This window comes from Eucyclogobius newberryi, unplaced genomic scaffold, assembly GCF_026437365.1.
Source record: "Eucyclogobius newberryi isolate DKJ021-1_F unplaced genomic scaffold, fEucNew1.0.hap1 SCAF_17, whole genome shotgun sequence".
NCBI classification, from domain to species: Eukaryota; Metazoa; Chordata; class Actinopteri; order Gobiiformes; family Gobiidae; genus Eucyclogobius; species Eucyclogobius newberryi.
In genome coordinates, this window is record NW_027315801.1 from 28398959 (window position 1) to 28541252 (window position 142294).

General features: G+C 39.9%; 10 protein-coding genes across 21 annotated transcripts in view; 2 read left to right on the forward strand and 8 right to left on the reverse strand.

Annotated features, from left to right (window-relative positions):
• Window positions 1-27645: 27645 nt before the first annotated feature.
• Window positions 27646-36571, reverse strand: dhx35 (DEAH-box helicase 35). The gene is made up of 21 exons (XM_072449785.1): window positions 36480-36571; window positions 36067-36194; window positions 35883-35975; window positions 35621-35698; window positions 35433-35537; window positions 35305-35366; window positions 35162-35231; window positions 35025-35084; window positions 34581-34693; window positions 34405-34501; window positions 34154-34312; window positions 33861-34071; window positions 33492-33616; window positions 33241-33295; window positions 32817-33007; window positions 32644-32721; window positions 32126-32255; window positions 30002-30083; window positions 29677-29748; window positions 29491-29602; window positions 27646-29225 (listed from the first exon to the last, which is right to left on the reverse strand). Exons 1-21 carry the CDS (start codon window positions 36517-36519, stop codon window positions 29187-29189), a joined length of 2100 nt encoding a protein of 699 aa, XP_072305886.1. The 5' UTR covers window positions 36520-36571; the 3' UTR covers window positions 27646-29186.
• Window positions 36572-37090: 519 nt separating this feature from the next.
• rab5if (RAB5 interacting factor) lies at window positions 37091-39559 on the reverse strand. The gene is made up of 4 exons (XM_072449788.1): window positions 39232-39559; window positions 38320-38423; window positions 38107-38236; window positions 37091-37771 (listed from the first exon to the last, which is right to left on the reverse strand). Exons 1-4 carry the CDS (start codon window positions 39337-39339, stop codon window positions 37730-37732), a joined length of 384 nt encoding a protein of 127 aa, XP_072305889.1. The 5' UTR covers window positions 39340-39559; the 3' UTR covers window positions 37091-37729.
• Window positions 39560-40323: 764 nt separating this feature from the next.
• zhx3b (zinc fingers and homeoboxes 3b) lies at window positions 40324-51822 on the forward strand. 2 transcript variants are annotated; one of them, XM_072449787.1, is made up of 6 exons: window positions 40324-40665; window positions 45825-46667; window positions 46745-46843; window positions 47424-48827; window positions 49563-50240; window positions 50737-51822. In XM_072449787.1, exons 2-6 carry the CDS (start codon window positions 45960-45962, stop codon window positions 50974-50976), a joined length of 3129 nt encoding a protein of 1042 aa, XP_072305888.1. In that variant the 5' UTR covers window positions 40324-40665; window positions 45825-45959; the 3' UTR covers window positions 50977-51822. The 2 variants fall into 2 exon arrangements, with proteins under 2 accessions (XP_072305888.1, XP_072305887.1); XM_072449786.1 differs by having other exon boundaries at window positions 40324-40661.
• A 547-nt stretch (window positions 51823-52369) lies between these two features.
• plcg1 (phospholipase C, gamma 1) lies at window positions 52370-73541 on the reverse strand. 4 transcript variants are annotated; one of them, XM_072449801.1, is made up of 33 exons: window positions 73378-73541; window positions 72237-72525; window positions 67849-68001; window positions 67202-67295; window positions 66700-66747; window positions 65694-65778; window positions 65518-65601; window positions 65083-65105; window positions 64585-64654; window positions 64412-64513; window positions 64189-64307; window positions 62612-62697; window positions 61842-61962; window positions 61542-61710; window positions 60740-60862; window positions 60525-60626; window positions 60236-60423; window positions 59541-59741; window positions 59352-59471; window positions 59095-59275; window positions 58915-58992; window positions 58747-58850; window positions 58568-58661; window positions 58425-58494; window positions 57890-58053; window positions 57710-57806; window positions 57386-57610; window positions 57146-57294; window positions 56780-56894; window positions 55514-55675; window positions 54944-55032; window positions 54454-54722; window positions 52370-54381 (listed from the first exon to the last, which is right to left on the reverse strand). In XM_072449801.1, exons 2-33 carry the CDS (start codon window positions 72451-72453, stop codon window positions 54339-54341), a joined length of 3945 nt encoding a protein of 1314 aa, XP_072305902.1. In that variant the 5' UTR covers window positions 72454-72525; window positions 73378-73541; the 3' UTR covers window positions 52370-54338. The 4 variants fall into 4 exon arrangements, with proteins under 4 accessions (XP_072305902.1, XP_072305900.1, XP_072305901.1 ...); XM_072449799.1 differs by having other exon boundaries at window positions 52370-54384; XM_072449800.1 differs by having other exon boundaries at window positions 58425-58497.
• Window positions 73542-76332: 2791 nt separating this feature from the next.
• Window positions 76333-86359, reverse strand: top1b (DNA topoisomerase Ib). 2 transcript variants are annotated; one of them, XM_072449802.1, is made up of 21 exons: window positions 86194-86359; window positions 85879-85903; window positions 84279-84375; window positions 82760-82859; window positions 82470-82525; window positions 82287-82388; window positions 82126-82216; window positions 81968-82050; window positions 81609-81724; window positions 81419-81540; window positions 81208-81330; window positions 80930-81117; window positions 80702-80846; window positions 80449-80592; window positions 79490-79675; window positions 79293-79361; window positions 79063-79177; window positions 78370-78497; window positions 77925-78019; window positions 77689-77838; window positions 76333-76630 (listed from the first exon to the last, which is right to left on the reverse strand). In XM_072449802.1, the coding sequence occupies exons 1-21, from the start codon at window positions 86224-86226 to the stop codon at window positions 76528-76530; spliced, it is 2271 nt and encodes a 756-aa protein (XP_072305903.1). In that variant the 5' UTR covers window positions 86227-86359; the 3' UTR covers window positions 76333-76527. The 2 variants fall into 2 exon arrangements, with proteins under 2 accessions (XP_072305903.1, XP_072305904.1); XM_072449803.1 differs by lacking the exon at window positions 85879-85903 and having other exon boundaries at window positions 86169-86359.
• A 145-nt stretch (window positions 86360-86504) lies between these two features.
• On the reverse strand, window positions 86505-98294 carry ncoa6 (nuclear receptor coactivator 6). Of its 4 annotated transcripts, none has more exons than XM_072449790.1 (17): window positions 98165-98294; window positions 97211-97510; window positions 96889-97044; window positions 96663-96776; window positions 96460-96582; window positions 95456-96313; window positions 94985-95116; window positions 93597-94839; window positions 93392-93492; window positions 92298-93169; window positions 91986-92219; window positions 89234-91784; window positions 88830-88868; window positions 88731-88761; window positions 88273-88314; window positions 87909-88060; window positions 86505-86865 (listed from the first exon to the last, which is right to left on the reverse strand). In XM_072449790.1, exons 2-17 carry the CDS (start codon window positions 97467-97469, stop codon window positions 86819-86821), a joined length of 6954 nt encoding a protein of 2317 aa, XP_072305891.1. In that variant the 5' UTR covers window positions 97470-97510; window positions 98165-98294; the 3' UTR covers window positions 86505-86818. The 4 variants fall into 4 exon arrangements, with proteins under 4 accessions (XP_072305891.1, XP_072305892.1, XP_072305890.1 ...); XM_072449791.1 differs by having other exon boundaries at window positions 87924-88060; window positions 91986-92222; XM_072449789.1 differs by having other exon boundaries at window positions 91986-92222.
• Window positions 98295-98604: 310 nt separating this feature from the next.
• On the reverse strand, window positions 98605-104756 carry LOC140363304 (glutathione hydrolase 7). The gene is made up of 15 exons (XM_072449793.1): window positions 104343-104756; window positions 103626-103852; window positions 103173-103324; window positions 102986-103103; window positions 102841-102908; window positions 102469-102542; window positions 102122-102315; window positions 101896-101983; window positions 101529-101656; window positions 101371-101459; window positions 100885-101037; window positions 100229-100343; window positions 99899-100036; window positions 99625-99724; window positions 98605-98851 (listed from the first exon to the last, which is right to left on the reverse strand). Exons 1-15 carry the CDS (start codon window positions 104560-104562, stop codon window positions 98688-98690), a joined length of 2028 nt encoding a protein of 675 aa, XP_072305894.1. The 5' UTR covers window positions 104563-104756; the 3' UTR covers window positions 98605-98687.
• A 1789-nt stretch (window positions 104757-106545) lies between these two features.
• Window positions 106546-113002, reverse strand: tp53inp2 (tumor protein p53 inducible nuclear protein 2). 3 transcript variants are annotated; one of them, XM_072449795.1, is made up of 4 exons: window positions 112712-113002; window positions 110339-110638; window positions 109325-109877; window positions 106546-109243 (listed from the first exon to the last, which is right to left on the reverse strand). In XM_072449795.1, exons 2-4 carry the CDS (start codon window positions 110460-110462, stop codon window positions 108979-108981), a joined length of 942 nt encoding a protein of 313 aa, XP_072305896.1. In that variant the 5' UTR covers window positions 110463-110638; window positions 112712-113002; the 3' UTR covers window positions 106546-108978. The 3 variants fall into 3 exon arrangements, with proteins under 3 accessions (XP_072305896.1, XP_072305895.1, XP_072305898.1); XM_072449794.1 differs by having other exon boundaries at window positions 109325-109880; XM_072449797.1 differs by having other exon boundaries at window positions 109325-109481; window positions 112712-112994.
• Window positions 113003-119963: 6961 nt separating this feature from the next.
• snai1b (snail family zinc finger 1b) lies at window positions 119964-121757 on the forward strand. Of its 2 annotated transcripts, XR_011927139.1 has the most exons (4): window positions 119964-120086; window positions 120215-120769; window positions 120977-121229; window positions 121260-121757. XR_011927139.1 is itself a non-coding variant. In XM_072449804.1 (3 exons), the coding sequence occupies exons 1-3, from the start codon at window positions 120005-120007 to the stop codon at window positions 121156-121158; spliced, it is 819 nt and encodes a 272-aa protein (XP_072305905.1). In that variant the 5' UTR covers window positions 119964-120004; the 3' UTR covers window positions 121159-121757. The 2 variants fall into 2 exon arrangements, 1 of the variants encoding a protein (XP_072305905.1); XM_072449804.1 differs by having other exon boundaries at window positions 120977-121757.
• Window positions 121758-132815: 11058 nt separating this feature from the next.
• Window positions 132816-142294, reverse strand: part of samhd1 (SAM domain and HD domain 1) — a 13451-nt gene continuing 3972 nt past the window's right edge. The window contains exons 7-16 of the mRNA XM_072449805.1: window positions 136773-136931; window positions 136498-136598; window positions 136297-136405; window positions 136043-136134; window positions 135848-135963; window positions 134905-135044; window positions 134621-134713; window positions 134423-134527; window positions 134210-134347; window positions 132816-133000 (exon numbers count right to left, since the gene is read on the reverse strand). Of these exons, the coding sequence (XP_072305906.1) occupies window positions 132863-133000; window positions 134210-134347; window positions 134423-134527; window positions 134621-134713; window positions 134905-135044; window positions 135848-135963; window positions 136043-136134; window positions 136297-136405; window positions 136498-136598; window positions 136773-136931 (1191 nt within the window). The 3' untranslated portion in view covers window positions 132816-132862. The remainder of the gene's footprint in view (window positions 133001-134209; window positions 134348-134422; window positions 134528-134620; window positions 134714-134904; window positions 135045-135847; window positions 135964-136042; window positions 136135-136296; window positions 136406-136497; window positions 136599-136772; window positions 136932-142294) is intronic.

Genomic DNA, 142294 nt, shown 5'->3' on the forward strand with positions numbered 1-142294 from the left:
CTTTCAGAAGCATCACCTCGGGCGCTTCTTCATGGTCCCGAACACAGACATGCACATACAGCTGCACGTACAAGGCGCTGCGCATGTTGTCCGCACTCGCAGCTGCCAACGCCGGATCTGAACACGCACCTGCACAAAACACGTCCACAACTGTGTGTTTTATGTATATATAGAACATACAGGGTTGTTTTTGGTTTTTTTTACATTCACTAAATAAGCAAAAAGAGATATGTTTGTTGGTCGCTAGTGATGCAGTTGTGGGTTCTCTTCCCGTTATTGACAGTTTGCCGAATGTCTCTACCCTCTCTTACCCAATTCACACTACAGCTGTCCTGTTGGGAAAATACGGTATATATAATTTTTTGTTTTATGCTTTAGAGAGTCAATGATAATACAGATTTGTAAGCACAAGGCTGGATTATTTGCTTTTTTATTATTAAATTAGTACATAATGCCTCGCCATTCAGAAGTTCTGCCATTTAAGTCCAAAAACTTTTGAGTATATAATAGATGAACGCAGCCTTGCAATGGCAATATCCTCTGCCTTGGCTGCCAGACTCATTTAGCATGGCAGTTTGGCCGAAGGATGAACCCCAAGACTGTTCGCTGGAGCCAAGGCCGGACTCTCTATGTCTACAAGCTGTAAGTGTGAGATTCTCCTGTGGGGGCACCTATACTTCAGACTTTATTGTGCACATTTGATAAATCATTAGTGTATCAACTTAAGCTGCACTAAGTAACTTTTATATAAGTCGTATTTGTCTAGAATGTTCCATAGTAGGGAATATGACATGTCTATCCCCAACATCACACAGTAAGGTTACAAGTCAGATGTGTGGATAGGCAAATCTGCTCACAGTAATAATGTGTTTTAAGATTTTTTTGAGCAATAAAAACACCTCTAACATTGATGTCATATGGTGTAAGATCCCGAGACAAGCGATAACATCTTCATAGAGACAGGTGGCAAGTTACATTGTGTGCCATCAAACACAATATATAAAAGACTAAAATTTGCAGAGGCACTGGACACACCTCACATCGGTAAAGAAAGTGCTAAAGCAGGTTTCGGTTTAGTTCATCAAGTATTTATCACAAAACAGGCCTTGAAATCCTTGTGCACCACAGCAATTCTTTTGCCCATTGGGTCTTGACAAGTTCAGAGATTTTTTATGAATTTTTACACTGTATTCCACACTTTAAAACTGAAAATATGAGAATTTAGCGAAATCCTTAAATAATTTTTTTGTGAACTTGACAGTGAGTCCACCCTGTCAAGGTACGTATGCATGTGCTGAGCAAGCGTGACATCCAGGGAGGTGGAGGTACAGAGAGTGTTGTTCAGAGCAATTGATACATTGCAAATAGAGTGGGCTTCCTGTCCGGGTTTTGTGGCTAAGGTGCTAAACGCTTTAGGAAACCAGATACACTTGCACATCCTCTAAAGAGATAACAGGACAGGCTGCAAAGGTGGTGAAAAATATACAAGGTATGGAGGCCGGCCATTGACAGTAACTTTGCGCTAATTTTCATGTCACTTCTGGCGGACGTTGTACGTTGCAAAATGTTCTTATACTGCAGTGTGCCGCCCATTTGAAATTAAATTAGGGTCCATTTCTCCGCCAATTCCTTTGTCGTTTGTTCTCCCTCTCTTCTCTAATGAGATGGAATGTGGCTAAATTAGCAGTTGAGAGGCAAAGCTTCATTTACAAGACAGACAATCAAATGATCCTTTACAAAACATGCTCAATATGCATTAGATGTTGAGCTTTGTGAATATAGGGAGGCCTCTTTTCACACTCAAATGGGGTGGGGGCGTATCTCGATGTTGCACAGTGGTGAAAAATGCCAAACTGAAATCATCCATCACAATGCAATGAAAGGGCCTGCAGCGCCGGGAGTGGGAGAGAGGACTGAGATGTTTGTATTGGCCCACTGGGTTTGGGAGTGTTGCAAATGAACGGGTAACTGTTAAAAAATGTTCTTTTTATTAGACGAATTGCATCATTACATCACATTATAAAAACAAAAAATGCACCATTAATTTTCTCCCCAAACAGCCGTAAGTACATGTCTCACTGTCCCTGTGCCCATCTCAGTGTGGCCCCAAGGGGCAGTAATTCCAAACCCATTTTCAACAACAGATCAACCAATTGTTTTGGTATAAAGATGCATGTGGTAGAATCCACCTTTAACTGAACATATCCAGTTAAGACAATATGTGCTTTGTTAATCATTCAATATATGACTTCAGTTCTACAATTACTTGAGAAAAAATAGGCATCTTGCTCTCCAAAAACACAACTACACTATAATATATATCACAAACTTAACCAACAGCACTTCACAATAATAATTCAGATAAGGATTTGTTATGCATTTTGAACATGACAGGTGACTGTTCGTCTTCAAAAGTGCATTAAGAAGATTGTAAGATTTACAAATAGATATTTAGACAGTAGATTGTCAAATTGTTTCTTAGTGCGACTGTAAAGCCAAACAATCAAATGTCAGTAGGGTTTCCTTTAATCTTTCTGCCTTCCCACCATAAACATAAAACATGAATAATAGATGAGGGATGTGATGAGATCAATCAGAGGCTATCAGTCTAAAAGATAGAAGTGGACAGCATAGATCTGCCATGGACTCCACCAGCACCCCCACTTCAAGCGATAGCAGCAAGGGGTGAAGATAAGCTCTGCTCTATGGCCTATAAGAAGGCCCTTGAGCTAAAATATGTACACAGATGGAAAGATTGTGAAGTGCTGGAAGCCGGTGAACATCACACCTCATTGGAATAGTCTGCATACCGCGTACTATTTTACCCCTGCATGTATTGACCTCTCGCACCTCTGCATCACAAACTCACATTTGCAACAATGCCACCGCAGCATGACAAATGCAAACAAAAGGTTCACCCATTCATCACTGTTCGCCAAGAGGGAGGAGCTAATTACGGCACGTTGGAAAGTATGACTTACTCTTGTTTTGTTTGTCCTACAAGAGATTACAGGTCAGTGGATAGAGGTGAAAAAAGTGCCTTCTTGCTTCTGGCACACTAAACAAACAATGACATGCACACGCCGCCACATCTCGCCGCTTGTGTCCCTGCTCGCAGGCATGATTAATCCAGTGCAGAGTGGGAAGATTTCGACCCTAAACAGAAAAGTCCTATTGAGGGAGCGAGAGGCACTGATTTATTTAGGTGTGACTGCTTTCACATTCATTATGAGAGCGCAGGTGCAGGCCCAAATATTGTCCTCTTCTCCCCCAGCTGTAGCCTGTTTGTGCTTGGAATACACACACATACACCAACATTATGAAATAAAGCAGAAGCAGCACACATGGCCTGGATGCTTTACAGAGGCTGTACTTATAGAATCTGGGTGGCATACAGAACACGGGTCGTCGCTGCATTTGAAGGATGGTGCGTCCTGATTTAGCTCAAACGCAAATAACAAGCCAATGGAAAACGCAAATACATGTGCGCAAACAGTCTGTCCTGGAGTGTCCTAAGTGTAGCTCTGGTTTTCCTGCCCTCTTGAGAAAGACTTTAGGCAACATACCAATGGTAAAATTAGCTAAATATCACTATATCACTTTCTGTGTTGCATAAATTGTAAAAGCACTATTTACATGCTTTATTTGAGAGATAATGATACAGTTATCAGTTGGTGGTTTATAGTTTTCCAAAAATCCTTGTTTTGAGTTGAGACAGCTTTGACTTAACCATGTCAAACTCTAAGTACTAAGTATCATCATGAGGTAGGTACTTGACTTTATTCTTGTAAATAGGAAGCTTTAGTCCCCCCACCCCCTATAGACATGTAAAATAAACACTAAATCAGACCACTGCGTGCCGTTTATAAAGCAACCGCATCGATTGCAAACTCAGAAGGAGTCCCGAAAACCGCTAGGGTTTACTAAGGCGCTCCACCCTTGCTTCACTTTGGGGTGTGAAAGTAGCTCTTCTAAAGATGTGCATGTGTATATCCAAAAATTCATGCATGTGAATACTAAATGTGCCAAATTGTTTGTGAGCGCTAGGAACTACTTAGATATGACTTAAGAAAAATTGTGATTCAAGATTTGAAACAGAGACAGGGTTTTAATGATTTTATTAGTTTAGAAAATCAGTTGGATTGATAATTTTTAATTTAGTTAATTTTATTGTATTTCTGTTTCTGTAATTTCTTTGTGATTTGAATGCATTTTTCTTAGTGTGTGAAGCACTTTGAATTGCCTTGTGTATGAAATGTGCTCTACAAATAAACTTGCCTTGCCTTGCCTTTAATCATATTGTGCAGTCCTAGAGTGCAAAACTACATATCTTAATCTTAGTTTAGTGTTTTGAAAGGACATAGGGTAATGTCAAGTGAATTACCCTGCATATGCTCCGCAGCTCGGCCTTTAAGTCACACATCAGTTACTAAATGTAATACTTTTGTAGAGTTCTGTAACTGTTCCCAGTAGTGTTAGCTTAGCCCAGTTCCTTGAGCGGGAGAGAGAGGGAGGCAGTCAGTGAGCTATACCTGTGGTTTGTGTGTGGAGTTTACAGGCAGCAGACACAGCCACGACTGCTGCACTCATTATGGCCCATTTTAGCTTCCTGTGTCGTCCTGATTAAACCCCCGCAGAGCTTAGTCGCACCGCCCAACATGTGTTTGGTGGGGGAAATACAGAACTGACTGTTCATGCCTGTGACAGCTTGCTCATTTCTTTAATACAAATGGCTGCTGGGGCTGGTCGGCATGCATCAGGAGCCCCCATCACTGCTCCCCTGTCGCTGTCATTTATTACGCAGTTTGTTTGCACTCTTATCCACGGCCTTGCCCTGCCAGCCCATCCATCACATGCAGAGACACACAGAGGCTCTCACATCAGACTGTCAGCACTGTGCCTTCAGGATACAAACGTACTTACTCTACATACTGTACTACTTACATACAATGTTCAAAGGAATCCGATCTCTACATATACAAGGCCAGACGTTTATATATATGTGTGTACACAGCATTGGCTCTCCAACAGTGGGGACCAACAAGGGAGGGTGCTCAGGGGTTTATTTGAAGACATATTATGTTTTTTCTGTTTTTTATTTAGTTTTTTTTAAAAACACATATTAACAAGCACAATGGGGGAAAAAACAAGAGCAGAAAGAGAACAGACATAAAATCAAAAACAGTTGATATCCAGTAAATAATCAAGAAAAAAAAGAGAAAATCATGGCACACAAAACCCAAAGAAATTGTCCCATCTAGTCCAAAGTCTCAAATTTATCTAGTTTCAAGTCTGAATGTAATTTTTTTTTTCCATTTTACAAATAGAATGCTAGTCCAGTCCTTGATCGGTGGTGAATTTTGTGTCATCCATTTTTTTTGTGAAGGCCTTTTTTTCCGCAGCCAGGAGGATGCTCCAGAGAGCTGCTGGTTGCAGGAGTCCTGAGGCCCAAATACATAGTTCTGAAATCCGTTGGGATGGTAATGTCATACATTTTCTCTAAGGAACTGTTGATCTCAGTCTAATACTTGTGAGTTTTTGGGTTTTAATTTAAACTAAACGTTTTTATCAACAATATTTATCTAAAAATAGAAAGAGGCATTTCGCCGTATAAAAAGCTGTAGATTGTTTTTTTAGTTTTTGTTGTTGAAAAATTGCTACATGACAAATTTGAACTCTACGTCTATGACTCTGATTTTTTTCATTTTTTTAGGAAAAAAACAAAACGAAGTAAGTACAGAGCAGTGAGAAGGGATAGGAGGTACATTTTCTGAGCATTCAATCCTCAATTTCAGGACTCTCAAACATGCATGAATCAATCCACATACAACTCTGATAAGAGTTAAAGGTGGTATGGACGATTTTTTTCAGCAAATTTTTTATCATATTTCCTCGTGGCGTGGATAAATCATTTGTCCTGCCACGTATCAATCATAAAACGCACCTACCGCTCACCTGCAGCCGCGTCAGGCTCGTCCCCACGTTTCCGCGTGCCTAAGCGCATGGATCTATTATAATATAGTTCCCTCAGTGTACGGGGCAAAATGAAGACGGAGAAAGACAGTTTGAGCTGACTCAGAAGTGGACAGAAATCTACGGGAGACGAGCGGTGCGATGCGCTCCGTTGCGCTAATAAACAAACGCACGTGTGTGTCGTATCAGTCCGCACGGGGGAGTGCGCATGCGCACTTCCGCCTGCGTTCTCAAATCGCCCATACCGCCTTTAAGATGAGGGAGCACCGATATGATATGGTTAAAAGCTAATAAATGTTGATTTCACATTGTATGTCCCCTTTAAAGGACACATTTAGAGCTAATATTTAGTTTCTTTAGTACCCATTTTACTTTTTTTTCAAGCCACTCCATCACTATTGACTCTTAAGTGAACATACTGTGCTGAATTCCCTAGGGAACAAGTAGGTAATAAAGAGTATTATTGATCTTATCCTCACTCATTAATGTTTGCCAATATGCATATATTGTATAGATTTGTCAATCAATATGCTTTTCAAGGTGGATCATGGCCTTTGTATTGGGGTCCAGGCAAAATTAAGTCTGGTTAAAGCAGTTCCAACAAAGGCATACAGTAAATGCTTTCATATACTCACTGATATCAGACAGGGCGTGTCCATCCAAAGATGTTCCAAGGTCAACTCATGTGTCTCAAGGCTAAATCTCACTGATCACAAATCCATAACATCTAAAAGCAACTTGACTAAAACCATTTTTCCAGCCACAGTTTAGGATAATCAATTCCCCTGATTGCATTTACGGGAGGAATCACTTAAGTCTGGCAATGGGAAATGATGTAAAACCTACAAAAAGTGCAAACGTCTATTTTAGGACTTTATTCAACCACATAATTTAAAGGCCCAGGCTTTATCTGTAAAATGTCACATGGATCCAACAATGTTAATGGCTCTAGTATTTTGCCAATTTATCTGGTATTTTGTTTCACGCTAGAGTCAATTCATCCTGTAGAAATCCAGGAAGCTCCATTGTGGAAGCATTGTGATGAGTCCATACACCTTCACCAGAATTACCAAACAAGAATATGCTATACATTAAAAAGGTAATGGTTTTCAAATTATTCTCACTTTAAAAGCCTTCAGAGATGAGCTACGGTGTGGCCACCAGCACAGGCAGAGCCACACAGCGCATATTTGGGGCCAGCTGCCAACAAATGAAGGATCTCCCTTCCAATTCACTTGTTATTGTGCTGTCTGGGTGACAAGTATACCTATAGAGTGAGTATTTATTTCCAGAATGTTTTGTTCCGTTTTCCTGCAATGATGAATGTTTCTTTTATAAATCCATCGACATGCCTTTTAACCCATAAACAATATTTCTCCAGCCTAGATTCCTTGTGCAGCAGTCTTGGGGAACCTTGAGATTTCCAGGTCCTGATTTAATGCCTCGTAATTCTTGAAAGGCAATCCTTCTTCACCCTCTGACGCTCGGATGCACCATGGTACTGTCGGCCTCTGCTCCCTCTGTATCCCGGGACAGTCCCTACACCAGTTAAAGCTACTCAGCCGGAAACGGCGCTGTGCCCCTTCTGTCGCTGACATTGGATCATTGGTTGAATCCTGACAGGACAGAGATTGTCCGACATGTTTGTGGAAAGACGGGGCCATTTCAGTGGGCACAGGCATCATGGATTGTCTACATTTGATTAATTCAAGCATCCTTGAGCCAGCGCGAAGCCTGGATAAAAAGAGTGCTGCTCAAGTTTTTTTCAAAAACGACACCAAGCTTAAAAACTCTGCACAATACTGCAATGATTAATTGGCATAATCCCAAATAGTCGACCATTAAAATAATCGTGGTTGTAATTTTTAGATGATTGTTAACATTATTTGGACTACAGACTCTAAAATAACAGTCTAAAATAGTCTAAATATTCATAATGTCCTTCAGTCATATTTCATCCTTTATTTAGTTAAAAAGAAATCTACTGAAATACTGATTGGAAGATTGTATTAGGTGGAGGATTGGGTGAAATGTTTGATTAATCATTGGATTACTAAGAAGCATATGATAAGACAGACCTGTATGATAACTAAGGATGTAGGTCTTTCGTCATTTAGCCGAATTATCAGTCAACTGAGTCAACTAATTATTTTACGGGAATTATAAGGATTTGGGGGTGAGATTAATCTGCATTTTTTTCATGTATAATACTGAGTGTACTAGAACATTTCTGTATAAATTGTTTTTTTTTTATGAAATCCTGTGAGCTTGTGTTACTATGAGTGATATTTGGTCCGAGCATCGAGATACTTAACAGTTTTGAGAGCTTTGCCAGCACCACTACTCGCCCCTTTAAATTAATTCATCAATGTACAAAGCTTCTCCTTAGTCGGTTACAGATTATTTTTAATACAATATCGGGATGGCCAATATTAACTTTAATATTCTACTTTGTTCTAATGACTCAAGTAAAGTAAACTATACAGGGCGGTAACAGCAAGTTAAAAAAGCCATCACTCTCCTGGTATCTCTAATTGTGTTGCTTCCTCTGCTCATGTATAATCCCTGGTTCCTCGCTTTGCCTTCATTAACAATAGATGAATTAATTAGAAAGCTTCACAGGATTTCAGCACAGTGAACCCAGGAGATAAAACACATCCTATTGCTCAGCCCCGCGCCCCAGCGTTTACTTTCCACTCTCTCCTCCCTCTGCTCTTAATTGTACTGTTTGCTTGTTGTGTCGATAGCAGGATTAATTTCACTATAGATCAGGATTATTGACCTTCTCGTCAATGTTATTTCATTTCTGTAAGGTGCTAATTATAGGGAACAGGGGAAAGCAAATTGCACTGTAACTTGCCTCACTTGCTTTCCAATAAAACAGAAAGAAAACAACATTAATTCCCGCTTAGAAAGGCCTCTCTGCTCTGTTAAATTTTCTTTCTATCTTCTCGCTACCTATCTAGTATATCTGAGAAGGACATTTGTGTAGAATGAGTTGGTCTTGATAGGACAACTTTGCAGTTAAAACACAGTTGACTACTGTGACTCATTCCCCTTCAGCCATTCTAGTCACATACCTTGCACTTTTCTTGGCTTTCTGACTTCATTAGAGAGGGGAGGTGCAGTTCATAAACAATTAACTGGCTGGATAAGTGATACACTCAAGCGCTAACAGACCTGAAAAACAATGCGTTATAAATTCTAGTAATTGAGTAGAGGGAGGTGAGTGGCCGCCCACAGAGACGTTTGAGAATCACTGAGAAAACCTGGAAGCTTGGATCTATTGAATAAGGAGCTGAACAGACACAGATTCACGTGCAGTTTAAGTCCAAAAACAAAGATAATTTGAACTAATTAGTGTATCTGCTGAATGCACTAGGATAACGACATTGAGATCAGCATCCTAAATTGCTAAAAAATATTATCAATGAGGAAGTGGTAAGTTGGTTTAGTCCTCTTAAACCAAAATGTCCTTTCTGATCACTGTTGACCTTTTCTCTCTCAACCAAGTATATGTATGCTTAACTTTAAAGTAAAGTGAACCATTTGGCTGGGAGCATTTCAACTGGACTACCCCTTAACTCTTGTATCCAGCCCTTTGTCTCCCCTCTCTTACAGTCCTCTAATGAACTGAAAGGTCAAAGCACTAATAAAACTATTAGCAGAAATGAATCTCTCAGATGTGTTAATGCACTTTTAATTCCTGTTAGCAAATTTCATCCCCCAGCAGTTTGCCGCCCGCTAATGAGAAATAAAACGCCCCGCTCTAGGGAAGGGGGATGGGGGGGAATGGGTCGATGCTCCGGCTACTACCACAACAGCCTCACACACACACACACACTCCCACACACACTGAGGGAGAGTGGTGTTATTCACGGACCGAGGCCTGTTTTCAGCCCTGTGATTCTGCAGGGTTAATTAAAGAGCACATCTCCATCTGTTCTCATTCAGCCCGGTGTCTCCATCAAACGCACAAGACGCTCCTGTGATACTCTGTCATCAACAGCACAGAGGTACAGATAAGCATGCTTTTACTCAACGACCTGATCTTCTGACCTGACTAATGAGCTACAGCCGGGCCATGACCCTCGTGTTGAGACTATCGCCCCATTGTAAGACATGCTTCTGAGAGAGTCGGTGTCACGGCTCTAGTTAACTCTTGTCACAAGGGCAGCTCTGCCGCACGATGAAGGGATGTCAGGGTTCAGCAGGCCACAATGTTCTCCACTGCCTGGAAAAACACGTTTCAGCCATGTACATCAGTCAATTATTAATATTAATATTAGTTTTGGTGTAGGGGGCATCGATCAATGGGTCTTACTAAGAATTTAGGCTGAGTTACAAATTTTTCCAAAGTTATGATACAGGGCTGAACAAGTTAATCGATGAATGGCAACTAATTAATTAAATTGAATAATCATTAACTGGACTATGCAGATTCCAAACTATGCATGAGTTGAGAAGAGAGAAATCTCAGAGAAATCTCATCATAATAAACCAAATGTACATTTAGTGTTTTTTGGTAAAAAAACAATTTTACCTGCAAGCACACACCAACAGGATGTCCTTAAGCTGCATCATTATAACTTTATCTGGGTAAAAAAACTCAAACTCACAGGCATTTTACAATCTAAACAACTAACCGATTAATCAAAAGAATAAACGCTAGACTCAATGATTAGCAAAATAATCGCTAGTTGCTTGCCCTACTAATGATATATAGTTTTATGTTATTATTATATTATAAAATATATTATATTTTAAAAAATGTTGTCAATATCTATACTAGGAGTTTAAGATCCTTACACATAGCAACAGAATTATTTCTCTGGGACGCCACACGGAATGCCCCCTTTAAAATGACCTGATCCAGCCTCTGTGGTGTTCGGACGCGTTTCACATTGTCCATAAACTGAGAATAAGCTTGTGTGTAGCATTAAACATTATGGGATTTAGTTGGTTAGCATTTTCTTTCAAGTCGCTCAATCTCTCCACTGCTGCACCGGAGCGAGGAGAAGTGAAGGAGCCTTCACCAAACGCACACTGACCCACACGCACACTGACCCACACACACACACACACATACATACATGCACCACACACACAGAGAAGGAAACTTACGCGAGACCACAATGAGATATATGAGATTAACTGGATATTAGAGTCCATATTTGACACATTCATTTATAGTTTGAATACATTTTTTTTTACTGTCCATGGGACAATAGATTGCAAATACAACTGAAAGCTTGAAATAGTGGCTTTTGTCCTGCAAATTTACACTTGTGCAGAAAATATGTTGCATGCAGTAGTAGCAGGTTAATTATAAAATAAATTTCTTCTCTTGTTTTGTCAGAAAAAATAATAATAATTATAACACGAATATATATAACAATAATAATAATAGGATATAATAATATCCTATATTGTGCAAAAACGACTTTTCAGAGCTTTAAACCTTCTTACAGTGCTATTGGTAACGCACATATGCTCAAAGAGATTTTTTGATTGATTCCTGCAGTCTTTAGCAAGAGAACCGTCTCTATCCTTCCCCACGGATGAGCAGACAAACGGGGATGACTCATACTGGTGAGTGCACACTTCCCTGTTCCAGCCCATCCTCCAGGAAGCACTCTGTACCTGTAACACGCCCCCCGCCCCCGCGCTCGAGAGGAACCGCGGCTATTTAGGCACAGTTAGCTTCAGACGCTACTTCTTTTGTTCCAACGCTGCTGCCGCTGACATACAACGCTGTGTTACACCACTCTAGGCTACGGTACGGGCGGGGGAGGCGGATCGCTCTTCGTTAGGGTGTCAAACCAAGCCGTTTGCATTTCCGGGTAGGGGAGCGGGGTCCAAGTTATTGGTGATATATCATTTTATAACTACCGGTATTATGTTATGGGTGCTGCACAACAATTATTATTATTATCAACTATGCCCTTATTGTAGACTATGAAATGGGAAAAATAGCATAATATAGGATCTTTAATTTGACAGAGATGAATTTAGACATTTCACCCCACATCTTTTTAGTGTATTCACAATGCCAAAAGAGATGTGGTACAGTTTTGGGTCTCACAGAAGACAAAGAACAAGTCATTTCTATGTCCTTTTTAAATTTTGTCAAATATTGCTTTACTTTTTCTTCTTAAGGCGAGTTTTTTAATTTGTTGTTTCACGGACTTTCCTTGGCATTTTCTAAGAGGGGAGGACGGCATAAAAATAACATTTTATTTTCACGTTATCAAATCACATCTCTACCATCCAGAAGTCGAAGTTGAATTTAAAAATAAAATTTGATTCTAAATCAATTTCTTGGATTCTTAGAATTTAGGCCCTACTACCCCCTCTCTACATTATCTACATAATTATAGTTATCAATGCAAGACATTGAAAATAACCCTATATCGAGCGGTATACAAAAATGGCTTCAAAAAAGATGGCTCCAGCAAAATGTCAATGATGTAAGATAATCGATGCACCACTGGTGTACAGCCTGTTCACAATATTTTTTTATTAAATGTTGGCCAACTGCACAATAAAGTAGACTACAAAAAGTGATTGCCTTAACCCTAAGCCTGGTAAATTAATTAACTTCACCTTTAATGTGGAGTACTATGATGGCCTGTATTCATGTTTAACACGCTTACATCCATTGTAATTTGTTTTTTAAAGTAAACATTCCTTCCATAGGTTTCAGAGATGGACCGCTGCCGTTGCAATGTCATAAACTAACTGTTTAATGGAAGGTGGAACTCACAGTGATCAGACAGAAAGTAGTCCCAGACTGACAGCTTCTCCGAAAATGAATCATCCTGTGACCAAGCAAGTCGGTTTGATAAACTTTATTGAGTCTTGACAGGAACACAAAGTGCGCAATGAATGACAATGTCTTATTGAGCAAGCTTAAATTTGGCCACAGTGATTTAGTCCAACGCTGCGGGAATCTTTGCCACGCTCGAGTCGTGGACACGCAGATCAGGTCATCAGGACAAGTAGGGTCCTTACAATGCAATCAGAAGAGAACGTGTGACTCCACAGACGAGCTGGACATGTCGACATGAGGAGGACTTGTGCTACTTAAATGGCAACGACAAAATGATTCTGATATAATCGGTCAAGACGAGTATTCTTCATTTCCTCGTTCGACGAGTTCAATGAATGGGAGCCCGAGCCAAAGCCACGCCCCCCCCCTTTAAAATCAAAAATATAGTGTCAAAACCAGATTTAGAGAGACTTATCCATGCGTTTGTCTCCAGTAGATTAGACTACTGTAACGGCCTGCTCACTGGCCTCTCCAAACGAGTTGTAAAACAGCTGCAGTACATCCAGAACGCTGCTGCTCGGATCCTGACTAGAACCAGGAAGTACGATCACATTAGTCCTGTTCTCAGGTCTCTGCACTGGCTCCTGTGGCTCAGAGAATAGACTTTAAAGCAGCTCTGCTTGTGTACAAGTCTCTCCATGGCCTAGCACCAAAGTACATCTTGGATATGTTAGTGCCATATGAACCACCTCGGACTCTGAGGACCTCAGGGACCGGCCTCCTGCTGGTGCCCAGAGTCAGGACAAAACATGGGGAATCTGCGTTTCAGTTTTATGCAGCTAAAATCTGGAACAGTCTTCCTGAAGATGTGAGACAGGCTTCTACTCTGATAATGTTCAAATCTAAGCTAAAAACAGTTTTGTTTAGCTGCGCATATGACTGAAAGGATTTTTTCTTTGCACTCTTCTCTTTTGTTTGTGATTTTATTAGTTTAGACAATCAGTTGGATTGATAATTTTTAATTTAGTTAATTTTATTGTATTTCTGTCGGTGTAATCCCTCATTCGTCCAGGCGTGTTCCATAGTAGAAAAAGCTTCAGTTGTAGTCATCTGGACTCAGTTTGAAAAAATAGACGTTTCGACTCTCATCCAAGAGTCATTGTCAATAAAAGAATTTAGATCGAGAACTCCGATATTAATACTGTTCTGTGGTAAGACCCACCCATTGGGAGGAGCCTTCCTGAAGTAGAAAGAGTTGTTTGTTTCAACAGAAACTCCCCCCTTGTATCTACCGAGCTAGCCTATTCAGAATCTTAATGGGCTATTAGAAACCTCTTTGTCTTTGTGAGACCCTGGCACAACCACCCTGAGTACCTGATTAGCATCTAAATGTCCTTGTCCTGGTCCTCTACCTTTCTAGGGGTTCAGTAACCCATTATAAATAACAGGAAGATTAAACCTTAGCCCTCCATTTCTGTTTAAAGAAGGTCTTTCTTTTTTAACAAAAATAGCTTCCTTGACTCCTCTTTCAAACCATCTTTTCTCCCTGCTTAAAACCTTCACCTCACCGTCTTCAAACGAGTGATTAGAGGCTTCAAGATGGAGATGCACGGCACTCTGAGGTCCTGAACTTGTATTTCTTCTGTGCTGATAAAGCCTCTTGTGTAAAGGCTGTTTAGTCTCACCTATGTACCGTTCTTTACAGCTTTCTTCACTGCATTGGATCGAATAAACTACATTGCTCTGTTTTTGAGTCTGCAACTTGTCCTTAGGATGAACCAGTTTTTGTCTTAAAGTGTTTCCTGGTTTAAAATAAACAGGGACTTCGTGTTGTCTAAAAATTCTCTGCAGTTTTTCCGACAGGCCAGACACATAAGGGATAGAAACACCCTTCCTTCTCTGTTCAGTTTCCCTTTTGTCCTGCTTCTTGGTTCTCTTCACTCTGTTGAGGGCCCAAGCGGGGTAACCACAGGCTGAGGGCATTTCGGACATGTTTTTCCTCTTTCTTCTTGCCCTCTGAGCTGGTGGGCACACCTTGAGCTCTGTGTTGTAAGGTTCTGATCACACCCAGCTTGTGCTGTAGTGGGTGGTTGGAACCAAAGAGCAGATACTGGTCCGTGTGTGTAGGTTTCCTATATACTTCTATTTGGAGTTTCCCGTCTGACCTGATATGTGGGTCCACAGCATTGATGTGATCATCAATGCTGTGGACCCACATATCAGGTTTACAAGAGAAGACGCTAAGGAGAATCGCTTGGCCTTTCTTGATTGTTCCACGATCAGAGGAGAGGACGGGAAACTCCAAATAGAAGTATATAGGAAACCTACACACACGGACCAGTATCTGCTCTTTGGCTCCAACCACCCACTACAGCACAAGCTGGGTGTGATCAGAACCTTACAACACAGAGCTCAAGGTGTGCCCACCAGCTCAGAGGGCAAGAAGAAAGAGGAAAAACATGTCCGAAATGCCCTCTCAGCCTGTGGTTACCCCGCTTGGGCCCTCAACAGAGTGAAGAGAACCAAGAAGCAGGACAAAAGGGAAACTGAACAGAGAAGGAAGGGTGTTTCTATCCCTTATGTGTCTGGCCTGTCGGAAAAACTGCAGAGAATTTTTAGACAACACGAAGTCCCTGTTTATTTTAAACCAGGAAACACTTTAAGACAAAAACTGGTTCACCCAAAGGACAAGTTGCAGACTCAAAAACAGAGCAATGTAGTTTATTCGATCCAATGCAGTGAAGAAAGCTGTAAAGAACGGTACATAGGTGAGACAAAACAGCCTCTACACAAGAGGCTTTATCAGCACAGAAGAAATACAAGTTCAGGACCTCAGAGTGCCGTGCATCTCCATCTTGAAGCCTCTAATCACTCGTTTGAAGACGGTGAGGTGAAGGTTTTAAGCAGGGAGAAAAGATGGTTTGAAAGAGGAGTCAAGGAAGCTATTTTTGTTAAAAAAGAAAGACCTTCTTTAAACAGAAATGGAGGGCTAAGGTTTAATCTTCCTGTTATTTATAATGGGTTACTGAACCCCTGGAAAGGTAGAGGACCAGGACAAGGACATTTAGATGCTAATCAGGTACTCAGGGTGGTTGTGCCAGGGTCTCACAAAGACAAAGAGGATTCTAATAGCCCATTAAGATTCTGAATAGGCTAGCTCGGTAGATACAAGGGGGGAGTTTCTGTTGAAACAAACAACTCTTTCTACTTCAGGAAGGCTCCTCCCAATGGGTGGGTCTTACCACAGAACAGTATTAATATCGGAGTTCTCGATCTAAATTCTTTTATTGACAATGACTCTTGGATGAGAGTCGAAACGTCTATTTTTCAAACTGAGTCCAGATGACTACAACTGAAGCTTTTATTGTATTTCTGTTTCTGTAATTTCTTTGTGATTTTAATGCATTTTTCCTGCTGTGTGAAGCACTTTGAATTGCCTTGTGTATGAAATGTGCTCTACAAATAAACTTACCTTGCCTTGCCTTGCCTTTATGTTAATCTATCAGTCGATCTAGGAAGCCATGAGTTGCAGTTTTAAAGTTTTAAAGCTCTCTGACTTCAGTTGTAGTCATCTGGACTCAGTTTGAAAAAATAGACGTTTCGACTCTCATCCAAGAGTCATTGTCAATAAAAGAATTTAGATCGAGAACTCCGATATTAATACTGTTCTGTGGTAAGACCCACCCATTCTACTTCAGGAAGGCTCCGCCCAATGGGTGGGTCTTACCACAGAACAGTATTAATATCGGAGTTCTCGATCTAAATTCTTTTATTGACAATGACTCTTGGATGAGAGTCGAAACGTCTATTTTTTCAAACTGAGTCCAGATGACTACAACTGAAGCTTTTTCTACTATGGAACACGCCTGGACGAATGAGGGATTACACCGACAAAGCTCTCTGACGTTCTGACGCAAGTGATCTAACTTGGTGTCGGAGTTGCTGGTGCAGAATACATTTTTATTTTTGTTGAGGTTTTGGCCAAAATAACTGCGTTTTTTTTACGTCACCGTGCTCGCGAAACAACTTATTAAAAAACTCTCGCCTAATCCAATATTTAGAGGTCAGCATCCAAACCTTTGACCTTACAAAAACATTTGATTTAGTCCTGGTGAATATGACAACAACAATAACAACAAATATATACATAAATATACATAATTGTACATACATAATTGTGACCTGTAAAAGCAAGATAGAACAAGCAAAATATCTCACACCACTAACACGAAAGGAAATGAAATGAAAAATAAAAGCCAATCAAAGCAAAGTGAGGCGAGGACCCAATTGAGCCTTTAAATCAATAAAGAGATAACAGATATTTTAATCAAAGGCATATTTCCTTGTTTGGCTAATGCTTCTGCCGCCACTGTGCACATAATCTTTAAAGGCTGAAAAGAATGCATAATGCGCTCCCAGTGAGCCACTCATCCATACACAAAACCGGAGCAGTCAGCAGAAACCCACACCAGCCCGGCCTCGTGCACAGACACTCCATAGACGCCAAATTACATTAAGACAGCCTTATTAAGGGCAAATTGCATCCTGTAAACTAGAATATTATTTCGACACACACATACCACCTCCACACACACACACACACACACACACAGCAGATTTAACACTGCCTTGCCCTGTGCTCGATACATATTGTTGTAAACAGTACTATTAACGTGTGGCTATTTGTTGGACATGCAGCCTTCCTCTGGCTGTGCCTAAAGACTTCCAATGAAATTACAGCGGTAACTGGAGCCCCGCTGCTACGCTAAACTGTGCTCACACCGGGAGTAGCAGTGGTGAGGAGACTGGATCAGATTGCAGGGGGCTAATGGGTCAAATACCACCTCACGCCAAATTGAGCAATAAAGAGCACATTTAGCTCTGTGTTGTGATGGAGTGTGACTGGATCTAGGACTAATCCAGTTCATCTGACTGCATAAAGGTCTATGAGAGAGCATGTAGTTACAGTGCATGTTAGCTTGCACACTAGCCGGGTGTCGTGAAGCAAACAGCAGCAGCAGTAATGGTGATTCATGCCCTCCGTTAGGCACAGTGACAGCGGGCTTCGATCCCTGCTCAGAGCGCTGTGGCCGGGCTCCGGTGCACGGACATCATCATAACTGCTCAGGGAGTGTTGGAGCGCTGACATATTGATCTGGGTGCAGTTAGGAGATTTGATAGATTGACCTCATACCAAAGACAGTCAAACTTAAAGTTAAACAGTCAAAGGAGGAGACCGATCAAGAAGTCTGGGCCACATAACATGTGAACTGGGTTTAGCTAGTAAAGATTTAAATTAGATATTGAGCAGTGAGGGTTTTTTAAAGAGCAGTGCATATTTTGTTCGGTGGCCTCGTCATAATAAATTCTTCAAATAAACCTTTGTGCATATTCATTAAGGAGCAGGTCAGCCAAAACTACGACAAAGTCTAAGGAATAAAGTCTGGCGGTAATGCAACACTCGGATGTCAACCGCCATAAAACAACAACAACAACAACAACAACAACAACAACAACAAAACAAAATATTAGTCTTTATTGGGGATTTGAGGTCAATAGACGATATGCTAAAAAAAACAAATATCGGCCCAATATATCGACCAACCAATATATATCAGGTTGTCTCTGATTAAAATAATGTATATCAGTTTTAGACCAACATAACATAACATAGAATATCAATAATTTAGTCATTAGCACAAAAACTTCAAGCTACCAAGTAAAATAGAGCAAACAACATTACAGTAAGTAACACACAAAGGTAAAAATATAAAGTAGAATCTATTCCCACCCCCTAAGTAAAATAGTGAGCAGAGCAACTCATGAGTCGTGAGGTTGAGTGTAACCTTGTGGCTTCTTTGGGCCCTGTGGGACATTGGGGCCAGGAAGGACCAGGAAGGCTACAAGCTCACGCTAACGATGGAGGAAACTGTGTCCGGTCGGCTGCAGCCTGAGATGGAGCAGAGGAGCCTGCACCATTGTTCTGCCAACACAGTGACAGTTGGTGATTTAGGACCCAGGCTTCTCCGGAGCGTTAGGAGCAAGGGAGGTCAGCGAGAGGCTCCACAGGCACCCTTCAACAATCCTACCCAAATCCCTCCATCCATAAGATGGCAGAATGAATCATGGCTGACCCAACTGGAGGGCTGCTACTGGCCCCTCTCCCCCCTCCTCTCCCTGAACAAACATGACAAATCTGGTGTTTATTTACTTAAAAAGACTTGGGGAAAGAGCAAAGGGGGGCAGATAAAAACTGTGTAAAATCAATACAGAGTTAGCATTCCTGCCCCTCTGCTGGTGCTCCTGTCCTAGCAGCTCTGTAAACTGCTGCTTTGGGCTAATAAGGACTCCAGGTGTAGGGGCGCAGGTGGTTCAGGAGGTTTCACAGAATGAGAAGTAAAAAGAAAAAAGGGCGAGTAAAGCATTGGCCATTGTAGAATACAATTACAATGTAATATATCAAACTGAAAAATATTAATGTCATTATTGTAGTGGGAAAACAATAGGGACATATCCATGGGTTTAAGTCATGTGACTTAATTGTTGTCACTGCATACTGTTGCCTATACCCGTTGTTAGATAGTCATGGAAAACAGGGCATTAAATTGAAAATGATACTTCAAGAAGACCGAAGTTGTGGGCTTCTAAAGTGACAAGTCGCTGACAACATTTAAAGCAACTTGCCACAAGAAACTTTTGTGGACATTTACAGCTAAGCCTCCTTGTCCACAAGACCCCTGCACCGGACAAACCCTCAAAACTTTCAAGAGCACAGACTTTGTGTGCGGGTGAGTGACTGTCTGATCCGAAAAGATAATACCCGGACAGTTAAAAATTAGGCTTGTTAAAACTGTCTGCAAATAGGCTAACGATTATTAGCATTGCCACACAATAATATGTAAACTTGCATTAGCCAGCTGCTAACTAACTGCTCAGCGCTCAGTCTGGAGTAATTTCTGGAGTAAGTGCACTGATCCCTCCTGACCACAGTAATCCATTTCTGGACAAACAAGGTCTTTGGAGATGTTACAGAAAAGGAATTATTTGTTTTTGTTGGCAGAGCCCAGAGTGTAGAATACAGCTTTTGTCCTCAAGATGGCAGTAACAAAAAGTGTGTGACATTGTGACGTCGCTTGATGTTGTCCCATGAATAAACTGTCATAATTTAACTGAAAATTGTTAAGTACATGGCCATGTTTCGTGCTTAGCCTACTGCAATGGTAAGTGAAGACATGAGATACTGGTCTTCAGCAGAGCGGCCAGCAGACCACAGACAAAGCATGTGCTCCGCCTCATGACAGGAGAAACAGATATGGTCTGCTCTCGGGCAGAAGGAGAGTGGCCATCAGACTGAGCCCGAGAAAGAAATAGCAGCAACAACCTGTCAAGGTTTCTGTCATAACCTACATCATGTCAGCCGCCCATTTCATCCCATCCCTGCAAACCGTGCACGCTGTTGTAGCCAAGACTGAAAGGGCTGGAAAATGGGAGTCATTGTAAACCATTTTCTGGCCTGAAGCCCCCACCCCTACCATCGCCTCCATCTCCACCCTTCTTCTTCCCAACTCTTCCTCAAGACAAATGGCTCCAGGGCAATGACAGAGTGCCTGGTCCACAAATCACTAGCGGCCGGTCTGCTCGTCCACTGCTTCCTCTTTCCTCACTGCCTCCCCCAATAGCCAACCTCGCCCCTCCCCGCCCAAGCCCTCCATTAGTCATGTGCACACGGGCTGCAGCCAGCGGCGTAATTAGACAAGGACAAATCGCCGGCCACGGACACGGACGGGTTTGGCCGCTAAATAAGGCCCCGTTACCATACCGACCTGTGGGCGGCAAGAAAGGCCAAGGAGAGGACCGAGGTGTGCAGAGAGATGAGGTGAGGGTCAGCACTGTCCAATACACCTAGAGATCCCATTGGCCCGGCCTGATGGGAAAACTAATTTACAATCATAAAGCATTGTACCTATCCACCCTCCAAACACCTTCAGATCTTAACCTCTCCACACAAATACATCTTCAACACCAATAAGTCGCAGTTTAACTTACTTTTTATATAGCAAACCATAACATAATTCATCGGCAATATGAATACTTAACAAAAACTTTGTGCCAGTTCATGCTTGACAACAACTTCAGGCAGAATCAATAATAAGACTAGAGCACATTAGATGTAATATTACAACCCCGACATTACCAAAAATGAGAGCCAGTGGAATTAGGTTATATTTTTGCAAAGAAACTGCGGTCAACAAAATATAAATTACTGTAAATAAGTGTAGCAGAGATTTAATCCACAGAGGAGTAGCAGTAACAATTGCTTTGGCCAGGTCAGAGCAGGAACACATTCCCTGGACAGAAGGGGGTTGAAAAAATGACCACCTCACAGGCCCGGCACGGTTCACCAGAGCAAACCTTATTGATCTGCTTCCTAATTTCTTAATTAGTTTTTATTGGATTTCATAATCGTCATCAGAAGACATCAAAAGAAACTCGAAAGCCAAGCAAGATTTTGTGCAATCCTCAACATAATTTCTAAACTGTGAAAATGAAGTTGGGTATTCAATTGCAAGTCCCCAGCTGTGAGTGCGACCCTATTTTTTTTTACTTGTACACCAGGGCTCCTTGGACAGCAAATGCTGCACAAACACACATTTCTCCCATGTGCAGTAACTGATGTTTAGCATTGCACATTTTCTGCATGATCTGCTGCTATTTGTCACACTGAGGCTCTTTTTTTCAGTCCTGCCACACTTGTAGAGTTGGACTATACAAAAGCTGAGGCAGATACAGAGATACAAGAAAACACTCTTCCGTGCTGAAACTCATTTTGGTCAAAAGGTCAGCAGTGATTGCTGCTTTCCAACTTTGCCAGAGATAAAACCTTTGCATTCCTGGACTTTTAGCTGAAATTGTGCCTCAGCGTCCTGCTTGGATTATGTCCCATTTGAAAGAACACTTTGATAACCAATATTGCATAGGTACGAGCACTTAGTATGCATTCTCTTAAAAGGTACCAAAGGCCTTTTCTCAAATCCAAACACATGGAGAAGTGGGTCGATTAGACTCTGAAAGGCAGTGTTTGTGCCCTTCCACTTTCCAGACCCAAAGTAAATCTTCTTGCTGGCAATAATCTAAATATGAAAAAAGATGTATTTATTTTTTAAGAACCGAGCCCTTTCAAACAGATTTGAAAAGGGGGAAGGTTCAGCCCAAATTTCTATTTAACAGCTGAATATGTACTATAAAAGAAAGAGCTCTAACTACTAATGGTGTAACCTACAACTACATTTAGAATGACATTCATGATTGATCTCCTAATACAGGAGTCGCCGACCACCAGGCCATGGCCCACAATGAGGCAGCAGGCTATCCAGGCTAGCATTTTTTTATTGATGGGGCCCCTTATTAATAAATAATAAGTAATAAGACCATATTTTAAAACTATGGTTAAGGCTGTTGTTTTGGATCCCACCACCTTCCACCACAAGTCCTTTTTAGTTTAGACAGGTCCTGGGGAAAATAAAAGGACTGCTGTCTTTAAAAATATTTTTTTTTTATAATTTGAGGGTTCGAAATATTTTCTTTAAGCCACTGAAAAATGTCGTAAGATTTTATTGTACTTGTCCTTAATAACACTAAGTCAGGCTGAGAATGACACACTCCTCATTGTTACAAGGCTAATTATCTGTTTCGGCCCAAAAGCTTCCTCTTATGTTCCGGTTTTGTTCATGTCACACAGCGGTACATGAGACTCACCATGGGACACTAACAGTACTAGCTTCCCAGTGAAGATGTTTTTGGCCTTGATCAGGGGGCACATCGATCCTTGGTTGATTCCCACTCAGATACGTCTTATTTTATTAGTGGCTTCGGCCTTCTGCTGCCCCATTCCACTGTGATCAATACCAGCATGGAGAAAGACCATATTTTTCTCACTTTTAGTGCCTTAACGCTGTTTAACCGTTTCACCTGATAAACGACAGGCCCTCCCCAAACACTGATTTCCTATTGATTTCTCCCTCATTCAGCCATCACTCCCTTGGTCGCCCACCCCCATTGTTTTATCTCCAGTTATCGCCTTTCGTGTCCCTATGCACAGCCGCTGCAGCTCGACACAGAGACGACAGCTCTGCCACCTTTACACATGTTGTAGTAGAGGCTAAAGAGAGTTGTATTACAGCCGTACAGTTTCCAGGTGGGCGACTTTACATTTTTGGTAGTGGATCAACCATCTGCTTGTATCTACGGCGATGTTATAGCTTTAGCTGAAATGTTCTACAGCATGGCATTAAATTTGAACATTTCCCCAGATCTGTGGAGAGGCAGGCGCACTCTAAATAAAACGGCATGTTTTTTAAGGATTTCTTTCAGCAACAAAAACATGAGTGCATTTTTTTGATTGCATAAATGTGAGCTAAATAGGTAGATGAGAAAACTGGAAAAGAAACAAAAATGACATTGTACAGTGTAACATTTACATTTTTGTTTGTTTAGGGATGCACCGATACCATACTAGTATCAGGTATGCTCAATACCAGAGCCGCGTCTTGTTTCACATACAGCGCTGAGCGCTCGGCTCTGAGCTGCGAGAAACATAAAGAGTTCACATTTGTAAACTGCACATTAAACTCAGCGTTCTGACAGACTTAATCACCTAAATCAGATGTGAGTGTCACATAAACTATGAAAACATTTAGGACTCTTGTCCATATTGGTCAAGGTGTGGCTGTAGTTATAGTAAAATATACTTATGCTTACTGCAGTTAGCGCGGAGCGCACATAATCTGTCTTAGAAAGAAAGAAAACAACCCTCAAAAAGGTATGACTCTTTTATGTGAAAAGGGCCATATTAAAAAAGGCAATATTTTAAAAAATCTACAATAAGGGTTGAAACCCATAGAGAGAATTTTATAATCTTGCTTCCTGTTCAATGGAACACCTGTGAAAATAATGCCATGTATTGGTAGCGGCAAGAAATGAAAGTTAAGTATTTGGTTCGGGAAAAAAAGTGGTATTGGTGGATCCTAGTTTGAATCAAACATTGATCTATTAAACTAGCAGTGAGACTCTTCTTCAAAGGCCAGTCATGATAATGACTAAATGGATTTCTTGTTAAATAAATGAAAGCTGGAACAACATGGGCCTCATTCATGACACGTATTATGAACACATTTGCACTTAAACTGAAAATGTTCAGGAAGAACCAACAGTCAGGAGAACTCTCTTTTGTAGAATATTATTACTCTTAAAATGTTGATTCCTACTGATAGTAGGAACAGATAGTTGAATATTCTTATAAATAATTAATTTGATACAAAGAGTGATCAGGGGTGATAGAGTTCATTGAGACACCGGTCTGTCCCAGGTCCAGTGCCCTCTGAATGTGCCACTTACAATAACCTCAGCTCAGCTCCCACTGTCAAACTCTCCATGACCAGAGCGCACTCATCTCATGATTTAAAAAAGATGTAAGCTTTTGTTTATTCCATTAAGTTTGTGACATAAATATACTTTCACTGATTACTATCAGTCACAATCTATCACTTTTGTGGGTGTTTTTAAATATTTTGTAGTTCATTAACATTGAGCTGTAGTGTCTATGACTCAGTAACACTATCTGGTTGAGTGGTCTAAACAGCAGCACAGTCTCTGTGCGACCGGCCTCAACCCGATGATATCCATTCCTGACAATGACAATTTGCTGAATGTCATCCCAGTTCTCACCCACCATTTCACGCTACACTGACCTGTCTAATCAAATAAATTTAAAAAATCCTCTTTAAAATAAACGGTTTAATCCTTTTTTAGGGTTATCAAATCAGCGGCATAAAGTAGCTTCAATATAATCTTTTATCATGATATTTGATTATGAATATATCACACTTAAAAACGTGTAATCGTGACAGGCCTACTTATTCATTAGCCTCAGAACACTACTATAGCTGCTGGCCACCGATCCTGTGTGCACGAGAGGGATACGGAGCAGGATAAAGTGAGCCCTTGCAACAGATGCCATGACAACTTGGAGGCAGACAGCTCCATCCATCATCCACCGAGGGCCTGATGATCGAGGCAGGGCTTGGACCAAGGCACAGGATTCACTGGGACGTCCAACAGGGCAACACACATCCACTTAAGCACTTGTTCCCCGTCTGTGCTCTCAGTGTGGAATAGATTGTATCTTTTTTCTTTTTTTTAAAGTAAATACTGTTCGAAGGGTTTTCATCAAATATTGTCTCATTACAAACAATTGAAACACACTTTTGTATCCACACAAACTTGCATTACCTAATAACATCTATACAGCAATAAACTTTACAGCCTATAGATTTATTGCTGCTATAAGTGGTTTTAGGGCTATAAAGCCAAGTTGTCTGCATGCACAAATGTTAATAACATAAAAACTGTGAAAACTCCAAATTAGGCTTCCAATTCATAAACTGCAACTTTATGGCTCATGATCAAATTAAAAGTGTACAATGACAAACAGGGTCCAGGCACATTAGGGAACTTTACAATGATGTTCTGATAACACAATGTAACTAAGATGATAAAACTTGGTAGATAATGAGAGCGTCATTTTATCTACCAAATGTCACCTCACCGCACACCATATCCACCAGCCTGTGCCAACTTCTGCGCTGTAGCCAGAGCTTGAGCACCAACTAGTGTATGTGGAGTTCCACTGCTAAGAAAGCCTACCCCAAACACATTAATCATGAGCAGGGGAGTGTAAAATTCAATCGGCTCCTTCCATCCATTTCACATGAAGCAGACTGAAGGCCGGCCTTGTAGTGCCTTAGAATGGAGGGATGAAAAAAGAGGGGGAAAGAGAAAGAGGAGCTCCCCACACTTCATCAGAGCCCCTACTTCATAACAAATGGAGTGTCTCTCTGGTGGAGTAGTGCCATCAGAAACACGCGTTCTCTCTATCCATTTAATCCTGCGCGCCGGAGGAAGGGTCAGGGAGGTGCTCGCAGCCGCTCGCCGCTTCCCCAGTCACACAGTAAACTACCTTTTAGGAATTGTTTCTCAATAAGAAATGATCAGTCCATTTATCTGCACCGGGCGGGCCTGTCTCTTCACCCAGACCTCCAATATTTTTCGTTTGACCTGATCAGGGCTATAAACTAGGCCGAGACACTTTCAATTTGTCACCCTGGGAGGCACCTTCCAAGTCCCATGCTACTGATTGCATCCTCCCCACAGATGTAAAAATTCCTCCCAGGCTAGAAATCTTTTATTTATTCTTTTGTCATGCAACTACACCTGCTTAAATATATGAGACGGCAAGAAATATTCAGCTGAGATGATACCCACTCACTTCTATTCCCCTTTACAAATGTACAAAAACATTAAATTACTTGTGTGTTGTAAAATATATTATTGTAAAATTAGATTACTCACAATATCTACTATATCATTTGGATTGTTTTCTTGTTAAATACTGAAAACGTCTTCATGACCAAAGACCTTGTCAACAATACAATGCAAATCTAAATTTCATCTTATTTTGTTAATTATCATTAAAAATAAGAATGATTTCAATTAACTGATGTTGAAAAAAACAAGCGTGCAAGCCCAGTAAATTGGTCTTGTAAACTGGTCTTTCTTGAGGTTGTAAATTAATTGAAAAGAAAAATATTAACCCCAGTGTTTTCTTTCAAAACACGAACAAACTTTGAACAGGGGTCATTACAATTCACACATGACTTGTGTTCCTATAAGAGCCTCTAAAACGGTTAAACATTCCTTAAATTGGATAAAACGTGTCAATGATTTTACAAACACATTGGGAAAATAGGTGGTCAACACATAACACTACATGATAAAGCTGTTTTGGCCTTAAGTACTAAGTTAATACACAATATAGATCGTTAGGCAGAACTTACCTACAAACAAACTCACCTTGTCCACTTTTCCTTCAGAAAACACCTCCTTTTGACAAAATGTTAAAAAGCAATATGTCAGACATGTTTCTTGATTTCACAGTTACAAAAAAAGTGTATAAATGTACAAGTCTACAGCAGCTTTTTCTTCTCCTGACCAAAGCTGAATAAGTACACATTTTCTATATGTTTTCAAGTTGTTTATCATCCATAGTTAGCTTACAGCGTTTATGCTAATTGTTTTAGAACAGGGCCTGTGACGTAATAAGAGTAGTTTACCTTTCATCAAGAGAAGGTTGTCATTCATTGCTCATTTGTCTTGAGCAGTTAATTAATTAATTCATTAGTGACAATCAATTTACAACATTTGCCTGATAAAACGGCAGTAATCAAATAGAGAGCGCGTATATTAAAGAGGAAGTCGGTACAATAAAAGTGCGGGAAAAGACGATTGTCGGCTGCGTCACCTGGATGACCTCATCACGTTATCTCTCGCCAGACTCTACTTCGTTTTCCCGTAGTGCATCATGGTAGTAATCATGGAAGTAAAGTAGAAATGCAATCAAATATACATGATGATGCAAAGATTAAAAATGTAGAAAAAAAATATATATATATCAGACAAATGTTAATTTAGTTATTTTGGGAACTATGGGGCAAGAGATATGGAAATGTACTAAACGTCTAAATTATGTTGGAACGGTTTCTGGATTAAGACTTTCTCTGGGGATGATTAACCTATACATTCTTATTTGATTGCTTTGATTTCTTTTGCAGTTATTTCAGATTTTCATTTTGTCCAATACGTCCAATTTCTAACTTCATATCACGTCCCACTTAACAGAATGCTGGCTATTGTGATGTACTAGCGACACCTTGTGGTAAAACTGAGTATTTCCTGACACAGCACAACCTAGAGGTGAACGGGGAATAACACTGTCCTGCCCCACTAAATTGCATGCAAGTCTTTAATAAATTCCACTGAACAGTATAAGATAAGATAAGATAAGATATGGACATAATGCTTTATTTGGTGAGAGGAGAGAATGGCACAAAGAGTATTCTTCTACAAGTACAGCAGTTACACAGTTTTGCAGATCTAAGTGTCAGCACAAATGAGATTTGAAAGTTTTTTCCTCTAATAATATAACTTCAAGTACAGTAGATTAATGTATTTAACCTAGGTGCAGTTTAACATGCAACTCGTCATTGTTTAATCTGCAAGTTTATCCCACTCTGCACTAAAGTGTTTTGCCCCGAGTCAAAGTACAACTTTTGAGTTTACCTGTATATTGGAACAAGAGGTTGAATGAAAAACATGCAGGGATAAGTAAAATTGGGTGTCCTTATGGCTTTAAAGCTAATCTCATCAAAGACTGAGACAGTATTTTGTTCATGAAATGCTTCAGGCAAAAACAAAACAAACATAAATGTCAAAGCTACATGCAGAAAGTAAAATATTGCAAAGTCTCTATTTGCTTTCATCAAAATGTTGGCCAGTATGTTTTACAAGTTGTGGTATAAAGGCAAGAATGTGAGTTGGCTTGAATCTAGAGGTCTTTTGCAATATGTATACATCTGACAACACGAATCGTAACAAAATATTGTGGATTAAAAAAATACAGGGTGGTAAAGCAAGTCAGCCACAGTCTAAAATGCACTGAAAATAGCTCCCACTGCGCGTACTTACCGATACTTCCCATTACTGATTTTGAATATAATTTGCTGTGAAGTTGCACAATAGTCATCAGTGGCATGCTCAGTATACAGTATGTGGAGAAGCCTTGTGTAAATGCTAAAAGTTCTGATTTCTTTTATGATTTTGTGTGATCATAAAACAAATGGCACTTTGTCTGTAGGTTTAAATCACAGTTTTACATTTACAGTGTTAACATAGGATATTTGCACATTCCATTGTCTGGAAATGTGAAATACACTGACTCAAATCTGGCACAATATGGTGACAAGGCTGTTTTCTTCGAGCTAGGTTGTTCAGAGGCATTTCAAAAGTAACAAAAGAAATGGCTATTGAAATGTAAATGTGTTTAATCTGCATCAAATAAAAATGTGTAGCTAAATCAAATTTACATAGGAAGCAATTATAAACCTAAAGGCACTCAGTTTAAGTCAAAGTGAAACACCCTCACACTCAGAGATCGTTCAATATTTATCATTCAAAAACAAAACTACAAGCTAAAAAAATACTGAAGCCAAGCCCCAGGTGGTGGTGGCACCTTTACATGGCTCGAACCTGCTGTAATTATATAAACATTAAGATTTACCTGCTATTCTAAACAGTAACAGTTCAAACATCTTCTATTACTTCTTCTCATTGTCACAGACAAATCAAAGTAAAGGAAGCAGCTTTTCATGCAGACCAAATATCAGTCATTAGCTTCATTTTCAGCACAGATCCATGGCGTGAATGGCTTGTGCACAGGGACCATAAATATGGGCTATAATACATGTTTATACACCATTAAATGGAATGAAGAATGGTGGCAGCTGGAAATCAGGGCTTTCTAAGTAAGATGGTGGAGAGATGGCAGAAGTTACAACACCCGGGACCTCTTACTCGCCAGTGAACCGTGCTGGAACCAAGGAGAAGGCACAGGTCAAAATCAAATCTTAACAGTCATTTCTCATGATGGAATGTTATGCCTTTATAGTTGCAATATATGAACGATCCTTTTTTCCATCAATGTATTACATAAGAAGGCAAAACAGTGAATAAGTCAGTTTTACCCTTCAGGTATATAAATCTTCACTAGTAAACCTTTACAAGACTGTGTGTGGGGCACAGAGTCGAATAACTACCGAATGACTTTTAGTAGAAAGATTTATTTTCGCACTAACCGTAGCCTGTTTGTAAAAGTGAGGCGCCAACTCGACCAACCAAGACGACTCCACGGCAGTCACGTCCCGCATGTAGTACTTTGTTGTTTGAACCACTTCATTAAAAACAACCCTGAAAAAAAACAGTAGATTTTTGTGAGAAAAATTAAATACTTCAAGATTTTGTACAAGACAAACATGACCAACCATTTTGGTGGTTTCTCTCCATACAGCACAGAATTGGGGTGAATATGGAGCTCACGGTCGTCACGTAAAGTTCTGTGGAAACATTTATGAAAAAAATTACAAATTACTGGGTTTAAGTTGAATTGTAGATTAATTTGTGGTTTTCTCTTAATTGAACAGTTGAAGTGAAGTCTATGTTTACCTCATCAGAAAACAACTCAATAAATGTTCAATTGTATTGCTTTGTATCTGATTCATCTTAATAGCGGATGACAAAGGCCAAGAGTGTCTGGCCGAGAATTGAATGGAAATGTGCATTAATCAACAGTCAAGAGTAATGCATTACCTGTATGAACCAGAGTGGTGAATGCGGGCGGCATTGGCAAAAAACCCTGACACAATACACCTCAGGATAACATCTGGGTCACCTGTGAGAATAAGGGAATATGAAATATCTTTGTTAACATTTTATTACTTTTCTCACTCTTCACAAAGCCAGTAACTATGAGCTGCAGTGGTACACCTTCACTCCATATGAATGAAAAAATTGAAGTTGACCTATGAAGTTAATTGCAATTAACTTATCAGTTAACATGCATTTATTTAGGCAGGAAACGAGAACCCACAGTAACACAGAAAGGATGTAGTATTTTAGAAGTCAACCAGTCATTAATTCCTTTTTTTATTAGTCGACTAATCAAATTTGTATTATTTTTGTTAATATATTCTTCATTTCAATTAAATGTATTTTTTGTTACGCCCGAAATCACAACAGCAGTTGCTTTAAAGAGCGACAAAGAAAAACTGATTAAACAATGTTCATAGGAAATTACTGGTATGTCCCAGTAGAAATAACAGTGTTTAAAGACAGGGTGCCATCAAGTGATTATAGAACACTCTCCGAGGAGTGATGGGTTCATCTCAGAGGGTTTTTAAAAGAAACATTTATCCCTCTGCTTTTAACAACTTTTAACTGGGCACTTAAAAAAACTCAGACCCTTCCTAGTTGAAAGAGCCATCATATCTCTAATACCTAAAGAAGGGAAGGACTCGACTATACAGATCCATTTCTACTCTGAACGTGGACAATTGCAAATACACCTTATGTCTAAGAATGGAACAAATACTTCCAGATTTACAGTACTCGACAATGATCAGACACAACTTACTAATAAACGAAATTTCCCCATGTGTGGACAATAAAGGAATATCTTATCTTAACAACAAACACAAGAGCACATAAGGCGATCCTTACACATAATGATTCATATGCAAAAACAAAGCTGTAATAATTAGTTTGGACGCTGAGAAAGCTTTTGATTCTGTTAGCTGGACTCATTTATTTAAAGTAACAAAATAGACATCTTAAATCGCACAAATGATTGAGGCACTTTACAATGGTCCAACATCAAGCATTCAAATCAACGGTCACCTGACAAACCCACCGACTCTGGCTGTATGCCCCTCTTTACTCAACCATAAAAACAATTTACTCTAATCCCATCAAACTATAAAAATGAATGTTTTGCTCAGATTTCGCTATCTGTTCTAGGCTCTGTCAATCTCAAGATTTGTATGGCAAGGCAAAAAAATGTGTATCTAGTTCAAAACTCTACAATTATCAAATGAAAAAGGGGATCGAGGTTTACCTTGTCTGAAAAAGTACCGGTACTTTATTTCAGCTCAAATCAGGGTGTTGCTTCTACTGTGTGACCCAGAATATGAAAAATAGCGTAATGTGATGCGGGAGTAAAGCAAATGACAAATGGTTGAGTCAAATGTGTCACGTTTTATCATAGCACCGTGTCAAACTGCCCATTATTCACAAGGAAAGCCAGGGAGCAAACCATTATCAGTTGTTCTGGGACTGTCCTGTGCCCAAACTATATGACTGAAGGTAACAAGGGACTGCAGACTGTTTTTGACACTGCCATCCCACACCAACTCTGTACTTGGGCCTCGAAACTTCTGTCATGATAACCGTCAATGGATACATTTGGAGTATACTTCTGGAGGCAACGAAAAATACCATTACTGTACTAAAAAACGGATAACACAGGCTGCTTTGTCAATCGAGGACTAGACCAAAAAAAACAAAATTATAACTGACAGTCGAAAAATTGAAAAAAGAATTACATTTGGACAAGAAAATGTATCTCTTTGACAGAATTGGACTCTTTTTTTTTTTTTTTAGATGTCACTTTTTCTTTTTACTTTGCTCTCTGGTCTTGTTCTGTGTTCTGTATTCATTCATTTATTTACATTTTTACATTTTGATTTACCAATAATAATGCCACTGTCTTTGTTTATCTTGTGTGTTTTAGAGCCAATATACAGTAGGTTCAGATTAAAGGATCAAAATACAATTATTTTAATAGTCCACTAATCATAATTATATCAATCAACTACCTCACTCAGCATCAGTAAGTATTGATAAATGCTCGAACCACAAATATCTTTACAGACATACCTTCACTGGACGTCTTTGGCACCTTAAATTTGTTCATGAGACGTCGCAGCTGCTCTCGTACAGTCAATGCTCGCAGCAGGCCCTTGTAGTTGAGAAAGTGTTGCTGGCACCACTGGGAACTCTTTTGATGCTGGAAAGACAAACGTAACATAACTAATAGAGAAATATGCGATAGTTATAAAAGCTATACATAAACGGTTTGAACTGTGAACGGTTGGACTGAGTGAGTACATTAGAATGACAGCTCACGCTAGACTTTGAATGAATATATATGGAAATGAATGCTGAGGTTATAGGTGTCAGACAGCAGGCCAAAAAGAAGTCATACGATATGAGATACAAGAGGACATGAAGCTGGCTGGTGTAACAGACAATACAAAGCACGGTGTTAAAAGGAGGATCCCTGTGTAACTCCTGAAAGAAAACATGCACTAATACTACATTAGGTCAAATATTATTAAAAGAATTAGCACTTGAACTAACAAATTACTTGAAAATGAACACAACTGAAACATTACCTTTATAAATGCTTCATAAACATTTAGCATCGTGAGGTGGTCTCCTTCTGCTACAGCAAATTTCCGGTGCTCTCGAGCCTGTGGGGTGGAGATAGCACAAGCCGGAATATACAGACAAAAGTGCTGAGAGGGTGATTCATTGAAATGTTTTACCGGGCAGATTTTGCACTTACCGCAACCTTTTTCTGGTTGGGAGGAACAACAAATAAATTCTGAATTTGCATCATCGCTGCGATAGTGACAATTTCTTTGGAGCACCCGAAGTTTCCAGACTCAAGAAGCATCTTTGCAAACATCGGGCTGAGGGGAAACTCGGCCATTCGCAGCCCCATGGGATCGGTCAAGCGGCCGTAATGGTCCAAGCCTGGGGAAAGACGAAACCAGTTAAAAGAAAAGTCTAAAGTTCATTAAATCACTCTCAGTTTTAGCACGATTACAGATTTATTGTGAAATTTACATTTTTTTGACAAGACACTAAAAATCGGCTGTAATAAAGTAAACCTGACTAAATCCATCATGGCTCACTGTTAATAATGACTTTTAATAATGGCTGTATTCAATTATATTACATTTGTTTAATCACGTGGAATTTCATACCTCCCAAAGCATACAGCAACTCCAGTGCTTGAACCATAGTCTGAGCGGGCGGAGGCTGCAATAAAAGGTTACAAACTGTTTATTTGCATCTTCTATATAATCACAAATAGTCATCCAACGATTCTCTTAAATATTGACGTATTGAGAATTGGCAAGGGACTACTTCAACTAATTAAATTCTATAAGAACATTTGATTTCACAGTGGGTGCACACATTACATGAGGCGGTGGCAGCAGAATGCGCTACTCACAGAGAGAAAGCTGAAGCGCAGCACATTGTCGATGCCTAATGCTTTGAGCTGCAGGATGACAGGAGCCAAATTGGTGCGCTGCATCTCTGGCACGGTCACAGCTGGCAGTTTCTCATAGTCCTCCTCTGTGAAAAGGAACACGAGTGGGAATCAAAGTCAGTGCATTTTCTTTTCTTATACTTGGAGGTAGGTAGTGATGTAGTGATGTAGTGATGAATTTTGAAGAAAGTGTTCTTGCAGAATGATTGCGACATACGTATGTACCGGTATTACGTCATGTTGTGGACAATTTTGAACAGGTTGATTGTACTTTACAGTTTTAAATCACTAATCTATTCATCTCTGTTTATATTTGAGAAAGCCATTTACCTGTGTATAACCTAAAACATTTTCCAGGTCGGTTTCTTCCAGCTCTCCCGGCTCTTTGACTTGCCGAAGCTTTGGAAATCGGTGTAATAACCAGCGATTCGAAGGCAGAGCGAGGATTATAGGCCCGCAGTTTCACAAAAGCACAATCGATGACAAACACTACTCCATTTATCGTAATAGAAGTCTCTGCAATGTTAGTGGCCACCACAACCTACAAAATGCCGGTACAAATGATTACATAAAGAAGTCATGGTAGATATGGCAGTTATAGTTAAATTGTAGTCCAGAATCACCTTGCGCACTGAAGAGGAAGTCCTTTCAAACACCTTCATCTGATCAGCATAAGGCAGTCCAGAGTACATAGGCAAAATTCTGAGGTGTTTCTTCATGCCATATCGAGACAACGTTCGGGCTTGCTCCACTAGAAGAGACACTACTTTTTCCACCTCCTCCTGAAATATTACAGATATAAACCAGAATAAATTAAACACATTATGTGCAATAGAAGAACCCCAGTTCAACCAGTAAAATTACAGTAACAAACCTGCCCAGTAAGAAAAGCCAAAACATCTCCATCATCCTCAGTCTCATGAATCTTAAGCACTGTCTCCACAGTAGCCTTCACATAGTCCGGTACAGGACTGTAAACAAAAAAGACATTAAAGAATAATCACTTTGATGACATAACAGACTTCTTATGTCGGGATAGTAGTTCTATACCTGATGGTGTAGAAAACATCCACAGGAAATGTGCGTCCTTCAACCGTCAGAATGCCACATGTGTCTTTGCTGGCATCACCAGATTCATTCAGGTTGAAGAACTCATGAAATTTCTTAGGATAAAAATATTTGTTTACAGTTACTAAATACTTCTACAGTGTAATAACGTGTTGAAAAGCTGTGTGTGTGTTTATCTTCTTAAATTAAAAGAAAACAGCAGCGTAGGTAAATTTGCATGTATGGATAAGATACTTTTTATGATGAGATGTTTTATCAACCATTTTAGCTGACTCCTTTTGTTCTCAACATGCTCAAGGCCTGCTTTTGTCAGTCTTTCATCAGTATTTGTCAGATGTCAGATCAAAGTGACCTGACCTGAGATATTATTGGGTAATTATTTTTTATGAAAACAAGCAAATCTACACATTTTAATAGTGCCGTCACCTTGGCATCCAGGGTAGCAGAGGCTACAATCACCCTCAGGTCCCTTCGCTTCTTCTGAATCTAAGGAATAAGCAAGTTTTACACTTAACATTTTGGCAACAAGCACAACTTTGTTATTCCTTTCAACTGGCAATTACCTTCTTTAGTAAACCAATGCCTATGTCTGTAAAAAGGGTTCTTTCGTGTGCTTCATCCAGCATCAAAACACTGCATATGAAAATTACAGTCTTAGAAACAATGCAAAAACTGTTATTATTATTATTATTTAATATCATCACACCTGTATTTTTTCAAGAGAGGATCAGCCATCATCTCTCGCACCAGCATTCCATCTGTAAGGAACTAAAACAGAGCATAGTAATAAGATAAAAAGTCAAAGTGAAAATGCTACACAAACATTCAAACTACCTTTATTCTTGTAGCTTGGGGATCTGAACAGTCATCGAAACGTATGGTATACCCAACCTCATGGCCCAAAAAAGCACCCCGTTCCTCTGCAATGCGACCTGCCACCTATGATCACAGTAAGCAAGAATATTACCGTGTAATTCAAGATATCAGCCAACGAGGGTTAGTGTCGTCACTGAAGTTCTTACAGAGATGGCAGCCACACGACGAGGCTGTGTCACCCCAATCACTTTTCCTTCTGCAGCCCAACCAGCTTCCAGCAAGTACTAAAAGGCATTGAGAGAAGATTAGACCTATACGAAAAATGTTTTAACTCTGCAGAAATTAGAATATTTTAAGAGTTTAGAAACAGACCACTAAGCAGCAGTACAAGGTCACGGCTTATTATACATGCACAATGAGCATCAATCCACTGCAGCACTTTGCACTCTTGACATAGACAACACTAACCTGAGGTATCTGTGTTGTTTTGCCGCATCCCGTCTCTCCCACAATGATGACTGTTTGGAAGGTCTCAACCAAGTACAAAATATTATTCCTGTGCTGAATACAGTGCACAAACAAATCAGTATGTGTAGGTGCAGTGATGTTAGTATTCCTAAAGCCAAATAATGAGTCAGTAATTGGGCAAAACCTTAAAGACGGGGAGCCTCTGCCGCTGTTTCTCTATGGACAGAGCAGTGTTGGGGTTGTAGATGACGGGGGATCCGGTGGTCTCTGAACTGAGCTCCCGTTCCTCTGAAATCCCCGGTCCCTCAGACCCTGCAGGTGATGGACAAGGCAAGACATATTGTGCTCGTGCAGGCTAGACAGACACATTTACGGATGCGTGTTGTGGAGATATATTAAAATAAGTGGTCGGATCTACTACCACCACTATGTATTATCAATGTGTTATTAGCGCTGCCAGGCGAAGTTCAATAATGATGATCGCGTGAAGCTTCTCTAAAGGCACAGCAGCACTGAATGAATGAATGTGCACTGCCTCAAAGTAGATCAAACGATAGCTTCAAACCAATGCATTGTTTATGGTATTTATGCACTTACCCGGCTTCCAAAATTTCTTGTTGGAGAGAGAAGCCGCCATCTTGGCTTCTGCGTCACGTGGTCCAACCGACAATGACGTCACTAGTGTAACTGTAAAACCATCTAAACTGATTGATTTATGGAAATTATGGATGGATCTTTAATATATTATGGATGATGGATCTTTAATATAAGTATAATATTAATGATTTTATTATGCTTACATGAATGGATCACGTCAAGAGACGTCACCCCAAAAAATACTTTAACTGCAAAATATAACTTTATTCTTTTGTATAATAAATAGTTTTACTGGTTATATAAAAATAATACACTTCTAATAATACAATGGTATATGCTCTAAATAAAAAGGTGTATGCCACTGTTGGTGTTTAGTGGAGTAATTTATGTTCAAACGTATAGTAGTCTCTATCAACAAATTGTATTATTTAATTTGTATATTAGCTGACTACAATGGTCTGTAAGCAAAGCAATATAATTTCAAATTAAGATAATTGTATTATACAGTAATCCATCTCATGTGAATGTTATTGTTACTGTTGGAAAAGTAAATATTAATTCCAATAAAACTGAGCATTTCACTAGATAAAAATAACAAAAGCAGATAAATGTTCATTTAAAATGGAGGTTATAACTCCCCGTCCTTTATTGACTTTTAAAAGAGCTGAAAAATACAATCCTTTTAAACATCAACAGTGAGAGTATTAATACAATGATGTTATGTCCGTCACTATAAAATACTTACTGAAAAATGTTACATCAAAGAAGATGTAACATTTGTACAAACAAATGTAATACTAGATGAATTTACAAACTGTATTTTATTTACAGATAAGTTTAAATTAAAACGAACATAATCTAAGACTTTTATTGCAGCATTTGTTAAAACTGAAAAACAAAAAATACCCAAATTACTCAAACTCATTAAAACCTTTGCACTTGCATTCACAAAGCATTGAATGGTTCGGGAAAATGTATTGCATATTTCTTTCCCTGGTGCTCAGATGAACAGTGCGCTAACTCATAGCTAGTTCTCAGTTTACAGGAAATCAAACAACAAATTAATGGAAAATGTCTTTCATGAAGCAGCTCTGAAATACAAAGATGACACAATGCTTTAGAAGATGGTGATCTGGACGGTTTCTTTCAACCAAAGATTACCATGATGCACTGCACATTGTGTTGTCATAATGAACTGCCACAAAGATGTTTGGCTTGACCAAAAATTATATTAAAGTCCATGGAAGAAGTTAGTCAAAATGTAGTGCTGTGTAAAAGATTATCCACACGACCTGAAAAAGAACAAAACAACCATCAGTTAAATACAAACAAAGGACTCAAAATGCAGTTGGTTTCTCAAATGCAAACTAATGTACAAGGAATCCCATATTTCAGAAGCTTGTACATGGACAAAAAAGCACTTGAGTGTAATTTGTATCGTATGAAATTTCTTACATGCTTTTCTAAAAAATATATATATATATATATATATTGTGGCTCAGGTTTTTGCCTGTAGAAATATAACCCAATTTAGTAAAGCGGATGAATGATTGTGTCCCCGGTGTGTCAAATAAAATGCGATCATCATCGACCAAGTTTCTAGTCTTTATAACAGTTGGTTTCTTACCAGAAAAAGAGCAAAAGATGTCATGAACCCTTCTTTAGTGAGTTCCCATGTGCCTCCATATTCTTCCTCATCGATCTGTTGAAAGCTGCTGAAGTATACATACAGGACCCCGGCATTTATGATGCAGAAGCTAAACAAAAAACAACCAGTTATGGCATTTGTATTTTTGTTACATGTATTTAAATAGACATAAGAAAATCCAAGCATATTTACATGGCTATTCCCAAAAATCCTTTTAATGGTGCAACGCCCCATATGACTCCCAGTATTACAGCAATAATCTGACGAAGCCAGTAGATCACATCTAAAAACTCGTCCTGCAAAGAAAGAAAATAAATGTGAACAAAGCGATACATACAATGTGTCCAATGATCGATATAACCAGAAGAGTTGTACAGTACACAATAATTGTATAAATAGCACTTCATCCTATTTAAATCTTTCTACTAAAAGTCAATCTTACAGACGGACTAACATCCTTGATAAATAAGGAGAAAACAATTGAATGAATGAACAATTGAATCACTAACCATTCCTCTTTGGGACCAGAACCTCTGCCGTTGGACTCATGACCAATTGTAAATTGTGTATATATTCAGTCCAAGTCCAATTTATTTGATTTCTAAATTCAAAATTGTATGCATGCTCTCTTTTATAGATCTTGCAACTATTATTCCTGGTTTGTGAATTCTGTTCATTGACAATGGCAAAAAATGTCTGATTCTCAGTCTGATTCTTTGTTCAGAATCAGAATCAGAATCAGAATCAGGAACTTGTCCTGGTGATTCGATGCAACACAAACAACAAAACATTGAACAATGACTACAAAACAAAACTGTTGTATTGTTGATCAAATTCTTTAAAAAGGGGAAGTTTATAACTAGTCCTTGAAGTTAAAGAATAAAATCAAATAACATATATTATAAGATTGAAAAACGCCAAAAATGACTTTTACTCAAGAGGATTAAAATAAGTTAAATAGCCATAACCCCATAATCCTTAGCATGAAGGCTAGCATGTTTTACAATTAGCTGTATAGAACAGCATTACATATTATTTGCATGGATTGCAAGTTTAATTTAGATTGTAGTACATAGTTTCCCTACAAGAACATTAACCACTGACCTTCTCCTCCCACACGGCGTTACTGCTGAGGGCTTTGGTCCATGTGGACTGTTTTATTCCTCCATTCGCCAGATGACTGTCTTCTTTCCTCTTTGCACTGCTCGTCATTTTCTTATATTTCCAAACTTAAGAGAGCAATATTCACCCCCGGGATCTCTATATAATTTGGTAAAGGTCGAAACGAACTTGAAGAAAAGTACGTATGTAAAATAAGTGGAGATATTATCCAAAAAAGCTCCGCTGAGCTGACAGATTTTGGACGATCACCTTAGAAGTCCATCGGCGCATGCGCAGTCACGTTTGACCCCAGTTCCTCAGAACCAATGAGAGAGTGCGACGTCTCAGTTCTCCAAAACACAGGGATAAACAGCGCCCCCTACTGGCATGAGCACATATCGCAACAGTTACACACACTTAAACCAGCGTAAATACATTGAAATAAAATAAAATAACAACACCCAGTGACAAATAGCCCCCTTCATCCACGTAATAACGATTTGGAGTTGGTCAATTATTCAACCAGAACCAGAAACGTTGTGATTTGATCAAAGGGAAACTCAACCGAGGGGAAAAAGTATATACTACAACAGAAGGACAGTCCCCCAATTAGGGTGGTCTAATTTTGAGGTTCTTTGAATGACCAGTAGGGGGCTTCTGATCTAATGAGCAAATGTCCTATGCCAACTAGTTCAGAATGGGCCATATCATTTTATTCTATGTTAATATAGTTAATAGTTTTATTATGGACTTATTTATTTTCATATCTAAGCCAAGACTTTGCGGGTAAAATGTGCCTATTGGCAACACGCTAGGCTGCCTAGACCTATAATATTGTACTTTAATTTGGGACAAAATTAAATGTATTCAATAAATAAATGTGAATATGAGTAGAATATGCGATATTTAGAATAAATATTAATATAATATAAGGGCCAGAAAGTACATGTGCATTGGCAGCTGTTTGACACCTGGACCGGGGGACAGGTGAGACGCGGTGGACAGTGGGCACACCGGGCACAGTGGGCACACCGCGGACACGCCGTGGGCACAGTGCAGTGGGCTTATAAAACTCCCTGGCCCTCACCAAACGGGACGGGATGTGACTGACTCACTTTTCTGTCTCTGCGGCGAGCTTCACGCCAACTCTACGTCTGTGACGTTTGCGTCACGTGCCCATCTCTTCCCTCTGTACGTCTGCCGTATTTTCCTCCTCTGCTCTGTCTGATTTACCGAGCGCACCAGGCGAAAACACAAGCTCAACACACGAGCACTGTGGGCCCCGTGTCACGTTGATCCCAGCTGCGTTTCAGAGGAGACGCTTTACCCAAGTTACCATCAGCTGCAGCCGCCTCCGTCTGCGAGCCCTCTGCGCCCGTAGCATTGTAAACTTTTCACAAATCAGCGCCAGCAGCGACCCGACACAAAGCCAGGTGAGTGGATTTGTCATTTCGAACTCTCCGTGCCTCTCCAAACTTGTGTGGCGCGCACCTTTGCGGGCTTTGGTGAAGTGGTGCTGGCCAGCTGTATGTCGCCTGCCTAAAATGGCGACAGCCAACTGGAGGGGAGAGAGAGTGGTCCTGGGCTGAGGTTGGGTTCTGCTCGGATTCTGCCTGTGTCTGTCACTGGGCTTTGAACGTATGATCTGATCTGAGTGGGCTTTTCTCTCAGCCTGCGTGAGCACGTCTGGCTGCTGCGCACGCCAATCAGAACGTGTGCCCAATTTAGGAATAAAAATATTCTTAATTCCATTGCCACTTTTGTTAGAATTTAATATAGTGCTCACATTTCTCTTACTCAACTATTGCACACAACAAATGTTCAAAATGTGTTGTGATTGTCACCAGAAATGTTGTTGTTGTTGTTGTTGATGGTTTTTTTTAACTTTTTCTTGGATTGGCAAATGCCTTTTGTGACCTGTTTAAATACTTGTGCCACTATCCTCTCTATCAGGAGAAGGTTGCTCTGGTCCCATGTGAACAGCCGCCTCAGTGTTGACGGTGTAACTCGGTGTAACTCAGAGGATTAGAGGGATCTTTCTCAGACAGCTCATTTGTGTCTGACATCCATGTGAGCCCAGACACTGTGAGCATAATCCAGGTGGATGTAGGCCTGCATCACACAGCTCACCTTTGAATCACTGAAGTTGTACCATCATCAAATTCTCAGTTGCCCTAAACATTTGTATGAATTGTTAGACTTCCTTAGGCAATACAATGAAAGGGCCAACTTACTTAGTTATTATGCACTTTTGGGTTGTTGCCCTAGTAGCTGATGCCTTCTGGGAACAGGCCCTGTAGATTACAATGCTGCTTCTTGGTTTTTAAGTCTTTGTCTTATCTTGACCTGTGAAAACGATATATCTATCTTTTAATGATTCTGTCTGGATTAGTCACGCTCAAATATCAAATTAAATGAATCTTCAGTATTTTAACATGTTTTTGCTCATCCACACCAACGTTGGTTTGAGAAGGAGCCTTTTTGGTTGTTCCTGAGTGTGGACCAGTCTTGTCGTGGCCCTCTCATGTTTCCACCGTGTGCAGGATTTGGTCAGCAGCAGTAGCAGCCTCTGCTCTGCTTGGCTGGTTAAGAGCTTGTGATGTCAGCCATTTTAGGTTGGGTAGCACAGAGCACGGTCCTCCGCCATTTTTCTTTCCCTCCTCTCTCAGCAACCCACTTTTAACGCGTGCACTGACCGTAGGCTCAGCATTGCAAACAAACTAACTCACAACTTTCCGCTCCTTGACCTGGGACCCACAATGGGAAGTGAAATGTAGACACACTATTTTTGATTCACATTATTTACAGAGGCCTCAACAAGTGTGAGTGGTGGCCGATATTTACTGAAATAAAATATCCCAATATTCAGACAGTATTATGTCAGGCTAGCAAAAAGTGTTAAAACATGTCTTTAAGTGTATAAGCTGAAGTTTAAGTGTCATACAAATGTGAAATGATCCATTTACACTTTACATGTTCTTGTTCAATCAGTTCTTTTTGCAGCATTTTTTATTCACAATATAACCGATTTTAAAATTTTGTATCAGCGAAACAACATTCACAATATTGTCAATACTTTGGTACTCGTCCCCTCTAGGTGCGAGAGATGGTTGTGACTTGTGATATTGTGATGGGAGCATTATTAGGTCCGGCTGGATTTTACTTGGACTTTCTGATCGTATCAATACATAATTTTTCATAATTGTGTTTCATCTTGCCTCCAGCTGCTGAAGGCTCTAGAAAAAAAGCCTCCAGAGTCACCAACAAGCTTGCTTAAGCAGATGACTGCTCCCTGAGCTTACAAGAAGGCGTCAACTCTGGCGACAGCGCCCACACCTAACTCGGAGACATCAACACCCTGCAGAGAGGCACTGAAATAGGAGCAGGGCAGTGACTCTCCACATACCAGTTCCACTGATGTGTGCAACAAACTGGCCTCAACAGAGTCAGGGGCTGCAAGAGCTGTGTGCTTTAGAGAAATGGGCTTGAAGGAGACGACAGAGAAATAGAGCGAGGGGTGTAGAAAGAGGGTAGGAGATGGTTGCCATTGGCGACAGTAACACACCAGTGGCGCTGCCGACCTGTCTCCCCTGGCCAAACTTGGATGAACAGTGAGAAGCAGTCAGAAACCAATAAAGTGCTGGTCTTATGTTACTGAGGAAAGTAACCAGGGGCTCCAAAGTGTGGTGCGGGGGCCAAACACTGATTGTTTGAATTATAATTTGGCCCTGGTTTGATTCTTCATGTGAAGAATTTAAACTATTTTAGATCGGGTGTGTGTTTTGTGCAACCAACTAAATTCTGCCTTTGGCCATAGTGTTGACCCATCAAAACAGTAGTTCTGTTTTTGCCATTGCGTAGACTCTTTGAGTTATGAGCACCTGTAAAAGGTTAGTCAAGTGAAATTGGATCCGCTAATCCGACTGCAACCTGCCTAGGACCACATAGAGGATGAGAGGACTATCACTGCACATAACACGCTGTATTTTAAAATGTTATCAGGCGATGGAACAAAGCAAAACAACTTGTCTCGGTTTGTCAGTGGGACAGTTTGACTTTGATATTCTAGTTCAGTAAACAAGGCTCGCAGACAGGCAGACACAAACACGCGCGCGCACACACACACACAAGCAGTGTAAAGACCACGCATAGCCCACCACACCCGGCACATCTCTGCACTCAAAGTCTCACAGGAAACCCACAGAAGCTAACAGACAAACTCACTGTCGCACCATGGTCACTCAACCTGTGTGCACCCTGTGAACAGTGAAGAGCTGATGCTGAGGTGAGTCAAACTGCATACCGCATTCCTGTGTGACAAGTCTTCTTCATTTTACATGCTAGTTATGGTCAGCATTGTTTGAAAAGCTTGGTGGGTTAGAGTCCGTATAGACCATCACTACCATTTTAGTCAACTTAAGTATGTCATAATTTGCACATTACTACATCCAGTTGTTTTAAACGAGGTTAAACCAGGTCAAAATTGGGACTAATAAAACTTGTGGCTTAGGGCTAGGCCTGTCTATTTTAATAATTTAGAAGTTGAGCATATTGTCAGAGAAATATCATGATAAACAAATATTGAAACTCTTGTTGTCGCTGACACCATAGCTCTAAATCATGATGCTCCCAGTAAACCATTTCCTAAGTGAACCACATAGTACGCACAATAAATGTTGAGTCTCAAAAAATATTGCTATATGATAGATCTATAATTTATTGAGTGATAAATCAATGGGAGTAATTATCGTGACGGGCATAACTAGGGCCAAACCTTGGATCTGAAGACTTGAACACCTGGTTGACTACGTTGAGTCCCTGATTCAGATATTATTTTACAGTCTATCGAATGGTGACGTTGGTGGCTGTGTTAAAGTCCGGCACCAGGTTTCATTAGGTCAGAACATTCCAGTTCTTGCAGTGGAGGCGGGAGGGGTGAGTACTGTGTGACTGTAGATCTGAGCGGGGGTTTGTGGGGTAGGGACTGGCAGGGCACTGGGCTGTTGGTGCTGTGGTTGGAGGAAAATTCCTGGCTCAAACACCTCACTGCTTCCTGCACAACAGTTCACACCCCTCGCTTTCCTCGCCTCCTCACCCTTATCCCATCCCCCACCACCCACATACACCCAACGGGACCACATGACTGATGGCTGGAATTGCCCACCCATAAACCTTTGTTCACGTCATGTGACCAGGCAGCCTTGGCAGCGCTGTGCCCCTTGATGCAGAACTGAATGGAAGGGGAGTGTTGGAAGGGCGCAAGGGCAGTTAGTCTCCCTGGGGTGTGTGCGTGTGTGTGTGTGTGTGTGTGTGTGTGTGTGTGTGTGTGTGTGTGTGTGTGTGTGTGTGTGTGTGTGTGTGTGTGTGTGTGTGTGTGTGTGTGTGTGTGTGTGTGTGTGTGTGTGTGTGTGTGTGTGTGTGTGTGTGTGTGTGTGTGTGTGTGTGTGTGTGTGTGTGTGTGTGTGTGTGTGTGTGTGTGTGTGTGTGTGTGTGTGTGTGTGTGTGTGTGTGTGTGTGTGTGTGTGTGTGTGTGTGTGTGTGTGTGTGTGTGTGTGTGTGTGTGTGTGTGTGTGTGTGTGTGTGTGTGTGTGTGTGTGTGTGTGTGTGTGTGTGAGAGACTGTGTGTGTGACTGTGTGTGTGTGGAGCATCACGTTCACTTCACTGGAGGAAACTTCAGTGTTTAACCCCTAGCTCTCCATCAACTCTGAAGTATTGAGTCTGTGTTTAACAACTACAGAGCAAACTATCAATATACTCTCTCATCTCTCGATTTCCAAGTCGTCACAGTTTGTTGTTGTGCTTCATCGCTGCTCTGATGTGCAGACAGTATGGCTGGATGATACAACACGGTTCATTTGTGACTCATTTCTGGAACTGGTAAGAGAAAAAAAAATGTAATGACAGATTTCAGATTTGAACAAAGATCAAGCTGTGTTAAAATAACTTGTCCTTTTTAGTTTAAAATATTTTTTCTATCCAAGCCTAAGTTTTCATGTCGGTGCAGAGTGAGTGGCCGAGTGATTGCCCCACAGCCATCCTCATAACCATCAGCTCCCCTCTGTTTTTGAGTAGAAAACACCTCAACACATGACACGTTGTCTTTTTATATATTCATTCAGTTGTTCGACATCTTGTAAATATCTTTTTTTTTTGCACTCGAGTTTCTGCTTAAAGGTGAAACTGCAGCTCGGAAAACGCCAGAAAATGCAGAATGCGCTCTCCTCTCGGTTGGGGGTGTGTCCGCGTGAGGCGAAGTGAGGCAGTGCTGTGTGTGGGGGAGGGGACAGAAGGGGAGACGAGAAGAGCTTTCCCCCCTAAAAAAAAACTCCAGTAAAGCCGCAGTTTGGGCTTTGACTGGTGCTGCTCAAACAGGAGGATTGGTGTCACTTCAATACCTGCTACTTGTTATCATCAACTGACTAATAACTTCTTAATGGACGTGATGCTGCCAACGCTGTATGACTTACTTTATTATCCTCCTTAATATTTTACTTTTCAAAGCTGTCGGTCGTTGTGGTTTGCTTGCAACAAATTATCAAAATATCTAGTTCACAAAAGGGGGAAAACTAAATCGATTTTCCCACTTTGCTTCCAGGACGCCCTCAAGCAGTGAGCGAATGACCTGAGCTGTGGACATGCCCTCCCATCCTCCAACCCCCACGTCTGGCCTACAGTGAACCAGAAACCGGTTTGTATTCTCACACCACCCTGACGACGAGCTGGTCACGCCATGGCCAGCAAAAGGAAGTCCTCGACCCCTTGCATGATCCCGAGCAAGGCCCTACGCCCCGCAGATGAAAGGGACCAGGATTCTCCCATTTATCTCGGGCCGTCAAGCAGTTTGGAAATCGATCGAAATAACGTCCTGGATGCAAGCGAGGAGGCGGAAACTGCAGAGGAGAATGATGGCACTTATACCTGTCGGCCTTGCAACTTCGAAACCTTGGATCTTAATTTGTTTTTGGACCACGTATACTGCGGGCACCCTGATTTTCGCGCCGACTCCAGCTTCCTTTGCCTCACCTGTGGAATTTCATCCGCCAAGTTTGAAGGGCTTGCACTTCACAACGCCCGGGTTCACCCCACCATTTTCAATACCTCTTTGCAACTGAAGATGAAGGACAAAAGGGCTGTGGTGGAGCAGACTTTACTCAACAGGACAGAGACTGGAAAAGATGTTGAGATTGCGATCACAAAAACGCCCATCATGAGACTGCTCAAGGGCAAATCCGAGGCCAAAAAGATTGTAGTCTCTCACAGCTTGGCGGATGAAGCGGAGTCACTTCCTGGGGCGAGAGAGACTGACCGGAAAGACTGTACTGCAGCACTGAGCGTCTCCGATCTGGTCCACAACGGCACAGCTAAAGTCATGCCCTCTGCCATACAGATAGTCAATGGGTCTGGAGCCTTGCCAGTGCTCAAGACTTCTGTAACTCAAGTAAGTATTTTTAAATTCTCAGGCAACTTTTTTTTCACTTTACTTTTTATTGCAATATTTCTTTATTATGTTTGTAGGTGGTGTCGGTGGTTCAGAACAAAAACAAAAACTCCACACCTGCTGCTGCATCAAATGTGTCCTCTTCATCATCACAGTCTTCTAAAAATCTTCCTAAGGTAATTTTCTTTCTTTTTTGTTATTATTTTGATATTGTTTTGGTTAGCCATAACTTAGTGCAGGGTTCTTGTGGGTCAGATTGTTTTTGCATTGCTGTGAATTCTGTAATAAAATATAAAAGGTTTTTACCAACATTGCCAAACTATAATTAAACTAGGACTTGACTAGTACCAAATCGGTCTGAACTGGCAAGAAGGCACAGCGGCACCTGAGCCAAACTGTGCGGAGTTTGCATGTTTCTCCCCTTGTCTGGATATCAACCTAATTTCCTAATTTTTAAATGTGGACAATGGAGACTAATCTAGTCTAACCAGAACTATCCCAGAATTAAACCAGGAAAAAACAAGAGACATTATATATTTGTATATATTTGAGAGATGGGCCACGGTGTTCAATAGTCTTCAGTGAGTAGTGTTTATTACTCACTAACTAGAAGAAGAGGTTAGCACACTGATTTTTCACACTTGTCTTAATTTGCCTTTATATTTGTGGAATTGCTAATTGAAGAGCTGGGCAGGTGTAACTACAGAGATCATTCTGTAATTTCATGTGAACTAACATTTTACTTTTGCATTCCAGGTGATGATTCCTTTAAGCAGTATTCCGTCGTATAGTGCCTCGATGGATGAGTCATCCTTCCTGAAAACCTCTTTTAGCAAGTTCCCGTATCCCACCAAGGCTGAGCTCTGCTACCTGACTGTGGTTACAAAGTTTCTGGAGGAGCAGATCAAGATTTGGTTCACTGCTCAGAGACTGAAGCAGGGCATCAGCTGGTCCCCAGAGGAAATTGAAGAGGCTAGAAGGAAGATGTTCAATACCATAATCCAGACAGCACCAGCCAGTTCACCCAGCACTGCTCAACACACCATAACCGTTCTGCCTGCCTCACTGGGGGCCACAGGCCTGCCCCAAATCCTCCAGGGGTCTTTAGTCAGCCAAGGCGGGATGATTGTTACACAGCCTATGATGGCCAATGGGATTCAGGTTAGCAGCGCTCCTGTGGCCCTGGCTGTTACACCCAAGCCTCAAGCAGCCGCTCGCCCCATGATGCAAGCTCGCCCTGCTGCCGCCCTGGTGGCGGACAAGGGTATTAGTATGGTCATAGGGACTGTAGGCAGTAGTAGTGTAGAGACCAATGTTATTAGTTCCAGTAAAAGAAATGGAGCCACGTCTGTTAATAATGGTCAAACAAGTGTTCTCAATCTTAGTCTTGGTAGCAACAGGCGTGCAAAAAACAATATTATCAATGGTAAACATAGTCATGTAGAGTCCCAAAATAAAAGCAATTGTAAGGTTAGCAGTGAAAACAAAAATGTCAAATCCAGTAGTTCAAGCATTTTACAAATTGACAGCACAGACCGTAAGAGCAAAGATGTACATGGCACAAATATTGATAATGATGTTATTCACTCCTCTGCCAGTAATTCTCCAAGCATCAAAATGGACAACCCTGCATCACCCTCCTCCAAATCTTCCTCGCCTTCTCCTGCAGCTTCCTCCAGCTCCATGTCTGGCTCAAAAACTCCTGTCAACCCGTTTTTGGACCCCAGCTTTTACAAGGGCAAGAAGTCACAAATACAGCTCGGTGCTTTGAAAGATAGTTTTCTGACCAACCAGTTTCCCGACCAGGAAGAAGTGGACAGGCTTATTGCTTTGACTGGACTCACTGTGAGGGAAGTTAGAAAGTGGTTCAGTGACAGACGCTACCATTTGCGTAATCTAAAAGGGTCACATAAAAGGGACAAGACTTCAACCAGTGCTCCAAGTACACCAGGGAGTGGCACTGCCAACAGCGGTACTCCTCTGGATCTAACGGAGACAAGTGGCACACCAGACGCTAAACCAACCCTGAACACAGCTTCCCCTCAGAGCCCGCCTGTGTCACAAACTCCCACCTCTCCCATCACTCCCTCCAGACGAGCTCCCAGACAACAGTCTCCTGACTTCACTGCAATACGCTATAAGGAGAGAGAACCCCGTCAGGTAACAGAATTCCAAAGTATTTTAAATACACCTGTAAATGCGGTAAAAGTTTTTGTACCGATTATGTTTTGGGGCCGCTGCTGTGTTTGAGGGTTGACTGTACAGTCCTTTCACAGAGAAAACACTATGTTTGGAGATGAGTCTGGTAATTTTCCACACTGATTTTGATTGCGTTGTTGTGAATTAAGTCATTCGTCCAGGAGTGTTCCTTTTTTTTTTTTTTCTCTCTCTCTAAATGTAGTCAATAAGATTCAAATGTAGCCATCTGGACACTGTTTTAGAAACACCAAGATGTTTCGACTTTGTCATTCTCAAAAAAGAAAAGTTCTCAGACCACAGATTGAGAATGACGATGGATGAATGTCAAGAAGTCTTGTTTTTGTACTGGTTTCCAGAACTTTAATCTTTTTCTACCATGTTGTTGTCACAAAAGTGGTGGGTGATATTGACAAAAATGAATATCTTTATGTTTTCAAGTATCCTGGAAACCCAATTCTAACAATATTATGTCAACAGAAATGTGTTAAAGACATCTTTGAAAATATTAGTCTAGGCTATAATCTATAATCATCAGACAAATGTGAAATGTCTGTAACATAAGGTAACTTTTTTGGTGTGCATTTTAGTCCATAAACTATATACATAGTCAATTTATACAATATAATCTACACACAATATTATATACAGTAGCATAACTATTACAAGTTGCTTAACAAGATGATTTTTATTTTGTAGGTGAAGGCACTGGAGGCGAGCTTTTCTCAAGACCCAGACCCATCTAACGAGGAGGTAGACCGACTCCGATCCGAAACTAAAATGACCAGACGTGAGATTCACGGCTGGTTCACAGAGCGGAGGAAACGCGAGGCAGCTGAGAAAAGGAGAGAAGAGGAGGAGCGGGCAATAAGGGAAGAGGAAGAGCTTGAAGAGGATGAAGAAACGCCTAAAGTCAATCCTATAAAAATCAATCTGAAAATGTTAAAAGTGACTGAATCCAAACAAGAGGCTGAGGCTTGCAAAAGTCCTGTTAATTTGCAAAACACACCGTCATCATCGCCAGGTCCCATCCAATCCTCGAAGCACTCCTCCACAGCACCCAAAACGATAGTGTCTCCCAAACCGGCAGCTTATAGGGGCAAGAAGACCCCTGAACAGCTGCATATGTTAAAACAGGTCTATGCCAGGACACAGTGGCCCAGTGCTACTCAGTACGACGAACTGATATCGGGTACAGGACTGCCCAGGCCCGAGGTGGTCCGCTGGTTTGGAGATTGTAGATATGTACAGAAGAACGGACAGTTGAAGTGGCTGGAGACGTACCAACACTCTGTAATGAGTGAAGATCTACAGAAGGGGAAAGAACTGGCTTTGCAGGCACATCTGGACAACTACGGCCGGCTGAACGAGTCTGAGGTATGGGAGCGAAATGTCTAGAGGCGCATGTATGTTGTTATTGAACTTGGCCATAGCGGTGTAGTAGGGCTGGGGGATGTGACTATAAAAATGAAATTGTGATCTGATCTGTGTGATGTGCTATTGTTGTATTGTGATTCCGTGTTTCAAAGAGGACATAAGGATATATAGTATGAGCTTTTGGTGGTGTTCCCTCATCACTAATTTAGTAAATGGTGCGTTTCGATGATTCATAAAGGTTTGAGTAATCCTTTATTACCCTGAATTCGAGGCTCGAGTACACCAACCCCATATTCCGCGCACCAACATCCTCTTTACGTTCTTTGTGAGGGACAGACAGAATCACAGTGAAATGTAAAGATTAGAAGAAAAGCTTTAATTTGTTACCACTGAGACTTAAAAATACTCATTGTACATGGATCATTGTGAAAGTCATAATGTGATGTATATAATTGCTCCTTTCAATTTTATTGATTGTGGCATTTTTTGTGTCCAGCTCGAGGAGTTGACAGAAGGCAGTGGTTTGACGGGGGACCTGGTAAAATTCTGGTTTTCCACCAAAGCCTCTTCACTCCTGTTACCGCAAAGTGAGGCCACAAAGCCTGTTGTACCAGGTTCAACCTCATCAGATGCCCAACAGCCAGGATCCGCGTCCCCTATGGAGCCACAGCGTGGAGCAGGAAACGAGGAGAAGATGGAGCAGTCTGTGTGTGGTGTGTCCAAAATAGACAAGTGAGACTGTGAATCTGACGTGAAATGGTCCAGATGTGATGATGTGAAAAGATCAGACACATTACGGGCCATATGCATATGGCAGCTGTGGTAGAAGCAAGAACTATGGGTAATCCAGAATATAAAGTGGAATGCTTAATCCTGAGTAGATGGTGTGTCACTGCTTTGCATATGGGGTCGCAAATTACAAATGCCTGATTTGTGTGATTAGTTGGAATGCAATAATTAAAATTCTCAATTCATTACTGTAACATTTTTTTTAACATGCTTGGTATAAGAACAATTATGTTCATAGTATGGAAAAGTCGAGGCCTGTTAAGTTGAAACTATTTTGCAGATGGCCTTTATGCTGGAATCTGAAGGTGCTGCTGTTGCCGGATCACAGGGAAAATATTGAAGAAATTGTTTTCTCCCACTACACAATATCCTCAATTCCCATCTTTTCTAGTGATCACCAATTGCACACTTTGATTATTTTTTTTCTAACTGACAAAAGTTTCAGAAATCTAATGACAGTGGAATAGCTCTTGATAGAAATGTAGTCATTTAAAGCTAAATGAGCTCTATAGAGGCTAATATGGGGTACTGTACAGCTCTTTGGAATAGGGTGCTTGCCTTAATGTCAAACATTATCATTCTTTTTTGTTCTTTTGCACTCAATCACTTTCAAATCATGATTGCATCCTTTCTGAATGTGCTAACATGTGAAACAGCAGCACTGATGTCATTTCTGGGCCTGTAAGTTTTTTGAAATTAGTTTGATGCCTATCATTCAAAGATGTACATATTTTTGGTAAAGATTTAAAAAGCATTCATCGTTGCTGAATAAATTGTCCTCCAAAGAATGCAAGCATCTTGTCTAATAAACTGACTTTTGCTATATTTGTATGTATGAAATGTTTGTGTTTTAGCATTGAGTGCTGCTTGGCGTTATTGATGTCTGAAAATAGATTTAAGGTTTTTTTTAATGTGAAAAATTGTTTGTTCCAGCAAGCTCCATGGTATAATGTAATTTTTTTTACAACACTATTTGCAAAATAAAAACTTGTAATACAGTGTCACTGTTTTGTTAAATATATTTCTTCACAACCATACCAGACTTTTCAGAGAATAAGTAGACTTGAATAAACTTGAAGTGGCAAAGATAATTAGGTGACTGAAATTTGATTTCCCTTGAGTGTCAAAGTCACACTCTGCTTTTATTTTAAAGAAGAGTAAATATTCTACCCATCTTGGGAGAATATACTGTGTGTAAAATATCTAATACCGTCCAGGGTGTACCCTGCCTAAGACCCAAAATCCCTGGGATAGGCTCCAGTCACCCGCGACCCCTAATGGGAACAAGTGATAGAGACTGAACAATTTAACTGAATCTGTAATATTGAGCCACACAAACCTTTAAAGCAGTAATTATTTTATTTACTTTTAGGCTTGATTATGTTTTATATGAAAGGCAAAATTATAATGAGTACATTTCCTCCAGAGTTTTAGGCACATTACACAAAGGCATTTGTAAAATCAGACATTTGGAAACATAGTGTAGACAAGGTAAGACACTGACGGACTCTGCCCACCCAAAGGTCTTCTGAAGTCCAGTTGATTGACATCTAAAGATTGTGAGCTCAGGGAGACTGTCAGGTGCGTAGTTTCACTTGTCCTGAGCAGAGCGACCCGAGTGAGTGTGCAGGTGTTCAGACCTAGCTGGTCTTGTGAAATATGTGGCCAAATTGTGATTTACAAAGACAGAGGCATATGGACACAAGCAGAGAGGTCAGCAGTAGAAGATGAAGCTTTGGAGGGAGAGCTTTCCACACAGACCAAGATAAAATGACATTGGGATAACTCCAACAAGATGGTACATGATTTGGGCGAGGACCTGCATATTCCCTCCCTTCCCTGCTGTTTTATCATAACAATTACACTGTATGGCTTAGTCCCAGTGTATGGTCAACCACTGATTGAGAATACTGAGTTTTACATATTAAAGTACTCTTCCAACACAGTTCCTAACATAAGTCTTAATATTGACAAATTGTTACATACAAACTTGGTCAAGACTTCGAAGGCCAAGACAAAATCCAGGTGATGGTCAAGCACTTTAGTCCACTTACCCATAGCACAGAAGGCGAAGTTTAGACAAGTACAACAATTCCCATCAGGAACGTTTATGGGCGGTTCTGAATCAGCATAATGACTAAGCATGAAGCCGTTATATTTAATGTCTCAGATTCCCAGGGCTGCAGTTTACCATAAAAGGCATAATCTGATCACTCAGTCAACAGAACAACGACAAATGAGGATAATGTACTTGGGTTAACATTTACATGGGAATATTTGTAGCTGTATTACCAGTAGTCACTGTAAAACAAGCTATTAACAAAATTGTTAAAACAACTAATGCCTCCATGACCATATCTAAAAAATAATTATGTACAGCCAGTAACAAGTGTACATGGTCAGACGTCTAGATAACATTAAAAAACATTATTTATGTTTGATTTCATATGCAATCTAAAACCTTTGGGTTAGTCCCTGATGTTCAACACACCTGTGTTATGTCATGATGCGGAGGAAAAAAAGACTGAAGAGAAATTAAATAGGTGTGAGATTGGCTTAAAAGGTGCCTGCGGTGCAGAGAATGAGGGGTAGTTTGCAAGAATGTGAGGGGAAAAAAGGCCTGAAAATTAAACTCTGGCTGCTGCCTCAAGGCTGCTGCACAAAAGCAAGCTACAAATTGCCTGAAAAATATTAAATGACCTCCAAAATCAACATAAACTACATTGGAGGCACAAAGAAAAGAGACAATAAAACAACGTACTGAGCCCTCCTGTTTTACACATATACATAAAAGTCACATTATGAATGTTTAAATGTTTAAATAATTAGAATATTAAAACAGAGAAATGAGCTCTTTAAGAGCAGGTCAGCTGCTGCTGTTCTCTGGACAACAGCACAGCAGGAATAAATACAGTACATACTTATATATTCAGTTTTGCTAAAATGAGAAGGGCAACTAATTTAAACTGCTCCTTTTCCTTCCTCCAAAGTAGCTGATGTGCACACCTTTAACAAAGGAGATGTCCAACCCCCACAACACCCTAGACTTTCAGCCGTTTTGTTCCAGTAAACATAGATCACTTGTTCTTGTTTGCAGGACGTCCCACCTCTGTGTCCGAGCTCCTTCTCAGGAGAACAAGAGGCCGGACCAGGGCTTGGGCAAAAAGGCTGATGGTGGGGGTCTGGAAAATGAGAGCTGCCTGAAATGTAGGCCAAAGCGATGGTGGGCGTTTCCATGGAAACAGTGTTCACAGCAGTCAGTGACATCATCAGTACATGGGTGGGGGGGACATCCTGATTGGCTTGGACTCAGACGCGGTTCTCTCCACCCACTCGGGCCCCACGCAGCATCCTACTGCAGACACAAAGACTCAGCACAGGCTCCTGTGTGAAACACTGTTAATCATGATGCTGCAGCACACACCTCCTGTTCTGTGAGTCCATGTGGTCCAACAGTGACTGCTGGGACAGTCGAAAATTGTCCATGGGGGACTGGTAACGCGACTCAAACGACCCCTCCCTGCCCCTGTAGCCTATAGGCTGGGACTGAGCAGGGGACTGAGGCAGAGGAGACATGTTAGAGGAGAGTGACGACACAGAGCCGAACTCCCCCAAATGCTCGTGGCCAGAGGACAGGGCGACGGGTGACGACCCCGCAGCCACCAACGGACTCAGAACCTCTCCATTCTCATCCTAAACGAGAGGAAAATGTACAGCACATTTCAATGGCCAATAGCTTTAAAATTGAATATTTAGTTTTCTTTGTTTATAAAATTATTATTATTTTATTTTTTAAGCAATTTTTATTCATAATACAATAAAACATTATAATCCATTCAAATTATTTTTTTTACCCGTAAAGACTAAAAATGAATCCGATTTAAAAATAAAAATTTACAATGGTCGCATCTTACCCTGCCTCTGGTCTTCTCCATGTAGACCAAAAGTGAGGCCAGCTCCAGATCCTCATTGAAGCTGTTCTTCAGAGGTACTGACCGGTAACCTACAGAGACATCACATTAGAACAAAGGGTTACAAAATAATGCATTTAACAAATTTATTCTAAACACAGATTACGATTAGTGGTAATATCACACAATACAGTATAGATTGTGTTTATTTTCTAGAACTGGCCTGATCCGGCAACAACTGATCTTTCTTTGTCTAATTGTGCTAAATCTGGAATATTTTATGTTGAAGCTGTTGCAACACATTGATTAATATGCAATGTCCTAATTCAAATAAACAAAATAAATAAATACAAAATTTCACAAAGAATATGTATTTTTAATACTTTTTGTAGGATTAGTATGCATTACCATCTGGTTTATTATAATTCATATAAATAATAAGAATTAAATTCATAATTTCAGATGGAGTCAGGCTTATAGCATAACTTGTTTTATAGTTTGGACAATATACCTTAAAAAAAATAGAAAATAATGACTACACATAATCGCAAACAGATTATTTTATCGTGGTACCTGTCTTGAGACCCTGAATGGGGAATGTAGCCTGAGCCAGGAAATTTTGGTCATTGAACATGTCGATTTCATAGACAACGAAGCGCAGGAAGGCGAAGGCAGAATTGCACACAGTGAACTGGAATGGCTTTCTCGGCCAAGTGGGGTTTAGGCCATTGTCAGCTGCAGAGGTGAGGGGAAAAAAAATAAACATATCTATTTAGTACAATATTTTCCACTAGAATTGTATGAACTCAAAACAAAATTAAAATCGTCCGCCTTCAAGTAATTCTTTACCCTCAAAAAAAAAAAAAAAAAAAAAATTATTGTATTGTTGTATTACTGCTTGCTTGCATATATTACTATTACTAATACAAATATTACTAATACAAATATTACTAATACAAATATTACTAATACAAATATTACTAATACAAATATTTATATTTATATTTTTATATTTTTATATTTTTATATTTTTATATTTATATTTATTTTTATATTTATTTTTATATTTATATTTATTTTTATATTTATATTTATATTTATATTTATATTTATATTTATTTTTATATTTATATTTATATTTATATTTATTTTTATATTTATATTTATATTTATATATTTTTATATTTATATTTATATATTTATATATTTTTATATTTATATTTTTATATTTTTATATTTATATATTTATATATTTATATATTTATATATTTTTATATTTATATATTTTTATATTTATATATTTATATATTTATATATATTTTTATATTTATATTTATATTTATATTTATATTTATATTTATATTTATATTTATATTTATATTTATATTTATATTTATATTAATATTAATATTAATATTAATATTAATATTAATATTAATAGTAATATTAATATTTATATTTATATTTATATTAATATTAATATTAATATTAATATTAATATTAATATTTATATTTATATTTATATTTATATTTATATTTATATTTATATTTATATTAAATATAAATATTAATATTAATATAAATATAAATATAAATATAAATATAAATATAAATATAAATATAAATATAAATATTTATATTAATATTAATATTAATATTAATATTAATATTTATATTTATATTTATATTTATATTTATATTTATATTTATATTTATATTTATATATATTCCCACACGTTTTTGCAGTAGTTTGGACAACTTCCTGTTTTTCTAACAATGAGGGAACAAAAATATCTGTTGCTTTAAAAGTCAAAAAACATCAAAATAAGGCAGTCTTACCTTCAGAGTCTGTTTTTTGCTTGGCACTGTCGTACTCTGCCCCACAAACCTCGATCTCAATCAGAGGACAAACAATTCCTCGTCCGTGTTTTGGTAAATGGCGAGCTCCCAAAACCTTAAGTAAATATAAAAGGGCGATGTTTAAGGTTGGCCTTTTCGACCTTTCAAAGTTAAGTTACAATAATTTCAGCAGTTCAAATCAATGAATAAAAAGTATATATAATAATAAAAGAGCAAGAATATAGATACAGATGTTAATCCTTAAGCCGTCATGTTATCCAGTGATTATTGTGTAATTATATAATCCTTTACGTTGAACTACAATTTTTAAACTTATATACTTCTTTACAAACATCATATAACAACCTCTATTTGAAGAGACACAGGGTCCACGGTTCGAAGTGTGTGTCTATCAAAAGGATCAAAGGTGTCGTCCCTCATGATTGGCGGCTGGAGCACATACCCGCATCGCCCATTCAACATGAACAAGGCCTGGTTCATCTGCATCGGTTTATCTAAAAGGAAAGAGGTGTTAAATAAAGACACAATAAGTACTTTTATGTGACGGAGTCTGGATTTTCTTTTTTTTATAAAAGAAAGTCAAACCTGCAGTCTGGAAATTAAGTGCCACCAGTTGAGATCCACATAGCCACATGGGCAGGGGGTCGTAGTTCGATGAGTCTAGTCTTTGGCCTCTTGGGTAAATCCTGGACAGTTGTAAACGATTGTACTGTAAAAACTTCTTCCCCTTGATTTTGTTGACATATTTTTCAGCCTTTGTTTCGGGGAAAGATGACATGTCTCGAAAACAGGCTCGCTCCGTGCCGATCTCTGCAGACAAAAGATTGGGATTCAATCATAGAATAGTACACAAGTATCAAGTGATACAATAAAATCATATGTTTTTTAAGCTATATAACTTATGCTTACTTTCTTCATCAAAAGGCACAGGTCTGCAGTAGATGACCAGGTCAGAGAGTTCCAGCGCAATCTTCTTCCTTCTCTCCATCATCTTACCCTCTTCCAACTAATGAAAATCATGAAAAAAAAGACCATTATTATACACACTACATTAAGTATCTACAAACCAGTAAGACGGGGTTAATTTACCTTGGCCTCTGAGGTCATTGCCACCTCCCGGATCTTCAAAACCCATTGGTTGAGTTCTTCTTGGCTGTTAGCAGCGACATCCAACACTGGACCTAGTCTCATCGAGGGATTTGGTGCAAGAGAGAAGACGTGCTGTCGACTTCCTTTACCTTCAGGCCGTATAGCTGGACACATTAATAAATAATAAAGATGAAAACAGAAAAGCTCCAAATAAATGAAAATTCACTTTTCTCCCTTCTAAAATAAAGATGAAACTATTGTGGCAACCAAATACACCAAAACAAACAGTATGCTACAAGTGCACCGTAATACCACTAGGTGGAGCCACAAGCATAGACAACTATAGGGTCCTCAGTCCAGAGCAAAACAATAACAGATTCAATATATTTCAAAATTACCATCACTGCCAAGTTACCAAGACCAATTACTAAAAGCTACAAAATGAAATAAGAGACCCAAACCATATATTTTCTGGCTTGTTACAATATAAAGGGTCAGTTTGTACATCTGTCCAGGGGAAAGGAGGCCAGCTTACCAATGTGACAGGATGACACATCAACACTTCCTCTGAGAAGATCTCCCAGGGGGCTGTTTTCTGTTACCTCCTGCTGAAAGAAAAGCAAGTAAAGTTTTATTTCGAACATGTGTCTAAACCATTATTTAGAGTCTTTTTCTTACAGCTCTGTCAGGCTCTGCGGCTGTGGGAGGAATTGCCTCGACATAGTTGGCAGGAAACCACAGCTGCTTTTTCCCTCCACAGTCACCTTTCCACCTTTGAGAAAACAAACATGTGTGACAAAAGAGCATGAAGATTTGTAGGATAAACACGAGCAAATCAAGTATAGAGGGTCAATTACCAGCCTCCTTCCTGTTTGTCCACGTTGCTGATGATGGCGTTCTTTGTAAAGGAGAGTTCATCATCTCTCTGAGCTTTATACTCGTACATAGCTTTAACCGTACACTAAAAATAAGAGTAAATAATTATGTTTCTGTTAAACACACCAACAAAGTCACAAAGCACCTACTTTGAAAGTCGGCATTTGATTGGCCTCAACGTAAAACCCAGGGTTTCTCCCCTCATACAGTGATCCATAGTCAGGCTCCTAGAGTGATTGAACACAAGTTAATAGTCTAAAAACTAATGAAACATTTATTTTATTACCGTAAATACATTTTATTTAATTTTCATGTGATTCTGAACTCACAGCAGTGCCTATCTTTTCCAGTGTGTCCTCATTTATTGGATAGCGGAGCTTCATTTTGCGATAGAGAGGGTGCTTCTCATAGTAGCTGATAAGATCGACGAGGCTGTCAAACTCTGAGGTTCCCAGCACCACAGTCTGTCCCTCCTGCTGCACACGGCAGTGCTTTATCTTTCCCTCCGCTCTGTGACAGAGACAGACATAATGGTCAGGGAGAAGTTTGTCTTGTACGGCTTTAGCAGATGTGGAATCCATTTTACCTGAAGGAAATGGCAAAGGAGTTTGGTTCTGCTCTTTTTCTTACAAGAAACGCCCCGTCACGTGGGACTCTCATCAGCATGTTTTCAGCCTGGCTCCTCGACAGGTTAGCGTGGTACCACCTGAGACAAACACATATCATTAGGCCAATAGTGGAATTATTATGCTCAATAATCTAAGTCGTTACTCACTCTTTGCTCTCATGGGCATTGGTTTGTGGCACTGGCTCAGTCAGTTTCATTTCAAACTCATTGCAGCGTAGCGCCACCTGCTGGTAGTGCCCAATAAGGGCATATAGGGTGTCAAATACCAGATTGTCTGTTAGGTAGAACTTTGGGGAGCCAGCTTCCTGTCGTGAGTGGATACGACAATGTTGCACCCGCCCTGAACGCCTGATAGACAAGAACAAAAAGTATATTTCATTTGAACTTACATTTACGGGATTTAATTTACATGTGCTGTAGTTTTGCTGTAGTTTTGATACAGGTTAGAGTTAAATATGCTGCCTTTGGTGTAACAATAATATATACAATCAATATTAATGGATAGGATGTTGAAACATGCAAGTTCCACACACATTCAGGTCAGTTCAACTAGAGTTAATAAAGATTCCTCATGAAATGTGACCATGTAACATGTAAATTGAATCATGTGAATGGACTCGATCTCACTTTTTTCCCTTCAATGAATACTTTTTTAATGTTCTAATTGTATATTTTTGTGGGACCATCCTGGTTAGATAAAGAATTTAAAGAGATAAATCATACAATTATCATAACATAATTATCCTATAATTTTGTGGTTTAGGGAAAATAATTATGTGACCGAAACTAATGGTTCAAGTTAAGGACTAGGAATATTATGACAATCACGTTCAGAGCCTCACCAGAAGGAAAGAGTGTAGTCCCCCACAAAGGTTTCGCTCTCACGAACAAGAAAGGAGCCGTCAGGTGCACCAGTCTCCAGACAGTACTCTGACAGCAGCCGTTCTGCGATCTGCCGACCATCACGACCTGCACCTAGTTTACCATGGAACCACTTTTCCGTCACATGTTGGTCGACACCGTTAGACACCTGGGACAAACAGAGCCAGGCTAACATTAAGACCAGTTACCAAATGAGTGGTGTATGAGTGCTAAGCAAGAAGTTATCGGTAAACTGTTGTCTGCACTGACCTCTCTGTGCTCCTCCTCGTCATCATTGCCCTGATTATTCGATGTCTCTTCGGAGTAGTAGATTTTACTGTTTGTCAGGACAAAGAAATGAGGGTACCACTCCTATGGGGCAAAAGACAAACAGATTTCAAATACAACCAAGATTGATTCCTTGATGGGGTTTATTTGTACATTTTGAAATCATGATTTATTTGGGAGAAATGAACCCTACTCACATGGTTGATTGGGTCCTCGAGATACAGAATTCCATTTTTGATAGAGTTACTGATGTCGTTCTCAGAGTATGGAGTGGAGGTGGACACTTCTTCGTAGGCACTGCCCTCTGCAAGTTTCTTATGCTGTAAAGAGAGGATTTCAAAGGGTGAAAATCTAAATTTACAACTGAATAGTAAGGCATATTAATGTGGACAAAAAGATAAAAGAAAAACAATACTGTGGACCAGTTACATAGTTAATACATTCGTTCCAAAACGTGGCATGAGTTGAGAAAAGACGTTTTATGGCTCAAAATGAGACGAAAAAATGTTCCATTTACTGTTTTTGATGAAAAAATTATGACTGTTTTGTCAAAACAGTTTCACATCAGCTTCTGCTGGGTCAACTTTAGTAAAATTCTAACTAATAAAAAGAATAATTGTTAGACAATTTGCAAAACAATTGTTAATTGCAGCCATAAACAACTAAATTGACTGATATTATTAGATACTTTGTGTTGATAAAATGTGCTATAAATATAAAGAAAGATTGCATGGGATATGATAATTAATTGTAAATGTAGTTTGTAAAGCCTACAGGCCGAGAAATAAAAAAGGAAAAGGCTGTGGTTGCCACTACCAAATACATTTATCACCGTGCAAAAAGTCTAAATTTAAATTGAACATGCAACTATTCCCTATAAACGTGAAAAAGTATGTTTCAGAAATGCACTCCATTGCAATCATAACTATTTATGTTTATACCACAGAAACTGAGAAAACGCATTTAACGATCGATATAATAGAGCAGGTGAGGGCTGACCTTGATGAGGATCTTTCTTTTGAGTTGATTTGGAGAAGGGAGGCCATCAGCCGCGATATCCACCGCTTTGGTCAGCAGCATTTCCCCAAAAACCTTCTTAAAGAATGTGGCCATGTTCCTCTGCTGCACGATGCTACAGTGGTCCTCAATGGACAAGATGATAGGATACCTGTGGGAAAACATGTGGTTAAGGTTTATTTGTGTCAGCCATTACTTTTTACAAAATAAACAATATTTATGATTTTTAAAAGAAAGAAAAAACAGATTTGAAGAGCTGTAGTTTACATTAAAGACACTCACTCAGATGTAACAAAAGCGTGCTCTTTGATAGTGTTCAGAACATCACAAAACTTTATCTTTGTGGTGAGGGTGTGTCCGTGGTAGATGACTGGCATGCCATCTGGACCATCCCAGCAGTCCACTGAAGAAAAAAAAAGGATCAAATTAAACAAACGCATGTATACATGTTTGAGTCACTGTTTTTTTTTTTTTTTTTTTGTAGATCCATTGTCCAATTTTAGTCGTTTGTGTCTTTTCCTTAAAAATGTGTTCACTGCCATCTATCATGAGCCATTTCCAAATCAAACAAACTAAATAATATCGGCTATATCAGATCTCTTTTTTAATAAACAAGGGATACAAAAATGTTAAAGGTGACTTGAGCATTACATTGACGCCACAATTTCATATTAGGACTAAAATCTTTTGCCTTTATGATTCCATCTTATTCAAATTGAGTATAGAAAATACTAGATGTGCATTGTGGGTGAATTATGTGATGTGTGGCTTTGTTTGAAAAGCAAAATGACCATTGTAGAGGCTGTAATCCAGGTCTATTCATAGAACCTGTCCGACTGGGCGTCGGTGTAAAGACCATATCATGAAGTGACGGTTATGCAAGTCTGTCTGCGTAAAGAGGTGTGTCTAGTCGTCTGCCTCAAAAGTAAAAAAATTAAAAGGATATGAAGAGGTGTCTGGAAGGTTAATTGTCAAAGTTGAAACAAAAGTTGTGGTGATATGATAGTTTGTGGTTTAAAAGTATGTGGCGTTTGTTTATCACGTCTACCCACGTTCGATGCAGCGGCAGCCCATTCTCAGACAGCGAGCGTACGCCTCCAGGGACGACTCACTGGAAAACTGGTCTCCCGTCAGATACCTAAAAATAGGAGGGCAATGTCAAAGTACACACGCATAAATCACATACAAGACGCATTTCAACAGAAGTGGAAAATGTACTGTTACCGGTACTGTTAATATCAAAATATTTGTGAACTGAAAATAAAAAAAAATATATTTTAGAACCAAAACTTTCAAGCTTTTACAGGAGTCAAATAATTTATTTTTAGTACACTATACAGTTTTAGTAATTATATATATATATATATATATATATATATATATATATATATATATATATATATATATATATATATAAATATATATATATATATATATATATATATATAAATATATATATATAAATATATAAATATATATATATAAATATATATATATATATATATATATATATATATATAAATATATATATATAAATATATAAATATATATATATAAATATATAAATATATATATATAAATATATATATATATATATATATAAATATATATATATAAATATATAAATATATATATATATATATATATATAAATATATATATATATATATATATATATATATATATATATATATATATATAAATATATATATATATATATAAATATATATATATATATATAAATATAAATATATATATATATATATATATAAATATATATATATAAATATATAAATATATATATATAAATATATATATATAAATATATAAATATATATATATAAATATATAAATATATATATATAAATATATATATATATATATATATATATAAATATATATATATAAATATATATATATATATATATATATATAAATATATATATATATATATAAATATATATATATATAAATATATATATATATATATATATATATATAACAAACTCACTGGTGCAATCACATACAGTACATATGGTACACAATCTAATAAAAACATATTAAAGATCGGCTGATAAAAATCATATTGCTTTCTTTTGAGCCCCGCCTCACTATACGAGAATTCACCATCTGAGAACCCTTGGCAAGGCACAGTTTGAGTAACTCAAACAATACATTTCGGTTTGAGGTAGCCCAAAGTCTGTGTCTATATTCAATGCACTATGGATTCTTGAAACTACATTTGAGACCGGGAGAGTGCATACCAGTGCAAGTTACCCTTCACTCACAATGGGATGATGTGGGAAGGCAGTTTCGAACAATCTAAAAATTAAACAGGAATGTGTAGGATGGACATGATTGTTCACTTTGGTCTCTGTCCCAAAACTTAACATCCTTTGATACAGTAATAGAAAGATACAGGTCAGAAATGTGTTCAAACTGAATAGTATCAAGGAAATTTCTGTTCTGCTTGCATTAGGTGCAGTTTGACATTTGATTTCATACACTAAAATATATTTGTCAAAACTGCAGAGAAATCAAGCATAGAATATTTCCCTCTGTGTACAAGATACAGGGGTATGTAGGTTGTTCGGTTTGTGTTATTAACATGCCATTGGTGCAGTACTCACGTGTTGTGTGAGGAGGAAATCCAGTAGTGGGACAGAGGGTTGTTCATGTTGTCAGGACACACCTGGTCTAAGGACGAGTCCCAGATGGTGTTCTCCTTGGAAAACAGGTACGTCAGGAACTAAAGGAGACAGAAACAGAATTAGACACATATCATAGGGAGAAAATGCCATAGCAGTGCACGTAATAAAAAATAAAACATTTATGAAATTAATGGGATTATACCTCTTCTTGATCAAAATAAGTTTGGCCCACTTCCCGCAGTGGATGTTTCAAATAACTGAACATAAACTCTTTCACTTTGTTGTTGTCTGTGGCCCATATTTCCTGAAAACACATTTAACATTAATGAAATTTAAGATAATAAAAATTAAATCAAACTGCATTGTGTTAATTACATTTTGATGTTCAAGGAGGAAGTTCTTGAATTCTTCGAGGGAAATCGTTGTTTCTGGTCTATCAATATATCTGAGAAAGACAAAATATTTACAGCAACATCAGAGACAATAAACTCATCTCTACGACTAAATGTTTTGATCCAGATTAGAAAATGTATATCTTTCAGTATGTACAATGTTTAACGTTGTTATATGTTTTATATGCAGTTAATCAGAATTCATTATATTAAAACACATATTTACATAAATAAATGAATATACATTATAAACTACAGTATATAAACTTTAAAAAAGGGTCAAAACCATTAAATTAGCAAAAAGCATCATGTATGTCAATGCAGCTTTTTCTATGTATAAAAGATATTGTTCAATCACTAGGACAGTAACAGATTAGACTGTATACATATTGTATTCTGTATTTTCACTTATTGCCTTACTTCACACAAAGAATGACAAAATACAGATAATGACATTTCCCTTATTGAATATTAAACCTACCTTTGTAGAAACGGGATTTCCAACTGAAAGAATAAACAAAGACAATGCATTTAAATTTTGTCAAAGTGCTGCGTCAAAGTGCACCATCACTAGATACGTATGTAGATGATGAACACATATAGATTGTAAGCGGGGGGTGCGGTGGGGGGATACAGGATGGTCCGGGGCAGTGAGGTCATCCATTTAGCGTGACCCCAGCCAGTCTGTCGGCCCATTTTCCTATCCGCCGATGTGTGTGTGGCTGTGCAGTGTGTCCTTTATGTCTGCACCAAGAGGGTTTGAGTGCAGGTTTTAGCAGGATCCTATTGATCCAAAAGCCATTTGAGTATGCACTGATGGGGGAGGAGGGTGGAAGCTGCACGTGGCCCTCTCCATCATGGACTGGGACTGATGAAATGTTTTGAAGTCAAATTAGATGCATGTTCATGTTCTTACATTTTTTTGCGCATCAAACATGAGGCTTCTATACAGCTGAGCAAACTGACTGAAAGAGACGTCGCCATTTCTCATCTCAGAGTCCTGGGAAAACACCGTACACAAAAGGAACGTGAAAAGCAATGGAAAAAAGTAAAGGCCGTTTTGGGACCGTTTGGTAACAAACAGGACGCTACCTGAAGTTTCTCTCGAAGGAACCTCATGTTGGGCACCCTGTAGTTGACCTGGCTGAGCATGTTCTTTAGATCTTTGCAGGAAATCCTGAACAGAAAAAGAAAAACATTAATAAGCACGTACCAGTTTGAATTTAGAGGCAAAAATTGGACTGTGGTCATTTTCTGCATATAGCTCTCCTGTAAACGCTTTACTTTGCCACACAATCTGCTATTTTAACAATATATAATATTATACTGTATAACATTTGTAAAAAAATATTATTTTCAATAACTGTACCTATATAGCAAACATGTCATTATTATTTGACTTCACATACCTGGTAAAAACACGTTTTACTCTTGATTTCTCGATGTAGGCCATGTTTAGTCTTGGTTAAATTTGGATTTTTATTTTTACATTCAAGTTATGTTATCAAGTCATTATAATAATTTGCATAATGTAGTCCTCACCACAGTACAATCTTTAAAATCGTAATATCACACAATGTACTAAAGAATTTCGGGACGAGGACAGAACACAAACTCATGTCAAAAGCCTGATAACATTTTAATAACTACATATCGAGCCACACGTCACACAGGCCTTCCCCTGATATTTCAAAGGGCTTTTGGACTTGGGACACATGAGACAAACAGCTTTCCATCCTCCACAGTGCGTTTCCTGCAGCAGGAAGAGGAGCTGTGTGCGACAGAGAGCTCAGTTCCTTCTATAAACCTCCGACACCTCATAGCAGACGCACAAGAACTAATGCTTCTACAACGATTATTCCCCACAGTAGAACCAGTTTGAAAATTGTGCTCGCTATTAATAACTAGTTATCCATTACTGAAAATATTATGAGGGGGTTTGGGTAAAAGTATCATGTTACTCTCCTCCTCTGGTCATCACCCTAAAGTGGCGTCGTTTGTTACTGCACTGTGGTAGGACATGCGCCGCCTCGAGACGACCTGCCCAATCGAATTATCTCCATTTCCTGTGAGGAAGATTCGATCAGGTCCGACTTACCTATCCTCTCGGTTACGATCCACGGCGTAAAACTGCTTGCGTAACCACCTGCAGAAGAGCAGATGAAGGAGTCAGAAACATACGTGATCAAGCAAAACAATACAGATGAATATTTTAAGGTTTGGTAATGCTTGTAGTAGAAATTCAGCAATATATTGTTCAACACACATAGTAATAGTAACAAATGAGCCACACCACTACAAATTAGGTGAGGTAGAGGAGTTCTTAATGAATTATTTCAATATTTTTTTTGTTATTATTATTATTTTTCAATTAAATTACAAATGTGTTCGACTGTGGTTCTGATATTATGGTACAGCGATAAACACAGCCCTTTTTATGAAGGTACTCAGCAGTTTTGGCCATTTGAGTGATTTAGTTGTATAATTAAAGCTTGTGGATTAGCCAACTCTGCACATATTATAAACAAGAGCACCCGGCGGACACAAGGAGAACATGTGACACCTGTATGAAAACTACAGACCACTGATCTGCGTCTTACCCCTCTATCTGAAGTGGTGTTGGGGATTTCAGTGTATCGGCCACAAGCAAGTTCAAACCCTTAACCCACATAGTCATCTCTTCATCAGATGTGGCTGTAAGCAAACAAAACAAACATATATATGCAATGTTACACTGAAGAATGCAACGCAAGGGACTATTTCTTCACAAAGCACATACTAGTCTAAAGGTGCAAACTGGTTCGACATTGACTGACCGAAATGTACCGCAATAGCACTGAGGTCCTCCATCTGACAGCAATGTAACCTTTTAAAAATGGAAATTCATGATTTTCCTTATCCAAGTTAAATTATCCTTGATTTAGTCTCTGTTAAGTTTATATCTGGACAGAGTTTGACTAACTTATTAAAGCACAAACATCATTATTTTTTAAATGATTGCGATAAAAAGGTATATTCAAATATTAAATTGCAATAATTTCCAATATTGTGCAGCCCTTTCACATAGCCGTTGAGTTTTATGTGACTACCTAGAGATTTAAATGTATATTGTCGCAAAGCATTAAGCAGTTCACCCCATTTACATTTGTTACATTTTAAGATGAAGTACTTTTGCAGTGGTTTCTTATTGACAACAGTAGCTATACGTTCATATTTCACTGTGACTGTAACAAAACTGCGTCTGCACCTGCCAGGCTGAGGGACCGGAGGCGGAATTCTGTGCCATACAGAATCACAAAGCAGTGAGCCGGTTCCAGTCGAGCCGCGGAGTCCTCCACATAACGCTCAAAGTCCCGGGACTTCTGACCTGGACGGATCTCCTTGATCTCCCGAATGTCAACTGTAGAGAAAGGAGAATTTTGATCATGGGAAAAAAATCTGATGGGTCAAAGCACACAAATGACTATGAGATCAAAATTAAATCATGATGGTTAGATTCATGAATAATGTATAAACCCTCCAATATCGTCGTCATTTTTGTTATTGTTATTTACACTAAAATAGTTTATATCATATGCCAAGCAAAGGGTCAAATGTCACAAAAGGGACATCAAATTAAATGTAATTCATTCATAATTCCATTTTTGGTAAAGAAAAAAAAAAAAAAAAGTAAGTTTTAAAATAAAATTGACAGAAATATCACAAAGGTGTTATTATTGGGCCTAGCTGAATGTAGTCAAACACACAAACTCCTGCTCTTCTTCCTGCCTCCAAACCACACATCCTGTGCTTTCGTCACCTCCACACCACATGTGCAGCAGTGAAGGTGATTCTGTCTCTGCAAAAACATTACATCGAGTTCACGTTTCGCTCACCTGTTGGTTGTGAAAAAGAGCCAGGACAACAGAAAACACAATAACACACCTGGACCAAAAAAAAATATTTTACATCTTTGCACAGGATTAAATTAATTAAAACTAAGGATTTCATTTAATGAGCGATTTAAGCACTGTATATTTAAGGGGTTTAAAGATTATTCAGTTCATCAATGATATATTATATTTCATGTCCCCAAAACAGTCATATGAACTGAAAAATAATGACAAAGGAATAGGGTTGAACCAGGTTTATCAATGAATTGCAACTAATTGATGATGAGATAATTGTCAGCTAATTTAGTCATCTGTAGTCTACTCTATATACAGTGTAAAATATCCAATGTGCCGAGAGAAGAGGTTTTATGACTTAGATAAAGTCAATACCTGACAATGTAAGCAGAAAGGTGTGTCTTTTTATTTTAAAAAGGTTTTGCCTGTAAATATCATCATCATCAGAATTTCCGACTCCTCACGTGGCAAAGCTTTATCTGGGTTAAATTTAGGAGAAATGTTAAATGTTTTTTGCAATCTAAACTAATTGCTAGATTAAATGACTAGCTAAATAATTGTTAGTTGCAGCCCTAATTGAAAAATGTAATACAATCTACACTACAAAACGTAAACTTAAATGAAACCACTGGAAATCCATATGTCAGATGTGAGAACAGCATTTATCAGCATGTTTATATTACATTAACTATACTTCAAGTTTGAGTTCATAAATCATGGTCACCCTGATTACCATACTCGCATCAGATTTTGCATGTCATTTAAATAATCTTTAAAGTCACGATTAAAGTTAACTGAATCATCTTAACATCCCTAGTCACATCAGGTTCTGCTTGAGCGCTTCTACAAAACCTTATGACAATGACAAATGCATTTGTTAAGACACTCCAAGTCCCAGAATCACCAAATCCACAATAATAAAAAAATGGCAGGAAGAACATGCAGTTACTTGTGGGTTTGCAATATGTACCATCAACAACAAAAGCCTTAATTGCCTTCATACATTTGCCCTCACATTGATATGGCGCTGGCATGTTATATCTTAATACTAGCCTAAACATTTAATGACCAAAGAAGTTATCCAAGGGTCACACAGATATTAACAATATTTTTTACGCCAAATATGTATTTTAGGGTCTCAAATAAAGCAGATCAGATTAGCCGTCGTTCCACCCCCAACAAACAAACACATTTCTGCAGAATCTGAAATTGGAAAAACTCAGTCAGAGCGATGATGTTGAAGCATAAATTTCCATTCTGACGTACCACATGAGCACATTAAATTCATATTATCTGTGAACCAACTAATCGAGTAGTAACTTCAAATTTCATAAAGATTTATTCACTTAAATATAGACAAAAGTGAATCTTGTCTTGCTTTAAGGCATTTATACTAAATAAATGTTAAATAAGTAACATTATTATGCTTATTTAATTTTTTTTTAAATAAAATTCACTTACTGCACTGGCAGATAATTTCAAGGACATTTCTGCCTAAAACAAGTATTTTTCTAGTTTTAAGAAGGTGTAATTTTGGAGCTCATGCTGCTGCAGCTTGACATCAGTGTACAAGCCTCAGCAGCATTACGACGCTTATCGTGTGCTTTGGAATAGACTCATAACCGACATATCGGTCCAATATTTGGTCTTTTATACAGCAATTATTGGCCTTGAAGCTCAGTCTATCTCAGGGGTTTAAACAAAAATGAAAATTATGAAAATGTATTTACACATTATTCACTCAGCATGGGTGCGATAATAATACTTGTGTTGATATAAATGAAGTTAGAGATTGGTTTTATTGGCGGTTTCTCCCATTGACTACATTGTATATACCAGTAGCGTGCGTAGACTTTTAAGGATGGGCAAGCCGACCTGGGTGTTCATCAATATTTAGTGGATAATAGAAAAGTGATGGGAAAAAAATGGGAGGGTGGGAATTGAACCAGGGGCTCCCACATGACGGGCAAACACCCCACATGACGGGCAAACACCCCACATGACGGGCAAACACCCCACATGACGGGCAAACACCCCACATGACGGGCAAACACCCAACATACTGAGCTACACTCTTTACACTTGACACTGCTGTTACTTTGCCTCTGATCGACCCTGCAAACATCCTGGATTCTCACAAAGGTTTATTCAGTGTTGTTTGAGCATAGATCCATGGGTTTGAGGCTGCGTGGTCCTCAGAGCATGTGCAGACCTCTAAAAGAAGCTGCTCTCTGCTCTGGTTCTAAAAGCTCATGTTAGAGAGCGGAGCATGAACGGGCCTCTGAACACAGACACAGAGCAGCTAAAGCAGAATCATGCTTCCTGAGCAGTACTGCCCAGCGACCTTTAACGGCCGGTAAATGACACCTTGAGTTCAGCCAGATATATTTTAGAACAATTCATACATAGTTGCGACACACAGTAATTTTAACATTTGCTTACATTTGGCACATGTTTTTGAACTGCCGACTAATTAATACTAATAATACAAATTATTTTAACTCCCACAAATTGAGAAACATTTACTGTAACTCAACATACATTTGTGGGCCTTGCAATGGAATTGTAACGGAAAGTATTAGTTATTGACCACAACAGCAAGTATTTGATATTCTATAAGCACAAAAAAATCTATAATCACACCATTCCCAAAACAGCTCCAACTATAACAAATTCCCAAATTCTTAAAGCTAGAACACACATAATGTACAGGGCTGTATGAATGAAACCAAAAGAGAAAAAGAGTAGCTTTATATTTAGCCTCTAGTTGGATCTTTCGTGTAAAAAAACAGCTGCTAAATTGTTCGCAGACGGCCCGACACTTCCAGTAAAAACTCCCATCTTCTATTTCTGAAACTTAATGAATTTGACTCGAGTATCAGGTGGCAGAGATGAGCTCATGATGCACGAAAGCTTTAGTGTTTTGAAAATGATACTCTTCTTCTTCAACTAAAGAAAAAAGAAAGCCTGCCAATCTTTCTGCAGCAGCATCCGGAGCAAATCGCAGCTGTGCACAAGGCATCCTGTTGCACAAGAAGCACAGACAGCAATCTACCCGTTCTAGGGTGGTACAGTGGAGGGGACCCTTTCTGATAAGGGATATTCACTCACAATCAGTTGGTCAAAAAAAATCCTTGAAATAACAATTAAAAACTGAAGGAGCCATTACTTTTGCCATCACAGCAAAAAAAAAGAAAATAAACACCTCTATTTAATTAATTATTGGGTTTTAAAAAGCCGTCAACTGATGAATGTAATAGTATAGCAACAAAGATACAACTAATAAATTGTTGCTGTAACTTCATACAAGATCAACGATGTAGTAAGCATCCCAAGCAGAACAAACTATTTAAAATGAAGGCTCAGGTGATATAATCACCTGACATAGGCACTGGGCTGAGCACATTAACACATTATTTAAGACTGTCCTGGACCAAACAGCTGCAGCGTAATAGTGTTGACAACAGTACAAACATGCCACTTTCTGCTTTTTGAATGCACATGGCAATCTGTACCATAATGTAAGCTCAAAATATTCAACTATTGTTTATTTAGGAGAGCAAAAGCTGATATGTGACATGTACCATTATATAGCAATGGAGCTCATGTTAATAAAGCCTATTACGTAGTTTAATCAGAGTGCACACTTTGTAAGAGAAAATTGACTGTATTGAGTTTGGAACACCGTTTATATCGGTCTCCAGACCGATATGCAACTCTTGTGCATGTGTTTGTCTTCTGTACTTACTTTCTCCTTCTATTTTATCTGTGCCCCTGGTCCAGATAATAGTCTTGGTTTCCAGTTTGACTTGGAAAGTCCTTCTTTCTGGACGCTGGGACTTTTTGGAGTAGAAAAGCGTAAGCACGGTGCCCAGCTCCAGGTCTCGGTACAGGTTGTTCATCTCGGTGTCGCTGTCCATCCACGGGACAGGCCCATTGGAAAAGAGGCCCGAGGTCCCAGCCATGTTCACTTCCCTCGTTTGTTAAGCGTTTCCTCTTTAGAACAATCTGCTCAGGCCAGGCCTAGACAGGGATACCTAGAGCAGGAGCAGAGGGGAAACCCATGAAACTCAGAGACCACAACTGTAGGTTACAAAACTAACACATAGTATTTATACAGAATAATATAGAATAATGTGCCATAGTGCGGGATACCTATATTTAATAATCTAGCCAGTAACCACCATACACAATGACAAGTTCATATTTTCCCAGTCCAATATAAAGAAAAACCCTAATGTAATATTTGAGCCATGTCTGAATATGTGGAAATATTAAGAAGGGACATAAAATCATATGACAGCGAACTAACCTAATTAGGCCTACTGTTAGTCAAATAAGAAGGCGGACTGGCACGTTTATGTTGTGTATATAATATGTCCATATAGCCTACTTTGTTGCAAATAACACACCGTAATTATCCAGGCATGAGGAAACAGGCCATGTCACCTTGCATGTCAGTTTAGTCTAAAGGATAAAGAAGGCCCAATGCAAATCTGCAAATTAATTACACCTCTTGCCTACTGTAAGCTCAACAACAACTCCACATCTGGGAGAACTTTCACCCCAAACCCCTGGAACCGGCCACAAACTCTGACAAATAACGCACCCTTCCCTTGGAACAGACACCACATTATAAAACTGGAGAACAACTGGTATTGAACGGTAACAAGAACCGTCTGTTCCGTGCCATTTTCCCAGCGTGGAAACGAACAGGGCGAGCTCGCGTTCGTCTGGGCCGGGAGGATAAATACCGCACGTTTTCCCCCACAACACCAGCGCAGAGAAAACGTGTCTTTGACTGCGTTTAATCATCATTCTCTCCGCATCTCCGGGGACTGTACGGCAAAATAACAGCCGTAAAAACACGTCTGCGCCGCCGTACGTACCGCCGCAATCTCGGCCCGAGCGCACATCTCCCGTCCCTCGACTGAAGTCCCCCGCTCCGCTCTGGCGTTTTTCTCCCCCCGGTCTCCACTTCCACTTCCTCCCGAACCTGGAATGTCCCGGGATTAAATCATGGCCAGTTTCGGGGGGGTTAAAAAACGCAGCGATCCCGACGACGTTGTTGTTGTTGTTGTTGTTGTTGTTGTTGTTTCCCCCGTTTCGCCCCCCTGGCCCCCCGGGTGACCGCAGAGAATCGGGGAGACAGCGAAGAGCCGAGGCAAGACAAGGCAAGTTTGGTGCGCTCCGGAGTCGGCCACAGTCAGGGGCCCTTCCCCCAGTGCGCACCAGCGGCGTCAACAGGCTTCACAATAAAAGCGGGACAAACACAGGCTTTATTGTTGTGAGTTTGTTTGTTTGTTTGTTTGTTTGTTTGTTTGTTTGTGTGTGTTGTTTACTCGTGCACACGCGTTTCAATGTTTCCAATGCGTTTCTTTCTGATTATGGTGGCACAAGTGTATTTTTATATCGATAACATACATCTATCATATCATGTTTTAGTGCATGTGTTTAATATTTAAAGGTGCACTGTGTAACTTTACTGGTGCGGATCCAACCCCTGCTCGTCTCCAAGGAAATGTTAGTTATTTTTCCATGAATGTTCCACTGTATTTTATTTATTTTATTTATTTTATTTATTTTATTTATTTTATTTATTTTATTTATTTTATTTATTTATTTAAATCAATGCTGTTTTTATTGCCAAACAATAATCTGAAAACATGTTCTTGCTGTGAGTGGGCTCGCCTCTCCACAGATTTGGGGTGCAAAACGTTACGTGGAATTCTTTCTTTTAATAAAATGTGTGCATTGACAAAACAGAAACTGCCTCGCTACATTTCTTTTTTATCTCTTTGGGCACAGATCATTTTCTGCCTCATCTCTGAAAGCTCCGATGCACTACGTTCAGCATTTTTGGACCAAACCCTCTCTTTTTTTGGTCAAGTTGGCCTTTTATAAACCCCAAACGTAACGATGAAAGTGACGTACGTTGCATTTTTGTGCGTACACATCCTTGACGCCACAAAGCTATAAATGACGCCAAAAGGCCATGGTACAGGTCTGGGGTCTCAATTGCTTGACCCAATGGACAGATATATGTGTAACTGCGGAACATTCCCTATCTGCAACGTGATAACCTCTTTTATGTTATACTTAACCCAAATATATTTCCTTTTTTATGTCTATGGCAATACAAAGAGCAACAAAGTGGGATTTTGTTACGTTAATGTCTACTCTTTCATGTTTTTTTTCAACATGTGCACATATAAATACTGTTTCCAATTCACGTTCAACTTTGACACTGACATAATATGCAAAACAACCCACTTTTGTCCCTCTAAAATGTAATGAATAATACAAAACTTGTGTCCATCATCCTCAATACATCCATGGCATAATTTAACGAGCGGCACTTTTATTTTGAAAAACACTTCCCATGCCTTTTAGAACTTCCCTTCATGACGTTACTTTCTACCTGAATTTAACCTGTTTATTTTCCTGGAAATTGCTGATTCATTTGTTTAAGCACAAAGATGCATTTCCTTTGAATGTCGTAAACCTATGTCTAAAGGCACTGTCTTTGGGACACGCAAAAACATATGGGACACACACTTTTGTAACAAGTTTAATATTTTTTTTTAAAACTACAAAGCTACAGTAAGCATCCAACCATTCAAGATGAGAGATAAACATTTAAAATCAATCAAACAGCAAGAATAACCGCTACGTATTTACCCACACTCATTGCTGAAAATTAGGACACTTTTGCTGAAATACGGGGGAAAAAAGGTAGCACAGTTAAAATGCGTGGATTTCTGTTATTTTTGGCATAGACCACATCCATTACAAAGTCAGTCTGAAGCTCAGCAACATAAACATAGCTGATTCAAGTAAGCACAAAGAATGTCTCAATGGTGCACAAAACAAACCATCAGGCTTAACACGCTGACCACTGACAGAGGACGTCCCATACACCCATCTACACACTTGATTCTGGTGGGTTTAGGCTCACAGTTGCTTTATTAGGAAAAGGAGAAAAGGGGCATTTATAAGGACTTTGATGACTGGATCCAAGCGCTTCAAAAAAAAACACTGCCGCTCTCGTGGTTTACAATAGTCCCACGTAAGACACAGGGTCATAATGTTATGCCTGATAGACGTATGTGCAATGAGGAGAGGCTTTAGCTTACACCGCATATAGCTTGATGAACTAAAATATATACATCCCTGAAATAAAATGCAAAACTGTAAAGAAATGAAACCGTGGCAAGCTTAATATCACCAAGTGCTAATATTCCATATGCACACATTCTGTCAGGCGTATTTTGTCTCAACACACTTCCACCAAAGCAGAAAATTCAATAAATATTCACATGTCCTTTCTTTCCCATCGCATGGCTCTCACAGGTCCCCACACATTTACGAGTTAATAATCCTATGATAATATAGAATTGTGTACATAAATCTGATGCCTTACCAGTTTAAGTCATCTCAAATCAAACAAAAGTGTTCATATTCGGGGCGGACATTGGCTACATACAAACTATTGTGATAATTCTGGTGTTCCAAGAGTTGGAGCTTGATCGCATGATTGTTGATTTTGTGTAAATTCATACAAACGCACTGTATTAAGTCTTCTGTGGTCGTCAAGGCGCATGTCTGTGCAATAGCCACATTATCAGTTCAATTAGAGATGATTATGGCTTATAGTTGATGACAAAATCTTATTAGGTAATCATGTTATAAAAATCATTGAATAACAATAATCAAATAAATAATTAATACAAATGGTAGATCTTGTATAATATATTAGGTTAGTTTTAAGTTTAAAGTACATACAGATTAGATTTTATTATTAAAAATTAAATTAAATAACATAAAGCTGAAATTAGATCTGGTGTAGAACTAAATCAGATTAAATCAATTCAAAATGAACTACAAAACCTCTAAAATATTTGCCTCTCTGGACATGCGCCTGTATTTGCTTTTTGTTCTCTACAGCCCTGCTTTAGCCACAAAGTGGATTAATTTGACATCAACAGGAAACCATTTTAACAATCAAAGGCATGAGGAAACAAATACATTTGTGTGTTTTAAAACTCATAATCCTTCTCTGCCATGTCAATCGCCCAGGCAAACTTCTCCCTCTGGGTTTTGTTGTAGATCTTCTCAATCAGGATGCCATACTTTTTGCACCTAGACAATAAAGCAGAATTAAATTAAAACAGTTAAGTTTAAGTTAAAAGAAATGAGAGAGACAGACATTTACATTATGCATTTCTTTATACTGTTCTATGCGCTTTAATCAGGTGTAGAGTTACTACCGGTACTTCAAAATAACAACAAGAGTTAATTGAGTTAAAATTCAGAGCTTGTTAACAAAGGGGTTAAAACTAGCAGCAGTCTATTATAGTAACAAGAGTATACTATGTTACTATTAACAGTAGTAGTAGTATTATAGCAGCATAAAGTAATATAAATATGTACTTGACAAAGCTCTCCATCAGTGGTGCCTAAAAGCTTTGCCTTGATGTACCAAAATTAAACTATTCATGTTTGCTTATTTTGCTTAAAGATTATGTCTAGACTATCTTGAATTATGATGCTTTCTACGAGGATGGACTGGTTTGATCTCTCTTGAACTACTCATTGCCAGTTTTGATCATAACAGATAAATCGCAGCGCTCAGACTTCTGGTTTCTCTGCTCTTAATAAATATTGTAAGTGGATCACCTGGTCTCCTCTTGCTCATCCCACATGGAGGAAAGAAGCTCAAAAACAAGCCCCATTGTTCCCTGCTCTCACACTTTTCCTCCTCTGATGATTTTCCATCTAAAGCCGTTGCATTTTTGCTTGCGCGGCCCCTTTTCCTACAATGCAACACGACTTCCTGTCTTTTTTGTCATAGATATAGGTAGATACACACGCACTTCACAGCCAAATATTATCACTATTAACAGTAGGACAAGAACATGATGATGGTAATAGTGAACATCGATTGAGTTATGAGTGAAAATAATCATTATACTATTACTAATATCTTTAATAACCGCTGCAACTGGAATAGAACAGCAATCTAAGTTAGTCGATTACACTCAACACTTTTAGCATTGAAAGGATAAACTCCTGGATTAATATTTCAAAGCAGCATGTTGAAGACAGTTGAGAGAGGTGTTCACACGCAGGACTTCTGGGTGCCTGTGCTCGTTTCATATGGTCATACACAATCATAGTGTACTGAGCTCAGGCCTTACCAGGCGACGGAGATGCGTGGGTCCAGGTAGTTGAGTTTGGATGTGCCCAAAGCGATCTGTTTGTTCTCCTCTCTGTCCGTCGCTTGCAGCTGGAGCTTCATCAGCTGCTCTTCTATTCTCTGGACAGCTTTACGCTTCACCTCCACCGTTCTGACAGTTCAAAATCATACAAACTTGAAAATCCAAAAACCTTGATGATGATTCAAACATGGTGTACTTTGTGCCCTTCGTCTCACTTTTTGCTCTTTTCATCATGGGAAGCCTTGTGGTCTGCTTTGGCAGATTTTAACTGTTTTCGTGCTGTGGACAGCTGACTTTGTTTGTCATCAATCTGTTAAAACAAATATATTAAACTACAATTCACATCAATACAAGGCTGTTGTTTTGTCATTTAGTAAAGATTAGAAAAAAAAATAGAACTGCTTGATAATAAAATAAAGTAAATCACAATAAAAAGTATGTCGGTGTAATCCCTCATTGCTTTTTCTACACAATAAAAAGTAGTTATTTCCATTCAAAGAATAAAACAACCACCTTGCCACAAAAGCATTTTATGTTTTTGTCACAAACTCATTTTCTCAATTTTGCCCATGAATCTCATCTGCACCTTTACATTTCTAGGTCTCACCGTGATGCAGACTTTTTGACATACACCACATTTACAGAGAGGTTAGAACTCACTTTGGTCTGGAGGTTTTGCATGGACTTCTCAAAGGTTTTGGGTGGAGCTCTCTGGTGGTTACAGAGAATGGCCACCGCCCGGTTGGCTCTGTTGTATGACAGGATCTTAGCAGGGAGGCTGTCATCAGCTGGAGACAGCACAGAGGTTTGTTAAAACTGGTCTGGTCTGTTAATGGTGAGTGATTATTGCCAGTAGAAAAAAAATCTAAGCAAGCCCAGAATTTATATCCAGTTTTTATTTGGCATTTTTAACTGTTACCAGCAGCTCCTACATGTTTCTGGACCTCACAAACTCGTTGGCACATTGCTAGTATTGAGATGCTTTAGAACAGCTTTTTCAGGCGGCGAAGCGAAGCAGGAGGACAGGCCTAGCACAGCTGAGGCTTTCAGCACAAAGTGTTACACAACTTTTCCTTTGGATTTGCAATTAATAAAATGCTCTACAATTAGACGCCGACAATGTGTTGCAGGCTGATTCTGGCACAGAGTGCTGCTGCAGCTTGAGTATACTTTAATACATTTTACTGAAATACAGTTTTTCTGAAGTTGCAAATAAATTACAATGATTTCCATCTTTGAATTGAGACAATTTTGTCTCTCAATGTAGATTATTTTTTTCAATAAATGTCCTGAATATGAATTTGAACAATGCTTAGGATTAACAGCTGACATGCACATTCTTTAAGAACTTACCACAGGTGAGCTGTTTGAGCTGCTGTTGCAGAGTAATAGAGGCGTTGTAGGTTCGAAACACTTTAGCTGTGAGTCCATCCATTAACTCCTGTAAGTGCTTGTTTAAAATTGAAGTCTGAAGAAAATACAACAACTTTTAGAAAACGCATATTTTTACAGTATAAATAAATGCATAAGTAACACAATTTATACAAAGAATGTACACATTTTAAAGCTTTAAAGTCTCTCACATTAAGTCTGTCAAAGAGGTCATCTTCTGGCTGCTTGTTTTCAAGAAACAACTGCAAGTTTTTAAAGACCTGCAAAAGATGCGCATCATTTATTTTTTACAGTTGATTTAAAAAATACTTTTTTCATTTCACCAGAAGATGGTGTTCTATCTTAGAAAAAAATAATGTATAAAAAACAAAAAGATGCCTGTTCTTACCCTTTTTTCTACTGGGATCTTGTTGTAGTAGCGAATTGAATCTTTTCCCAGGAAGTCAAACTCTACCACATATTCCTGGTCGTCCAGTTTGGGATAAAGTTTGATGTGTTCAACCCTCAGTGAACAGCAGCCGACTGTGTCTGCAGTCTCCCCTTCCTCCTTTTCATTTCCAGCTCTTAGTGCTAACTGTAAAATTAAATGATTGAGTTACTCATATTCAGTATTCTTTTAAAAGTAGCTCATTACGTAACCTTGTTATTGCTCTGGAAAACTAACGCGTTAAGTTACTGTGCTACTTTGTTAGAAAAGTAACGCGTTGGAGTACTCTTGCATTACCAATAATTAACATTAATGTATAACCTATATCATTTGCTGACAATCCCTTTACATTGCTGAACACAGTAACATAATCATTAAAAATTCAAATAACAAAAAATGCGTTTGACTGAGCTCTATTTTTTATGTTGACAGATTACTACAATACAATGCCATACAATAAGCATGTGTAGACCTGTCCTCAAGCAATGAAAAACATCACTAAAACAAAATGAGTGGATTAGCAAAAGCCCCGACACATAACAACAAAACCTACTTGTTTAAGGCCTGTAGTTTACTTAAATCAAACTCACCTCATCACTGTTACCCTACATTTACTCCTCAGCTACAAAATAATAATTATAATGAAGTAGAAAAACATGCAAAACTGAGCATGCACAATGTGTTTGGTGCCGCAGCTCTCTCTCTACTCGGCTGAGAAACAAACCTGGCTCCGGGATTGCGGTGAGGAGATGTGACGTGACCAAAACTAACAGATTTGCAGATTTGAAAAAGTAACTTGGAGATTACTAGATTACATGTGTGCACAAAACTAACTCTGAGTACTCTAACGTGTTACCCCCCCAACTCTGCTTATGTTAATACAATCATATCATTAAATAAAGTATCACAAATGTCCTTACTTTGTCTATGAAGTAGAGTGCCACTGCTCTCTGTCTGATCCTCATCTCCTTTGACTTCCAGTCATCTCTGTACTGAGTCCGAAGACGATCCACACACTTCTTCAGTCGCCGTGCAGTCTCATATTTTTGCCAGTCTTTCTCCCCCTAAACACACATTTTTATAAGATAGCTATAGATTCAGGCTAAAACACGTTGAATATGATTTGTAAGTGCTTTGATTATCATCTCTGAGGGCTTTATAATGTTACTTCACCTTGATCCTAGAGCTGGGGTTCAACATGATGTATTTGATGGAGCCCTGAATGTTCTCCGTCCAGGAGGCCAGCCAGGTCACCTTGTTGTCATGACGGACTTCCTTCCACTTTGTCCCGGAAGGAGGTTTGGGAATCTTGGAGTCCCTAAAATTGTAAACAAATTAAAGAACATGTTAATAATATGGACCCCTAAACAATACTGACACCCCGGTAACGTTTTCACTCACTTGCTGCAGTTGATGATAATGTCCTGAGGTCTGATGCGTCGTTTCAACATTCCCATCTTCGGGTGGTCCCCTCGTCCACGGAAAAGTCCAGGCGGTTCAATACGAAAGTTCCCAATTCGCTCCTTGTGTTTGTCCATGATGCAAAAACCATATTCCTGAAGGATCCGCTCATTTTCCTCTTTGATTTTCTGCATGATGTTGATTGTGATTTTAAAAAAGCTGTTAACAAAAACGCACACAAAAAACACACAAAACAAGAAAAGAAGTTTGCGTTTTACCAGTTTTTCGTCTTTTGTCATCTGCTTTCGTGCCTCAGACTGAGCCTTGAAGTATAAGCTCATCTCCCTGAAGTCACACTTGTTTAGATCAGTAATCTTTGACTTTTCCTCTGGAGTCATTTCCTTTAAACAGATAAACAATAAAGTTACAATAAGGAATTTGGGGATCACATATTTATCTACAATTTCACTAGAATTTAAACTTTCTTACTTTTCTCCAGTCTTTGAAAAAATTCTTCCTAAATATATCCTTAGTGGTGTATTCGTGTTCCAGCATTTTGGCAAAAAAAGTGGCTACTTCCTCGGCTGGAGAACTAAGCTTCATGGGTTTTCCTGAAAGTAAAATAATTATCGTTAAATTCAAAGGCTAGCAACATCAATGAGAGGGATCTAAGACTTACCATCGAAGAAAAACTTGACTTTATCTGGCATTGGCTCGTAGGGAGGGGCAAACACTGGGCCCTTATGTTCGAGAAAACGCCACTTTGATCCATCTGTGCATCTTTCCTCCTCCCACCTGATCAAATATGAAAAACAAAACATAATGCCTTCAGAAAAACTAAACACCATTGTGATCAGGATTAATATTATTTACAATCATATATGTACTGGCAATATTTGTACCTGTAGAAAGAGTATTATATATTACAGTATTATGCGTAACTAATAATTGTTTGTGTTTTAAAAGTCACTGAAGATTCGATGAGTGAGGGGCAGAAAAACAGAATTAAACCTTAATCACGGTTATGATAGAGCTCACCATTTCCATTTCTCCTCTTCTTCTTTTTTGTTTTTCTTCCCATCTTTGGCACTTTTATCTTTTGTCTTCTTGGGTTTTATGTCCTAAAGATAAAAACAACAACAATATTTCTAAATAAACACAGATTATTCTAAAATGTATATAAAATAAAGTTGAACCTCTTCATCCTCGTCCTCTTCATATTCACGTTTCCTCTTCTTTGCCTTTTTGTCATGTTCTGTTTTTACCTTTTTGGGTTTATATTCAAACCTACAAGCAATTAAATGAATATACAATAAATGTAATTTCCTAAACAGAATTAAATCCAGATGATACTTACTCTTCATCATCATATTCTCGTTTGGGGGCCTTGATGTGCTTTGAACTCGGGTAAAACCCATTGTCTTCCTCAGGCTCACTCTTAATCGCAGGACTTGAATCTCTAAATAAAGACAGACTCAAATGTTTGTGTTGTGTGCAAATAAATATGTCATAAACATACATAAAAATATATATACTATACCGGACATATCCATTCTCTTTTTCTTTCTTAAGCTTGTCAGTGTGGGAGGATTTCACCTGTGGATAAAAACTAATCTATATAATAACAGATCAAAACGACTGGTTTAGCAAAGTTCTTGATTAAACCTGGTTCTGTCCATCTACTGTCCTCATTTACCAGTGTATTATACTATTGTTATCGTTTTTTAATCACCGACTTGATGGTTTAATCAGAGATATAGACTTGTTTAATCAAACTGATTTCTCTGTGATGATAATTAATTGGTGTGAAATGCATTTTGTCTGACTTACCTTGTCATCTCTCCTCTTTTCTTTCTCCTTGTGTTTTTCTGAGCCGTCACTGTGCTTCAGCTTGTCTTTGTGTTTTTTCTCAGAATGCTCTTTATGTTCGCTGGATTACAGAGAGGTCAAAGGTTAAATGCTTGTGGTAAAAAGAGACACTTGCTTTATCGTAGTTAAAGGGCTTTTTTCTTTTTAAGAATGGTGTATTGATCTCAACTTGCAAGGTATAAAGACACTGTCAAACCAGAATTATAAGTTAAAGAATATCTCTTGGTGTTGAATACACCACCACAAATATATTCATACTCTATACATACAGTATATCTTTGTTAAAGTATGGCATATAATATATTTGACCCTTTAAGAGGTATCAACCTATGTAATGCACACATGCTAATAAAATTATGTTATGTGCGGGGATGAAAATGGCCTGTGGAAATGTATTGGACACATTTAAAGACAGTAATATATTGTAGAAAGACCCCTTCTGCGTTCACTGGCTGCTAGCCACATGCACCACACACTCACACTCAAAGCATGATCATTTCATGGGTCTCTTCTTTTAATAGGTTCCATTCGTAAATAGTGGTAAATAAATTGCCTGGGCCATTGTAGCTTTAATTTATTACCCTTAAATAAAACATAATTTATTTGGCTGTGATTGTGGACAGCACCACATGAAGATCTCATCAACAAACTTTACTGTTGAAATAGTGTTCCCGTAGTTCAATTTTGGTCTTGTTTGACAGACTATAGCGTCCCAGTGTTTGACTGTTTTGTCATTCAAAAACAACTTAATTGTACATTAATAAAACAATAACAAAATAATTTCAATATGATTTTTCATCAACAATACAGACAAGTGTGTGTGTTACAAGCACATAAAGGCTACAGGGCTTGAACACATTCTCTCCTGGTCATTTCTATGGTTTACTTTAGAATGATCACTTCAATAGAGTTCACTGGAAAATTCAGGAGTGTAGAAATCTGTCTAACAGATGTAGACAGATTTTAACTGATGATGATTTTTGCACCTCTCTTGCCACATTGTACAGAGTATTTTCATTTCACATTATTACACATTTTTTGACACTGGCTGATTTAGTTAAGTATGTCTTGTGATGCATCCAATTCCATCTGAAGCCACTGTAGCACATAAAAGTAAAAATCAACATCCATTAATGAATTGATGTTCTAAAGCAATTTTGTCCCTGTAACTTCTTTTTATAGATGGAATAATATGGGAAGTTGACCTGTAAAGACAGATCTAAACACTCCACTCTAATCTCGTATGGTTTTAAAGAAATTTGCAAAATAAAATAACTACTAAAAAGTTTCATCACTGCCATTTTGATATTATGCACTGTAATAATGAGTCTTATTCTAATGGGCGGGTAACATATGATAAACTATGTGCATCTGAAAGAGAAGGCCTATGACAGCCACTATAAAGAAAAGACCAAACCGCACTTTGTTAGGCATAAACAGTGAAGCCTGATTTGTACATGAATTTGTCAAGTTATCTCACCTGTTGCTGTGCTTGGAGCGCTCGCGTTCTTTGTCTTTCTTGTGGTCTTTGTGTCTGTGTTCCTTGTCTCTGTGCTTCTCTTTATGTTTGTGAGAGTCTACGATGCAAAAGGTTAATTTGCATTTCAGACAGTACTTTCACACAATTTTTATCTAAAAAAAAAGAGACACCCAAAATTGTTTGCCATCATTTCAAATTGTAACTACATTTGAAAGTTATTACGCATGTACTGGGGTTGAGAGATAGATCAGACTGAATGTTTTGCCTTTTTGGCTTAATATCAATAATCTTATATTTTGTGTTGTCAAAGGTTAAAGTGCATTTGTAAGGTTAAAATAAAGGTTTCAATTAAATGTATTAAACAGGTTTATAGTCAATATTATAATAAAATTCTTGCCTACGTTTCCCTAGTTTGACCTTTTTGGGGATGTTTATCAGTTTACTTCCTGGTTCGACATGGGTAGCAGATGTGACATAGATAGAGGTAATTCCTGTTTTACTGTTACCATTGTGAACAAGGGGCAAAATCCATATAAACTACACAATAGTTAAGAATTGACAACTAACAATACATAAGAACACCTATACTTGGCTAAATGACTGTTTAAAATGTATTTGCGCATAAATAGTCTCTGCTTTTTGGATGAACCTCGCAAGTTTTTGTTCATAAGAGTTCTTCTATTAAGGGTGTTCTTTTAAACTTCCTATAAGTTATCTGTCCTTTCCCCCTGTATCTACCTGCGTTTTAACACCAAAATGTCCCCATGTGTGGACAATAAAAGAATATCTTATCCTTTTCATAACAGACAGAGGAGTTCTGTCTTGGAACTCAGCTCTACTTCCTGACATTTTCAACTTTTATTTTTCAAATTTACTTCACAAGCCGACACTTGGCCGATGTAAAACTGTAATAAACAATTACCACAGGTTCTATCACACCCAACCGAGTCATAATCGAGAAAAAATATATAATAATAACCATGAGAACCTGTCATACGCACTTCAAACTTGTGCCATCATCATCATCTCTTCAGACTTTGAATTCTACTGGAATTTAGAGTCAAATTGTGAGAAAAGTAACAGTGCATTCTAGTCTAAAACGCGTATTTGGGGTGTCAGGGTGAAGGCTTTTGTCTTGGCTGGAACTGTGTGTTCTGCAGCGGAGATAGGGGCCGGGGGGGAGGAGAGATAAGCGCCCGGCTCCAGCCTCCATATCACCGCTCACAGCAGCTTCATCCCCGGCGCCTGGCTGGCCTCATCCACAAAAAGAAAATGGCGTAGAGACTAAGTCCACAGCCTCAAATCGGCCACTTTCCCCTCCAAAATACACCAGGAATGCATCCACTGACTCTAACACTCGTGCATGCAAAATAAACACCACGTCCAGTGCTTTCGGGCTCTCGCGTCAGGTCGGAGCATCAGTGGGCGCAAGTACGAATGCGAGAGGGTCATTTTGAACAATAGCCGCAAGAGAGTGGAGGAGAAGGGACTTAGTCTCTGGGACGCCATTGCTGTCCTTTTAAAAACTAACAGTAGACACATCCCTATTCTGCAAACAATACACATTCACTGCAAATAAAATCATACGGAGGGGACCTACCGTTTCCTTTAGATCCACAATTGACCTAGAAATTGAGAAAACAATGTGGTTTAATATTAGTTATTTAAAAAGGCCGGGTAGCTTGGTTAGTCAACTTTCTATTGATATGCAATTGTACTATAAGACATGAACACGCCTATAATTGGTAACATGCAATCTGCAAAATATTGAATGTGGTTGCTAAAACAGGTGAATAAGAGCGTTTACTGTAACAGCTGCATTTTATATTCCTGTATGAAGCTGCATTTGTGTCAGCTCCAGCCTGAAAACACGCACGAACTCAGCAGCACCGGGGCTTCTGGAAAGAGCTGGTACCTGCGCGTCTCTGTGTTCACGGTCGCCGCTCATGGTGAAGTTTTCGCGGTGATCCAGCTGGAGTTGTCACGGGCAGACGGCGGGATGGGATGGATGCGAGGCTCCAGGAGGCTCCACAAACGCGGTGACAGCCAGGAACGAGTCCCAGCGTCGGACCGACTGCGCATGCTCAAACACGCCGTACTAAAAAGACTACATTTTGGTGTCTTGTTTAAGTGGGGAAAAAGTGCACAGTGCTGAAATAAAATGTATGATATTGTTGTAATTGACAGGTTGTGTGATGTGCATGAGAAAAGATGACAATGGCTAGGTTTCACGGGACAAAAGCAGTAGAAAATTTAATTCAGTTGTACAACATAATTTTACAATCATATGACATTATCAATCATAAAACGACAAATCCAGCATTTCATATAAAAGCTCACTCATACAAAGACTATGTGCACACATTCTAACTACAGTCTGACATGACAGCAGGGACAAAACAATGGCATGATTATTTTTAAAACAAACTGTACAAGGTATACTCTTTAGATTAAAAGTCTATCACATATTTCATAAGCAAATGTTTAACAACCAAAACACTAAAATGTACAGTACTGTTCACAGGGTTTAAAACTTCTACCTATTTAGACTTCCTTCTTTTGGCCTGGGTCGGACTTGCTCCAGTTTCTGTGAAATATTGGAAACAATTTGTAAATACCTGTAAACAAGTTTTCAAAATGAATATTCAAATATTACTTGGTGTTATACAAACTAGTGGTTCTCAACCCTTTTCAGGTACGACCCTGATAATTTTCCAACAAAAATTAGAGACTCCCCACAAAGTGATAAAGTAGACTTATTTTTAATGATTTAATGAATTTTCAGGCCATAAGCCTAGATTAATGAATTTCTTGCCAATTTCCCAAACAACCAGGAATCTACCACTGCAATAAATTAGGTGTCAAGCCGTATTTTAAGACTGTTGCGTAACTTTTCAATATTCCTCACATCATCAGGGATCCCCTGAAATCTTTGAGTTACTCCCAGGTTGAGAACCACTGAACAATGGTAATAAACAATCAAGAGGAAATATTTGTGTGAATTCAAAATAACAATCTTATCCTTGCTCTCACATTTCATGGTTACATGCAGTTTATATAGATACGTACATTAAGCACATAAGTAAAGAAAATAAAAACATGAGATTTTCCTGATCATAGCCTAATCAGATTTTGTGGTTTGCGTGCCAGTTAAATAATCTTAAAAAGGTCCAGTAATCAGATATGATATTTTAGTGTGCATGTCAACATAGCCACAGCTAAACATGTGGTATTTCAAGAATGATATGGAACAAGTTTGCGGCAACTAGCCATTACACAGGTATTCTATCATTCAGTCTAAAACCAAGTGATTGTTTCCCCCCCCCCCCCATTTCCATTTATTGTATTTTAAGTGTGTTTGAGTTCCAATTTTATTTACATTTCTATGGTTTGATATGAAGAAATGATCAATAACAAATTAAATGTATTAGAACCTGATGCTGTATTGTATGTATAATGCATCATTTCCATTATTGTCTCCAAGAGCTGCTGCTCTGGTGTACTTGTTTTAATCCTTTCTGGGAGCAAATGTATCGCAATTCAATGCAAAAGCCTTATGTATACTCTTTGTTTTAATGTATTTGATTAGCCTTAAGTATATACTTTTCAAAAACATATTTAAAATCATACTTGTATTTGTCCAACCTTTTACAGCAGTGCTCATTGCTGGTCTTGCCGATCTTTTCCGAATGCTACTGTCCACAACTGGCTCTTCCTCCGTCTCCTTCTCTGCACGGGAGCTCCGTCTGCTCGGCCCTTTTGGCTTCTCTACTGCCGCCGCTCTAAATAAATGGACAACAAAATGGGAAAAACGATACCAACATGTCAATTACATTCAATGACCATGCTTTTCTGATCTACTCAAAATGTAATACCACACAGGATTCTGCTGTTTTTCCTCATCTACCACAGATAATGTCCGTCTTCATCCTGACGTCTTCCACTAAAGTCCACTATTTGTGTCTTTGCGGTGTGAGCATAGTTAAATACATACCTTGGAACTAAGTTGATGGGCGTCTTTCTTTTCTTTGCCCATCTGTGATAGAAGTGGAAAAACAGCGGTAAACTATGAACTTGTGTTGTACAAAGTAACGTAGGAAGCACCACTTCCCACCACTCTATGACAGGTATCCTAGGTGAGAAAGATGTGATGTGCCCATGAAGATCAGTGGAGTGGTGCGATTGAGTTTGTGGTTCAGTCATCGGGCATGCATCTTAGTATTCAGATGCATGTTGATCACACATACCAAGCGAAGTGAACACAGAGGCCCATGGATTTTACCACGTGCATCCTCTCAACCAAATGAGCTGCCTGAGTTTTAGTACAGTTAGGAGTCTCTAGGATGTTTTTTATGAAACCAAGATGAAAAAATCAACTCATGTCCCATGATTCAGACAGTCCCATGTTTCAACAGAAGGAAACAAAATCAAGTGCAATTCCAAGTATCTTACCCCTGTTCAGGACCAGTGGGAACTTCTTCTCCTGTATAAGAGAAAATTATGACAATAATGCACTTTATTTTAAAGTCAAATAGTTCAAAAACTACTTACCGAGTGTTTCTCTTGTTTGTGTGAGGTCCTGAGAAGCTGCTGTGTGAACAATTAAAATTAAATATTCAGATACAAAAGCATCATACATTTTGATACTAAAGAAAAGGCTAAATACAGATTTTGATACCACAATGATAATAAGAAACAATTTTATACAATAGAACGTAATTTTTCGGATTTTTTTGTTGGAATATACCTTTAGATCAAGACAATTCTAACACAATTTGTACCTGCTCAAATACATATCTAGTTTTGATAGTACGATAAAATACTTAGTATTGATTAAAATTTGAACATTTTTGCCAACCTTAATCATATCATCATATACTGTCAAAATGGTTCCTGTTATTTGTGTTACATATCATAGTATTCAGACCAACACAAACATCTGTATGACTTCTTACCCGTGCTGGTCTGGCCGCTGTCACCAAGAGCTGAAGATGCGTGGGATTCGGCCTTCAGTGGATCAGCTTGATTGGACGTGATGTTAGCAGTTGAGGTGATGCCAGGGCTAGCCTCAGATACAGGAACAGCCACAATGGGAACTATAGACGGTAAAGAACTGTGTGCAGTAGCAACTGTGGATAACATGGTAGCAGCGGTTGTTACATTAGCCATTGCATCTTGAGATGCTGCGATTGGTGAAGCATGGGAAATTGAAGCTTGGTTGGCATTCTGGCTGTGTGCTGCAATTTGCCCGGGAGTAGTTCTTGGGGTAGCAGTTTCTATTTGAAGGGGAGAGCTGGTAGGAAGGTTTAATGCCTGTGATGTGACAATATAAGACGGTCTATCTCCAGTTATGACCTGGGCTGAAGCAGATGGAGAGACAGAATTCTTTCTCACAGCCGTTATTGCTCCTGGACTCGAGGAAAGGGGTGGAGAAGCCATGGGCGGCTGAAACGGAGATGACACAGGAGGAATAGGATGGGGAGAAGGCTGCTGCCGTGGAGGACTTGGCTTTTGGATAGCGTCACTAAGATTGTCTGGTTTAGCAGGGGCAGCACTCACTTGCTGATTTGTCTGTGAAGTAAGAACTGAAGGTACAGTGGCTGTAATCTGAATAGGTCGCGGCTGCAAGCTCAGGGCAGGAGAGAGTTGCATGTTGGCGGTAGACACTTGGACCATTGTAAGTGGCTGTGACCCACCAGTAGTATTAGACGTTACTGATGCACCGGGGACCTGAATGATAGGGTTAATAAATAGTGGTGTAGTTGTAATAAATTGTGGTCGCGTAGCTGGGCTCTGTTGGCGGATGTCTTGTGCTCTGAGGTTTTTGCTGGGCACAGCAACCATGGAAGTCGGCGGCTGAGAGGGGGGTGTTGAGGTAATCGTGTTAGAACTGACAAATACAGTAATCTGGTTGGATGAAATGGTGCTGGACGAAGCGGGAATCTGTATGAGAGAGTGGACAGGTTTATTAGGAGTGGGGATTGGTTTTGAAGAGGCTTGGGTTAAATTAGAACTTGTGGAAATGGCAGCATGAACAGAAGTTAGTGGATTGGGGCTATTTACAGTAGTAGTGTTAGTAGTGTTGAGGTGGTGAGTAGTGGCCTGTGGGTTGACACAAAGAGAGGGCATGGCGTTTGAGCTGGTAGTGGTGCTAGGGTTAACCATGGTGCTAGGAAGTGAGCTAGGAATTGAAGCTTGTTGACTATGGCTACTTGTCAGAACAGTAATGGCAGGTTTTGAGTCACTCGTAGTGGGCACGCAAGGCTGTCCTAAGCTTTGAGCATTACTGTGTGTTTTTTCTCCTTCAGTCTTCCCCATCTGTAAAGGTCGAACATTAATATTGTCCAATAACTGGTTGAGGGATGTAGGAGCCTCCCTAAGAGCAGGAGAGATTTCAAGATCTTGCGAATGTCTATTAGAACCCGGGGAGTCTGTCTGCTGTGGTGTAGGAATACGTGGACTTGCCAATCTGGGAGAGGTTAGCTCCCTCATAGCATGCGAGTGAGATACTGGCCGTGGTTCTCCCTGACTATCTTTGCATGCCTCTACATTATTACCCTGAATTAAACTGAAAGGTGACTGTGTTTGCTGAGCTTCCAACCCCCCAGCTGCTTGTGGAGGCATGGCTCCAGTATTTAAAGGTACTGGGGGGGGGCTAAGCATCATCATTTGCCCCTGTGGATTGACTAGCTGCTGCGGCGAGCATACAATCTTTGTCCCCCTTTGCCTCCCTGGGCTCGGAGTCGCAGATTTGCGACTTGATGCTGGACTAGACCTGCGGCTGTTGCTAGGACTTGCTCTTTTGCCCTGAGCCCCTGACTGCTTCTCCTGTTTAACGCCTGTCACTCCTGCACCGGTGCCTGAGGAAAAGGACTGTTGACTGATGTTAGGGGCATTTCCGCTGACACCTCCATTACTGTTGTTTCCTGGAAGGGCTAAACTAGGAGGAGCCTGTCCGATGGCTTTGAGTGTGGTTGGGTTAAGACCTTGTTGGTCAAACCCTCTATTCAAGTTGGGCTGCCTGGGAGGCAAGGGAATGTTGATTTTTGGAGGGAAAAGTCCTGCAATTGAAGCATTTAACCTCTCAGGTGAAAGGTTGATTTCATTGGGCTCAGTACTGGGTGGGCGGTTAGTAGGTGTGAGGGGGTGGTAGGGTCTAGGACTGGCTCTGTTGGGCGTTTTGGGTCTTGAACTTTGTGAAGTTGTGGGGACATTTGGGAAATGAAGTCCAGTCATTGTGCCTCCTTGCTGAGGCTGATTAGGCAGCAGTTGCTGTGGACTGGCTCCAGGGTGTTGTGGCATGGGTGATTGGCCTTGCTTTATCATGTGGGTATTAGATCCTTGGGTTGCCATCATCTGCTGTGCTCCATTTGGTGGTTGCCCTGGAATTTCAGGGCCAGGGGGTCTGTCCTGCTTATGTTGTGCCGCAGCAGTGGTCTCTTCTGGTGGTGTAGGTTGTCCTTGTCCTACATCTGGGTGAGACACTCTTCTCGAGGCACCAGTAAGCTGCAAAAACAAAGAGAATTGTATTATTTATTTAATATGATATAATTTTCAATTAGTGTTGCCTTGACCAAATAAATACATTCAATTCCTTTATATTACACAAATATGTAGAATTGAGGCACTTGGTTGCAAATGTAATAAAAGATAGATATATAGAGTTATGCCCTTTAAACAAAAAAAGGAAAAATAAAATAGTCTTACTTGTGGATTTACCATCATGGGCATCCCTCTGGCTTTATCCGGTGAGGGTGGCACACTCCCAGGGCCTTGAAGGCTTATCATTACAGGCATGTTACCTTGCTGAGAGACAGGAAGCCTCTGTACCTCTGATGAATTGGCCACGCCACGAGGAGGAAGGTGACTTCCTGGAGGCATTGACATACGATTCTTTGCCTGTTCCTGCTGCATTTTCATCATTATTATCATCTGATGTTGCTGCTAAATTACAAAGCAGACATGAATTTGTATTCAATTATGCAAACATTTTAAAATACACATGTTAGAGGCATTTACTTGTTGCTGTAGATGTGACTGTTGCTGAGCCAGTTGCTGCTGCTGAACCTGATGAGGGTGCATCTGTGGTTGCCCTTGTACGGATGCTTGTTGCCCCTGGTGAAGGCCAACCATTCCTTGCTGTGGCCCTGTCATTCCCTGTTGTGGTCCAGGCAATACTTGCTGTTGGCCAGGTATTACCTGTTGTGGCCCTTGCATTCCTTGTTGCGGCCCACTTATTCCAGGCTGTGTCACTGGTATTCCAGATTGTGCATTTGTCATTACTTGCTGTTGCCCAGGCATTACCTGTTGTAGCATTCCAGACTGTGCTCCAGCAATTGCTTGCTGTTGCCCAGGCATTCCTTGCTGTTGCACAGGTATTCCCTGTTGTGGCATTCCAGATTGAGGGCCTGTCATTCCTTGCTGTTGCCCCGGCATTACCTGTTGAGGCATTCCAGTCTGGGACCCTGTCATTCCTTGCTGTTGCGACATTCCCGATTGTGGCCCGCTCATCCCTTGCATCTGATGCATCTGCTGCTGTTGTAGATGTTGTTGTAGCTGCTGCTGCTGGAGCTGCTGCTGTATGTGCTGTAATTGTTGTTGTTGTTGTTGTTGTTGATGTTGATGATGTTGTTGTTGATGCTGCTGCTGCTGTTGTTGTTGTTGTTGTTGTTGTTGTTGCTGCTGCTGCTGCTGCTGCTGCTGTTGCTGCTGCTGCTGCTGTTGTTGTTGTTGTTGTTGTTGCTGCTGCTGCTGTTGCTGCTGCTGCTGTTGCTGCTGCTGCTGTTGCTGCTGCTGCTGTTGCTGCTGCTGCTGTTGCTGCTGCTGCTGTTGCATAAACTGCATCGGCACTTGCTGCAACACCCTTTGATCCCCTGACTGACCAGGAAAACCTGTAAATGTTAAGTTATGAATTAACAAGTGATAGTCACTCTTTTAGGACCTAAAGATCAAAAATTACAACTGAAGCAAACTTTAAGCATTCTGCTCATTATGTTTGTTTTTAAATATAACCAATTGAAGGCAATTCAAAATGGGGCCCTTGAATAACATTAGTAAAGTAAAAATGCACAAATAATATTAAATAATTTTGGGCTGTGACTGTATTTGTTTACCTGTAGGTCTATTAGGAAATTCTGGAATTTTTGTAACTGGGTTATCCAAGCCCAGACTTTGTTCACCCAGTTCCGAATCCTCCATGCCAGCATCAAGACCACTGAAAACAAGGAAAACTGCTGTCAACTTAAGATCACTTGTTGAAAATGTAACTTACTCTATTGAAATTTTCACTTGTGTCAAAAAGCTCACAGAAAACCTTACCCAAGTCCATCTCCTTGTTGACCTTCACCTTCTTTTGTCTTCTTCTTTCGAGGTGGTTTCTTCTTTTTAGGTTTAGCTTGATTCGCCCCCCCTGCTCCCTGCTTTCCGCCTGGTCCAAACTGACTTGCTGAGATATCGCTCTGCAACAAGTTGACTAGTAACGGGCTGGTCAATGTGACATCTTTGTTTCCTGCAAAGTTACCTGCCTGTCCACAAGATCCAACCATTTGCATCTGACCAGTGAACTGGGGATTGAAGTTCATCCCATGACCTGGAAAGTGTCCATTTCCCATTTGCATGTGCTGTGGGCCTCCCATTATGCCTTGCTGTTGCTGTGCCTGCATATCTGGCACCATTTGCTGTACGCCCATGTCTCCAGACACACCAGTGGGATCCCCCATCGGATGAGGATGTTGCTGAGCAGCCTGCTGCTGTAACATGGCCTGCTGCTGCTGTTTCTGCTGCTGCTGTTGTTGCTGCTGCTGCTGCTGCAGCTGCTGCTGCTGCTGGAGCTGTTGCTGAATGAGGGGATGACCTGCGGGAAGCCTCATCTGCTGCCCATGCATCCCCATCACCTGATTAGGGTTTCCTGACATGGGAACCTGTTGTCCTTGTTGGTTCATCTGAGCATGCTGTTGTTGCTGAAGTTGATGTTGCTGTAACTGATGCTGCTGTTGAAGCTGCTGTTGCTGAAGCTGAGCCATTTGTTGCTGCTGTTGCGGGGTCATCTGCTGAACCTGATTCTGGAATTGAGACATGTTTCCTTGAATATTTGGAGAAGGTACACGCATCATCTGACCGGGCATTACCCCAGGGGGCATCTTCCCTCCAAACACCTGTTTGTTCCCTTGCATTTGGTTGGCAACCATTTGCTCCATCATCGGGTTTTGTTGTTGTTGCTGAAGGAGCATGGCCTGGTGGCCTTGGCCTCCAACCATCTGACCCTGCCCATGCATCACCCCCTGGCCTTGCTGAGGCAACAGTTGCTTGGGTGGGGTCATTCCACCTCTCTGTCCTTGATTGAGCGGCCTGGAAAGGATGGTCTGACCGCCACCCTGTGCTTGAGCCATCTGGCTGGGGGAGGAAGACACAGGCTGGGCCTGATGCTGGAGGCCCATCATCTGAGGACCAGCAGCGGTACCCGGTGGAGGACCTGCCATGCTGCTTTGGACACCCATGACAATAGGCTGCGAGTGAGGATGGCCCTGAACTGAATTTGGTGTGGATGCAGGTGGTAGAGTTCCTAGTATTTAAAAAATAAAATTAAATTACACAATCATCTGACTCAGTCAAAACAATTCAACAAAACAGCAGAGAATGAAGCCATAAAAATACTGCAGTTGAAGAAATGTAGCATGTTATTAACGTTTGAATTTAAAACTATTTACCTGTATGAGTGAGTCCTTGGTTACTTTGTAACTGTTGATTGGCTCCTCCCATTGGGGCTCCTGGTGCGTTAACACTCACCTGACCCTGGACAAAATTTGAGTTGGGGAACCCCATTGGACGTTTAGTCATTCCTGAAATAAAAAGTAAAAATGTTTTATTGCAATACCTTTGTACAATTACTTTATTGCATGGGGATGGAAGATGACAAGTCAATATGGTATGGTATTGGGGTGTAATATGCACTGTGCCAAGAGTCGCTATGTCACTCACTATTAAGAATGGCACTGAAATCTAGTCTCAAAACAGTATTAATACACAATACTTACTTACTTAAAAAATACATACATTTTATTTCTGCTCAGCTATACCTGACTGCCAGGCCTTTGTCAAACTGCAAAGTCATTGAACCAGAACAAGGCTGCAACACACCTAATTAAATGAATAAGTCTATTAAACAAAGCAGTGCCCACCTGGATGAACCTGGGCTCCAGGCTGTCCATGTTGTTGCATTCCCATAAATCCTTGCTGCATGCCGGGCTGTTGACCAAGAGCTGCACGACCTGGTGAGCCAACACCTTGAGGAAAACCTTGAGGAGTTGTCGGTCTCTGAGCCATCATAGGTGGAGTACCAGGTGACCCCTGCTGGAAAGGGGATGAGGAAGAACCAGGAGATTTTGCAGTGAGGTTGCCCTGTGTGCCAGACGTTGCAGGCATTGGCAGTGGTGGTCTAGGTGGTCCTATAACCCCGCCAGGTCCACCCTGAGGACCTTTAGGCTGTGGTGTGGCAAACGGACTCATCCCTGTCTGCTGCTGCTGCTGTTGTTGCAGCTGGGCTTGACCCATGGCATTAAATACTTGGCCAGCCTGTTGGCTGCCAAAAGGATATGGGGGTGGAGGGTGACTAGGAGTCTGAACTGAAGCAAGTGAAGGTGGCCGCTGCATCATTTGACCTTGTGGCGGAGGTTTTCTCCAGGCAGGGCCTCCTTGTGCACCTTGAGGCATTTGATTCCAGCCAGGAGGCATTGCCATCTGTCCTGATGAATTAAATGGTGGCCTCGGGCCTAGCTGTGAAAGCTGCTGAGCTTGTTGTTGTTGGGCTTGTTGTTGTTGTTGCTGCTGCTGCTGCTGCTGTTGTTGTTGTTGTTGATGATGTTGTTGCTGGAGCTGCTGCAGGGCAGCAGGGTTTAGTGGTCTGCCAGCCTGAATAGCCTGCATGTGATGAGCTGCTTGAGGAGGCATGGGGCCTGAACCGTGGGGTCCAGATTGTTGGTGTTGAAGTTGCTGCTGAGGCAGAATTGACATGCCTGGCATCATGGGATCCATCATGTCTACAAAACACATAGTCTTTTATTATATTTTCTGCTACTGCAATGCTAACTTTACTTATAACGCAGTTTAAAACAACCAGGTTGAACAAATTGCTACAACATTTAGATAAAACAAAATGTTTAATTGGAGACAGAAAATCCCTCACCTGTCTGGGAGACTGGCCTTTGAACACGAGGATGCATCTGTCCACTGCTGCCAGGACCCATGACCTGTCCTGGCATACCAGAACCAGGGGGAACCATTTGTGGATTAGCTATTCTCACACCACCTATAAATATATAAAATAAGAAGGTTGTTAAAGTGCATGTAAAAAATGAAATGCATTGTGTGAAATAATTAGAGTGATACCTGGACCAGGTTGACCTGGAAAGCCGATATCCATCCTCATCTGGCTGGGTCCTCCAATTGGTCCATTTACTTGTCCTCGGTTTGGTCCTGGTACAACATTAATGGCACCTTCCCCTAAAAAACAATATCATTTTAGATATAATATAAATAATAACAATGGAATGGCACCAAGACTATTACGAAATTAAAAAAAATATTTTCAAAAATAATTATAGTGGATTTGTACCTTCAATCTGCACTGACAAAATCCCCAGGTCTCTGAGCTGTTGCTGGTTGTTTTGAGCCAAAAGTCTAAGGCGCTCAGCCGCTTCACGAGGAATGTTGAAGGTGACTCGAACGCTATTCCATGGTTCAACATGATGGGGCAGCAACCTCTCTGTAGCTTTGGTATGAATAAAATACAGTAAAATGTAAATACAAACAATTATCTAAAAAATATCTTTCAGTGAGTATTGGACTGTAATCAACACAATAGAAGGAAATATGCCTTAAACAATACATGTTTGCATCATATGAAAAGTCTTTTGAATTAGAAATAGCACACTGACCCAGGTCCAGCATGTCGGGGATTCCACTGAGAATACTGTCCAGCTTCTGAGTGAAGTCTTCATCCTCCATATTTCCTTTAAATGACACAAAGACCATAAACTCGCCCTCCAACTCATTTTCTGGAGCTGAACTTCCACCGCATGTGTCCTCGTCCTCTCCAGCATCTCCTCCGACCCCAGAGTCTCTGTCAGAGTCATCTTCTGTCCCTGGTTCAGTGGTCTTCTGGGTCCGTCGAGGGACGCGTTGTCGTGGTGCCATCCTCCCTTCACCAGGAGTGGCGCTTGACAAAACGGCTCATTCTACAGTCACAAATGATTCACAAAGTCATTTCAAGTGCATTTGACAAATACACAGCATACGAAATGGTACCACATATTAAGTGCATCAGTACAAAATGAACATGGATGACAGAAACCGCTGAAAGCTTCCCAAGGCAGATAATCTAGTCAAGTAGTCAATGTTTCAAGAAATATCTAGTCTAGTCCGTCCATACTGATGGCTCTCACAATACCGCCCACTGGGGGGAATACAACGTAATAAATAAATAAGTAATACACAATTAAACGTGACACTGGAAAGGTCGCCCAAGGAGGACTTAAACCAACATTAGACACCGGCCCTGTCTCCGGGGCCTTATTACAATTGTGGGCTACGCTGTGATTATGTGACCACAGCGGCTCAAACAGAGCTAATGTTTACTGCATTGCATACAGCATTTTAAATTGTACGTATGTTTTGCTATAATACCATTAAACTGACAATAGATCACTTGGAAGAAACATAAACATCATCAATTCCGAGTCCATCTCAGCTTTGAGAGCTAATGCTAAGCTAAAATGGCTGCAGGTAAATGCAATAAATGCAATGTACATCTAAATACATACCAACTGTGCAATCCCTAGACTAGTGTATAGAATAAACGGCACATAATAGCAACAAAAGCAAAGCCTTACCACGCAAATACATCAGAAAATAAATTACACCGGTGAGTCTCTGCTAGCTAGATTAGCAACAATCAATAGATGAATCGCTAGTGACGAGTAGCACTTCCGAAAAGCATTTCCGGTCAGGGATTTCAACATAAGATACACACGTTATGTCAAGAAATTGTTTTAATGATCTCAGTCATAAAATAAACAGTTCAATGTGAAAACATCAACAAATAAACACAAAAAGCTAAATCAAAATAATTTATTTCAGCATACATAGCCTGCCAACTAATTATGGAATGTCATTCATGTGAACTTTTCAAAAATGTATATTGAATGTCTGTACAATAAATATATTAAATGCAGGCAGGAAAATATTGGGACACATTGACCTTTAATGTTTACAAACATTGTGATTGTGACCTTTTTTAAATTAATGTGTATAATTTTATATTATACATTACTAAAATAGTTTCATTGATTTGGGGAGTTATCGGCATGGTTACATTTTCTAATTGATAAACAAACATGGTACAAACTGTAAACTCTATGCAATATTGAGTGCCGAAGCATCAACACTTCTGGGGTCCTTTACGCCGATGATGACGTCATTGATCCGTCTAGTGCCTTCCACTAATGACAGCCGATTTATTCGTTCAACCTTGTGACCTTTATTTTGGAGAAGCTCTACATCTTTATCCAGAAACTCGGCTGTAAAATTAGAGAACAATTAGAAGGGGGAATGGGTATTTTGTAAGGTGTTGATGGGTACATGTAATGCTTAATAAATACATACAGCACATGAAATAATATATTTCATATCTATACATAGTGAGTTGCCAGATCCTACAACTTCAATAAATCAAAAAGGGATACAACAGGTTATGTCTTAAAATATGAAAGTAAATCCCAGCATCCCAGGTTCAGTTTTATACAGTTTTTAAACCTGTAACACTGGGCCAGTCAAAACCACACACTTTTACAAAGACTTGTTTGTCTGGAAACGTAGGCACGTACGGGATAAGCAAAACCTGTGCAGGTCCGATCGATGTCGATAGACAATACAGTTTCCGGTTGAACCCTTTTGGTCTGCACGGTTCTATGGTTCTATGCCGTCACTGGACGCTTCAACTTTAGTCGATCATCCAGGCGAGGCGCAGCTAAACACGAACGCATCTACTTTTAAGATTACATTTTGTTTTCATAGTTTCCACTTGGGGTTGCGCCATAAGGTGCAATTACTAATATGATAAAGGGTTCATTCCAACTGTTGGCCCTGCGACAAGTTGGCCACTGTCCAGGGTGTACCCCGCCTAAGGCCCGAAGTCACTGGGATAGGCTCCAGTCACCCGCGACCCCGAAAGGGAACAAGCGGTAGAAAATGGATGGATGGAAAATGGATGGTTCATTCCAACAGAAAGATTTCACAGATTTTTGCTCTGTGTAACTGGATGAAAATATTATAAATAAATAAAATAACTTACAATCAACCAACAAGGTGTTTGGCTGCAGCTGTGGGTGGAGTCTTCCATAAGCCAAACTGTCACTCATATTGTTACGTGAAGACAATATATTCAACAGCACCTGAAGCACACACAATTTGAAGCATGTTGAATACAAAAATGTCTCCAAAAAAAGGAATTGAAAACTCAACTCAAATTATAAATATAAATCATACCAAACTGTAAATGAATGCATGGGAAATAAGTAAAACACTTTATTTGGTGACAAAGTTTGTTATTGCATAAAACAACTCACCTGTGTAATTCCACTGAGTGCCTTTTCTCCATTAGAAGATCCGGTAGCCACATATGTTCCACAGAGTCCCACAGCGGGCCTCACCACTGTGGGCATAAGGAAGGACAGTGGCCTCTTACCAGGCTGAAGACTGTTATGCTGCAACAAAGAAAAAACTAAGTGAATATGATGAAGAATATCATTAATAAAAAAACAGTTTGGAGTAACTTAACGAGTATTGCCACACAAGGGAGTTAAAGGTTACGTTTAAAGTACTTGGTGTTACGTAATATGTGTTATTTTTTGGTATTATGTTAGATATGTTAGCACAAAAAAAAAAAGTATAATTACTGGGTTTGGTGTGGAGCTGTTCGTTTTATTGGGCCAAGAGAAGTCCAAAATCTGGCTGTTTAAGAGTATTCCGGAGGTAGTCAATATGCCACTGCCAAAAGGTCTGTTTAGAGAGCTGAAAAGAACATATATATAAATATTGTGTTACTAAATATGCTACTATTTTTACACACTATACACTGTAAATCAGACCTGGGCAAACTACGGCCCGCGTGCCACATACGGCCCGTTTGTCTTTATGATCCGGCCCGCCAAACATGCCAAGTAAAATTTAGGCCCCGGGGGCAAGATGTGGCCCTCGGCATGTTTTAATCTGGCCCCTAGAAAGATTTTAGTTTGTATTTTTTAACTGTCTGTAACATCTGTCTGCACTTGTATCCTTAATAAAGATGACAAAGATGACATAGATGATGCGGGCCGGCCCTCCGCTACTTGTCTGGATTTGAATATGGCCCTCGGAGGAAAATAATTGCCCACCCCTGCTATAAATGATGCATAATTTGGTAGGGGAGACTTTCAATTTTTGTGAGGCGGTGCAAAACTCTGCACAATAGTGTCAATACTTTATTTATTTAGTATACAGTATATAGATAGAGTTATTTCTGCTAAATGGATAAGCACCTCTAAAGAATTAATATCAAGTAGTTATAGCTGACCTCATAACAGACACAATAACGTCATCCGGTCCCATCACCACGACTTGCGCAGCTCCGGCTCCTTCTTCCAACGTGAATGTTTGGGTGTAATGATCAGCAGGAAATGTCTGGGAATCATCAATCATCTCTCGAAACTGTGAAGCCTGTGGTTTACTTGGAAAATGTAACGAAAAAAAGGAAGGTATTAAACACACCGAAGCTACATCTAATTATATAATTTAAGTTACTGCCATAGTTTATGCTTTTTTTTTAATTTGAAGTAGAAATAAAAGACGTAATTTTAGTAAAGAGTGTATGTATGCAGCTTTATGCCTACACCATTATCAACTGCCTCAGACACAAGAAACATATTCTAGAAAATGTTGAAAAAGAAATTCTAAAGTATATGTAATTTATAGAAGAAATGTTGTACGAGTATGAAAAAAAATATTTAGAAAGTAATATAAAGTGAGATTGGAAAAATGGACGTCACGGCCAAATACTTACCTCAACATCTTGGCAACAATTTCAGAGACATTAGTGTCGAACATGGGGTCCCCGATCTCACTAGCCATTGCCAGAGCTATTTTAATAGACTGAAAGGAGAAGTAAAATGTTAAAACAATGATTCATATTTTTATAGTTTTGTTGGTTAATTAAGGTACCTCTGCAATCCAATGAAATGTGCTCCGTCTAGAAAGTTGATTGGTAATATTGTAGCCTTCCAAAATGTTCAAAGCAGTGATCAAGGCAATACCAGCATGTGGAGCTGGAGATGCCATCACATGATGTCCTTCAAGATCAGCGAGAGATATTGAGTTTACATTTTGACATACAACTGAAGTATGTATGAGGAAGGGGGAAGCTTTTATTTCAGCATTCTCCATTTTTTAGCACCAATAATTTTGTTTTTGTTATTATAGTAATAATAACTGTTTTTATGCATGTATTGGATTTTTAATACAAAACTAATAATAAATACATAAATAAAAAAACGATTCTTCTAATAGTTTTATTAGGATTAGTATTTACCTTGATAAAATATCTCAGCTGGTTTCCGCAAAACTGTGCTATATTGATCCAAGTCTTTTACATCGAGCACACCACCTTTCTCTTGCACCTGGGCAAGAGAAGGTAAATAATCAAATTCTAAATTGAGTAGCAATGTTTACCATGTTATACTGGTATGGATTGTTGAACAAAAGTAAAACATTTAGACAGAGGCAAAGTGCTAAATGAGCTTATCATAGAATCTTACCGCATCGACTATTTCTTGTGAGAGGTTCCCACTATAGAACTCAGATATGCCCTTTGCTGCAACTGCATCCAAGACTGCAGCCAAGTCCATCCTTCTGCCAAACACCCCAGCGATAGGGGCCAGACCATTTGGGAAAAACAAATCCTCAAATGCCTTGGACATGTTCTGGTTCTTGGCATCAGCCAGAGCTTTGGCTAAAAAGACACTTTCAGGTCAGATTTTCTAATTATTATACATACATTATGCCTGAGCCACAGCAAATTACACAATGAACACAAATGCCACATCTCATGCCTGAATCATGCATTTAAACTCCTACACTTACTACAAAAGTACAAAATACTTACCAAGCTCGTGAGTAACATTAAATCCATTTCTGGCAACATCAGCTGCCATGGTCACTACATCTTTCCATGGCAGTCTGGAATTAAACAGAAGATATATTTAAAAAAAAAAAAAAAAAAAAAACATCAAGACAACACTATTTGACCGTCTAATGAGCACACAAGGGGATGAAGTAAGTAATTTAGTAGTCTCCGGACGATCAGATGGATTCCACACAGTGCCCATAATTATAGTGGTGCAACATTGCTACTACTTTAAATAGCTATTGAAACAATGTTCAATAAAACCAAGCATGCAAATGAGGCTATTTTTCAACAAATGAACAGAATATAATCTGTTAATCAATTATCCGAGTTGAAATCGGATCAAGTTACCTTCCATATAACTGATGAGCTTGATTCATCCCACTGAGCATACCAGGAACTCCCACCAACAGCCCAGGCTATAGTGGAAGGTGGAAATGCATATTGAGGACAATTGTTTTATGCTTTAAGAAAATATAATGAAAACAGGATTTACTTTGGCATCCAGAGTGGTTTGAAGCATAGTTTCTGTTATAGTTGAGGGGGCTGTCTCTCTGAAGTCAATCACTCTCGTCTCATTTTTGCGTATTTCATGCACCAACATAACACCCCCACTGCATAAAACAAACAGCACATTTTAAAATGTCATTAAAAAGATATAAATTATAAATCTTAATACCTACCCGCCTATACCAGAAGTGTGTGGATGGACAACACCCAAACACAAAGCAGCAGCAATAGCAGCATCCACACTGGACCCCTGCTTTTCCAAGACTTCTAATCCAAGAGAGGTGCACTTGGCAACATCCGTCACTACTGCTCCTTGGTTAAAGACCTAATCTCAAAACAAATTGAACAGCGGTTTTGGCAACTTTTTACAACACCTTGAACAATATCTTTGTCATTCATCTTTGTTTTCTGCTATTCTCTTTTCAGGAGGCTCTAGTAAACAAACCACCTCCCATCTTTCCCCTCTTTGGCAACCTCTTTTTTTTAATACAAAGTAAAATAATAATCTCTGAAAATATTCAATGCTTTTCTTTCCTTTTCTTCCGTCTAGACCTCTTGACCAGCAACTCTATGTTCCTTATCTTTACTATTTATATAGCATGGTCTTGAATTCTGAGGTTACATACCTGGGGGTCCCCAAAGTTGATCTGGACAATGAGGGCAATAGTGACTGCGGTAGCAAAGGTGAGACAGGCTGTAATTATGACAGTGAGTCCATCCCGCTGGCAGGCACACTCCTGAGTAAATGGGTCTGTGGTGGTCTCCCTAAAAATACCTTCCCCATGAGGGCCAATATCTGACGCAGAGGAGGGGAGGCGCTGGAGATGAGCCGACTTCAAGAACAGGTCTGGATCTGGGACATAAGAGACACACACACCACAAGTAAGTACAGCAGAATCAATCCAAACATATTGGAATTAAACGTAATTAAGTAACGTAATTTTTTTTTTACTTTAGTTCACATACTTGATGTCGAGTGTTACCCTTCTGTCACTATCCCCAAAGTCTATCCCCAAAACTAGTCATTAGGTCTACAATGTCTCTGTATTTACTAAAGTGTAGTAGTTGTCCGTTTAAACATGACTGCTTGGTAAAATATTGTTTACAAGACTTTCGAACCAGCTTTTCCCTTCAGTGCTTTCCAGAGAAGAATATCTAATAGTGTGCAACCAATTTATTTGGCACATGTCAAGACTTTACACAAGATGCCCTTCCTAACAAAATTTTATTCTGACTCGGAGCTGTCACAATAGATAGAGTTTCTTGTACCCAGTGGCTAACACTGGGCAACAGTATTTCTCTTGTGTGCACCCAACAAAGATGATGAAAATCAAGTGACTTACCAGTGTCTTGCTCACTGAGAACGTTGTCATCTTCTTTGTGAGATTTCAGAACATTTTCTCCAGAGAGAACATCATCCTCTGGTAGTTTGGGAAAACTTGTGATGCTCATGTAATCCACTGGTGAATAGGCACTCCCCAAATTTGTCTCTGGGCTGAGCCCTTTACCTGCCACACTCCCAGTGGAATAGCCTGACACAACATCAGCCCCTGGGCTTTGCATGGTTGCCTGAAGTTAAGAAACCTAATCTCAATGTATGAAAATCTCAATGTGAATTCACATAGTGACTAAATTACAATGTATTGCAATACCGTGGGAGCAATAAATCATGCAGCCTTAATCTTGCTAATTTCTTCAACGTTGACCAAAACCATCACAAAGGAATGTCAACATTTGTAAAGCAGATCTGGTTGAGTGGCTCCAATGATGATGCGGTTTCAATCTAAGCATCCACCTGCAGACGACAATTGTTTTTAACAGACATGAGTATGATTCCTTTAAAAGGCATCTAAATTGTCACATTGTGTGGAAAAAGACACATTAAATAAAAGTAACAATATTTTGTATAATAATAATAATAATAATTGTAACCGTTTTTAGTCACTTCCGCAAATAATTAGAGGATCTCGCCGACCGCAAATCATGGATCTAACCCAATATTTGCATGGTAAACATGGCGACACACGCTAGTCTAAACATGTCACTTAACACTTGGCCAAAAATAGTCAACACATTAAAAATCTGTATTACTTACCATCGCCGAATACCCTGATAGATAACTGCGTAGACGCGAGAGGTATCGGTAGTCAGTGTTGCCAGCGGTAGCACCAGAGATGGTTGAACGGGTGGAGATTTACCAGGATGTATGAGAACTGGGCTCACTCGGTCACGTGGGGGACTTAAGCCAATGGAATGGAAGACATTCAGTACACCTGACCGTGCCTGGCTGACAATGATATAATAGATCCATGGACCGACGATGTAAAAAACAAGAAACATGGCGGATTTGATTCCATCCTAAGTCCTAACATGAGCTGTAATTTATATTGTGATATAGACTTACCACAGTGTTTCCCCATATTACACATGGGATAGTCTGATACAGGCTCAGACTCCTCCAGATAGTCTGATATAGGCACAGACTCCTCTCTGACTCTGATATAGGCATAGACTCCTCCAGATAGTCTGATATAGGCACAGACTCCTCTCTGACTCTGATATAGGCATAGACTCCTCCAGATAGTCTGATATAGGCACAGACTCCTCTCTGACTCTGATATAGGCATAGACTCCTCCAGATAGTCTGATATAGGCACAGACTCCTCTCTGACTCTGATATAGGCATAGACTCCTCCAGATAGTCTGATATAGGCACAGACTCCTCTCTGACTCTGATATAGGCATAGACTCCTCCAGATAGTCTGATATAGGCACAGACTCCTCTCTGACTCTGATATAGGCATAGACTCCTCCACATAGTCTGATATAGGCACAGACTCCTCTCTGACTCTGATATAGGCATAGACTCCTCCAGATAGTCTGATATAGGAACAGTCTGATATAGGCACAGACTCCTCTCTGACTCTGATATAGGCATAGACTCCTCCACATAGTCTGATATAGGCACAGACTCCTCTCTGACTCTGATATAGGCATAGACTCCTCCAGATAGTCTGATATAGGCACAGTCTGATATAGGCACAGACTCCTCTCTGACTCTGATATAGGCATAGACTCCACTAGATAGTCTGACACAACCTTATTTAAACTCTTGACATGTCTGAATAGGTGCAGTTCTGACCAGGTAACCTACAAATTCAGTTCCTAGTAACTTAGTGTTACGTTAGCAAGCAGATAAACAGGTTCCAGTCAAGTTTTATAACAACAGGCTTCCAGGCTTAAATTTCTTCATTCTGCCCCTCCCATTTACGTCTTGGTCTAATTTTCCTCCAGGTGAACGTCCTTTGTTTGGTTCAATTAAATGTGCTGTTATTTTTAGATTGGCTATTGGACTATCAGGCCTATCCACATACTACATACTTTATACTTTATACTAAATGTTTGATACACTCTTGGCATGCTCCCAATGTGGTCATAGGGCGTGTATATGCACAAACTAGACTGAGTTTTTACATAGAGACTAGTCTACCCAAAGCAGAAATCATACTTGATCCCAAATCCATACAAATGAATAATGACACAAGATTCAGGATTAAGCCTGAGGATTTATTGTTGTTATTGTTTTTTTGTTTTGTTTTTTGGCGGGTACCAATGTTCTTTGAATGAATGACGGAAACCTCATCTGTTTGTTCTTGCATAGGTCTTGCCTGTCAGTGGACCATAGACCGTATATTTACGGTCACACACCAACTTGTAGGGGATGGAAAAGCCAGTACATCACAAAAACCATGCAGAAATAGTGAAAGGCACAATCACCATACATAATCAGATACACCAATTTAGTTTGTATATAGCTTTTATGGGGAAAGGTGTACTAATTTAGATGTAACTGGGCAAATCCCAAGTCTATGAAGCTGCCTTTAAGTCAGACCACAACATAAATGATTCTTCCCAGACATTCAAAATCTTGAAAACATCCTATTGGTGAACAGCTCAAGCAACTACTGTATATGGGAGGACACAAGCATTTCATATTGTCATTTCATGACACATTTATCAACTATCCTCTGCCTCACATGTTTTGTCCACACCTCTTAAATCAGATAAGCATAAAACACAGTGACCCCATTCCCTACACCATTCATTAACACACACCATACAGAGAACATATTTGTTTAGTAACAAATAAAATAAAATAAAACTAGACTCAAACTGGAGTTGCTCTAAAGTGACTGAGGTGTGCACAATCATTGTATCTTTCTGTTATCAAAGCACAGCTATCAGTTATCTTGTCTCAGCACCTACAACTAAAGTTTCCTTTACTGACTATATAATTAAAGTAATCATTCAGATTTTATTTTCAATATTCCTAAATACTCGAATGACATTAAATACATTGATTTTCAAAATAAAGACACATACACTCATTACCCACACAAAATGTTAAACACCATGTATCCTCCTCAGTGTTCAAAAAGTGGGTGCTGTGCTAATCAGACCCTCTGGGGGCAGTGTTGTCTATGGCACGTCGTCATCTGCTAGTGCTGTTTTAGGATTTGGGGAAAAGACACCACTTTGACTTGAAAATTAACACATAAGTGAGGCAAACCCATCAGACATATAACTTAGTGGACTTGAGTCCTGGGAGGCTTTTTAAGAGAGAATTGTAATAGCACTAATTATTTTTTATAGTCTATGTTTAGCTATTGGAAATATATATTTAACGAGGGGGGGGAATGATCAATATCTGTATATTTTAAAGGATTTTCTAGTAATAAATGTATCATAAATCCTTTTCACACAGTTTGAGTCAAACAAAAATAAAATCACAAAGAAACAAATACGAGCACACAGCACACTGCTAAAACACACAAAAATATGACAGTGCAAACATCCATGTCTCACATAATTTACAAACTTTAGTATACACATAAGCACCATTATTTTTACTATTGTTTTGAATACATAAATTAGACCTTTGAGTGGGCACAGTTTAAACTGGATGGTAAAGATACGGCAAGGTGATGTTTAAGAAAATACAAGCACTTTTTAGTGAGTAGGGGGGGCATTGATGAGACATTTGAACATATTTGTGTTAGATGCAGTCTGATTATCACTACTGCTCTTGTATTCAGTCACAGCACATTTCAGATGGACATGACACCCGTGCTGGGCACTTTGCTTAGGATCCTTACAAATGCATGCAGTTTCTACATTTTTATGCCTACTTTCTCTTTGTCTGATGGTAACATTTTGGGTGGAAAGTGTAATAGACAGCAAATTTAACATTAGATACTGCTCTGCACTTACAATTACTTCAAAGCACACCTCAAAACCCCAAGATAAAACAAGCAAACATAGGATACAAATAATAAAGTTATTGATCATATTTTGTAAAAAGGTTTTCAAGCTTGGGGTAAAACATCTCTTTCTATGATCCATCTCATTTCAAACCTCTTCCTTTAAATCAGTAAATCCAGCTCTTAACTCTTTAGTCTCATATCCTTCTGAATGTGAACAAAAATACATAATTTGGTTTGCCTTTTTGCCTTAAGAGTTATTGTGCAGGCAAATTTAAAAGTATCCCTCACTGTCACAAAAAGCCATAGTTCTTAAATTTAACACAATCAGAGTCTCATTTCCACCAGAAAACGGTGTCAATCAGACCAAAGTGAAATCTTTTTGTTGCTTGTTTTTGTTCTAAATGTCGCATCTGTGATTCAAAATACATGCCTAAAATGAAATAAAGAAGACTATTTAGTATGTATATAGGAAATATATTTGTTTAAATATATCACTTTCTTATAAGTAGATTTTAGTTTGGATTCCACAGGAGGTGGTTTAGGGAGATCTGCTATAAGAGGGCTTACTATAATGTTTGTTTTACAAATTCAAATTAAATGTCTAGTTTCCAGATAAATATAGAATGAAAACCACTGGATTAACAACTTCAATTGTGTCTTGCAAATACTTGCTAATGCCCTCAGAGTAAACACCACCACCTAGTGGCTGCAGGGCTTAATGGCAGAGGTTACGCTTGCAGGGCTGGTGAAGAAAGCCATTTCTAACATGAGCTGCATGACGAGGAACCTGCTCCCTAGTACGATTTTGGCGTTGAATGTGATTGCGTCCAAGGCGGCGTCTCTCAATGCGGGCTTTGCTGCGCTGAACCCGGGCCATTTGAGTGACCTTGGCCAGGGCTCCTGCCTGGGTGGCCGCCCCACGGCTCACTCTGGTGGGCAGTGTGGTGCAGGTGGCGGGGAATGCTGACTCCATCACTCTGCTGCAAAAAATAAAAAATGAATAGTGCCCAGACAGGCCCTCGTAAAACATATTATGAATATGAGTTTGTGTTTAGTTTTACCTCATGCTGCCCACCAGGCTAGCTGTGCTGTCCTCTCTCACCACTGGTAAGTTGCTGCTGGACACGATGCCGGTGCTATTCTGGGACACATAGACAGACATGCTGGGATGTTCGATGAGCAGGTCCTCCATGGGACTGGCCTCAGTGGTGGCTCCCTCTGCAGTGAAACATGGGGGAGGGGTGACAAACCAGCTCTCATCCATACAGCCTCTCTCTGAACCTGTCCTACTACCCCCACTGCCTCCACACTCGCCCCGAGAGCCAGGGGACACGGATGGGGTGGAGGAGGGCAGAGACCCTCTGGTCCCTCTGCAAACAGTTCCACGTGTTGTGACACTCAGGTCTGATGGACTAGTACTACATTGTGAAGTAGTGTCAGCTGTTCTCCTTGAGCGACCTTTATGTGTCCTGCGCCGCTTGCAAAGTGTGTTTGGGATTGTGGCGGAGCCATCAGTTCTGAAGTCTGAGTCTGTATTAATTAACTGACTGTTTGGAAATGATTGTACAGACAGTGGGGGGTTCTCATCTTCCACCTGCACCATGCACTCAGCCTCTACTGAACACAGTGAGCAAAGGCAAAGAGAGATGAGCGGGATGAAAAGGACCAAAAACAACATGTTGGAAGGGATGATAATATATAAATGTATTGGATAATTTATATAAATTGAAAGTAGGTGGAGCAATTTTCAGAGGAACCACATGCGCACACGCACACATACAAGTGTGGGGATATATAAAAGGATGTTTTAAACATTAGAGGAGAGAAAGAGGGTAAAGGGGTAAAGAAAATGAAAAAAAAAAAAATCATATCATTAGTTAAGTTTACTCTCTGAATCAGAACAGAGCATGAGCCCCATTTGAAAAAATTGAATTTGGCATTTGTCATACCTAAATGACCTCCACATCTATGTTGTTTTGGCTCCTCCATCCACTCATAAATGTCATTTCCAAGGGAACTCACTAAGCCTTTCACTTCCTTAGCCTCTATAACACCAGTCATATTCTGTCACTCACCAGGAAGGTTGACAATCATCCAGCCCTCTTCATCCGCCTCTGTCACACAGGGGTTGGGTCCATTGATCTCAGCAGCAACTTCCTCCACATCCCCAAAAAGAAGGTTGCTCAAGCGTTGAAACATGACTATTTGATGTATCGGAAGGTTGTTAAATGGGAAAAAAGCTGTAGCTGCCTTTGAAAATCGTATTTGCGTTTTGTCTCTTGGTCTTCACTGGAAGTCCTTTGCTGGACCTTGAGGGAGGCTTCAGTAGTAGTGCAAATTTAAGGTTTCACTTGGTTTCTCGTCAACACAAAAGCCTAAGGGGACAAATAAAGAGAAGTGTTAGTCTAAAAAAAATTACAAAAATTGAATGCTACGAAAGTAAACAGTGAACAGTAAGCATTGTCCAGAAGCTGTCTAGTCATGTCAAGTTTCCCTTAAGAAAAGGTTTTAATTATTTGCTGGTGGGGCAGGACAATGCCAATGGCCCCTTCCCCCTGGAGCAGTTATCAGCACCCTGTCCTGACAGATGGACAGGCAGCAGAAGTGGAGGAGGTGATAAAAAGTGGTTTGACAAAGGTGGGAGATGTGTAAAAGAAACTAAATAAATACAAATGTGTCTTACTTATGATGGTTTTCGGTTTGATTAGAGTTTTTTCTGACTTTTGAGGGGATTTTTTTTAAATTTTATTTAAAGTGCTTTTTCATCATTAGAAACCATGAATAAATAAGTGGATGAAATGAAATGACTTCCTTTTTGCTTACCATCTGATAAAAACTGTTAAGCTTATTTCCAGTGTTTACTTCATAAAAGTCTCTAAATCTAATTTCAGTTAAATTAGCTTCAGCTTTTAAAGTAAACCAAACAAACACCCCAGCTACTGTCGATCAGACCATCCGTCCCAGACACCAGATTTACTCGTTACATTTACCAAAGAAAATCTAGGCAGAATCTAAACTCTGATATTCGGTGCAGAGCTTGTGACCATTTATAATATAAGAGCATATCAGGCCAAAACCACTAAGTCTCAGCTTCACAAAAGGGTTCAGAAACAGCTTCAGTTTAACATGGGGGGTCACATCTAGATAAAATTAGCTGGGAATTATTCCAAGGGGTTAAGGGAAAACAAACACGGCAGGAGACATGGCATTTCCCTATAGACTTCACAGGCACTTTGTTGTTGGCTATAATAACTCTGTGACGTACAAGCCATCTTAACGTAGCCTTTTGACTCAATTTCCTATTCACTTCCAATAGATATCTGGTCCGTGCGCCTGCAAAGCAACAGACACCATTGGCAAGAAGATAATATATAACCGACTATTTTATAACGCTGTGGACCGGATCCTACGCGTCTGAGGCCTGGTGTTTTAAATAGGCTCCAGCAGGAAAGGCGGAGCGTTGTGGGCGGGGCCTTGTGGAATGAAAACAAGACGCTCATGACGTAAGGCGCTTGTCATTGACGCTACAGAGAGGGCTTCAGCTTGGACCAGGGAGAAAAAAAAGAGCCTCGATTGGGAAGGCGAGAATTAAGCATTATTTTGGCATCGGAAAGAGACCAAAGGCTGTGTATGCGACGTTATTGCAACTGAGCTTTAATAACGTCGAGGTTTTGTGGCTGTGTTGTTCAGTGTGTCTTGCTAGAATATAGGCTACTCCATTAAACAAGGTTATGAAAGCCGTCTGGTTTTCACAATCTAGGACATTTGGATTTGATGCCCCGAGAATATAACACATAGCGTCGTCCACGGCTAAGGCATTGCGTGGGATATCCAGGTTTACGTGATTTATCCGCGTAAGCTCTGCAGACGAAGGGTCAGAGCAATGACAGTTGGTTAAACAGCAGTAGGCAACACACATAGGCCTAAATAGACGGGGAATAACTCCATTCTGTGAGCGTTTATCAAGAGTTAGACAGGTTATAACACGGTGAGACGAATAAGCTTCCACTTGAAGCGGGTGGGCATAAACTGCCAGCAATGTATCCTTCATCCGTCTGCTTCAGAGGGAAAAAAACAAGATCAACATCCGCCATGACTTGGACTCCACATCAGCATTTGGTGCAAATCGAAGAGCAAAGGGTCATGCAGTATAGAGAAACACGAACGAGAATCTATTTATCTTCCTTTTTTCCATTATGGGGCGTCGAAAACAAACAGGCTACATTAATGTGCACCCCAATGAAACAAAGCAGTACCATCAATAACGATGCACAAGTTATTAAGCTACAATTTTCGTTACCCGTGTAATAACCAGCTAAGGAACGTCAAAGTGTTGTGTTTATTTGCATTGTTTGGTGAAAAGACACCGAAAGGAGCCTGTGATGACAGGTGTAATTTGATTGCTGAAAACACACTGAAGTATGAAGCACAATAAAAAAGGTTCTTACCTGCCTTTGCAATATTCTTTCAAGTTGTAAACGATGTGACACAAAATAGCCAATAAATAAGAACTCTTAAAGCATAGCTTTAGATAGCCTGTACTTGAGGTAGCCTAGTTAAAACACTATGTTACAAAAATAAAAGGCTTTCTTCTTAGAAGAAGGGCTTCGTGTAAATATTTTACACTCTTTCAGAACATCTGCAGCTTTGTTTCCTTTTCTTCCACTTCACGATTGCAGATTTGTTTATTGCTGCCTCCAGCTGATCCTCGGATCAGAATGTAGAGCGCACAAAACAGCTGATTGTGAGATCACAATACTTCAAGCCACGCCTTTCTCCGCCCACAACGAATAAAGCAGCCAATTGCAATATTACACAAGATCCAAGCTCAGGATCCAGGCAACAGAGTGGGGGCAGGGCGACAGGCACTGTAAACACAGATGGAAAGGAAGACTTTAGCCAAAGACTGATCCCCGATCAGCCTTGTACTTTCACCTCTGCTACACTGTAACAGCAATGTGGGGGATGGTAATCTGATCTGTGATCAGGTTAAGTAACGTGAGTCAAGTATAATGTTTTCAGATATTCAGTCCTCTGCCTTATGCGTTTTGCCACTTAACAGTTTAAGGCAATAAAACATAACATTTTTATCTCTAATATGATGTTAAAAATGATGGCTGACGATGGGACGTCCTATGCATATCAAGTTAAAACTTTGACATAGTTCTGCCTGTATCATAGTGGTTTGAAACTTTGAATACAGCATATTGAAAATAATCATATATTTACATGTGTGTGTGTGTGTGTGTGTGTGTGTGTTAAGGATTCAGCAAAATGGTAAGGAATGTCCTTGGCATTTATGACATGTTGGTGTGGTTGAATGACTTGAACGCAGGGCTGCAAAGGATTCCACCAAGGACACCTGGGTTTAATCTAAACGCAGTAGTCTTATTATTATATAATTGCTATGTGCTAGTCTCGTGTGAGCATAAGTCATGAACGGTCAGGGCTGCCTTTCTAAAGAGGTACGGTTTCGCCCGATACAGTTACCAGGTGCTAGGCAACTTGCTCTGTAACAACACAATTGAGAACACATTCACCTTTGAGTAAAAGACAACATCAAAACCCTGGTCACACAGAGAATACAACAGCAATGACTGTTTGTGTACCTGAGGTTAAGATAAGATAAGATATTCCTTTATTGTCCACACATGGGGAAATTTTGTTGTTGCAACGCAGGTAGATACAAAGGAAAAGGACAGATAACTTATAGGAAGTTTAAAAAACACTCTTAATAGAAGAACACAACAGTGTGTGTTGTGTTCATGTTAATGCAGTCAGACTGAAATGTTAAAAGCATAAGTGTTTCGCTGTTCTCCAAAGACGCATATTCATGTTTAAGGTATAATATATATTTTATACATTTAAAATTATAGCTCACATACCAATGAACTAAATTGGTTGTAGAGTTAGTTCAATCTCTGTATTAGAGTATTTTTAAATTTTCTGGACGCCAAAGTCAATGGTCATCAGCCAAACAAAATTCCCACGGATTCTGTGTTTGAGAAATAGGTAAAAGGTCATGCAGTGCCTCCCTCTGTCTCCCTCTGTATGGTCATGTTCATGAATGCATCATACAGCTCTTGTTATAACTGCATGCCAGTCTTTGGAGGCTCTGCCCTGACTCCTGACTGAGACTACAAACTAAGCCTGTACAAAAATACAAACAACGCTAAACCATTTGGTTGAATTTGAGTCTGCTTTGTTTGTGGTCAAAGAGGTCAAAGGTGTGGCAGGCATTGGACTTTGTGACATGTGTGTTGAGTATTAAAACAAGAAGCAAGTGAACTAGGTTTGTGGCCTGCTTATGTTGTGTAACTAAAAGTGTTTCCTCTCAAAGTGCTAAACTGACCAAAGGATTTTAAGATGATGATAATAAACTTATGTTGTACACGTTTTTCTGGTGCTTCTGCATGGGCCTCTCTTGGCTTGCATAAGTGGCTGCAAACATATGATAAGACAGAGGCCTGGGTCTTACTGCATCACAGAGACCTAAAATAGAACTAGAACAGAACACACTCGAAAACCTCACAGCCTAGAACCATATGACTTCTGCTTACTTTGCAAACTTGTAACATTCAAATTTGCACATTAACAGTGACTCTTCATAAGAAACCCTCCCATGGTCCAGATTATTTTATGGACTCCAGTGGCGCTCTACGATGAGACTGTCTCACTGGTCCATCCCTACATGGCCAACGCAAACAGAGTCTGGAGTGGCGTCCTTGGCAAGGGTGTGCAAACAGGCCGGGGACGCACTGTGCTGCCACTCTTTTGGAAAGACCTGGGGATAGTATAAGAAACTGTTCGAAAGAGCAGCGTTAAAAATAGCACACAGCGAGGATTAAATTATAGGAAAAAATCCACATAGGCAAGCAAAGAAACTGTTGTTGAAGGTGTAGTTCATTTCAGAGTTGTAGGAGGTGATGTTTGGTGATTTGTATTAAAAAACAAAAAGAAAACCTAATAACTAAGTAAACTTTAAATATCTTTCTCAAAAGAGCAAAGTAACACAATTTATTCTTCTGAAATGCAAGGTTGAGCTGGTGTTGGCAAGGTGAATAAGCTTTTTATATAACTTATGGTAGTAAAAATACCCTCATCTAGTGGTCACGTTACCAGTCAACATTTACACCACAGACCGAGACATAGATTTGACTTTGGCTTTGAATATTTGAGATCCAAGGTTCAATCCCTAACTAAACAAACTTAACTTAAACAACCGTTAAAAGTTTGAATTTACCATGAACCAAACAAGTGTTGTATTCAAAATAAAGTCGAAATTCCTTTGACTTACCTTAAAAAACATACAACTGGTAGAGGTGTTGAAGGTACACTGTATCTCCTATGAAATTAGACCAATTAGAAGGTCAGGTCGACACACGCACTATTCACATGGGTGGAATGGCCTAACCCACAAACTGTCTGTTTGCACAGTTTGACCTGAAATTCCCTTTAGAAGTCATCCTAACTGGCACAGAGCTGAGGCCCTGTTTCTGTGCCATACAGAGTTAAAGCAGACATATTATGACTCGGCAGTTATAAAACTTAAGACCGGGGTAAAAAGCTCTGGCGACAAAAAACAAAAACAAACATAAACATTATTATTATTATTATTATTATTATTATTATTATTATTGTTGTTGTTGTTGTTGTCGTCATTATTAAACATACACACAAGAGTTCACGATGAATTTACTTCCCTGTCTGACCTCTAGTGGAATAATATGACATTACATATTGAAAACGAAAAACAAAACGAAAAAGCGTTGAGAGTGTTGTTCTCTGTGTGAACAGAAGATGGAGCCATTGAAGTGTTTCCAACCCCTTAGTGTTCAGGGGTATATTATTATTAGCTGAAGCTTTAGCTGGAACTAATACATTATGACTATTAGAGACAACATAAGTTTCATTCACAATATCATACATTATTTGATATATTGCCAACCTCTATGTACAATAACCTAAACCCTATTTGACCTAATATATGTAAATATGGAGGTATGCACACGAGTATATGATAGCATGTATGCAAATAGTTGTATGTATGTATGTGTGTGTGTGTGTGTGTGTGTGTGTGTATCTGGAAGTCTGTGTTTATGGATATATGGATAGTTTGTGTATGTGTGTATATGTGTATGTATGCGTGATACAGTGGAAACTAAATTTTATTTAATTGAAAACGAATTTTAACAATCTGTCTTTTAAATGGGTTTAGTATAAAACTGTTTGCTAGTGCTGGTTAGAGTGCAGGTACCACATCCTTCTGGGATGGTCTTATCTCCTGACAAGTTGTCTTTGTCTGAACCGCTCTAACTTCCCTCACACTTGGTGCTAGAAAGAACAAATAAATCATCAGGAGGAAAAATTAGAGGGCCTTTTTCTTTACAAATTGGAAGGTACAGTTTCAAGACTAGAAGCTGAAATTGAAATGAGATGATGATTCATCTTAAAATATTTCCTTCACAGTATTTGTCTCATCCCCCATTAACAATCGTTTGATTACCTTTGCCCTTTGCCTGATTACAGCCTATGGACAAAGAGCACAGTACGTTTGAGAACTATAGATTAACCTGTGCTGTTGTTGTCATTCAATAGAAACAAGGAGAAGCAACTGCATAAACATGAAATGTAAATGTGCTTGAGTGGCAAATTATCACCTGTTTGAATGGACTGAATGGCACTAGAGCACATTCAAAGAGCTGCCATGTAAGTGAATGTATGCACAACCTCTATTGAGCAACAACAACATTGTTTGATTTTGTATTTTTTCACATCCATTTTATTCTGTAGACTATGGACAACTATCAGGTAGACGAAGGTTTATTCAATTCAATTTATTTTTGTTACGCCCAAAATCACAACAGCAGGTGCCTCGAGGGGCTACAAAATCCCCACACTAGATCTTTTTCAATAAAGAAAATATAAAAACTATACAAATATTAGACTTTGTATAGATATTAGTGAAAAATAAAGGCATAAGCAACAATACTCTGCCAAACTGCTGATCCATAAACTAGGACTAGACCAGTAGTGCAAAGAGTAGATTATTTAATATTTGTAAGTAAAGTAGTTACATGGCTAATTACAAGTAAAAGTATTGTTGCCAAAAAGCAAAAGTAAAAAGTACACATGTAGAGTACAAGTTACTTTTAACACAGTGAAAGTTTAAAGAAACATTTATGTACAAAACCTGATTCATGAAACAGTTTTAGGGATAATTCAGTTTAGTTAATTGTAGTGAGTTATTTATGTTCGTGGGAATGCAGCAGTAAGAGTTTGGACCAGTTTGGAGTTTGCATGGTTAGAATTTTACTTCATCACAAGTAAAAAGTACACCTTCATAAACCTACTCAAAAATACACAGTACCAAAAAAAAATCTACTCAATTACAGTGACAGTGAGTATTTGTAATTGGTTCATTTCTACCCACGGACAAGATAATAGTGCCAAGCGGGTCTTATCTGAACCAGGAGTATCCTAGAATTAAACCGGGTCCAAACAACAAGTAAAAGAGGATTAAACCAGTAAACAAGAGCAAATACATGTTATTATGAGATATGAGTGGGGGGGCTGACTTGGGGCTGACTTGGAGAGACACTGCTCTTATTGAATGAGCAAATCCAGTCCTGTGTGGTCAGCTGTTTTACACAAAGTCTGCACAGCGTTTATGTGGAACGGTTATAGTGTCATATGTATAACCAAACAAAACATCACAGCCTAATAAAATGACTATAAACGCCAGAAGTATAGGCCCGCGCAGAGCTCTCGGCCTCAAGCCAGGCCTAACGGGCGGACACTTGAAGACATGTCCACACTCTGCGGTACAACTCGGGTTACTTTCACGTGTTTCTGATGTTTGCCTCATGTTTTTACTGCAGTGCTGGCCTCCTGACCCCCAGTCTACGTGGCGTCGGCGTCAACAAGCGTCCTAACGATGTGTGAACTTTTGGGCATGCAGTGACAATAGCGCCTCTTTTTTTTTTTTAACAGGTGCACATATGGGGGACGGGGGGTCCCGCACCCGAGCGGGACCTCACCCCGAATCCGAGGCGCACTTGATGGGGGAGAAAATTAGGAGTCGTTTATCATAAGTTAATCAAGGCCCCAAATGTAACACGTCCCCAAGCCTTTAGTCACGGACGGTTCACACGTTGAACTTCAAAACGCAACCGTTGTTCGCAATAAATCCGCTATGTTTGTGTAAATGTTACCAAATAGAACCACAGAGATGCAGACAGATCAATATATAAGAAAAAGGAACATTAACTAAACATAAGAGACGCGGAACAACCCGATAAACAGCTGAATCACAAGCAACTGCTGTAAATAAGAGTGTTATCATTATTTTTATTAAGAATATTTAAGAGTTTTTTTATATGGGCTTTTCTACAAGAGTGTTTTTATGAGTTATCTGTGTTTTTTTATTATTATACTTACTGCGCATGATCTGTGTTGCAACAATGGAATTTCCCCATTGTGGGACATATAAAGGTTACGTTATCTTACTGGTAAAACAACCTTACGTCAAACATCCAGCGATATAACGTTAGATATAATCAAAAACTCTATAAAAAGTAGACTAAAAGAGTCATGGGACAACAAGCTGATGTGTCAATACAGGTAAATAAATACATGAACGTCAATACTGTCACACTATAGAGTAACTAGTTGTGAATGAACTAACGCAAGTATACAAAATCTCCATTGGTCTAACGTTGACTCAAACTTCAGATCTCTACGAGTTAAAAGGAACAGCAAAATCCACAAATACGTTTCGTTTTGTAAAGTAGCAGTAGTTATTATTACTTTCAGCAATTGTGTCAAGTTGTATCCTATTGTTTTATGGTTGAGCGGTCCCAAATCTGGCGGTTAACTGGAGCTAATTAAGGCATTAGCGCAATTTCCCTCTCGGCATGTGATCCCGAGTCCCAGAATTTCACGGCACCCGGAGGCACACACACAGACGGGCCCAAACCCCTAAATCATCATATTGTTCCCGTCAGCCCAGTCAATAGTACCTGGCATCTTGCTGTGACCAAAGCTGGTGTCGTGAACTGTCTCTTTTTATCCCCTCCGTCCCGTAGAGAGCAGGAGTTAACGAACAATCCCGCGTGTCTTTAGCAGAACACTACTTTTATCTGACAGAAAACATCATTGAAAACATCATTCTGGTTAATCACGAAGAACTCAACGTTTTAACCCATTGGTCACATATTTCTGTTACATTTTCCATTTTCCCCCAGTCTGTTTTAAATTGTCACTATGGCACACACTTTCTTATCATTATGAAACCCATAATGACCTCAACTATTCAATTCTAATCAATGAAGAGTGCATCCTTCCTTCTGCCCTGTGGCGTTGTATCTGATCGAGACAAGAAATGACTTAATCTTAGTTAATGACATTAAGCCGTTGGCGTGAAATGCACAATTCGGTTTGCGCTTTGATGCAACTTTTGGGCACATGAGGCACCTGTGGAGAAAGGGGACGGGGCGCTGTGGGTCACGGGGTGTGTCTGGAGGCGGGGGGCCGGCCCGGCTGCTGCGCCCCTCTGCCTGCTATATCAGGGGCCGAGCAGCTCCCGTGCGCCTCATACACTCAGTGCTCTTGACTTCACTGTTTACACCGCTGGAAGGAAAAAAACGTGTCCCGGGACAATAAGACGGACTCGGCTGCGAGGAGTTTTTTTTTTTTACAGATTTACCAGCTTGACGCTCCGGGGAAAACGCGACTCCAAGATGCCTCGTTCATTCCTGGTCAAGAAATACTTCACCAACAAGAAGCCATGTTACAGGGAGAGTCACCTGGACAGCCAAGCAGGTAAGCTTCTGTACCTCAAAGACTTAAAGTCATAAAGTCAGCGTCATTCAATTTGCAAGGTGTCAAAGAAGATATTATGTCATATGTTGGTGTTATTTTTTCTCATCTCCTTTTATTTCCCCCCCCAGCATTTATTCCTGAAAGTTTTCCACGAGCTGAGCTTCCAACCCGAGACTCATCTGTCTTGACCTACTATCCAGTCACCTCCTTTTTCAACGACAACAGTCTCCCTTTGCCACTGTCCCCTGTGACCGTGACCCCCTCTCTCCCCCCGTCTCCACTGGGCCCTGTGGATCTCAGCAGCAGCTCTCCATCCTGCAGCAGCGGTGACGAGGAGGATGATGGGGGTCGCACGTCAGACCCTCCGAGCCCTGACACCATCCACCCCATGTTCCACTGCATGTACTGCAGCAAGAGCTACAACAGTCTTTCTGCACTTTCCCACCATCAGATGTCCCAGCACCAAGCGTCTCCATGCAGCCCTGTGCCACATGCCCCCTCTTCGTCCCATGAGGTCTCGACACGGCCAACTTTCCACTGCAAACACTGCTGTAAGGAATATACCAGCCTGGGGGCTCTGAAGATGCACATTCGCTCACACACACTTCCATGTGTTTGTCCCACTTGTGGAAAGGCGTTCTCCAGACCGTGGCTGCTTCGGGGACACATCCGCACTCACACAGGTTTGTAAAGAGCAGCATTGAAGTGACTCATTGTGGCACCTCTGCCCTGAGCCTCCATTGATTATCGTAGTTTAATCTAATCTCATGAATGTAAAAGACATCTGGGGTTAGCGTAGTATTCATGTCAGATCATTTACAACACAAAGGCTGTAGGGCGGACCTCTTGTTCTGCAACCCAGCTAACAGTTTTGTTTTGTTTTCCCCTAGGAGAGCGCCCGTTTGCCTGCCAGCACTGTAACCGGGCGTTTGCTGACCGCTCTAACCTGCGTGCACATCTCCAAACTCACTCTGAGGTGAAGAAATACCAGTGCGGCTCCTGTTCTCGGACCTTCAGCCGGATGTCCCTCCTGCACAAACACAATGCATCAGGATGCTGCTCAGCTCACTGAATCACACTGTACATTCCTTGCACTCAGGAGCGAGATGCCATTTTAGAAACTTTCTTGGATAGCAGGAAGTGGCAGGAAGTGGCATCCAGTCATATCTTAAGGTGTTCATCAATAACAAAATATGCCTTTTTAAAATTGGCCGTTCTGGTCAATGGGATGTGTGATTGATTTATGTGCAGCTAAAGACATGCAGTTAATTCCACTGAAACCCGTCTGGTGCCGGCTGGTCCGGGACCCCTGGCCACACTGCAGCTGCTGGGGTGTGTTTAGTGTGTACGGGGCTTGTCATTCCTCACCATGCGATACATGCATGGCAAGTGTATATGGACAACTGTGTGTTGGGACAGCTGCCTGCACTGCGGAGGCGGGGTGCTGATAGACCGTTAGCATTTACCTCAACAACAGGATTCAACCCCTACAAGATGCAGAACTACACACCCCACTATTTTCTTCTAATGGACATTGACCAAATAACTGTGTGCCTTCACTGTATGATGTAAATTGTGTTTTTTTTTGTTTTTTTTTAACGCTGGGCACTGAGGAGATTTTTGCCTTTGCTTGTATTTTTCATGTAAATAAAAATCCTTTTATATGCCCAACTCGCCCTTTGTCTTCAATGTTAATAGCCCCTTTCAACAGCTTTTGTGATTTATTTAATGAGTTCTTCAGGACAGACATGACGGTGCGTGAAAGGGAGACTTCTATTGCATGTACTTATGTTAGATCACATGAGCGGGGCAGGTTTGTGTGATGCTGAGTGATAAGAGGGAGCACCTGCACACACCTGCCCAGCTGTCCATAAAGGACCTAAATACAGGTGGGTCACGGCACTATGACCAAACGAATGGACAGACTGAAACGGGAGGCTCGTCTGTCAACTATTCTAAAATGATACTATAGTATATTCTTATGTTTGTGACACAGTAAAATGGCACAAAACGACACAAATGCACTGATTGGTGATTGAAGAAATTTCCCAAGTTTCCCAGTTTTCAAAGATAAGACTTAAAAGGATAGACGTTGTTTATTGTATTTATATAGTTTACTTTGGTACAATTTAAAACCTTGAATATACATTTTCAATTAAATTAATTTGATGTATAGGCTACTAGTGAGGACAGTGATATTAGTAAATTAGTAAAATTAGTAAACTAGTAAAACACAATAATGAAACAAAATCTATAATAAATAAGATAAATACATGACCCGAACACATTTCATATGTGTTTATTTAGCTCATAGGATAGTGTTGAGGAAGTCCCAGCAAATGCACATATGGCAACAATATGTCCCCAGTCCTGGAGCGCTGCCCTCGTGACCTCCACACAGACGCCAGCATGTCTTGAGGTAACAGTGCATTTCCTTCAATAGCTCCAAGTGCCAAGAGGTGTTTGAGGGGGGGGGACCGCTGGGGAGTCACTCAAAAGACCGGGAGTCAAATTGCATGACATGGCTTGTTCTGGGTAAACAGCACTGCAACCGGGGGCACTCTCACCCCCACGTTCATGATGTCATTGTAAAACGTTGATGAGCCAAGGATTAATCTATCAATTTGGGTGGGATTATGTATCACTGTTACGGGTGAGCCGGTGCCTCGACAATCATCCCAATAAAGTTTAAAATTTCCTCTGTTTTTCTTGTTACATGGGCATCCTAATGTATTCTTATGCCTTTCTCCCATTGGCAGTTACGTAACAAATTTGAGAATTTTGCTTTATTTTTCATGCTGGGCAAATCATTGAGCCCAATATAGGTTCAATAAGATCAAACATTTACTATATATATATACATCTATATTTTGTTAAATAAAAATGTCCCTTGTGTCATCTTTGCCAGGGCCATTTTGAAATTTAAGTCTGATGTTTACCTCAAGGGGACATTTTTGGGTTGGCAGCGCGTGGGAGGGCAATCTATCACTACGTTGCTTGAAGGCAATGAGATCACTGTCCTGTCACCTGTCTATTGCACCATGTGATATCACTTTGGTCTCCTCAAAGTGTTTTAATGTTCGCAGCGTCACGCATCTAGCCCCTGACTAATGGGACATTCCAGAGCCATTAGTGACAGACATACAATACTGACGTCTAACGGGCAGCGACAGACTGCGTGATACCCTTGAGTCAAAACAGTAATTACATTTTACAATAATAGGTTGAAGTTAGTGGTCTATTTAGTCAGATAGCCTTGATTTAATGTTGGTTTTATTCAGAATATTTCCCAGGCTTTTTTGTACGTAAAATCCTTCATACTTAAAAAAGTCAGAGTCCAGTCCTTTTAAAACACAATGTCAAATCATTAATATATCATATGAATTGTAGATTAGTAGTAGCATGTCGTTATGCTTTAAAATGCAACAGGAGGTAACAAGTGATAGATCCAGTAGGGCTGAAAAATGTTGGGAAAATATCAAACTTCATCACAATTAAGATTAGAATCACCCCTAAAATTACTGATCAAAAGTAAAAGCTTGGGAGTTTATGTGTTGGTTATTTTTTTAACTTCTCAGTCCTTTTTGAGTGAGCAATGCAATTTCTTTGTGTTTATGTAGCCTACATTTAAGATCATGCTTATGTAGACATTTTTTTAAAGATTACTGTTGATATGAGATACATGTTATTTATTCATTTTGAGCATCAGTTGAGAGTTTAAAAGAAGGCTTGTATTAATATGACATAATTTAAAAAAGCAGAAAAAACAGAAAATGCTAGCTTCAAGTCCACAATGCTCAGAAAGAGAAGGAGGAGGTATTATTAAAATGATAGTGCCTTTTTGTCTTTGATGCATTTACACAACATAATAAAATGTTTGTACTGTCATTACATTATCAATTGTTTTTTCGTAATAACATTATTCAAATGCTCTGTATTTGATATTTTTTTCAGAAAGCACATTTTTAAACAAATCCAGGTACATTAAAATGTTAAAATACAGGAATCCCGTGCAGTTAGTAGTAGTAAGATATATTGTGCTTTGCTAATTCCGATACACAAATAAACTAGTGTTAGTCGAGCACAGGATGCAGACTCCAGCAGGGGGGCATTTCCGGCTCACCTCAGCTCCCCTGCAGTTCCATCTCAATGTGTGTGTGTGAGAGACAGAACCACGTCTCTCTGTCCCACAGGGTCATAGGGGAGAGGACGTGCCATAAAAGGACAATTAGGCAGACCAGATTTTGTGTGATGCTTCACAGACCTCACACTTCAATAAAACTGTTGACAGCAGTATAAAATAACCAATAAGGTATTTCATTTTTCAATAACGTTTCTTTCTTTTGTAAAAGTTGTAATGTCCAAATGTGCAGCATTCAATAGCCCTGTACAGACCTAACCAAAATACATAAGCATTTGTGTTGGGCTTAAAACGTAACTAACGACCAACATTTCTTTTACTGCTGCTGTCTAGAGCTGTATTTGGGTAATAATACACTTTGCTATAAAAGCTGTGGGTTGCACATGTGGCACCCTCTTACCTCATGACCTACAGTTATCTCCCCCCCCCTCTTATTTACTGCAGGTATTTTGGTATTTGCCCTCGAGGTGCAGCAAGTCGTGTTGAGAGGCGCAAGGTGCACTTTTGTTTCTCCTGTCAGGACCTGTGTGGACCCATGGGGGCCCGCAGAGGACCAGGACACTTCCATTGTCTCGACACATTCCTGTTGGTGAAGGATATGGGGTAAAGATGCGTGTTCTAAAAGGTTTTACTACTGTTGTTCAGGGTGCGAGATTTTACCTTTACCATTACCATTTAACCATTATCAACCCTACTCCTCACCTGTAGATCTGTTTAGCACCAGGGGACTGTGAAATGTAGTTGATTACATTTTCACAATATGTTACCATCACAAAAACAATATGCACACATTGTTTCAGGGAGGTTTAGATACTTTACATGTCGTACAGGTTGCTGTTTAAGCCCTTTCGAAACACCACATGGTCCTTTACTCTTTGATTACGGTTTAGATCTAGGTTTTCAGTCCCTTTTACGTCTTTATATTAGATGAATTGCAATTTGAATAGTCACAGTCAAAAAAAAGGTAAAAACTGCATTTATTTAAATTTAAAAATGTAATATTCTGTGTGTTAAAACCTTCTACAAACATGTTCTGAAATGCATGTTTTTTTTGTATTAGATAAACACTTCTGTCTTTCAAATATTACTGCTCCTGGACAAATGTACCTTAAATTCAAACACAATCAGCGTATCTAATTGTAATCCCAATGCTTGTCCGAAAATAGATATTACTTCAAAAATCTTTATCGATTTTATACAATAACTTTAATTAAGACAGGTAGATGATTTGAAATAATCACTGCACACGTTGGTTCAACACAGTCCAACCAAAACCTTTGTGGGACTCATGTTTGTGTTACTGTCCCATCCCGTCCCTTGAGGAGCCTTGGGGCAGCCCAATGCACCTGCCTGAAATCTACACCCCAAGGCCAGACGCTTATCTACCCCATCTCCGAGGTTTTACAGAAACAGTGCATGTGCCACACACGCTGGTGTCCACTTACATTCTTTAAAAGAGAGGCACTGAAGGGTATAAGCTTTGTTGTACCCTCTGTTTTCAAATCAGAAAGAAGCTTTACACAGATTGAGGACAATTCTACTTGCCTACAGAGTCATAACGGTGTAATGATGAAAAGCATCCATGGGCCAGTCTAGACAGATACAGAAAGGAGGATATTAAAAAAAAAAGTGATCGATTATTGAAAAAAGTGTAATATTGATTGGGCAAGAAAAATGTAACTTGCTTTGAAAAACTACAGTAAAAAAAGCTGGCAAAATAAGATACGTCCTCTTTCATACAATGTGCCATGCTTTCTTTGGCACCACACAAGACGGCACAAGACAAGTTCACAGATTGCCTGAGAGGATCACTGCTCTAACGTTGCATGTCAGGACACATGGCCAGGCTCCTGAGTGAAATCAGAGCCCATTGTGCGAGTTGGGACAGGTGTGTCACCAGCTGACCACACCCCCAGGCCACACGGCACCTCCTGTCCCACACACCTGTCCCCTCAGCCTGTGAGCCCCCACACCCACCTCCTACACTTGATGGAAGGCAGGTTGTTGGGCTGTGACGAACCAAAGGAGGGGCCACTTAGGTATCCATGAGTGTCCACAGCTGTCCCACTGAAACCAGAACTTGATGGAAGCCACCTCCAGGTCCCTCTCGGTCCTGCAGTGTGCGCAGCCTTTAGCATTATGTTTCTGTAGCGACAGATGGCAAAGTATCAGTAGCAATAGTTCTTACATGTCAATGGAAGGGATACATATAAATGGTTAAAATAATGTATGCAATATAATATAATCAGGAAACAAACGGCATAAATCCAAAATTCACATTTCGGGTCAACCCATTTTAAAATAAAGCCATTCCTTTTTTCCCCTTTTCTCAAGGTATTCTATATCTCATCTTACATCTGTGTTTTGCTTTCATATTAGGACATCTTATATTTTGGTCTTAAAAATGTTGAATTTTGAACCCTGCGACTAAAGCTGGCCCCTGTCTGAATGAATGAATGAATGAAAAATTAATGAACTACAGAGATTTGGTGAGTCGCTGGCCTGCCATTTTGATGTTCATTCTCAAAACAATTTAAAAAACAAACATTGCCTCATCTGTCCAAAGAACATCATCCTCATCAAACTTTAATCACAGACTTGTTGTCCAGAATTAAAAGACACACAACAATTACAACAATACAATACAGTATGTTAATCTAAATGTAAAAAGGTGCATAATAAATCATGTAATGCAAAAACTAGTACACAATGTTGCCAACAATCCTTCTTGATGTCAATTCACCTCAGATAAGAGATAACAGAAATAGCCCAATCTGCAAGTTTACATCTAAGTCATTACATGGAGTTTCCTTTAATTGTGCGTGTGTCTTTGTAAACGACGACACACAGACGCAGAAAGTAAGGAGGAGAGAGAGGTCAGAGAAGCCTGAAGGCCATTGTAAATTCCTTGCTGGCGCAAACCAAAGACATTCTTCTCTGCTGTTTTTCTTTTCTAATCTCTATACTCAGATTACCAGCTAGAGGGCCCGGGCCAGATGAGAGGAGATCAGGGTGGCATGCATTTGTGCACAAGTGCCAAAACAGTGCCACTTACACACACTCGGTCCACTCACGATGTGCCACTAACTCTACTAATCTGTTATTTTACATTTTATGCGATAAAATATATTGTCAAATTTCTACTATTTATCAGCGTGCAGAGTAAAAATGAAAAAATAAGCCTCTATATGGAGATGCAAAAACAAAAAAACACACAAAACACACACAAAATAAATGTTGACTGATCTAGAACTAACCAGGAATAAACCTAAATAAACCTGGATGTAGCATTTCAAAGCTCGATTGGGAATCCCACAAATGAAATTCTGTGACACACTGAAAGCATTACCTAAAGTCTGTTTTTGCAAGAGAAAAACAGAGACAGAGAAAACAGTTCCCTGTGGAGAGAGGATTCCCACACGACCGGCCCACTGCCACACAAACAAACAAACAAACTTCAACCATCAACGGGGATTTACTTAAACATTTCCAGATGTGGCTTTCTACATTCTCTAAAAGTCAATAAATCTAAACAGAGAGAGAGAGAGTAAATCTCTAGCACCTTACTGTATGGCAATTAATTATATTATACATTTGGTGGGCACCAGAATAAACTTTTTATGAATTTGGTGTGTACAAGGGTTATGAAGTCCACTCATGCACAATTCACGTAAAATAAAAAACAATCGAGCCCGTTTGATTTACCATCAGTAACAGCTAAAAGTTAAAAAACTATATTTTCATATTAGCACCCCCAGTCAATCATGAAAATGTATTATTTTGGGTGATAAATGCATTGTTCTCCCTGTTCACATGAGGTTGCAGCCTGTATAATGATAAAACATAATGCATTATAGTTTCATTGTTTGGCCGTGGCAAAAACAAGGTGATTAACAACAGCATTTAAAAATATAGACTAGAATTAGTTTATGTAAATGTATTCATGCTTTACCTTTTTTCTGGTGGTGTGATTGCCGCACTAGTAATGTTGTCTCCTGTCAAGTCAATTATAAGATGAATCTAAAAATAAATAACAGCAGCATAAAAATAATAATTCAAAGACACAGTATGTAACTTTTAGCCAAGAACAAAAGTATGTCATATACCATTTTGGATTATGGTATTTTACAGCGCAAAAAGTGTAAAAACTTTGTCCTAACTTTAGAATATACTCTTATATAGCCCAGATAAACCATAAGCAAATGTTATTCCTTTAGCTGTAAATATTCTATGGCATAAATAAGTTCCGAAGTATGGTTTTAACTTTCTATTTCCATGGAATATGCTGGCTACATACTGTGCATTTAGTAGCAAACATTTCTATCTCACTTATTATTTATGGTTAAGAAAAGCAATGAATTGATAAAACTTGTGTCATGGTCTAAATATCAGCTAATTTCTCCACACACCTCTTAGATCACTAACAGCTGGGTCAATGACAAGGGGCAGTCTGGGGGCTGGTGGCTCGTTCTGCGCTGCTCCGCTGGGGGTAAAGGGACCACCAGCCAGTCCCCTCTGGAGCCGTCACAGAGATGTTAATCAAATTAGTAAGTGTCAATGTTGCCACTTGTTCTGTGCATTAGTAGTAGCACAAGCAGTAGTTGTAGAAGAAGCCTTCTTCAGATTATAGTCAATCTCTGTGTCATTTACTGCATTTCAAAAGAGCACAGTATACCAAACACACTACACAGCATATTTATTTGAAAGACCAACCTTAATTGATCACACAGTGGAGAAATTAATGAATGGGTATGTTTATTCTAGTATGTATGTAATCAAGAGAAAAAGGATCTGCAAATAGGCCAACATACTTATACAATATTCTCACATTTTCGGATTAGTAGACGTTAAGTTTATAATATATATATATAACAAAATGATGAAAGACAATTAAACGAGAAGGAGTAACACCTTAAGTGGAGGGAAAGTGGGAGGTAATGAGAGAGTTTGGAGGGGAGAGGCGGGCTGAGCAGATAATGGCTACTAAGTAATTACAACAGCACCGTCTTAGCATAACTCATCCATTTAGGTAAGCTCTCCACAGCAGGACTCCTAACACTTGAACAGGTGTGAGGAAGAGAAGAAAGAGTGAAAGGCAGCGAATGATTCGAAGAAAAAAGAAAAAAAGTTGAAAGAGACCCAGAGCACCTGTTTTTTGGACTGCCATGCCTTCAGTGTGCGGGCCAGGGCTTGCACTGCTCCACCCAAACAACACATTCAGGGCTAAATGCCTGCTTAACTACACAGGGCAGAGCAGTGGGGTCAACACTCTTGGAGAGATAAGGCAGATTATTATCAGTTTTATTCGTAGGATTGAGATGTTTAACTGTATTGTCCTGTTCAAAAATGCATTGCCGTTTTAAGTCTGTTTAATCAGCTATTCAAATACTGTATTGAAATATGGAAATCAAGTTTGTCCCACTGTTAAAAATCGGGTTTGAGGCAGGTGCTTTAACCATCTCAATCTGACCATAATCAGCATTCCTACAGAGCTAATTGACCTCCCAGTGCCAGTAGAGTAGTGCGTCTGGGGGTGCGCGGCTGGGCGGGGGGCATCAAAGTGGGAGGATCAGTGCAGATTCACCCAGCAGTCCTGCCGTGGGGGTCTGGAGCCGCGGCGTCTCACCCCCTAATGAGAGGCCATGACACGGAGACATCCACACACAGTTTGACCCCTGAAGACCAGCTGGAAAAGAGAGTCCCACATGCCTCTCCCAACTCTCCCCCACCTACCAGGGGTGTAGCCAGTGCAGCTGAGGAAATTGGGCATATACATAATGAGTCCACTACAAGCAGAGGTGGCGAGAACTCAGTTACACTTAATTGAGTAACTTTTTAAAACAATAGTACTTATTGAAGTAACCTTTTAAAACAATAGTACTTATTGAAGTAACCTTTTGATTCAATTCCTACTTAGTAATTCTATATTTGTGTTTTCATGTTGCTCCGTCAGATATAACTCAATTCAGTGCATTCTTTAATACTTGAAATTATAAATCAGATGTTACTCTCAAAATTACTCTTGAGTAACGGTTTCCCCAAATACTTTTTTAATCTCACTTTGACCTCCACTTTTAGTAGAGTAAAGTTATTTTGAAGTATGTTTAATCTTACTTTGGTACATCTTTTCGTTACTCTGGTTACAAGTACAACAAGGTGGCAAAGCAAAAATGGGACACACATTTTGCTACCATTGTTTCCATACTAATGATGCAAAAAGGTATTCAATAATCATAACAAGCACTTTATGCAGGGCAATTACAACCTTACTTAACCACACGGTTGCCAATATTTCAATGTTTGAGGCGAGGACATACCTAGTTCCATAAACAATATATCTGAAAAAACCTGCACTTGTGACTCTCTTCAAGCCCCCACCCCACTTTACCTCAGTCATTCCCCTCCCTAACACATTCCAGGGACCGAGATAGCTCACAGTCATCACCAGATTGGTTTTGTCTCCACTCCCAAATATACCTTAATCCAGAACAGAGACACAGACGGGCCGGGACAGACAAAAAGAATGTACAACAAACAAAGGCATAAGTCTGTGACACCTGTGAGGGATATTGACCCAGTTACTCCGTTGGTGATGGCAAATGATATGAAGGAAAAGTCAAAATGATTCATAAATCATAGTTTAGTTTTAAAAGAGGTAATTCTCCATCTATCTTCTTCCGCTTATCCAGGGCCGGGTTGCGGGGGCAGCAGTCCAAGCAGGGACTCTTCCGGGGGGATCCCGAGGCGTTCCCAGGACAGCCGAAAGACATAGTCATAGTAATTCTATTGAGCTGAAATGTCAATTTAATCAACATATGTATTGAAGCCTAATTCTAAAATACCAATATTGCTAAACTGAAATCGTAAAACACAGCTTTGGTGATACGTTCTGCTGCTGTGTGGTACAATATGTATTATCACTATGACAGATGACTTTGATGGGACAAGGGAACAACAAAACTGAGCTTTTAGGGGGTTTATACAGGGGCTTCTATAGAATTTCTGATTATATTCATAGATTTCCCTTCCGAACATAAAATTATCAATACAGAGTTTGACATAATCAGATTCACTTATGACAATTCCACAATAAATACCCAAAAGAAAAATCCACAAATGTAGAACTCTATCCATTAACTAGGCTATCACACGTATTAGAAATAGGTTTTGCACTTTGTATTTGATAAGTGGCATGGTGGTGGGGGAAGTGTCGAGTCAGAAAGGCAAGTGCAGCGTCCGAGGGGGGGAAAGGGGGGGGGGGTCACAGGGTCGAGGGAAGAGCCACCTTGCAACAGCTGGTCTCAATTATCCATGGAGGGACTGGTGAGTGTACAGCCGCGTGTGTATGTATGCAAGAGCGACCCATCACAGGGGAGGGCTGAGACCACTGGCGCCAGGACGGGAGCAACAGGTCAGGGAGGATGAAGATTATAAAAATACTAGCAGGCAGTTGGCCTTGGTACTGCGAGTGTGTGGTGTTCAATTATCCAGTTACTATGCACCCTCAGATCATAGAGGCCATGTTAGTATACATCCTTTATGCGAGACTAATGACCATTTATAAAGGATTATGCCATTATATGTGGAAGGTAACATGGCTGTGATTCTACAAAAATTATAGATTTTAATTATGGCTTTTGTTTACTTGTATATCCAGTTATCAATCGCTGACAGCATTTGACACAGTAATAATGCTTGTGATGTATATTGCACTGTATTCCCCATGATATAAAACAGAAAAATCCATCCACCGACTCAATAAATTCCAAATTGGGGAAAATGTATAAATAGGAGGTTTAGGCATTTATTTTCATCTGACTGAATCTATTTTTGTATGAATGACATTATAATCTTCACTGGAGCTCCTCTATGACACGCCAAGACGTCTAAGAATGGACAACGTGTATGGCTCCGCCTGGTGGTGATAAGTGTTAAAGTGGTCAAAATGGCCTGATTTCTTATTGGTCCGTTGACTCAAATCATTTATCAGATTTTTTCAAAGCTGGACATTGTAAAAATGCTGAGGTTTGTCTCAATATTTGTTTGGCCTTTATCCAGTGTTTAATGCAACCATCTATTTAGCCACAACAGACACATTGTAAAACAGGTGTAGGGCGCATCCTTGTGGTGGAACCCATTAAATACAAAAACACGGAAATGCAAGAATAGATACTGTATTTTCAAATAAGGTACAAGTAAACATCTCACAAATGGTTATATAGTATGAAAAATACTTTTCAAAAACGAATTATTTTTTACACAAACAAGCACAATAAATGTTGATTTGTAACTTTAGAGGCGATGATACATTTTTCAAAACGTGTTTTTTGGTAGAAAAATATTTCACTGTAGAATAAATACCACCACCCTTCAATCTTGTACCACAAATAAAATTTAGAATAAATACAAAGCCAAAACACTTCAAAATAAAACAAACTGTAAACAAACAGCAACTGTAACAGTCATTGTAGCACTCAGTGCCATGGTGAAATAAAATTTACTTAAATGTAGAAATAAAATAAAAAATTACAAAGTGGATCCATAGGAATATTAGCGTCATCAATCAGTAAAATGTCCCATATTTTTAAAGCCTTTTTCTACACAAACAAATATGGGCCCCGTCACTCATGTCTTCTTACTTGAAAAGCTGGACTTTGGCGCTTCCACTGGAACGACTGGAACTCGTGTTGTTCTCCACACAAGCTTCTCCTTCATTGTTGTTGCACCAGCTGGCCTTCAACGGAGTGAGCTCTGGTGCAATTATGTCTCCATCCTAAGCAAAAATAAAATTATAATTATAACACTACTACTAATATTACAGTATGCTGAAGACTTAGGTACTCATGTATTTATAATTCCTTAGTTTGGTGGGAAAGTCCCTTTGTTAAATCTTTATCATAGCTGTACATCCATGAAGTTGCAGTTAAGACATTTTGAAAAATAAATGTTTTAATTACAGAAAATAGAGCTTCGATAACAGAATCCCTCTGTGATGTCATCAGTATATTGAAAACCCAGGAAATTTACACAACACAATTTTTCTGAGTAGTTAAAATAATGTTGCTAGGCAACAGTTGTGACATTGCCTCTACCTATGTCATACTCATCTACATCTCATACTCAATGCCAATGTCCAGCCAGGAAGTACAACTATAAACATGACAAAAACTTTCAAACTCATGTTCCCTCCCTTTTTCAGTCACGACCACCATTATAACAGTCATGGACATTTGAGACCCCAAACACACAAAATAGAAACAAGGCTACTTTATATTTTTGCAGATTGCCTAACGTTTAGTTTTATTTTATGGAAAATAATTTGTTGGGCCAACAAATAATCTACTTTGACCACTGCATTTGAAGGGTATCAAGCCATGTTTAAGACGATTGGATAACATTTTATTTTCATTTTGAACCCCCATGGGGGTCCTGAACCATGGTGGAGAACCACTGATCTTAAGAGTGCTACACAAACGCTGAGTTAATCAAATTTAGGGACTATCCAATATGTTTACAGCCACGTCTTTTACTGCTCTTCTATTTCCATTTGAACTCTATTGTCTGTTAAAAACACACACACATCTGATGCACTGGGACAAACTGATTGACACATGGGCACCATTAAACAATCAGGGTATTATTCTTGTTATTACTATTACAGGTATATAAGAAAACTCCCACAGACTGGCAGATATTGGATTTGGTGATGGCGCCGACGTATTGTCCAGCCCCAATATTTGCCATGTGAATAACCTGCAGTTATGACAGTGTGCTTGGACAAGATGTGTCGATTCAAAATATTCCAACAATAGAAAACATATATATTTATATTTACAAATGCTTAAATTTACATTTTTGCATTTACATTTTTCCGATTAAAAAAAATAAAGATTTAAGGTTTCATATTTCTGTAAACAAAAAAAACAAAAAAAGTTTATAGTTTATAGATGTAAATATGTACTAAAAACCTCTGACGCGTTACCTGGGGTTTAGAAAAGTTCTTGTCCATGCACCATTGAACAAATTGCTTCTTGGCGGCCTCCATACTCTTTTCGTCAGTCTTTTTGCAGTAAGCTCTGATCAACTGTTCAGCAAAACGCTCCGGGAGAAGCTTTGACACCTGTCAAGAGACGAAGCCATGTTTATGACAAGGACTTTAAAAAAGCAAGTACAAAAAAATAAAAGTTATGCTGACCTGATTTTTGCGTATTTGGATGGCTGTAGTGAGGTCATTTTTGCAATAGAATCGAACATTATTTATTGGATTCTTCTCCTTCATCCCATAATCCATGTGAATAACCTAAAACATCAAGAAGTATTTAAAGAACAAAATTCCAATCACTTGGATTGAAACAAACGGTCACTATTCTTTTAAGAATTATTTGGTACTTACATTGACCACAAAATCCTCAGGTTGTAGCTGTAAGTCCTCAGAGCCCTGAGGAACAGACTGAGCCAAATCTACTGCCCAACTGTGAATCATTTCCTTAAAAAAAAAAAAAAAAACATAATCGAGACATTAGCGTAGCACATTCCTAGATATTTGCTCATTATTCATAAAAAGAGCCACGGGTAAGAGATTATCAGTACTATTATTCGCTACCCCTATTTTTGGTCAATATTAAAATATGTCGTGTACTCTGTAGGAAATGATTGAAAATATTAACCGTTTCATACCTGAGAGACAGTAACAGGTTTATCAGGTTGAGTTTGCCCAACACACTTGTAAAGACGTCGACAGATAATATTACGTAGAATCTGTCTAGCTTCAGCAAGCTCTTCGGATGAGGAGTTGAGGATTTGTTCAAACACGTGGTCTACAGAAAGAAAAAATAAGTTATAGAATCTGTTCAGTACATTTGTACAACTCATGTACACCCCAGACGCCATCCAAGCGGCTGTCTGCAGATGGAGCCGGACATAATGTGCCATCCACCGGTCAGCACTGTGTTATTCAAAATGATTAATGGATTTATATAGCGCCTTCAGGACACCCAAAGTGTTTTACAGTGCATTTTTCATTCACTCCACACACTCTGGGGGTAAGCTACAACTACAGCCACAGCTGCCCTGGAATAGACGGACTGAAGTGGGACATCTGTGCTGGTGGTCCTTGCCTTGCCTGCTCTGCGCCTCTCCTCTTTGTGCAAGTTACACCACACCTTCATTCAGCTGCCTCGTCCGTCTGATGCTCTGCTAACCTTTGATGTGACTATAAAAACCTGGGGCTGGTGTGTGCACTCTCCCGTCCCAGTACCTCCAAACCGGTCTTGCCTGCGCTGTAGCTGGGCGAGGCCACGCAAATTTGCTTTAGCCTTGTAAATTAATCCTATGTTGACCACATTGACTACATGTCTTTGTTATGGCATTGAGCTAGTAATAAAACCCATTCCAAATACATACTGTGATCTGCCGTGTTCCATCATGTTATAGGTTTTGTGTCATTAACCAACTGCACACTTTTCTAGTTTACAGATTGACAGCTAGTTAAAACTGTAACAATTTAAAAATCACCCAGTACCATCATTCACCATGAAGCGGAGGTTGCATCAATCACCATATTGTTGTTGAAGCCGTACAGTACATTTTAACGACACGCTGATAATACAGCTTTACACACCTGTCAGTTTGGTGTAAGCCTCCATGTCGTCAATGGCTGTGGACAAAGTGAACATCCTCCCTCCCGAGCCTTCAATTTTGATATGTTTGTCTGCTTTTAAAAATGCCTCTGTGATCCTACCAGATGAAATTATATATTACGGTAGTTAGCAGCAGTCAACGAGATTTGTATGCAATAAAAAAAAGTTGGACTTACATAGTTTCAATGATGTTTCCAACTTTGTGTTGATAAGCTCGTCTGTGGAGGCAATTTCTGGTGTGGAACATGTCATAGAGATTCCCAATTTCCTATTTAAGGAAAGACGGGACAAATTTAGAGCAAAAGAAATTGTCTCAACATTTATTCACGTTCCAAGTGATTATAACATAAAAATTGGAATATAAAAAACAAAACAAGTCAAGTTAAGAGCTATAAAGAACTCTCTTTTTAGACAAAAGTAGGAACTGCACCTTGTCTCTCGTGCAAATGTTCTTTTGTCCATCTACTTCACACACTCGGGCAAATTTAAGGAAACGGCGATAGTCAAAATTGTTTTGAATGCCCAAGTGGTAGCAGTCCCTATGAAGACCGCGAATAAAAAGTTCTAAAATTATTAATATAAAATTATGCAGTTTAGGACGATAATGAAAAAAATAAAAACTGTTTCTCACCTGGCAAAGTAGTCCCACTTATCCACATCAATGCCATTTCTCTTGTTGGCTACAATTTCATACAGGAAAGATTTGTCTTGTGTACGACCTTTGTACGGCCACTGTAAAAATATAATACAATACATTTTTAAAAAGTAAAGCAATGCAAAGACCGGTAAATCAACATCTCACTGACTCCAAGACAGAAACAGGACAAAGATTGTTTGCATAAAAAACAAGGAAAGGCTTTGAATGGACATCTTACAATGTTTTTATTTATTGTGCATCATTATTACCTTATCATTTTGAGCAGCAGCATTTTGCAGAGGTCCAACAATCTGTTCTTTGATGAAGTCCAGATCCTCAGGGAGAACAAGGCCGTGTTGTTCCATGACTGGCCTCAGACCGTTTTCATCCACCAAATAGTCAAACATGGCGAGGGACGCGGTCTCATGCTGCAACAGAAGAGCGTGAGGGTGTGAAATGTAAATAATAACTTAATAGCCATATCTGTAAAAATACAAGCACGTCTTATCACTCACGTTTAACTGGCAACACGACTGTGGCCACAACTTACATAGTAATGTTGAGCCCAACAGCTCCTAACAAACCTTATCAGTGTCCACAGTGAGTGGACAATGTCACAATTGTAACATTAACCATTCAATACCGCTTTTATTACCGGTATGAAATTAGAATACAATAACTACTACCGACTGCAAACGTGGTCCTTCACATGGCACAATTAAAATTACATTAATTTAACAGGCCAGTTTCACAGATTCACAGACAAGCTTGTGATTAAGTTTTTGTGGCTTGGACTCATTTTATCTACTTGGTTTTTGTTTTGTTTTTTTAAGATAAAACGTAGTGCTCTCAGTGCACATTTTGAACACATTCATCAACAAAACAAACTGATATTCGATACCTTCTACACTAAGATACTGGATAACCTCATTATACAGTATACAGAAGAAACCTGAGTCAAGATGGAATAATTTATTGCTTCAAGAGGAAATTAGAAGAAAATAAAATGTTTATTTGCAGATATTACATTTTTTATAAATGCAACCATCCAAAGTGCTTTTATTAGACTGTGGGTGAGAACCAATACCTGGTTTAAAGTAGCCAGGCCGCGAAATAGACGGGGGCCCGGGGCCCGTAAGCAGTCAAATCTCCGGCGGGCCCGCAGTTTGAATTAGGAGGGGGCCCGCCTGGTGCCCCTGTATCTAAATTCTTCGGGGGGAAAAAAAATCAAGATTTAACAAGTAATTTGGCCATATTTGGGGCATTTTCATCGCTTAAGTTTCGTTTTGACAGACATGCGGCTTTGTCTGCTATAGCTCCGTGGAAGTTTGTCCCGGCTCCTGTTGATGTTAGCTTGCATGGCAAGCTTAGAGGAGTCGCTGGGAGGGCACCGCAGTTTGCCGTTCAAGCGCTCATCGATAAGCACTCAGGTGATGTGTTTATTTACACCGACGGGTCTAGGGATCCTGAGAGTCGGCGTACTGGCGCCGCTTATTTTGTGCCTGACCTGGGGCTGGCGGTCAAGAAGAGGTTGACAGATCGCCTTTCTGTTTTCACGTCGGAACTCATAGCGATACGGTTGGCATTGGAATGGGCGGAATCTGCTTTGCAGTGTTGCGGCATTGTGGTGGCCTCTGACAGCCTTTCTGCATTGCAAAGCATTAAATCTGGGAAATCGGATTGCAGACAGGATGTGTTGAATGGCATCTTCTGTCTGATGCTCTCCCTGTCCAGGAAGGATGTGAGGGTTTCCTTCATTTGGGTCCCTGCGCATGTGGGGGTGGATGGTAACGAAATGGCTGATGCACTGGCTAAGCGTTCCCTTAGGCGGCCATCAATTGATGTGGCGGTTGAGTTAAGCAAATCTGAAATCAAGCCTGTTATCAAGAGTCATGTGGTCGGCCTTTGGCAGGAATTTTGGAGACACTGTGTTACTGGACGGCATCTCTATCACATACAGGGTAGTGTGGGTCCTTGCGGGTCTATGGGCAGGAACGCGTGGGAGGAAAGGGCCTTCGCCCGCATGAGGATTGGCCATACTGGACTCAATTGGTCACTGAGTAGGATAGGCAAACATCTGACCGGTCTGTGTGGTCACTGTCGGGTGCCGGAGACTGTCGAGCATGTGCTGATTTGCTGTGAGGCTTATGATAGAGAAAGGGCCGGGTTGGCCTTATGGTTTCGGAATAATGGGCGGGAGTTCAATCTGCGGAACGTTCTGGCGATCCAGTCACAGGGTTTGTGTCAGGCTGTGGTTGCTTACTTATGTAGCACAGGGCTGGGTAAACGTTTATAGAGGTGGGGGGTGTTGGAGACTGAGCCGAGGATGAGGAGCAAGAGGATGTCCTAACGCGCTTTGACTTCATGGGCCTAGAAACGCCAAAGTTGTTGTTGTTGTTGTTTTATGGCGGTTGACATCCGAGTGTTGCATTACCGCCAGACTTTATTCCTTAGACTTTGTCGTAGTCCTAAAAGTTCTTCTTCCAGTGCCTTGACTTCCAGTGCTTTGTCCTCAGACTCTGTCGTAGTCCGTAAAAGTACTCCTTCCATTGCTTTGGTGTTACAAAGCCCATGAGGTCATGATTTGTCTTTGTGACTAGAATAGTTGTTGTTGTTTCAGAGACCAACCGGCTTTATTCCAGGGAGACTCTTCTTCATCTTCCTCTCCTTTGACGTTCGGTGCTTCCACCGTACAGCTTTATTCTTTAGGCTTCATTCTATAGGCTTTAATATTTCCACTGATGTCGCCGCTTGGTAGCCGTGCGTCTACGAGACTGGACGAGGACAGGAGACCTTGCTCAACACCCGGTCTGGAGAGACGGGAGATGGCGGAGGAGAGTGGATCGGGGATGGAAGACGTTCTGGACGGCGTGGAGGAGCAGCCTTTTCTGCCTGCTCGTGCCCGGAAACGTAAAAAGTCCCTTAGCTCGTCCGAGGGTTCTGGGAATGAGCAGCAGGATGAGGCTGAAGCTATTGATATCCGGGGTGAGAGCAGAGACTGTAAGGTGATCATAAAGCTTGCACAGGATAGTGCATCCTTTAAGGAGTGGAATTCAGTGGCATTGTCAAAGAGCCTAACTGTAGCTGTGGGAGTGATCAAGAGTGCGAGTGTCCTTGGAGATGGCTCGCTGCTGGTCGTGTGCAAGGACGCGGCTCAGCAACGGAAGGCGATTGGAACTAAACGTCTGGGTGGAAAGGACATTCTTGTGTCTAATGCTGAAAGAAACACGGTCAGAGGAGTTATCCTAGGTGTCCCTACGGCGACGTCTGTGGATGAAGTTAAGGAGAATTTGACTGGAGTTACGGTGGTGGACGCTAGGCGTTTGAAGGTGACCCGGTTTGGGGTAAGATGTGACAGCTTGTCGGTAATGGTAACACTTGAAGGGAGGTGCCTGCCTAGTACGGTGTTCATTGGGTACATGTGCTATAGCGTCAGGCCATATGTTCCGCCGCCCCTGCGTTGCTTTAAGTGCCAGCGCTTTGGGCATATTGCAGCGTTCTGTAGAGGGAGGCAAAGATGTGGTAAATGTGCAGGAGATCATGAGTATGGGAAGTGTGACGTGGGTGCAAAACTGAAGTGCTGTAACTGTGGGGAAGAACATAGCTCTGCCTACGGGGGATGCAGGTTTAGCAAAAGAGCTGCTGAGGTGCAGAAAATAAACGTCTCTCAAGGTATATCCTATGCAGATGCAGTCAAGAAAGTTTCAAGTAACGAGTTTAGAGTAAATACAGAGAGAGGAGCCAGCGCTGCTCCCAGCCAGGGCGAAATGAGAAAGGCCAGCGTGGCTCCCAAGAAGTGTGAAGGTTTCAAGAGTGGAGGTCCCAAGTGTGCAGGTTCCAGAATTAATGAGAATACCCTGGTTGTGGATAGAGAGGATTTTGTACTCTTTATGGTGGATGTTGTAAACTGTGCTGCTCAGACTCAAAGCAGAACTGAAAGGATCAGGATCATTGCTAAAGCTGCAGGGAGATTCCTTGGAACAAAGGAGCTTGATTGGGCAGATATAGAAAACAGGCTAAAGGCGCTAAATGGGAGTCGGAGTGATGGGGGTCTGCTTGTGGGGAGTCAGAGTGATCAGAGTGACGAGATGGGGGTGGTCTCCTGTCCTCGCCCAGTCTCGTAGACGCACGGCTACCAAGCAGCGACATCAGTGGTAATATTAAAGCCTATAGAATGAAGCCTGAAGAATAAAGCTGTACGGTGGAAGCACCGAACGTCAAAGAAGGAGAGGAAGATGAAGAAGAGTCTCCCTGGAATAAAGCCGGTTGTTGTTGTTGTTGTTGTTGTTTTATGGCGGTTGGCATCCAAGTGTTGCATTACCGCCAGACTTTATTCCTCAGACTTTGTCGTAGTCCTCAGACTCTGTCGTAGTCCGTAAAAGTACTCCTTCCATTGCTTTGGTGTTACAAAGCCCATGAGGTCATGATATGTCTTTGTGACCGGCTTTATTCCAGGGAGACTCTTCTTCATCTTCCTCTCCTTCTTTGACGTTCGGTGCTTCCACCGTACAGCTTTATTCTTCAGGCTTCATTCTATAGGCTTTAATATGTCCACTGATGTCGCTGCTTGGTAGCCGTGCGTCTACGAGACTGGGCGAGGACAGGAGACCACCCCCACCCCCATCTCGTCACTCTGATCACTCTGACTCCCCACAAGCAGACCCCCATCACTCCGACTCCCATTTAGCGCCTTTAGCCTGTTTTCTATATCTGCCCAATCAAGCTCCTTTGTTCCAAGGAATCTCCCTGCAGCTTTAGCAATGATCCTGATCCTTTCAGTTCTGCTTTGAGTCTGAGCAGCACAGTTTACAACATCCACCATAAAGAGTACAAAATCCTCTCTATCCACAACCAGGGTATTCTCATTAATTCTGGAACCTGCACACTTGGGACCTCCACTCTTGAAACCTTCACACTTCTTGGGAGCCACGCTGGCCTCTCTCATTTCGCCCTGGCTGGGAGCAGCGCTGGCTCCTCTCTCTGTATTTACTCTAAACTCGTTACTTGAAACTTTCTTGACTGCATCGGATATACCTTGAGAGACCTTTATTTTCTGCACCTCAGCAGCTCTTTTGCTAAACCTGCATCCCCCGTAGGCAGAACTATGTTCTTCCCCACAGTTACAGCACTTCAGTTTTGGTCTCTGATACAACAACAACTATTCTAGTCACAAAGACATATCATGACCTCATGGGCTTTGTAACACCAAAGCAATGGAAGGAGTACTTTTACGGACTACGACAGAGTCTGAGGAATAAAGTCTGGCGGTAATGCAACAATTGGATGCCAACCGCCATAAAACAACAACAACAACAACAACAACAACAACAACTGGACGAGGACAGGAGACCACCCCCACCCCCATCTCGTCACTCTGATCACCCTGACTCCCCAAAAGCAGACCCCCATCACTCCGACTCCCATTTAGCGCCAAAGTGATGGAAGGACTTCTAAAAGGATAAAACGACAAAGACGTCCCATGACCTCATGGGCTTTGTAAAACAACAAAGACGTCCCATGACCTCATGGTCTTTGTACTTCCAACGCACCGAACGTCAAAGAGGGAGAGGAAGATGAAGAAGAGTCTCCCTGGAATAAAGCCGGTTGGTCTCTGAAACAACAACTATTCTAGTCACAAAGACATATCATGACCTCATGGGCTTTGTGGCACCAAAGCAATGGAAGGAGTACTTTTACGGACTACGACAGTCTGAGGACTACGAAAAGTCTGAGGAATAAAGTCTGGCGGTAATGCAACAATTGGATGCCAACCGCCATAAAACAACAACAA

What these genes read in the sequence shown, in the direction of transcription:
- tp53inp2 (XM_072449794.1), bottom strand. Translation starts at nt 110,462, where the DNA reads ATGTTTCAACGCTTGAGCAACCTTCTTTTTGGGGATGTGGAGGAAGTT. An exon ending in GATGATTGTCAACCTTCCTG is followed by an intron (nt 109,881 to 110,338) that starts GTGAGTGACAGA and finishes CACTGTGTTCAG; the next exon opens with TAGAGGCTGAGTGCATGGTG. An exon ending in AGCCTGGTGGGCAGCATGAG is followed by an intron (nt 109,244 to 109,324) that starts GTAAAACTAAAC and finishes TATTTTTTGCAG; the next exon opens with CAGAGTGATGGAGTCAGCAT.
- snai1b (XM_072449804.1), top strand. Translation starts at nt 120,005, where the DNA reads ATGCCTCGTTCATTCCTGGTCAAGAAATACTTCACCAACAAGAAGCCA. An exon ending in TCACCTGGACAGCCAAGCAG is followed by an intron (nt 120,087 to 120,214) that starts GTAAGCTTCTGT and finishes TTCCCCCCCCAG; the next exon opens with CATTTATTCCTGAAAGTTTT. An exon ending in ACACATCCGCACTCACACAG is followed by an intron (nt 120,770 to 120,976) that starts GTTTGTAAAGAG and finishes GTTTTCCCCTAG; the next exon opens with GAGAGCGCCCGTTTGCCTGC.
- ncoa6 (XM_072449789.1), bottom strand. Translation starts at nt 97,469, where the DNA reads ATGGCACCACGACAACGCGTCCCTCGACGGACCCAGAAGACCACTGAA. An exon ending in ACAAACAAGAGAAACACTCG is followed by an intron (nt 88,762 to 88,829) that starts GTAAGTAGTTTT and finishes TCTCTTATACAG; the next exon opens with GAGAAGAAGTTCCCACTGGT. An exon ending in CCCACTGGTCCTGAACAGGG is followed by an intron (nt 88,315 to 88,730) that starts GTAAGATACTTG and finishes CTTCTATCACAG; the next exon opens with ATGGGCAAAGAAAAGAAAGA.
- plcg1 (XM_072449798.1), bottom strand. Translation starts at nt 72,453, where the DNA reads ATGGCTGGGACCTCGGGCCTCTTTTCCAATGGGCCTGTCCCGTGGATG. An exon ending in ACACCACTTCAGATAGAGGG is followed by an intron (nt 66,748 to 67,201) that starts GTAAGACGCAGA and finishes GCTCTTCTGCAG; the next exon opens with GTGGTTACGCAAGCAGTTTT. An exon ending in GACAAACAGGAAGGAGGCTG is followed by an intron (nt 58,662 to 58,746) that starts GTAATTGACCCT and finishes GTTTTCTCAAAG; the next exon opens with GTGGAAAGGTGACTGTGGAG.
- top1b (XM_072449802.1), bottom strand. Translation starts at nt 86,226, where the DNA reads ATGAGCGGCGACCGTGAACACAGAGACGCGCAG. An exon ending in ATTATCATCAACTGCAGCAA is followed by an intron (nt 80,847 to 80,929) that starts GTGAGTGAAAAC and finishes TTACAATTTTAG; the next exon opens with GGACTCCAAGATTCCCAAAC. An exon ending in CATGATGAAAAGAGCAAAAA is followed by an intron (nt 77,839 to 77,924) that starts GTGAGACGAAGG and finishes TTGAACTGTCAG; the next exon opens with AACGGTGGAGGTGAAGCGTA.
- LOC140363304 (XM_072449793.1), bottom strand. Translation starts at nt 104,562, where the DNA reads ATGCAAAGCCCAGGGGCTGATGTTGTGTCAGGCTATTCCACTGGGAGT. An exon ending in TCTCAGTGAGCAAGACACTG is followed by an intron (nt 103,853 to 104,342) that starts GTAAGTCACTTG and finishes CTTATGTCCCAG; the next exon opens with ATCCAGACCTGTTCTTGAAG. An exon ending in AAACACCTTGTTGGTTGATT is followed by an intron (nt 98,852 to 99,624) that starts GTAAGTTATTTT and finishes CTAATTTTACAG; the next exon opens with CCGAGTTTCTGGATAAAGAT.
- zhx3b (XM_072449787.1), top strand. Translation starts at nt 45,960, where the DNA reads ATGGCCAGCAAAAGGAAGTCCTCGACCCCTTGCATGATCCCGAGCAAG. An exon ending in TCAAGACTTCTGTAACTCAA is followed by an intron (nt 46,668 to 46,744) that starts GTAAGTATTTTT and finishes TTATGTTTGTAG; the next exon opens with GTGGTGTCGGTGGTTCAGAA. An exon ending in AGGAGAGAGAACCCCGTCAG is followed by an intron (nt 48,828 to 49,562) that starts GTAACAGAATTC and finishes TTTATTTTGTAG; the next exon opens with GTGAAGGCACTGGAGGCGAG.
- rab5if (XM_072449788.1), bottom strand. Translation starts at nt 39,339, where the DNA reads ATGACGAGCAGTGCAAAGAGGAAAGAAGACAGTCATCTGGCGAATGGA. An exon ending in ACGCCGTGTGGGAGGAGAAG is followed by an intron (nt 38,424 to 39,231) that starts GTCAGTGGTTAA and finishes CTTTCTTTGCAG; the next exon opens with GACGAGTTTTTAGATGTGAT. An exon ending in CATCTTTTGCTCTTTTTCTG is followed by an intron (nt 37,772 to 38,106) that starts GTAAGAAACCAA and finishes GTTCTTTTTCAG; the next exon opens with GTCGTGTGGATAATCTTTTA.
- dhx35 (XM_072449785.1), bottom strand. Translation starts at nt 36,519, where the DNA reads ATGGCGGCTTCTCTCTCCAACAAGAAATTTTGGAAGCCGG. An exon ending in CCTCTCTTGAAAAAATACAG is followed by an intron (nt 35,232 to 35,304) that starts GTGTGATGATAT and finishes TTTCATATGCAG; the next exon opens with TGTTTTGATGCTGGATGAAG. An exon ending in CTTCCTCTTCAGTGCGCAAG is followed by an intron (nt 34,072 to 34,153) that starts GTGATTCTGGAC and finishes GGCATTTTGTAG; the next exon opens with GTTGTGGTGGCCACTAACAT.